Source organism: Rhipicephalus microplus, chromosome 4 (assembly GCF_043290135.1).
Source record: "Rhipicephalus microplus isolate Deutch F79 chromosome 4, USDA_Rmic, whole genome shotgun sequence".
Lineage (NCBI taxonomy): Eukaryota > Metazoa > Arthropoda > Arachnida > Ixodida > Ixodidae > Rhipicephalus > Rhipicephalus microplus.
In genome coordinates, this window is record NC_134703.1 from 182,057,606 (window position 1) to 182,201,784 (window position 144,179).

The following is a 144,179-nucleotide window of genomic DNA, read 5'->3' on the forward strand; positions in this document are numbered from 1 at the left end:
CAAGCGAGTATAACCTAGCAACCCTTTCTTGTCAGATAGTGCTCAATGGCTGTTAATTGGGAACGAGAGATAGGAGAATTCGGCTTTTAGTTAACGCGCATGTTGCGAATTTTTTATTGTTCAACAACGCACAGGAGAAATCTCCCACTGGCACCACCTTGAGGTGAAAGCCTAACACTGGTTACGCATTATGACTACGACAAGGGATGAACGGGTGCCGCTTTAAGGAGCTTCGCCCCTAAAAACACGCTTTTGACACGCGACGCAAGATGAATTGTAGCAGTTGTTCACTTTTTTCCTGTGCATACTTGTGCTCTCGTTTCATGCGTCTTCCTTTTAGGGGCGAAGCTTCTTATAGCGGCACCCGTTCATCCCTTGTAGTATGTAACAAGTATAACATTTTAACCTCCAAGGTGGTGCCGGTGAGTGACTTCTTCTGTGCGTTGTTGAACAATAAAAAATAGTGCTCAATGTACGTGTCAATGGCTGCTAATGGAAATGAGAGACAGGAGCATTCGGCTTTTAGTTAACGCGCAGGCTGCAATCACTATTAGCAGCTATTGACATGTACATTGAGCACTATCTGACAAGAAAGGGTTGCTACGTTATACTCGCTGGGTGTAACCTCCTTAGCTTTAGAAAGGTTTAGCGAGCGTTGAGCCACAGTGTCATGAATACAATGAACTTGTATATACCATGAATGAACTCGAGGTGGTTAAAAATGGGAAGTAGATACGAAGCGTAAGCCGTAAGAAAGTAAAAGCCGAATTCTCCGCCTCTCATTTCCCATTAGCAGCCATTGGCAGGTACATTGAGCACTATCTGACTGAAAAGTTTGCTAGGTCATACTCGCTGAGCGTAACCTCCTTGGTTTTCGAAAGGTTTAGCGAGCGTTCGACCGCAGTGCCATGAATACTGTGAACTAGTATATACCATGAACTCGAGGTGGTTAAAGGTGGGAAGTGAACCCGAAGCGCAAGCCACAAGAAAGTGTGCGTGTGCCACCTCTCGTTTAGTCTTTGGAATCTCCGCTGGATGGCGGTGCTTCTATATGGGGAATATATGATGAAAAGATGCGAGATGGTGGTACTTGGAGTGTTGAAGAGATGGACGAACGGACACATGGACAGATGCATGGATGGACGCATGAACAGACGCACGCACGGACGGGTTGATGGACGCATGGACAGTCACACTGACGGACGCATGGACGGACGGAAGCAAGAACGAATGGACGGACGAATTCTTCGCCCCACTCTCCATCATTCACTCCGTGGATATGCTGCCATTTTTTGTTTGTATAGGGCGCTGTAAGTGTGGAGCTGTGACTGTCGTTAGTCCACGCTCGTCCTGTGTATGCTGATTTTGTGCGTGCTTCTTGTTTGAGGTGTGCGGTGCAAGTTTCGACCTGCTTGACGTTTCTCACATGACTTTGCAATTGTTTTTGTTGCTGAAACAATGCACAACAAACGCTCAACCACCTCTCTAAAGACACGTTTCACTTTATTGCTATACAAATTGTTATGTAAGAGGATCAGCCGTGTTTTTTTGGACTGATATGGTTCATCTGTTTTTCGGCCCTTGGAATAATCGCTCCATTTCTTGGACATATAGTTTTTTTGAAACCTTTAAAAGCCACGTGATCTAGCTTCACACCACCGATGTTGGGCACACAAGTGATGGAAAAAAAAAACGATAAATTTGGCAGATCCCACGTACCTTAAGAATCGGTGATATGCGACGCATGCGCATTCGAGCTGACTGTGTTGCAACTCTTTTATTGAGCGAAACATTCCGAAGTTGCGCTAAAGATATGAACAAATGCACGCATAGACATACATTGAACAGCCGAATATGTTTTATATCACCAGTTGTTTACAGTTGCGCAACGATATCAACAGCAACATGTATATTGGAACACCACAAGCAGCAAGGCGACATTTCTTAAAGATCAATCGTTTAAATTACCCATGTGTGTTCTCGCTGTTTCTTGCTAGACATAAAGTGCCAAACAGCTGTGGGACATAGCCGCATTCCAGTGAAACATACCCACCCCTTGGTATGTGCATGCCACTGTTTTAAATGCGAAACATTTGTTAACGAACGTCGGTGATTTTGAGCGTATCTGTCTGTCGAGCCGCTTTACGTGTCGAAACGTTTGGGGGCTCTCGTAGTCACCCCCTCAACTTGGCGTGAACCAAAATCAGCATGCGAGGGCAAGATGGTTTGACGAATATAACCGCGGGTCCAGACATGAATAATGTCACAATCCCGTCGCGTACGTCGTCGAACACTTCCCGCCAGACAGTGGCACATACCCACAGGCGGGTATGTGCAGCTATATAGTATGCGGGTATATGCCACAGTTGATTGACACTTAGTCTCTACCCGGGAACGACAAAAACACACATGGACAATTTTAACGCGTGAGTGTTAAGCAATACCCGACATAGAGGCGACACAACGAAAACATGTGAGTGTTAAGTAAAACCTGACATAGACAGCGTTGATCTCCCGATGATTGACCATAATAAATTTCAGGATCCCAGCAAGAATCAACCCCAATCATTCTGCGTGGCAGTCAAGCATTCTGCCACCGAGCTACGCCAGGTCTCGGAACTACTTTTCAAATATAGACGCTAATCTTCGTGAAATGTCAATAATGGTTGCTATGCTGCCTCCCAATTTTAAAAACATTATATATGGCCCCGCCGCGGGGTCTAGTTACTCGGCTACTGACCCACAGGTCGCGGGGTCGAATCCCGGCTGTGGCGGCTGCATTTCCGATGGAGGCGGAAATGCTGTAGGCCCGTGTGGTCAGGTTTGGGTGCACGTTAAAGAACCCCAGGTGGTCGAAATATCCGGAGCCCTCCACTACAGCGTCTCTCATAATCATACGGTGGTTTTGGGACGTTAAACTCTACATATCAATCAATCAATCAATCAATCAATCAATCAAAACATTACATATGTACTCCTTAGATACATCCGTGACGTCGCGTTAAGGTCAATTGTGGTTAGTTGCCATGCGCTGAAGTTGATTTATGTAGCAGTGTCCAGGGCCAGAATCTTCGCGAGCATCAGCGCTTCATATCAGCTACTGGAGTTGCTATTGTGCATGTTCTAGTTGACATCGTTGCGCAAGTGCAAGCAACTGGTTTTATAAACATCCGCAACTGTTCAACATATTTCTGTGCGTACAACAGTATCACATATATTTTACGTCATTTCATGAAGTGTCGCTCAATAAAAAAAATGCAACATGGTCACCTTCCCTCGACATGTTTAGCATAACATTAATTTCTAGGTACGTGGGATCTGCCGGTTTTGTTTTTTTTTTTTTTGTAGAACTCGCTCACTAGATTTTATGCCGACCGGTTGTGCACTCGCGATCTCCGACGACAGCGCCGCTCTGGCCTACTGGGTTGGTCCTACCCCACCTCCTGACCGCCACAAGAGCTCTCGTCGAGCGGTGCCCCGTCCTCGGACTCATGCGACCGTTTCCACCTTTCCTATCTGATTTTTACTTCCATCGCTCGCTGTCCCTCCGCCTCAGTCTCTCCTGCGTTTCTCTCTATATACCTTTCAATCCTATCCTTTTAAAGCCTCCTCACTGCCTTCCCTTGTGAGCTACTGTTGAGGTGTCGCAGTCTGATGCAGACAGTTACGGGGCTCACTTTTCTCTTCTTTTCCCTTTAGGAACCACAAGATTTTTTTTCGGTAAGTGTTTGACGACTTACGCGACCGGTTTGTGACATTACACATGTCGTAAACAGATACTCCTATTTGTCAAACATTTTACCCTCCCCTACTAATTTTGCTTCACCCCGCCGAGACGTAAGCGGCTAGAGATAGATAGATAGATAGATAGATAGATAGATAGATAGATAGATAGATAGATAGATAGATAGATAGATAGATAGATAGATAGATAGATAGATAGATAGATAGATAGATAGATAGATAGATAGATAGATAGATAGATAGATAGATGCGCAGATAAACGCCTAAAGCGTTTACAGTACGGAAAGAAATGCTTGGCATTAAAAAAAAGTGACAGTACATCCACGGAGTGAATGATGATGAGTTAGGCGAAGCGTCGGTCCTTCCGTGTATTCGTCCATCAGTGCGTCCGGACAAGCTCATGTACGGAAGGACAGACGGACGGACGCACGAACGGGCGGATGAAAGTCCGGACGGAAGCGTCGATGGAAGGACGGACGGACGGACGGAAACATGGTCGGAAGGAAGCCTGGACGGACGGATGGAACACGAACGGATGGAAAAATGGACGGATGCGCACATGGACGGACGAACGCTTCGCCTCACTCATCATCATTCACTCCGTGAATATGCTGTGAAAACTACTAACGCCATCTAGTTATAGTATTGCCAACATAATGATGTGGTGACCTGCCCGTTTGCAAGGGGGGGTATTTGCACACATATTCTCCAACTCCATCTATTGAGCAACTCATAAACTAGAGGTGGCTACTTTAAAGGGTAAGAGGTCAATGACAGATACGGTGGGTTTCTTTACGGTAACAGGCTCCCCGCCGTAGTCCACCTAGCCGATGCTCGCAAGTGAGGAAACGCGTTCTTAGAGACAGAACGAACGTTTATTTAAATAATGGAAGATAAATTCAACTGTATAGCGATTGGACGTGTGTACAAAATGTCTTCGTCTTTTATAGCCGGGCGTTTACTTACGCGGCCGCCCGAAGAAGGCGGTGACCACTGTTGCCGCGAATCAGGTGACGTTAAGTCTCAGTGACCCACCCACCTGAAAGGGTGCAGATATTTGACCACGCGGCTGATGACGAACACGAGCGAAAAGTTCCAGTGGGTAGCACGAGCGCACAACATTATGATGCACCCGGCCCACGCCTTGAAGACAACGCAGGGCGAGGAGGTCGAGTCTGTCCGGTGCAGGGGGAAAGTCAAGCACTTTTGGGGAGATGATGGCCGCTGACAGGAACGTCAGCAGTGGTCCATGGCTGCGTTCAGGCAAAGTGTTCGAAAACTTTCTTGAACACGTCAGTCATGGTGCTCGATTCCAAAGAATTGCTACTGCAACGCAATCTCACGCTTCCGAACCGTCGGTTATTTGTCACGACCCCGCATACGCGACAGTGACTGTGTGGAGAGGGGGACTCCATGAGAACTGCAGTGATGCCGTCTTACGCTGTTCGACACCGCTCAACAAAAGAGCTGTTCACGAAGCTTCCGTCGAGTTAATTCCAACCCGACCACAGCGAACTGTCTGGCCAACCTGCAAGACAGCGTCGTGCTTGGTGCTACCGACCGGGCGCCCTTATGGGGGTGAAAGCATTCTTGCAGACTGGCTCACGCATAATGGCGTCTGCTAAGAGAAACTGCCGGGCCAAATGCAACCGTGACTACATACTACTACTACAACTACAGAGGAGGGAATGATCCAACGCCTAAGGAGCTTTGCCCCTAGAAAACGTTGTCATCGGCGAGACCGTTTAAATGGACAGACAACTGCTCAGCATGTGATTTGAGAGGGTCCCACTAAGGGGGAATATTATTTACTGCACTGCCTGAAACGAACGCTGTTCTTCTCTTTAAACTCAGATTAATATTTTAGTTTGTGCCCTCGATATTACTTATGGTACTTCACACGACAAGGAAGTGAATAACTACTTGATGGCGACCACGTGACTTTTCACTGGTGTATTCTGGTAATTTTTCTTATTAGGGTTCAAATTCAGTACACTATTTAACAATGCATATTGTAACTTCAAACTACCAGGTATACTTTCGTTTGTACTCAGCAGAACAGAGGCGTCGGCTTTGCCTGACGCGGGTTTTGACGCTAGTGAGCGGTAGTATGAACGTCGCTAGCAGAGGGCCTTGCGGCACCCGCCAACGATTTGGAGCTTTATGGAGGACGTCTCATGGCCCCCGAGATCATCTTCCGAACGTGCGTTGTCAGAGCTAATTGGGGAGGCCACGAGCGCCTGGCTTCAAGGCGTCGTCTTGCAGTACGAGTGCTGCTTTCGGTATTTTAAAACCGTAAATCGGTAAATGCGAGAAAATCCTTTTTTTTCTTTAGTGCGCATTTTGGTTTCACGTAAGGTATAATCGTACCACCGAAAAACGCCTGAGAGGAACGGCAGTGACTTCGCTCGATGCAAACAAAAACCGCAACTTTCCGATACTGAATATGCAACTTTCAATTTTCGCGTTTGTGGACACTGGGCACCAACACAGCTCACTTCCCTCGTTAATTCTCCTTTGTTGTTCACTTGTCGAACCTGTGCCCCCTAAGCAACGTTGAAAACACTGGCCGCCATCACCACTGCTCGCCTTCTCAACTGCCCCCCCCCCCCCCCCCTGCTGTGGCACCTGTGTTTCCTCGGATGTTGGTATAGCGGATCACTCGTTTCCCAGTACAACTACCGCTTTCCACAATCGGAAAAAGAGAGAGATAGAAAGACCTTCCTTTCAAACGGGTCCCCTGATCACTCATTCAACGAAATAGCCTCTCCTCCACGGTTAGCTGTTGTTGCGTATGCGCGCACAGAAAAGAACACCTCGCCTTTTTGCATGTACCAAAAACAAACAACACATATCGAAGGGGTCGCGCAGTGGACACTGGATGATACATGGACGGCGTTGAGATCGGTTCGAGGTGCAGTCCGCGAATGCTCGGTTCTTCCATGCGACCAAATTCTTCGAAACATGCGAGCAACCACGACGTTCTGAAGAACCTGCGGTCGTGGAGCACGCTCGACGGAAGAATCGGCGCCGCGTCAACCTGGTCGCTGGCTGTTCGCGCCGGTGCAACGCGGCCGGCCAAACTCCGACGCTCGCATGCAGCTGGCGAAGGGCAAAGAGGGGGGGGGGATCCGTCATCATTATGGTGGCCGAACACAAAAGCGGACAAGAGAAGCAGGCCCTGTCTCTCGCCGCGAGATGATGCGTCCGGCATGGCGCCTCTATCTGAGCATCGGTCGCCCCGGGTGAGATGGTGTGTACATGCGTGGCGGTAACAGTGCTAGTCGCGCGCTGCAGCACCTTTCCTGTATTCACGCCACACTCCGCGTCTCTGTAGCAGTGGTCGCCCCAGCCGGTCACAGTCGCCAGGGTTTCTTTTCCTCTTTATTTATTCTCGATGTCGAATGCGCAGTCTCTACGTAAAATGCGGAAGAGATGGTGAAAGCGAAGACGCAGCTAAAAAGAAACGACAGTATAGGGATCGGGTATTACGTGTACTTTAGTATGACCATAACAAATCTATGGTGCATGGTTGCAACGAAAACTGCGGCCAACTTTTGCTTCGTGTTACGATGACAGCCAAATCGTACGCGCACGCCTTTCGCGGTTTCCGCGATGTAATAAGTTTACGGAAGTTGGTGTCAGCGTGGGAATTTCGAATGCGCGCACCCTTCCGTACTTCGGTTGAGCTCAGAACCAGGAGGCAGGTTGGTGACTTAGCACGCTTAAGCCAACTGGATGCGATAGAAAGCCAAACTTCCTGCTCATCCAAACGTGGTGCTTTCACTCGAGCGATGCGACTGGCACATTCCGAATAGGTGCGGACACGAAAAGGCTATGCGTATGAAGTACAAGGAGGCGACCTGCTATCGATTTGTTCTACATAAGCCGACAAGCTTGAGGAGAGAAAATACGCCTACTTCTGCAACGGAAGGCCGGCACAGGGTAACATGGGGAGGTTGACAAGGAAGGCAAGGAACAGAATGAAAGAAAAAGGCCACCTTCTAAAGAAATGAGTACTCAGAACACCAAGTGCCAGACCAGGGTATCCGTTTTCGCATCATAAAAGACACTCGGTAGATTTCATGGCTGGTGGTTGTCAAGTCCGCGATGTTCTCTCGGAAGATCACTCGTCAATCGGGGCCCCGCCCGCAAACTTCTCTAACCGTCTACTGATCTTTACTTTTCTCTCTAGCCCTTTTAATCCCTTCTTAGCCCCTCATATTGGAACCAGTGCTGAAGTGTCACAATTGCTGGAGACAGTTGCGGTGTAGGTACACCATGGTACTCGGGATCGAACCCAGCACCTCCAGTGCTAGAAGCCTATGCATACGCTCGACAGGGCACGAGCTAATTATTGGGACTGGAAGTTTAATTTGGAAAAACAAAAATGTTAAATACGCTGGTGCGAACGTTGATACCAACTTATCATCCTTCATGATGCACTCAATATGGACATATAAGGAGACAGCTGACTGGCGCACATGTGCCTGCTCTTCAAGGGACGTCTCAGTAAGAGTTGCAAGCTGATTCTGGCTCCCCCCCTTTTTTGCTGAGTCGCTTGTAGAATGTTTCAGTCCTTTGTTCAGTTTCCTTCGGAGCTAATACACATTTTTAAAGCAAACATAGTTATTGTAGTGAACGTCACCTTCACCAATGGCACGTTCGTCGTTCAGTAATAGCGTAATTGCATTTGTAGCTTACTTGTTGAGTGTTGAAGTCAAACATACGATGGGGGGAAACAACAAATAACCCTAATCTTGCACTGGCAAATGTGCGTTCATCCAGATAAAGACCACCCCGGAGACATCGTTAAAACGTTACTACGTGCTTTCGTTCATATATATAGTTGCATATATTTTTGTTGTAGAAAAGAATGTTCTTCCTATGTACATCGTACTTGAGAGAACTTCTTTATTATATTTTGAGAATGAGAAAATACAATCAATTTCCGCGTCTTTCTGGGGACTTCGCCAAAGTCGAACTGCTATTTCTGGGCTTCCTTTGCCATGATTATATGCTTTGCTTGTTAGCTCGGTAACATGTGGCAACTCGGATGTCAGCTAGTAAACTCACGAAATTGTGACGACCGTATGATATTTGGAAGAATAAGTTTTTTTAAAAATGAGCTATCACGGAGGTCATAGCTTTCGCTGATGGCACGTTTGTAAATGGACGATAAGTTAGATCACGTTGACCATGCCTCCTCTCCTTGACACTGTGTCACAATACGACCATCAGATTGTGGATCTGTCTGCCCCAGTTTGTGTGCTGTTGCAGATTGGACAAGTGGTCGAATTTACGAATCCTTTTTTTTTGTCAGAGTATTTTGCGATTGGTCAGGCGGATTTACTAATGATCTCTCCCACATTGATTTCACCAAAGTATTCACCTACCAAATATTTAGCGCAAGACATTTTTGCGAATATGGTCCTATGCTATTTATTTACGTGAAATGTCACCGACTCTCCCAAAGCCTACCACGGCATCCGTCCCTATGGCCTTAGCGCAAGCATAACACAGGTATACAAAGCTCCATGTGCGCTTTTTACAGCAAACTCTGTTATGATATCACAACAAGGGTCGCGTGTGCCGTAGTTGTTTGCCACCACAGGTGTTCGTAACCAATATCACGAGATATAAGATGAAAAAAAAACACTAAGTAAATAATCAACATAAAGAATAAACACCAAGGACACAATGGGACTCAAGCCAGGGTCCTTTGTGTGCCAAACCATTATTCTACCACATAGCTATGCCGGTGCTCGAAACTCCGTTGCAAACTGGACTTAGGCAGGGCCGTTTGCGACGGAGTCAAGAAAAGAATCGCGTTATTATGAGTAATAAAGCGTTTTAAAACAGAAAAGAAACAACCCTTGTTCCTTTTCAGTTCTAAAACGCTTTCTTACTTATACTAACGCCATTCCTTTCCCGACATAAAGCCTGCCGAAGGCAAGGTTGAAGCGCGCAGTTTCAAGCACCAACTTTCTTTGCCCCCCCCCCCCCCCCTGCACACAAGAGTTACATACCGTGGATATCGCAAATACTAAGGAATCCCGCCCACCCAAGCATGAAGTCTTCCGTGCATTTCATACGCCTTGCATCTCCAGAACTGCGTATTTTCTCGATATCTATCTAGTGGTAAACCTAGGCTATTGTGCTCCACTGCAGTTTCTCAAATACAGTATAGGTGTGTGCTGTGTTGTGGACCGGTGTCTCCCGGACGCGTCCCCGCTGACGTGGGTTGCCGAGGCGTCAGGGTTGCGTCGGACCAGGACTCCTGTGGTAGCGTGGAGCAACTTTGGGTGGAGGAAACGATGCTTACAAGTTGGGCATACGTAAAACAAGCAGGTTTAGCGCCCTATTTACAACTATCTACAGCATAGACGTTAGGAGTTCCGCAAACCACGAGCGTGGTGAATGAACCGCCAAACCATGCTTCAGAGCGACGTCCACCACTTTGCAGCGTCATTTTAAGCTCTGTAGGGTTCACTCTCCTTGATTTAAACACAAATCATGCGCAAGACACCACCCTCAAGGCATCAGTCAATAACACACGGCCGCCGAAGAGTAATTGCCCCTCCTGAAGCAATGCTCCTCTGGTCAGTTTCACTGAAAAGATGGGAAGTGGGTTCCTTCCCGAAACAAGTTGGTGGTTGGGTTGCTGCTTCCGCCCTTCCCTGGAAAGGCAAACAGAGGATTAGCGACCTGCGCGGTCGATCTGCTTCGCCATCTCGCCAAACGAGCCACGTAGGGAGCACATTCTAATCCCTTTGTGACTTCCCACCGTTGGAGGATACTTGCGAGGGAAGAGCACTGGGGCTTCCGGACGTGAGCACACCACTCGGCTCTGCTTCTCATGGCCAGCATGGCGCCCTCGGACGAGGGTCAGAACAGCTGCCACGAACCATGCCATAACCCGAAGCTTTTGTCACTATTAAATAAACTACCACGTTGGTCGCCAAAAGTCTGCGTGGTCTGCAGTGCTGTTCTCGCGCTTTCTTTGTCAGTAAATATAAATGCAACATCATCTGCATAGGCCAGCACTCGTACATCACATGATTTCAGCTGGAAACTTCTTAATTAATCACTGCTAATGATTTTCTACACAGCGGCTCTAAAAACAAAGAAAACTAAATTGGTGACATAGGGTATCTCTGTCGCACAGATGATGTAACATCAATACGTTCTGTGAATTCCCCATTCACAACCGAACTGATGGCACAGCTATGGTAATTTTAAATATGAGTGCAGGTCTAGGACTAATCTTTCCATAAGGATAGAGAAGGTGGGTTGACGTTAAGTCACTTGTTCTTGAAACAAATGATGGGGATGAGTAGATTCTTATTCTTAAGAAATCGGCAAGATCTCTTCATTCGTAGGGATTAAGGTCCCGTTACCCGGAGTTATACCAGAATTAGTTGTCTCCTAAGAGACAGCAGGATTGGGCGTGTTCGCATAACATGGTAAAGAGTGCTTTATCTCGTATCTTCTATCTCCTCTTGTCATTTGCGCTGTTAAGCACTCTTTAGTTTGTTGTCTCCACCATGGACGACGGTCCGTATATTGTATGTCACTTGTTATGCGAGGTGATCTCTTCATATACGTTCCTGATAAGTATATTTTTTTATGGAATACTTCAGCAACGTGCCCGGGAGGCACCTACGGAAATACCATGGTAGAGAGTTTTTCCAATCCTACTCTACAGAACAATTAACGGGGAGGGATCGTGAAGCGATGCCCTGAAACGCGTCGTAAAGATGTAAGTTCCACCTGAGGTAAAACGTTTTTCTTTAATCTTCACACGGGCGCACTACCTGTGAGAACAAGGCTTGAACAACGAGGTATGTTTGTGCCGTGGGGAGTGACTGTATTTTGTGTAACAATGCAGAAACTGTGGAACATGTTTTTATTTACTAGTGGAATGCTGTGTTTTATTGGAATGCCCTGCAGTGAGCTTTGAAGGAGGACCTATCAATTGACGATTACGGTATTCCTTTTCTGCATGTTCAAGGATATTGTGTCTCGTATGACCTCTGCATGCTTCTGAGCATTCATAGCATTCATGGAAGAAACGTATGAATGTATAAAATGCTGAGCCCCAAGTACAATTAGTTAACGCCCACTTTGGTTGAAAGCATCATTTGTAAGAGTGATTAGGAAAGATAGAATAATTAACTTTTTATTATTGGAGTTAGGCAGTCAAATCGAATGGAAGAATTGAAGTCCTTCATGTCAAGAACCAATGGATTGCAGCTTTGAGATATCGAAAAAGCGGTTTCTAGTAATAACTGCAAATTAATGAAATTATCTTGAATTCTGCGGCGAAACCGAAACTAAAGGACCGAGGAGCGCAACAAGCAGACGACTACAATGACGTCACCATTAAACACAGGGGTGCAGTACGTTCTTCCCGTTCGATAACGTGCATGCGTCATGCGTGCTGTAATTGCAAGCGAAGCCCAGACACCCATACAACCAAGTCACTTAATGGTTTATATAACAACGCTCTCTCGTTTCGGACGTCTCAGACGAATATGGCAGTTGCGCTCTCTCGCATTTCGGTTTCGCCCCAGACTTTAGGGGAAATTTATTAAATCGCAGTGAATACTGGAGGCCCCTTTCCCGAAATCTCAAAGCGACAATGGGCTCTTCGCTTGAAGGACTTGAATTCTCCCTTTTGACTTGACTGCTTAATGGTAACAGTTGAAAGGTAAATTACTATAACTTTCCTAATTCTTTCGAAAATAACTTTCGAAAATGACTTTCGAATAACTTTCGAAAATGAGGTCGTCGACCATTTTAAGATGCCTGACGATACAGAAAAATTAACTGAGAAGAATACGAGCAATTAACGCCTTTTCATGTTTTTTTTAAGAATATTGGTCCCACTTCCTAAAGCATGAAGCACCCGATATATATATAGGAAAGAAGTGTATACTTAAGGGCGCTTTTTTCTGTGTTTGATGCAATATAATTGAGTTCTAACGGACAATAATGCCAAGGAAAGTGTAGGGGAAGTTATTAGTCTTAATTATGATGTAAATGTGGAGAAAGAAAAGTGAGTGAAAAGATAACATTCCGTGGGCAGGAACGAACGAATAACGCGTTCGATGCTCTAATATATATATATATATATAGTGTAACAATGCAGAAACTGTGGAACATGTTTCTATTTACTAGTGGAATGCTGTGTTTTATCGGGATGCCCTGCAGTGAACTTTGGCGAAGGACCTTCATATATACATATGTGTGTGTGTGTATTTGTGTGTGTACATATATATGGATATTGCAATAAACAATCCAAAACGGTGTGGCTGGGAACACTGGGATGGCACGCAGGGGATCCGGGTTCGAATCCCGCTGTCCCTTTGGCGTTTTTATTCAGTAAGTTCTTATTTAGTGCGATAGTGGTTACGGGCGCCGGCGGTGGACGACTACGGCGTGGCACGTGACCCTAGTTGTGATCTCATAACAGTTTTCAAGTTTTATTCAACAACGATGTAAATTTACATCGAAAAAATTCTGGCAAGTGATTTCCTCTCACAATGCTACCACATCTGTCAGTATACAAGATGCTTACCACATGTGTCTACCAGATGTAGATAGCACTTCAGTGTTGAACTCATTTTTCTCATCTGTGTTCACGTGTCAAGATCATTCTAGAGTGCCCGAAGTTCCCGAGTTTGATTATACATTCATGGAACCGATTGCCGTCAGCACTGAAGGGATTGCGAATCTTATTGGAAAACTTAAATTATCAACTTCTTCAGGCATTGATAACATTAATTCTAAGGTGCTCAAAAACACGTCATTATGCTCAAGTAAAATACTGTACCACATGTTCACGCAATCTTTATCAACAGGACAACTGCCGGCTGATTGGAAAATAGGTAAAGTAGTTCCCTTATTTAAAAGTGGCAATAGATACTCACCATAAAATTATCGCCCCATATCATTAACACGCATTTGCTGCAAGATGCTTGAGCATATCATTTCTTCGCACATTTATTGTCATTTGGAAACCAATAACTTCTTTTTTGAGAATCAGCATAGATTTAGGCGAGGTTTTTCTTGCGACACCCAATTACTGGAATTTACTACTGATCTTCACTTCAATATGGATAATAATTTACAAACCGACTGCATTTTCCTAGATTTTTCTAAAGCATTCGACCGCGTACCTCATTCCCGTCTGATTTCAAAATTAACAGAACTTCGTTTAGATTCGCTAACCTTATCGTGGATCCGTAACTTTTTGTCTTTTCGAAAGCAGTTCACTCTGATTAATAGCTCTTCCTCTCCAATTTCCGATGTCACCTCCGGAGTGCCTCAGGGTAGCGTCTTGGGGCCACTACTTTTTCTAATCTACATTAGCGATCTTCCAACTAATATTTCTTCGTCAATACGGCTTTTTGCTGACGATTGCATTCTATATCGCTCTATAACTAGTACCGATGACCACCTTGCTCTCCAAAAAGACCTTAATCTCATTAACAATTGGTGTGGTGCATGGCAAATGACTTTAAATTTATCAAAATGTAATGTAATATCCTTTAGTCGAAAAAAATTAACTGTTGAATTTGATTACTCCATAAATAATTCCAACGTGTCACGGTCGTCTTCGTATAAGTACCTCGGCGTTCATTTCATTTCTAATCTTACTTGGGGAGTACATGTAACCCACATATCTGCAAACGCATCAAGAACACTGGGATACTTACGTCGAAACCTACGAAACGCGCCAAATAACGTCCGCAAACAAGCTTACTTAACCTTTGTTCGCCCACAGCTGGAATTTGCATCACCCATATGGTCCCCCTTCCAAGCCTATCTCATTAACAAGCTAGAAGCTGTGCAAAACAGGGCAGCACGGTTCATTTCACGTATTTACAGTCGCCCCTCGAGCGTCACACAAATAAAACATGACCTTTCATTACAGCATCTAGACATACGGCGCACAGTTGCCCTCCTGTCTTTGCTTCATAAATATATTCACGCGTCCAGGCCACCATCCTTCCCACTAACGGCACCATTGCGCATGTCTAAACGACTTCACGATCAGCGAAGCGTCACACGCATCTTTGGAAAAACAAAATCATTCAATTCATCGGCTTTGCCTCGTGCCATAGCACTCTGGAATGACCTACCCGACGTCATTGTCAATTTAACTAATCATGAAAATTTTCGCGAGCAATTAATGATACATCTATCTCAATAGCATTGTATAACCTCCTTGAATTCTGTTTTTGTTCTTTGTGCTTTTTTTGCGGCTAGGAAATTCTTGTAGTTGCTTGAAGCCCCTCTTTGTCATTTGTGCAACCACTGTTATTAGTTCCAATGTTATTACTTGCTTTGTATTTTTATTAGTTATTAGTTGCTGTGTAGTTGCTTTGCTTTGTAGTTGCTTTGTATTGTGGCAGAACTATCACCCACTAGCATTCTTTCCTATGCACCCCCCTTACTCTATGCTCCGTAATAGAGCCTGTAAGGTATTTTTAAATAAAATAAAATAAAAAGTAAATGTGCGTACCGGATTGGTAATACACATAAGGAGCCCCGAAGTTAGAAACTGTCAGGGGGGCTCCCATACATGATGTTAACGGGAGAAAAAACAAGATATACAACATTCAGTTGTTACGGTATCTTCAGTAAGAAAAAAAAACAGTGCGAAAAATCGAAAGTAGAAAATAGATATACGTTTAGCAAGGTAAAAAAAGAACACTCTGAAGAACAAAGAAGCGAAAGTCATAATACTAAACGCAAGGACAATATAACATGTAGTAATTGTTATCGCTACATTAAAAAGCAGTTGCTAAGATGAAGACAACTGTTGCAAAAAATATTTCTTTACTTGGTTTTTGAAGGCGTGTTTTGTGGTTGATGATCTTATTACGTAAGGAAGCTTGAGTCCCGTAAATGTGGTAGGGAACTTGCCGTAGTTTGTAAGAACTTTAGGCAGAAGGCGGTTATGAAGGTCAGAAAACCTAGTAATATTATTCTTTACAAGGCTTTCCACGACAATGCCATCTATATGCACATTACCGCGAAAATGCCCATACATCACCACTGATAACTTCAGCTGAAAGAGGTGATAAAGAGGATGTATATTTAAATTCTGATAAAGTGGCATTGCGTTTGTGAAGAAATGGCTGAAAGTGATGAGTCGAAGTGCTTGATTCTTTAGGCGTTGCAGTTGGTTGAGGTGGGTCAAATATGTGTTACCCCAGGCTGTGTTATATGTGTTACCCCAGACTGTTCACAGCCTTATGCAATAAGACTGTGAACATGTGCGTGATAAAGGGAGTGGATTATGCGTGGCGGAAAGTATGAACGAGTTTTGATCATGGCACGTATTCCAAGGTTATCTTGTGAATGAGTGATTGCGCATGAAGATTTAATTTTATATACCGGTCAAGAACTGATGATCTTTCGCTCATGATCTCATATCTCTTCCTAAGCCTAAATGTCCCCATGGTGGTTTCCATGCAGCGTAGCCGCCATTGTAGCTTTGCGGCTCAAGGTGTTACCCCTGCTGAGCACCAGGTCGTAGCTTCGAATTCCTGTTATGGTGGCCGCACATGGACGGGGGCGTAATCCACCCCATCTGAGTGCTTCGATTTAGGAGCAAGTTAAAGAACAATGTAAAGGTTAACAATGAGTCGGCAACGTTGAGGTGTCCAACGAAACCACATATTTTTTTTTTTCGGTTCACGGCTTCCAAGATTCTACAGTCACTTGAGTTAAACTTTTGGTAGTTTGTATCGACCCAGCCATAAAGACTTGGTATGTGCGATTACATTCAAGAACGCAGACACCCGTAAGTTGCTGGAGGCATCGGCCTCGTGTCGCAAGGTTCTCCCACCAGGAGGCTCGCCTTGAGCAGAGCGCTTTCGCAGCAGCAGCGGCTCGTCTTTACCGAGCGGGAGGCGAGGGCCGTGCCCCCCGCAGCCGGTCTCGCGAGAAGGAGGGCCGCCCGCCGCGGATCCTCGGTCGTGCCCGCGCCGGATTGCGCGGCGTTCAATTACAGCAGCGCAGCGGGCCCGCTCGCGCATCAACCGATGGGGCAAAGGCAGTGGCCGGCAGCGCGCCCGTGTTCACAGTGCCCCGGCGGCAGCGCGCGCGAGCGGCCATCCATCGTGCGGCTGACGGCCCAGGTCCCAGCGCGCTTTTCTACCTTCTCCTCCTTCCACCCCGGTATCCCGCGCGAGGTCTTCTCGAAAACCCCGTGAAAACTTAATTACACCGCCGCGCCAGGCCACTCACCGCGATGGTCGCTCCTCGGGAGCGGCCAAGCCGATATTTTGCTTTCTTCCTTCCCTTCGAGTTGTTTCTTGCCTCTTAACAAAGCGCGAGAGACCACTGGGTACGGTTCCGCGCCCCTGGTTCCCCGGACGTGGTCTCCGAAGGGTTCGGCCTTTCAACCCAAATGTGTCGGAACGCCTGCGCTGAAGAGCAGAGCTTGTTTGGGGATAATTAAGTGGACTTTGTAGGTCTTCACTCGCAAACGCGATCAGAGCTATGCAAGGTGCTAGTTTGTGAGCTCCTCTCGTTGCGGTCGATGCTATTTTGACGTGCAGATGCTGGCACGGAGGGGTGCATGAATCATTTCTACGGGGATTTGCGCGCGAACAGTGCCGTGCTCTCGACCTATCTGCAGAAAGTAGGCGCCTTCTAACCACTACCACATCTTCCACGACTGCACAGTGGCTTTGTTGGGGAGAACGCGACATGCCTGTGAGGTGAACACTGCAGGTGGCATGTTAGAGGAGCATACATGCGTTGACACATAAGCCCTTAAATATGCATGCCTCCTTGCACGTCATTTCACTTTATTGGAAGTTGGCGCAAATGGGATTGAATTATATTGAAATTACATCCTCATCCTTTGTTGCGGGTGGGTATCAACCAACTCCCTGCATACATAAAACAACTACAACAAAACACACCGAAGTTACTCAAACATTCAAGTTGCCTACCACTGTTTTTATACCTATTCGATGAAGACTTTGAGCCGCGCTCTCTCTGGCGGCACTAAAAAGGTCACTAACCTTTAGTCGCGACGTATTCACGCCAGTGTGATGAGAACACAACCTACTCCTAAAACCTGCAACTATTCATTTGACCATCTCGTTCCAGCGAAACCCCTCGTGCTTCGACGATGCCTTACTGTAGGTCGGTTTGCATTTTTGTCGAGAAGGCAACCTTGCGCTTTTCAAGCGAAAATAACGAGCTTCGTCTTTCGCGAACACTGAAACCCAGAGACGGAGCGCTTTGTCCGTTCCGCGTTCGCACTGTCAACTACGGCAGCACTGCAAAGCTTCTGATGGAGGAGGAATGCATTTCGTGGAGGCTGTCTTGCCGGCCGCTGAAGGTGGGGGAGGGTGCCCATTTCTCGCAAGTGGCGGCGTCAAAGTACCATGACTGGACTGCCGCAGGTAAGTGTGCTGCCACGGTGAGGCCCCAACATGGCCGTCGAAGATAGAGTCATACAGGCGACGAGAGAAAGGAGCGGCACCCCTCCTCACCCTGCGGCAAAGACAGGAGGCCTCCTCCCCGCAAGATCCAAGCAAGAGCACGCCGCCTGCTGAGGAGCAGGAAAAGCATCGGTGAGGAGGCGGGTCCGGAGAGGAGGCAGAACCGCCCGGCGAGAGCGAAGCGAGTGCATACTCTCGTTCCCGTGGCCGTGTCATCGCGGACCGAAACGCCTTAGCGTCTTCATTTGCTGCCCGTCGTTCGGTGCACGTGCGCATTGAGCTCTGTCCGTGTGCGCGGAATCGTCGCGAAACTGTTCTTACGCCGCACAGCCAACCAACTGCATTTCGATAGCTTCAGGATACTCGCCCGACAAGGATTACGGCTCGATGGACGACGCCGGAGGCTGCTGTCCGCCGGGGCCGCTGTTATGAGAGCGGGCCCGGCTTCGTCGTCTTCACCGGCCGCGCATCCCTCCGACGAGCGCGCGCCGGCGTTCAGCGACGGTGCTCGTAGCAGCAGCGGTGTGCCGTGTTCGTTGTTCCTGACGGCGGTGTAAGTGCGCGCGAGGATGCATCAGCAGCTGGCGACCCATGTCTGACGTGCCGCGCCTGGCGGCCGCGGGCCTGCCGCTGCAGTTCCCCAGCGCCTTCGCGGCCGTGCACGCCGCCATCCCCGTAGACCAGCGCACGCACGAAGGGCGCTATGTCTGGGAGCCGCGACTACACCCGTTCCCACATGCCCCGGCAGCTGGGTGAGTACTGTCGCTCTTAGCTTGGCATATTTCGAGCTGCCGATGGGCGAGTGCAGAACTGACCAACGCGCACTGTAGGTTTAAAGTTTGTGCGGTATTAGCCACCATGTTACGAGTGCCGAGTTATTTCCAATGACACTGCGAAAACCTATCCATCCCTCGCGTCTCCACGCTTCTTGTAGCCGCAGCAGAATGCCGTCGTCAGCAATGCGATTAAGAAACAAATTCATATGCCGTGCCGTTTTGATGCAGCAGGTGACATGCCAGTGCGTCGATTACAGTCCGTCCTTCTCGAAGGCGTGAGCCTTTTATGAACGTGATTTGGTGTAGCCTAAGCGTGTGACGCATTTTGCTCATCTAAAAGCAAAGGAGTACATCCTGGGGAATGCATTAACTCAAGACCAATACTCTCATGACGATCACTTTTAGAGAAAGAGCATTGTTTCTGTTTGCAGGGTTCTCTCTCTGGCTTCGCTCAGCCCGAACAGCAGGGATTCGTTACATATAGTGTTGCGTCCAACTTTATCGTTTACGGCCCAAAAGAGAGAGAGAGAGAATTGTATAGAACTGTCATGCGTAGGGGGCTTCAAGAACGTGAACACTGCTTAATTTGCCGACAATACCAAAAAGCAAGACGTTCACGGCGAGCTGCCTTACAGTTACACGTTAATCTATCGTCATTGCCCCGCCGCGGTGGTCTAGTGGCTAAGGTACTCGGCTGCTGACCCACAGGTTGCGGGATCTAATCTCGTCTGCGTTTCCGAGGGAGGGGGAAATGTTATAGGTCCGTGTGCTCAGATTTGGGCGCACGTTAAACAAGTCGAAATATCTGGAGCCATCCACTACGGCGTATCTCATAATCATATGGTGGTTTTGGGACGTTAAACCCCACATATCAATCAATCTATCGTCATTGCGTAGACACAAGCACTGAAAGTTAGATTGTAGCAAGTTTTACGCACGTAGCCTATCGCCCATTAAACAAGGTGGAACCATAGAATTCCATGGCTCCAATCTGGACGTTGAGAACATGAATGCCTGCAGTAACACGGTGAGGGATGTCGCTAAATCTACGAGCACCAAGCCAATTTGTTGAGCACGAGCGCATCAATGTACGAAGCTTCAACTGTGGCTGTGCAAAGCCGACACGATTTGGGACGCCGGCGTGTCGTGTCGAATACATTTCTCATACGCAAGTGTTCATTGACATGTGGGGTTTTATGTCCCCAAACCACCATACTAGTATGAGAGACGCCGTAGTTGAGGGCTCCAAAAACTTTGATGACCTGTGGTTCTATAACGTGCAGCGAAATCTGAGTACACGGACCTACAGTATTTTCACCTCCATCGACAATGCAGCCGGGATTCGATCCCGCGACCTGCGGGTCACCAGTCGAGTACATTAGGCACTAGACCACCGTGGAGGGGCTCATGTGCAAGTGTTGTCACGCCACTATTTGCTAAGTTCTGGTTTCTACATTGATGGCGCTGATATTTGTCAGTTGTGGTGCAAAAACAAAAGAATTGGTAGATAGGAATGACACTTTTTTTTTTGTATTTGAGGAATGCATATCGGCAACTTCTGCGGGTTCTGGCATCGCGTCATTGCTAACAGCATGTCCACCACAAGTAGCCGAAACGTCGTTTTTGAAGTAGCCGAAACGTCGTTTTTGAACTTCAACGGTTTGGCGTCATTTTTCCACATTTCTTTATGGTAAGTTTCCGCCATTCAGGGTTAACTCCTTAGAAGCTTCCATTTCAATGACCATGAACGTGAAACTGCAAACACCGTGCAGCCACCTATCGGACATGCGCACTTCATTATATAACAGCTTCTTATCACTGAGCTGGAACCCGTAGATACCGATCGAAGTACGGATGGAAGAGGCAACACAGACGCTAACATATCTCATAATAAGCGGTGCAAGCCTAAACGAACGCGTTAGTCGTCAGTAAGTACGCACGCCACTACTTCGTGCTGATTTTTAGGGAGATGACAATTGGAAATGCCTACTTACTGTCAACGCATGCTTCCAACAGACGTATCTTGAATTGAGCGCTTTTTTGCCTCGCCACCTATCGAGTTGTTTCTTTAATGCCTTGGCCTCAGTATCTCAGGTGGGTCCCGCAGATCACGTGGGTACAGTTGTCGCTTCAGCACGTGTACTGCGACTTGATTACCGTGTTTCGTCCCACCGTACCTACGATTCTTCGATTGTCTGAACGTATCGTAGCTCCGAATTCGCGCAAACGAATTGCACCGGCCCCACGTATGAGACTTCGGATGACTGTTGGAGGGCCTGCAGTAGCTTTTTTTTTATCGTAGTGACATTGAGCGTTTAGTGATAACAGCAACATCGACTCCAAACTCGAAAAAGTCGCGCAGTGTCTTTTGATTCGGAAGGTATCTTCATCCAGAAAATGGCTGCGCCACTGCCTAAATCCTGGACTTTCCCGGCACTCGAGAAGGATAACTTGAGTAGTCAGCGTTGCCACGATACTGTACCACTATTGCAGTTGTGCGGAAATCTTGTGATACAGTGAATATATTGATTGATTGATTAGTGGGGTTTAACGTCCCAAAACCACCATATGATTATGAGAGACGCAGTAGTGGAGGGCTTCGGAAATTTCGACCACCTGGGGTTCCTTGACGTGCACCCAAATCTGAGTACACGGGCCTAGATACAGTAAATATAGTTTTGTTTGGACGCACGGAACTGTTCCTAAGATAAAATGACACCGCTAAGCGCGCAAAATCGATTCGGGTCCATGGTGGTTGTTCACGCGATGTTTGGTATTGGTTTCCTGCTAAGTTTGCGCTTTGCACTCCTGTGCGTTTTTATTCGCAACGCGCTATCCCGACGACTATTCCGTTCCTTATCACTAGGAATAAGTCTCTGGGATTAGCAATCCGCTTTCCTCCGATCGTATTTGGCTCTAAACACCGATTCTAGCCACTCCCCGATGCCGTTAATTAGCAAGACTTAACGTCATGCTATATCTTCACGAAGGACAGGAAAAGCAAATTAATAATGGCTGGGGTTTTCCGAGCCAAAACCGCGATATGATTATGAGGAACGCCGTAGTGGAAAGCTCCCAATGTTTAGACCACCTCCTGTTCTTTTTAACATGTACTGGCATCGCACTGTACATGATTCTCTAGGATTTCGCCTCCACCGAAATGCGAGTACCGCGGGCAAGCGCCGTAACCGCTGTATACCCCCGAGGCGCACAAGAAGACAGGAAAGGGCCATTGCCACCATTCTTCTCGTGATGAAAGATAGACACGGCTATGGATGGATCGCCATGGCTGAATACGCTTTGCTGTGTAGGCTCAAATATGTGTAGGTTCTAGGCGCCGTGGTGGTACGAGCAGCTGATCCGAAGGTTGCTGGTTCGAGCTCCGCCGCGAAGGTCACGTCTCGGTAGAGGTTAGACAGCCGCGTACTAATATTTAGGTTGCCCGCCTAATAGAAGCAAGTCGTTGCCGTTCCTGGAGACCTCCATAACGGCGTGCCTCATAATGAGTTGATTTGCTAATGAGCTGGTTGCTCATTAGCAAATGATGAGAATTTTGGTGCTTTTGTGACGTTTACTACTGTTTCTAGCTTGAGATACAACAGGTTGCGCTTAGTGGTTAAATGTCGGGTAATTACGAGGCTAACCTAAGAACGACGAGTACATTTATTTAAGTGCACTGCTAGTAAATTCGGTTATGCCGACCATACGTATGAGCGATTCCGCAGCTGTGACTTCATTGTGGACTGAATAGGGAGTTTTAGTGCTGGGTGCCCAAGCGGCTTGCGTACGCAGGACGTTGGGGCGGCGGTATTGCGCATGCGCGAAGCCCCAAACAGATGCGTCGCAAGATCGCTGGGGCGATGGGGCCATGTGTCCGCGCGGCCATAAACAACGCTGCCACCACTGGCCTCTTAGCGGAGATAAGCTGCCCCGGCGCACATGCTGGCGCATCATTTTACCTTCACGGCGAGCAAAGCCGAAGCTGGCCAGAGCCAGCACTTTGACAATTAAGTTTTAAGCGCAAATATTACATTGGCTAGCCACTATACAAATAGCATGACACAAAGGCGCGCAATCTCGGACAGCATGGATCGGCCGCCTTGTAAGGTCCACATTCGCAAGAACTCACGGTATCCGCACTGCGGATACTCTAGCCGTCGAGTTAAAATAAGCCAAAGTGCGAGCACTTTGGCTTATTTGGAAAAGTGCGAGCACTTTGGCTTATTGGCTCGCACTTTGGCAAAGTGCGAGCGATTACGCGGTTTCAGCCAGATTACCAAAGCTAGAATGGCCCGGAACATAGAAACTAAATATATGCCAGCCCCGACCAGCTGAATATGTGGCGCCATCTAGCGCGGCTATATTGAAACAGACAACCACAACATTGTTATTGCAGAAACATTGTGCATTGTACATCTGATGCAAAGACTGCGCAGCGGCAATATTACAAATGAGGAACGTTTTTATTTGTTTTCATCTCAAAAACATTACGCGTAAGCGAACAAGTTCATGACTGCGGTTGCACGAAGTGTCACAAGATGTCGACACTGTCGTTATAGTAACCTTGTGTTTTTCACTTTTTTTTGCGTATACCAGGATACTGTACGCGATAAAAAAAGTGTCCTGATCACTATGTATGTTTAATTTTACATTTCAAATTATAAAAATACATAAATATTATTTACACGACAAGACGCTATGGCGCTGCGAGCGCGTGTGAACTTCGTGCGGCTTGCGTTTGCGTGCGTGCCACCGTGGCGCCAACTAAAAGGCATTCCGGTTGGGTAGGGGTTGGGCACGCAACGCCGCGCGCTCCCAAGCCCGCATCGCCCCAAGAGAATGCGTACCCAGCACTAAAAATCCCTATGTTTTACTGCTACATAAGGTCAAAAATAACGAAACAATGCGTTGTAATTTTGCAACTTTAGCGTGGCTCAGTCAGTATAGCGCGATCTGAAAACGAATTACCAATGCTTGAAGTCATACGCAGAATAACGTTATCAGGCTGTGCATTTCCATTTAAGCTTATGCATTTCTATTAGCCTTAGCCGTCAAAAAGAGAGAGAGAGAGATGAAATAAAAATTGGCCCCGTATCTGCATGTTACACTGCAAACGTCGTCGAAAGACGATAGTCTTGCGTCTGTAGAGAGTGAACAAAACGTTTATTTGATGTTCTGCGCAAGAAAGTCAGCGAATGGTATTCCGGAGGTGCTGCGTTAGAGTGCCTCGAGCGTGCTGCGCAGGCGAACGAGCGTATCAAGTCACGTCACACGTGAGACATAAGCGCTCTGTGGCAGTTATCCTGGAAAACGGGGCGCGCATCGTGCGCGCCCGTCTCTGAGGTGATAAGGTGCAGAATGCAAGGCGACGGGTAGGTGCCACCACCATGTCGTCTTAGCAAAGCGTTGGAACACTTGCCGTTTCGTGCAAGTGTTGCATGTCCAGTGCAGCGTTATAAAGGCTATGATCCTTAAATTTACTTATGTATGCCTTTTCTAGTAAAAAATACACATACATAATATTGGCGTGTTTTTATGGTGCCTCAAATATGCGAAATAACTGCTTTTTAATTGACAATCGCACAAGTGTGAACGCTGAACCTTGAGTAATATTGGTGGGCCCTGTGGATGGGGTTGGCCGTTTGTAGTTTCGTTTTGTCACTTCAGAGGCGTTTAGAGTAGAGTACCGTTAAGGGTGGACAAACAGACAAATGTACAAACAGACAGACCAAAAAGTTTTGCTTCGAAGGTCCCCAAAGAAAGACTATCGTCTTTAAAAGCAAGATTGGTGCACTTGAGAGTCAGTTAGTTCACTGTACACATTGTTTCCAGATGTGATGATGATGATGATTTGCTGCTGTTCTTTTTTTAACGGGCGGGTGTACTTACAATATGTAAAGACACCCTAGCACACAGATGTAAAAAATAAAAAGAGGAAAGAAAAACAAAACCAACAGACGTGCCCAGCAAGAAGGAAGAAAACCGAACAAACAGACCGGGGTGGGGAAATAAGAAGCACGAGGGCGCGCTACACAACCGCGCTTTGACATGTTCGACGCACACGCCGCGCCACCTGCTGACGCCACCGAAAGGCGATGCTGCTGGCATCTCTCGCCGACGTGTTAATCGCAAACACGGAGCGCTTTTTCTTCAGTGGCTGACGCTGTACCGCTCGTGCGACACACTTCGTTCAAAAGCCGTAGTCATCGCGAAAATGTTTCGGTTGGTTTCCTACCATTCTTTCGAAACAGCGCTTATGAAAAGCACGAATACTCGCGCCGTATTTCCGCACCTTTTCTGGCGTTTCTTTTCTTCCCCGCCTGTGTGTCCCCGCCTGTGTGTCCTAGAACATTACGTGATTATCAATAATTGATTGATCGATACGTGGGGTTTAACGTCACAAACCCACCATATGATTACGAGAGACGCCGTAGTGGAGGGCTCCGGAAATTTCGACCACCTGGGGTTCTTTAACGTGCACCCAAATCTGAGCACACGGGTCTACAGCATTTTCGCCTGGATCTAAAATGCAGCAACCGCAGCCGGGATTCGATCCCGTGACCTGCGGGTCAGCAGCCGAGTAGCTTAGCCACTAAACCACTGTGGCGGGTTCATTACGTGATTCTCAACTGAATGTGCACGCTAACGTGAAATAACTAACACGAATGACATGGCACCCTTCAACGCGTTCTCTGTTTCATTCTACCAAACCTATTGTCCTACTGTTACGTTTAAAATGGCGCCGCCTTATAAAACTAGGTAGATCTTCAAACTAGGCATTTTGATGTGCCTGCTGTTCTGTAAGGTTCGTCCTGATAGAATCGCGCTATAACTTTAAGACCGTTGTCGTAAGACTTCAGCGCGATTTGTCCATTCAGTTCTACTGACGACGTCGCCTGAATCTAATCACGTCCCAATGCGCCATCACAGTGAACGTTTTTGTAACCTACGTTTCATCGCTTGCCCGGCACTGAGCGTATATAGGCACATGAAATAATTATTAATAATGCCTTGACTTATGACTATAGTGGGAACGGGGCACGCATCTCTTGCGCGCAGTGAGAAATAGATTTGTAGCAACTTATGCTACTACGCACGCGGCCCCGTTTTAATCTCGCATGTGGGCACAAGTTCCGCGTCGCGTTCCACGCAAAATGTGTAGTTCTTACGAATGTAGACCCGAATCTGGCCGATAGCAGCGACAATTCAAAATTGTAGTTTCTTTCTGCGAACTTCGAGGTTGCGTTTGCAGATAACCGGGTTATCGAAGGATTAGAAGTGAGTGGCTGGATGGATGCGTGGCGCCATCTAGCGGCGCACAGAGAAACCAAGCAGACTGATAGCTATTAGCGTGGTAATCAGTCTATCAAGCGCGTAGAGTTTCCTACAGCATTTACCAGAGGCAACTCTGGCTCTGAGATCGTTCAGCCACCATGGCAATGATGGGTCGCACAGGGATTTGCCCAATCTGCGTGCATGCGGCTTTATTTATGTTGTGTTTTGACATTTGTTACGGATGAAAGAATGGACGTGAGCTTCGCGAAACGACTTGAATTGGCGAGCCTGAAAGGTTTAAGTTGGGGAAGTGGAACTGCTGATAATTTGCTTAACTTTGTCTTTCGGCAAAGCGGCTCCGGGCTACCCGTAGCCAAATGGAAAATTAAAACGAAGCTCGGACCAGCTCATGTAATGCCCACCATTTCCATGGATGCTGGCTGAAGCGATATGCGTTGCATCTCCCATAAACACTAGCACGAGACTGCACTCCAGTGTATTATGAAGAAACGAGGGTGAAACGTACAGTACTAAAATAGCGCTTTTAGGTTGTCGGCAGTGCTGTGTTGCCTTTTCGAAAGTTTTTTTCTAGACAAGAGCACTGAACAAACAGGCAAACCAAGTCTATGACGCGACACCGTTTGACAAATTATCCCAAATGTCGATACCGTGATCCTGTATTACGCAAAAAGCCCCTTCGTGCAGCGGAATCGCTGTGAGGCTGACGGTCTCTAATTCTGCATCGGTAAACCATTGAGCTGATACTGCGTACACATCACATCTAACGATCACTGCACCTCCGCAATTCACTTTGTGACTTTTTGCTGCGCTATAACTCTAGCCTGTTCGGAAGTACTCTGGAAGACAACTTTCGACCCTAATTTATTTAGCAGTTCATGCACGATAGATGGAACTTCAATATGTCGCGGGTGCTTTCAGTTACTCTTACATCAGAAGTTAGGCTTGGTAGACATGTTCTTGTTTTTTCTTTTTTCAAGGGTTTCTTTTTTTATCTGGTTTTCGGTTTGCGCTCAGTGGCGGTAACAGCACAAGTAGCTGTTAATTTTTTATCGCAAACCATTTTGGCCTCTTGTGAGGAGGATGTCCTTCGTATGTACGCTCGCTCCTGAAATATCCGGAATTACGCTTATATAGCAGTACAATCAAATACCACTACGACGAACGTCAGTTACACAAACTGTAAGTCGTACAAACTTCTTTCAAATTCGGGGCCGCACTGCCACTGGGCCCCGTACTAATGCGCTTCTGTTTAACGAAATAAATACGGAGTGCATTTTTACGATAATTTTGTGACCCCACCTGATACGTTTAACATTATATTTATAAATTGTGAGAACGACTGGGTACAAAGAGCACCTTGCATTTTTAGGAGCATGTCACCTGTTGCTCTCGCGTCGAGAGATTGAAGCGAGCGTCCTACGCCAGGAACAAGAAAAGGGTGAGGAAGAATTAACCCTTGCAGAGGAAGCACCGATTTCGGCCAAGGAAGCCCTAAAGAGTGAAGCCCTTTGCTGCAGACAAGGTTTATAAGACTTTGAACAGACTGTGTTCATGACCACTGCAACGTGCTGCATACTGTATACACAAGTATACAGCTAACTATTACTACATTCTTCAGAGCACGCTTAGTTAGCAGGGTCTCATATTCAATCGTGCGGTTGCAAAACATCTATTTTTAACGAACTTCTAATTAACTTTTTGCTAAGGTTGGTTGTATAGTAGTTTCGCTGTTAAATTGATAATTATAATACTAGTTTTACGTGCCTAACCATGACATGATTACGAGTCGTGTTGTAATGGTGAATATCGGATTATTTTGACTGCCACGGGTTCTTAAATGGGCAGCTAACATCCAAGTACACGGGCCTCCGGCATTTTACCTCCTACCGACACACCTGGCAACAGCGATATGCTGGCGTGATTAAGCACAGTCATGGGAAGTATTTGGCAAGTGTGGCGCTTGTTGCAACGATTTGCGTCGCGAACTTATGCCGCAATCAGCCGAGCTAATTGCTTACTACTCGGCTAGCTTCTACAGTAGCTAAGGAGGGAATGTGTTGAAATTCGGAATGGGTGCCCCCGATGACTCGAGTGCTCGGTGGCCGCGCGAAGGAAGAGCCGTAGTCTGGCGAAGAGACGTTTATTGCAGAACACGGGCATCTACCCGAGTCCAAGCCCGAACCTCCGCTCTCTTTTCACATTCAAACGCAGTCTTTTCAGCTCTCGGTCCAACAAAGGGTCTCCACAAACGCCCATAACACGTTGGGCCTCGCATCACCACCACCAATCGCATGAACACTTTCATGACGTACACGGCATTGGAAACAAGCACGTCACGATATATAAACACGCGAGGTGATAGGTTCTGAGCGTGTCACACCATTTCCATGTCAGCCCGTGCATCGGCTGACGTCCGCCGCTAGCCGTCCTCAGGCTCGAAGTCCGTCAGCTCTCTCACTAAACATATTGTCACGGGGGTCGTGTAACAATATCTTCGTAGAAGCCGCCACAAACGCGGGGAGCGCCCTATCAGGCCCTATGCGCGGAAAATGTGCGCCTGCTACAGCGAGGCACCCCGCCATCCCATGAAAACTCGTTGATGACGGATCGCGCGGGGGGTTGGGGGGGACGATCTCGCTCGCATGTCTCGGTCGGCCAGTGGTCGCGTCCGTGTGGCATTATTCCCAAACGGCACACGTGACTACCAAAAATGAACTTAAAATCAGACGACCGCGCTTGGCCTGGTTCTTGCAAGACGTGCTTCCGGGTAAGCTTTCACCTTTTTATCCCTAACTGGGGGCGACTTTGACGGCCCTGCTCGTGACTTGTAAGAGCGACGGAGTCTCCTTTGTTCCCGTGCGTTGGTCTACCCCGTTTCCCTTCGCACAACCGATCGGCGTCGTTCGTTGGCAGTAGGGAAACCGCTCCGCGCTGTGCAGCTCCCGTATAGTTTGCGCCATACAAGAACACGCCGCTTCGTACCTCTTACACTAACTAGCCGGATTCATTTCTTCCGCCGCGTTCTGCACGATATACACACTCGCACGTATACTAGTGTCCTTCGCTGTGCAATGAGTAAAAGTAACGAGTCAGTCGTTCAGCTTGTCGCGAAGGTGGCGCCGCTTGTACACACTGAGCTGTATTACTGGCACAATGAGTTGTACATGGTCGTGTAACATTATGACTTGAATTTATGCCAAGTGTTGTGCTGCAGCTGACAACGATCGCTAGTGCGAACGCTCGTTTTCAGCGCTTTGTACCTGTTCTCCAGAGATAGAAAGAGAGATAACCAAAGAAAGGCAGAGACGTTAACCAGACGCGCGTCCGCTTTTCTACGCTACAACGAGGGATAGGAGGGCCAAGAGAAATGGAACTGTATTTTAAAAAAAAGGTATAAGCTTGAGGTTGATGGCATGGTCCTTCATCATAAGCAACAGCGCGAACACATGCGACTATAAAGAAAGTTTTGTCGGTCTGTCTAGTCCCCTGTGCGCGCGCTGTTTCTGATGAGGGAGTGATAGAAGAAGAATGGAGATAGACAGCTTTGGAGGAGCACATAGTCCACAGGGAGTCGCTCAAATATATTTAGTAATCACTCTAACAATTTTGATGATACCACTGCTTCGTTTACACTGTCAAGCCAAAAATTGATGTGCTTTTGTGGCTTTCGTTTCGTCTCCTTTCGGCCAAACTTGTTTCACGGATGTAGCGGTATCACTGGCGCATGCTTGGCATTCAGTGCCGGAGGGTCACACACCTGACTTCTTAAACGGGCCCTGCAACACTTTTTCAGTATGGTCACAAAATGCTGCCAATCGGTAGTAGAGGCTCCAGAGAACACGCGAGCCAAATGTTATAGCGCAGCACGCAGCCTGGAATTCGCAATAAATTATCAGTCAGCTGAAAATTGCTTTTTCTTCTCTCGACAAATCACGCAATAAGCCCCAAAATCACTCGTAGTAAGCCCATTTATGAGCCATTGGTTGATTTGAACATGGCGCGCTTGGTTGTCACAGAGATCGCCGCGAAAGGCCGTCACTTGTCCACGCGTGCGCGCGCGATCTCACTAAAAAAAGCCGCGTATTTGAAAAACGAAAGAAAAAGTGCTCAGGTTCACGAGGTGCGCATGGCATTTTTTGTTTGCCCCTCCCACCCCTCCCTGCTTAGCTTCCAGCGTTCCGTCGAGAGGAGAGAGAGTTTGATTGCAGCGTGTGACAAATCTCTAAAACTCAGCTCGTACTGGACGGATTCTTAAAACTTTTGCGGCGTTGAATTTGTAAGGCAATACGCTTTTCCAGCGAAATAATTCACATGGTTACTAAAAAAAAAAAAATGTTTCACGGCCCCTTTAACATTCACGCTGGTAGCGACACCTCGTGGCGTTTTGTCCAGCTATAACACGTTTGATATTCTTAGCAGTCATGTTATTGTGTTCGTCTCAGGAAAATAAAGTCCCGATTCTTTCACCGAGTACATTACGTGCTTTGAACCCGCAGTGAAGTCAAAGCGCATAAGACGTTACACTATCGGCTTTTTGTGCCTGGTTCATTCATCTAAGCATGGTGCATAAGCAAGCATTCATCTAAGCATGCATCACCATGGTGCGTCAATGAACCCGGTCTTGTGCCTTCTGTCGCCACGTTATACCTGCGAACGTTTTAATCTGATCGGCCCATCAAACTTTATGTCTGCCCTTCTTGCGTTTGCCTTCTCTGGGAATCCAGTCAGTTACCCTTGATGACCAGCAGTTGTCCTGCCTACGTGCAACGTGCCTGGTCCATGTCCATTTCTTCTTGTTGATTTCAACTATAATGATATACTTTACCTCGATTTGTTCCTTGACCCACTCTGCTCTGTTCTTGTCGCTTGAGTTTACACCTATCATTTTCCTTTCCGTTTAAGTATACTAGTTAGTAATTTTACACGTATTATTTTCCGTTTAATAATACCAGTACGTAATCTAGACGTGCTTTTGTTCGCGTTTACTTCGAATACACAAAAACCGCAAACAATGTCTGGCACGCCTGCACTTCTGATATGCCGTGCTAACAGCGCGTGGCTCCGATGCAAGCGAAGGGTTGATGAAATAGCGTCACTCCAATGCAGATGCCTGGAAGTTACCCGGGGCTGTTTCGCAATATATCTGTCTGAGAGCCCCAAACCGAGCCCTCTTTGCCTCGGAATACGCTGGACTGTGCGCGCTTGTTTGCTCGTTAATCCCGCAGTCCTGGCGGCTCCCGTGGCCAAATCATATTATGATTGGCGTCCTCAGTGCAGCCGACAGCTACAGGCCTGTATTTCATACATAGCGGGGGCAGGAACTCCTATCTACTATTGCATATCCTTGCGCAAGTTTGATGGGGCGTAACTGCAACTGAAATAATAAACACGTTTTTATTGGTTGTGAAGGCTGCTATGTAGGCGAATAAGCGGGGAAAGTAGAAAAAAACAAACATGAAAAATGTTTTTTAATCGTCGTCAGAAGTTTCTCCTGCTTGCTGTTTTCTCGAAGTTTGCGCGATTGTATCTTTTTATTCAAAAGTATTATTGAAATATAAGCTGTGGTACTTTTATACATAAGCATGTTGAGAAAGTAATGCCGAATTTTCACCGATCTGTCGTTAGCCATTTTTTAAATAATCGCCTGCAAAGTAGGCAAAAAAAAAAGAACGTTCTCTGGCTTGATTTAGAGATTTTTAGTAAGAATATCTGCACTACCCGAAGAATCGGAAAATAAACGAATGTAAGCACAAATACATATATATTTAGTTAAACTAAGTTAAAGTACATAGCTTTATTATACTTCGTGTAACTTATCGCCAAAGTTGGAAAAATCCTGCTCTGATTCTGTGGATATGCTGTGATTTTTTAATGATTCTGCGCTTGACGCTTTTCGTTGTTGATTCGTGGCCTCTGAGCCCTTGTTTACAAAAAACGCTTTACGTTAAAACTTTTCTTAAGAGAACATTTGAGCTAGTCTCTATGTGGCACGTACTATTGGCCAGGCTGGCTGGCCAATGCGAAAATGCACTTTTTAAATACAATTTACGAAAACCTCGATTTTGTTTTTCAGTATTGATATTGCATGTTCATCACGCCTTCATTCATTGATCGTCTTGTCTTTCACACAGTCCTTTCGCTGAGAAGCACAACTGCACTCGAAGTACGCTTCAGTTGCCACTGCGTCTGCACTTAGCTGCGTCAGCAGACCACTTCAGCTCTCTGGGACAACAGATCGCACTCGGGGCACCCCATCATCACCACACCACCATAATCACTGATTGACTCACGTTGGTTGGTCTCTCCCCCCCCCCCCCCCATCCAAGGGTTCGCTTGCCTCACGGCAGTGATTCGGCCGACTGGCTTCCGCCATCTTTAAGGTCCATCTAAACACAGCTATGGGCCTCTGCTATCACTTCTGCACAAAAGACATCGACGATTCCATCTTGTCGATCGTCTCTGTCGTCGACTAGTCAGGCGTAATAACTTAATCGAAAGCCAAGCGCTCGGTTGAATGCCGACTGGCCTTTTATAAGCGGTGCACGGCCGAAAGACTAGACAGGTAATTCGATTTGTATCGACGTTTGCACAACGGATCACCATTAGCTACGTGACCGCGCAAAGAAGGCGAGGCAGCGCAGGCCCTGATAAGTGATACCTGGGCGGTGTTGCCGTGAGAGCGCGCGTCTACGCTTTCGCCTCGTGTAGTTACGTGCAGCGACGTTCGTACCCTAATGTTGCGTGCACTTATTCCCGCGCGGGAAATCTTAATAGCGGCGTGCCTTCAAACAACGCGAGTTCGCTTCTCATGACGCCAACGCATTGCGTGACGCCAGGTAACTGTCGTTGTAGGTTTGAGCTTTCTCAAAAAGCAACAAAAACGAACGGAGAACGATTAAAGCATACCAGCTGGAAACGCGCAGTATAGGCAGTGGATCACGGTTTATTGGCAGGCGATTCCATCGACCCGCTTTTTGCTGGGCTATTCGAGCACTTCGGTGCACGCAACTGCGGGAACAGTCTTCAACGGGCTGCCATCCCCCTCGTGTTCCTCACGCTTTTTACGGTTTCTTCGAGTACGACTCTCCCACGGCCACGAACCAATGGCATCGCTCGCACTCAACGGCGTAGCCAATGGTGGTCGCCACAGCTCCCTTTCCCGTCTTATCAACTCGTATGGCGCTAGGCGTATCTTCGGTTCGGCCCTCTTTTGAGGTGTCAACCACCGCGACATCGACGCAGGTTCTCGACTGTACGTGACGATAGCGGCCTGTGCTCTCCAGCTCTTTCTTCTTCCAGCAAGACGACCTTATCGTCCAAGCTCCGCCTGATCGACTCTGCATCCCGAATCGCTGTTCTTTTTTTTTGTCTTATCTCAGTCTTCTCTCGCTTCTCCTGTCACCAGTGGAGCTTGCCCTTGCTCCAAAAATCACCCGCTCTGTAGCGTGCATAATTATCACTACGGTGCGTGTGTGTCCTTTGGGGCGGCTCTTTTTCCTTTCGCCTCTTAGCTATGATCGTATCCGCAGATTGAAGGCTGCAGACGTCTATTTATTTGAGCTTGTAATTGGCAGCTGCTCTGATTTACTCTGACAGGCTTTGCCACTCCAGCCGAGAAATAATGCGGTCGAAAGTTGCGTGCTTCGCCATCTCTTCTGCTTCTTTGCGGCTTTGCTACTCTCGCTGACTACCTCGTGAATAATCTCGGTCCTGTTCGCCTATTGTGTTGTTACATGTAAATATGTTATCCTGGCAAATATACGAGTCAAATATTCACGTAATCAGGTTTCTGGAGGAGGAGATAAAGCGTTCGAACTTAGATTAAAGGGCATTGTGTAAGTATCAAAACTAGCAGCCATAATTTCGGTTTTGAGCTGAGCTGCTGTGACATATGGAAGCCCTTGTAGTGCGTGGACATTGCTTCCCCTGATATGTCTGCGTATCTTGAGTGAACTGCAAAGACATTGCGATGACAACAGAACTGTGCATATATTTTCTATAAGGTTCGGGTGAGCATATAAAATTTTCCAGTAAATCTGATGAAATTCGATGAACTGCCGTGAACCGACTCATATTTGATTGACATAGCCGGTACGATCATAGCGGACACGTTGGGACGCAAAACCCAATGTGGTATAGTATTGTGTGACGTGTTGTATACAACACATATCCCACCAGATCAACATTTGGCGAAGGCCTGTAGCCGGTCACATTCTTTAGACATAGCATGGTGCGACAACAAAATACTTAGAGTGAAGACCCCAGGACGAGCTACATGACACGGTTTGCTTTCTCTGCATGCATTGTCCTGTCGCGCTGGCTTGATTTACACAGCCTATAGACAAGGTCCTTGTCCTGGTGGAGCGTAGTCTTTGCCGGCCTTCGTAACAGGGCAACCTTGTGAACAAAGTGGGTACCTCATCGGCGCTGAATTCAATTCAAAAACTTCCGACCTGTTCTAGATACCGCTTTACTCTATCCTTCTACAGAAGTGCTTTTTTCTTAAATGCCTTGTGGGGCGTTTCTCCTGTCTGATTCGAGTCGTCTCTCGCCCGTTTCAAGGGTCCCACTTGCCGCGCGCTGAGACGGGGCCACTCTGTTAATATTTCATCGCCGATATCGTGGCGTGCTTTGACAAAAGGGAGAAGTTCATCGTTCCGACGCAGCAACTGGCGCGTGTCTTCTCTCATCGCGTTTCGTCTCAGCGTTGGACTGCGTACGACTGCCTTCGCTGGCCGAGGAAGGGAGGAGGGTGAAGGAGACGGAGAGATGCTTGGCTCGTCCATTCGGACCGGCGCCTTTGCACCGGGGCCGTGCATCGGCGAAGGATGCCTTCGAGTGGAACAAGTGGAACGCAGCTGGAAAACTGGCTCGGGTCGAAGGGAGCAGACGTGTTTGTGCGCCCTCCGAGACCTGGGCTGACGTCGTAATCGCGTCCGAGCACCATTGATCATACTGCATCACGATCTCCATCTTATCTCGGTGGCCACGAGAGGTTCCTAAGCACTTGCTAACATAGAGCGCGGCTGCCGCGTTTGCGCAACTCCGCGTACACAGGCAGGCCGCTCCTCCGAGGTAAGCCCTCCCTCCCTCCTGTCCGTCCCACCTCCTCAGTCTTTCGTTATCGGCGATGCTTTTTGCGAAATGGCCGCTCGTTAGAGACCCACAGGTCGTCCGTCTTTTCGCGGGGCAAGATTCGATCTGTGAGAAAGAATAAATAATGAAAAAAGAATGACCGTGATCCGAAGGTTCGGAGAAGCGTGCAGGTGCCTGACCATTTTCTCTCGCATATTCAGTTTATCTCTCTACGTGAAATGGCACTCCCTTTCCACGTCTTTCGCGACGAGGTCGCCATCTTTCTCTCGAGTCTCGTGGAAACTGCGACACGTGACAACGCGTACACGCCATCGACGGTGCTTGGCTGAGGGCCGTCTTGAGAACGAATGTACAGGGCGTCGTCGGTGTGATGGCGCTTTGAGTAGTACCGACATCAAATTCTTGAAGGTGATATAACTTCGGGCATAGATTTGTGTGCGGACACCTGCATCATTTACAAAATGCCAACGGCTAATTTATCCTTAAACATATTCCGATCGATCTCTTATATGCAGGTCGCGCAACCGCACGCGAAGTACACGGCCCGACAAAATCGACGCCAAGTTGTTTTCAATCTAAACATGCATCGCGAGTTTGTAGTGGCAGCCGTGCTCCTGGCGAGCGCTCTCTTTTCAGCGGAACAAGGGAGCACCTCCTGTACGGGCCCACACGGGACGAGTATAAAGGCGGCCGTCTCTGTATGGGCAGTGCATGGTTTGTTAGTCTAGCGCATTCGCTCAATGGACCTTCCTTGAACAGACCTCTGAATGCGGTGGCTACGCTGGCGTAGCTTTGTGAGTGAACGTGTTCATCCATGTTTACATGAAGACCACTCTGGGTCCCGTCCCGCCTATTTCGGCGCTCCCGTAAACCGAAGCTTCTGCAAATGAATAGCCGTCGCTTACTCGAGCAAACGACGTTTGCAGTTACGATAAGTGAGAAGTTAGCTACCTGTTGTAAAAAATAATAATAAAAAAGAAATGGACGTTAACTTTCTGTGTCACTCCTGTGCCACAGAAAGTTCTGTGTCACTCCTGTGTCAGAGAAAAGAAGTTCTGTGCCACTCGTGCACTCCTGTGTCACTATTTGGGCTAGCATGGCAGACTTCTACGTGCATGTGCCGACGTGATCTCCGCCGCGCATTTTCACCCAGTTCCGTAGTGTCCTTGGCAGCCCGGTATGTTTTGACGCGAAGGCTTGAGTTACAGTTCGTAACTGACCCACCAGTGCGTACACGACACACCAAGCAAGATCACCTGAAGTTGTGTTGTAAGAAGACATGAATTGTTCAGTATTAACATTTTAGAAGTAGTGTGCCAAAATGAGCATGGTAGTATTGGTTACTACTTTTTTTCTTAAAACCTTTAAAGGTTACTACCTATGGTTAGTAACGGCCAGGGTAGTAACAGGTGCTAAGTGCTGTTAGGGACGTTAAATGTAGTAACTATTACCACCCTAGCCATCACTAACAACACTTACTGGAAGGGTTGTAAGATATGTGACAAACCATTACTATCCGAAAGGTAGCAAGAACTCCTTTTTTTTTCAAAGCATACGATACATTTCCTTCGACTAGAAACGACCACCAACTGCCAGGGGAACGTGCACGAACCCCGTCTTTACCGCTTTTAGGCTACCACTTAGCAGTAATAATGAACGAAATTCACAAGACTGCACATCATACCATTTAGGACCAATAGACATTGTATATAGCTGTATAACGCTTTATCACTCATTTACATGCGTGAGTGGGCAATGTCATCCCCGATGATTTACGGTAATACAGAACGATCCCACTGCTTCGCGTACTCATCATCATTCACTCCTTGGAGGCGCCGTGATTTTTGTATGTGGCGCGAAGTCGTCAGTGCGTCAGACTATACTGCGCTTGAATCAAGGGGACGCGGAGGTTTGATTCCCCTGTCTGCACACCAGTCGGGCTTTCTCAATTTTTTTCTGAGCGACCAGCGTGGCGACTTACTGACGTCAGTTGCGCGACGGAAGTGACGTGCGTCAACTCTTGATGGACCCCTCCGCAAACCCTACAATGTAACAAACACGGTAGGGTTTACGGAGGGGTTAATTAATTGGGGCCTAACGTGCCACACGCACGATATTACGACGGACGTCGCAGCTGGAGGCGCAGGATTCATTTTGTGCGCCTGTCGCTCTTGAACCTGGATCTCAGTAAAAGTGCAGTAACGTTTTTGCGTTCTGCTCCATCGCGGCATGGCCACCGTGGAAGGGGTTCCGCATTCTTGAGCTCGGTAGCGCGACACCATAGCCGTTGTCGCTATGGCGGCTGGTATTTATCCCAGTGGCCTCGATCTTACTTCATGTTGTCATCGTGCAGGAGCGACTGTCACCGTATGATAGGGCGTGTGGACGTATTTTCCTATGTTTGGGAGGCTTGCACGGCACCACCATATGATTGTGCGAAGCGCCCTCTACGACGCAGGCCGATGAACTCTCCCCTGGAGGGACAAGGGCTCTGCCTTGTGCGCGCATTTCGTCTGAGAGCGCGCGGCCTTCGCCCTTTCGTTGGTTTCGTATGGCAGCAGAAGCGCGCACATTCTCAACGATGCTTAAGCGGGCTGACGCCTCGCTTGCAAGCAGCTGGATGTGGCTAGGGTATCTGTATGGCGCGTCTACGTGCTGCGGTCTTTGAAAATAACCGACCAAAACAAAAGCGTGTGTAGGCGAAGAAAAATCAGGAGATGGAACAGCGGGACTCGTGCTGCTCGTGTGTACGATGCCATTGTCAAGCTCTGTCGTGTCGTTGAAAACTCCTCGAGACCCCGTGTGTACATGGATGCCAGTGAGACTTATTTGATGGAAATTGTTGTTTAGCCACACCCATACGTTTTGCTGTGGCCTGCAGAAAACCATCTTGTGCCAGGTTGGCCTCCTTTTCACTTCCGTTAAAGCAACATCAATTTTCTCTCCGCTGAATTGGTCGTTTGTTCGACATGTTCAAAATAAAAAAGCGCCAATTAATTACAATTGCTTCGAAACAGGATTTTCTTATTACCTGTTATGACTAATATTGTTTATAAAAGAGATGGCGTTTGTTCGGCGATTCAGGGAATTATCTGAAAATGTTATTTGAATGTCTCAAATGAATTATCTAAAAAAAATATCTAAATAATTACCTGTAGGTGCATTGGCTCGCCAGGGAGACGGACTTGTGCGGCAGAAGCTCCGCACAACCAATCGGCGGCCAGTCGACTCTACGATTTCGGAGAGCAGTCATCGTCGCAGGTTTATTTAGCCAACAATACACAAAACAACTTCTTACACAAATAATTGGGTATAGGGACACCGTTACGCCATACCGGCTATCGTCCTGCGTGCCTGACCGGCCTAGTATCCTTTTGTGAGGTACGCCGTGGACTTCCAAGTCCTTCGCCCTTACGTTACAGGCTCGAATCGTTGCATGAACTATTTCTTGCAGCATCCGTGGAGGCGCGTACCTAGGTGATGACCGCAGTATCCATCAATCCGCCTTCAGGGACGAAGCACTTTAGTGTCTAGGCTTGTTGGCTTGTCATGCTGTCGTCACGGTCCATGATGAACTTCAGTATGCGCCACAAAAATTGCTCAGGTCCCATCACTCGCCACGGGTTCATACTACGCATAATATGAGTTAAATAATCGTCGTTACTCTCGAGAACATTACTTTTGCCTTAGCATTGGTGTACAAATTCCCGAAGAGATTTGTCAAGGCACTAAAATATCTAAATCTAGAGACACGGAGGTACATCTCGGTGAAGTCATACCTATTGGAAACACCACTTCTAGAAACATATCTGCTGAGCGATGGTGCGTTGGTTAACCGGTGACGAGTAAAGCAGTAAAGAGCAGTTATTGTGTTGTGAGAAAATGCGCGGACTGCTTTCTTGCACCCTCCCCAGGTCTCACTTAAGTGGAGCTGAAACACCCTTCGCTGAATGTTTCACGATGTCACAACGCGCGTGCTCTTGTCATGCGGGAAAAATCGTGACACGCCTCTTGACCTCGCAGTATTTGCTTCTGGCCATGGTTTGGTTTTGGTGGTGCTTGTTGTCCAGGAGCCTACCGAAACCCTATAGACGAACAGTGCAGAGATGGGGGAAACAGGCGGATCGGCGATCGCCTTATTCGGACCAATCAGACAGGCTAAACAACAGAAGCAGGAGCTTACGCGGCCTTTTGAATCTGTCTGGAAACAAAAATTACTCTGATTTCACGGAAGCAGGGCGCTTCAGGAAGTGAAAATGCGGCGTGTGCACACGCTCCTTCAGTGGCTGTCTCGCCGCCACCCTCTCGGGGCTACCCGCTCGTTTGGGCAAGGGCCGTGGGAAAGGGCTCAAGAAGGTGCCGACCGGATGCATCTGCCTTACGTCGGCCCGGGCTCTACGAGGAGTCTGTACAGACAGGCACAAAAAGAAAGGAAGAAGCGCGGCCCTTGTAACGTTGCGTACGCGACAATAACCCAAAATAATCTCTCTGACATTTTCGCAGTCCATGACTGCAGCATCAATCTTTACATCAACATACCTCCGGAACGATTACTTATATAGTTCATGAATTTGCCTAATCTTCTTTCAGTGTAAAGACCGCAACCAATTGTTTCAAATGGAACTGGTTTTGCGCAGAACTTTTCCGTTTTAGCATTAGAATAGACAGTTTAGCTTACCGAGTTTAGCGGGATAGCGGCGTTACCGGAATAGCGGGATCGAAGTGCGCATGCGCAGTAACGTACGTGACCAGCACCGCTCACTGTACGCACGCTATTTTTCAGATTTAACGCCACCGCGTTAGCGTGGTTTACTTAGTGTACGCGCGTAAAATATTGCGGTGGTTTCGGACGCCCGCTTTGAAGTGATTTTGGCGTAGTTATGGAAAGTTCGCAACAAACGACAGTTTAAATGGACCTCGCTTGCCTTGAGTTAGTGAATTTATTGAGATAGCTTCCCATTTCGAACATCTCTAGGCCTAACTAGAAGATCGATGTAAACAAATAGACAACATAAATGTTTTCACGTTTCATGCGTGATTCACATTTATTGAGTTTTAATATTACTACAGAAACTTTTAACTTTGCTTCGCGCGGTGACGCAGAGAAACATTCTTGTTTTCCTTTCATTTTCGATGTTATTTATCTTATTCACCCTCCGCTAGGTGGCGCCACCGTCCCAGCTGGGGCACCTAAACCACGTAAGTGCTGTCCCGCGAAACTATAAGGCGCTTTACATCCGCAATGAATGTTTGCAGCACAGTAAAGCTATTCACGAAACCCCCGCTATCACGCAAACGATAAACTATCACCGTCTATAGTCTGAGCACACTCAAGCTCAAAGCGCACTCTATTGGTTTATACAAGCTTCATATGCGAAAGCGTACGGCGGCAGTTACTGCGAAGTTACGGCGAAGTGGCGGTGAAGTACTGCGAATTGACGTACGATGTCAAGAGAGCCAAAGATGACACTCAGCAAGAACTATGCGTATATACAGTCGCGATTGGTTTAATTTTTTCTTCTTACGCTGACATTCATCATCATTGGTTCAGCGACGTTGCCTCGACGCTGACGCTATCATCGCCGTGGGAAAATTCGCGCTGCGGATTAGGGTAATATTATCTAAGATGACGTGGATTAGCAGAGAATGATACCTTGACAATCGGAACACAACACTTGAAAGAGAATAGAAAACAAGAAAGAATAAAGTAATACGACAGTAGTGAAAGAACAACCGAGTTTGCTGCAAGCGCTAGGCAGTACCAGGGGAACATGACGGCAGTAATACGAGCCGGAAAGGCAAGTGACCTGGAAGATTTCGATTGGTGCGGTTGAACGAAATGATAAAGAGAGCTAACGGTGGTGTGAGTTGCCATAAGAACGACTATGCATCTTCGTCTAGTCGGCGCAGCAACGTCCGTCTACGTTCTCCCACTGGGACAGGAGCTTCTTATCTGCGCATCACTGCACCTAATTGTTGTGATAAAGAACCGCTCCTCCGTTGGTGCCCATCCCCTCTCGGCAGCTGTGCGGACTCCGCGCCGTCGCTTACACGGTACAAAGGCGGTGCTCATCGAACTCAACCAGGTCACGAGATCGCAATGAGGAAAAAGGAAAAAAAAAGTGAGTCATCCCACTAGTCGCAAGGTGGTTACGCGCGCCCTGTCGTACTGAGTAAACAACGGTTGTGAGGACCCTGGGTGAGCCGCCAAATTGCCGTTCTGTGGTCTCGGGGGCATGCACCCCTGCTTTCAATCGCGCTTGGACGACACACATGGGTGCGGAGCTCTGGCTGATGATGATGATACCGCTCTGTGAACAGCAATCACCCGTGTCGTGATGATGTCCGACTGTTCTCCATGTGTCCACATGATGGGTGTGTGCGTTGCAAGCGGGGCAGTGCTGCGCCTTGCCCATTTCTCTCCCTCTCCGTTTTCCACGGAACAGCTCGCGTGTTCCCCCTTGTTGCCCTTCTCGCTAATTTGCCTCCGTTCCCCCTCGGCGACCCAGTGCGCTTCCTTTCCGAACTAGCGGGGCGGGTAAGAAACAAAGCTGCTCGCGCAATTGACGGATGCGGCGAGCATGCCGTGAACTTTGTTTACGGTGCCCACTTACATAACTACGCTACACTGTCAGATGACCTCTCTCACTCTCTCTCTCTCTTTCACTACGGCAGTTGTGTAAGGTTGTCATTACGTCGTGAGCCGGGCCGAAATGACCACGAATAACGCACGGAAACCCCGAGGAAGGCAGGTATGGCGTGCCCTGCTGCTGTGCTCGAGTATAAATAGCTTATATAGCGGCGGCGGTGGTGTGTCGTGTCTGCCTGACCATCTTTTAAACTCTCCTCCGCACTTGCGTGGTCGTCACGCACACGTTCGCAGTGCGTGTTTATAAACGTGGCCTCCTCGTTTCCGGCATCCGCGTCAGTCGTGACGTTGTTGTTGTGAGCGAAAGTTTTTTTTTTTTTCGCGTCATTTGGTCGGCGGGAACGGGAGAGTGCGTTGCTATTGTTTGTTACAAAATGTATTCCACGGTGGTAGTTTGCCGCCTCGCATTTTTGGTGTTAGAGTGAAATGGGACCGTGGGGATATACAAGTTACATGCATTGTTAGAGCTTTACATTCTTGTAACATGGTTCTTGTTTCATGTCATGTCCATGATAATTGATACGCAGCTGTTAGTGCAGGCGTATATAGCGGCATCGCGTGAAAGTGCGCATCTGTTTCAATTGAGAGGCTCCTGAAATAATAGTCACCCTGTTCCGCGAAGGCCCACGCAATCGATTTGAGTCGAGTGTCAGTGTACTTCGAACTGTCGACTGATTCGCCCTCTGCTGGCCTTTTGATCTGGTCGGATGATGGAACGACTGTTTGGTGCCGGGCTCAAATACCGTATCGAGATGGGCTTTTTGTGGAATGCGACTCATTGATTTGCTAAAAACCAGTGCGGGACTTTCTTCACCTTACCTCATGGTATAAACGGGTGATGACAACCTTCCCCTTTCAAAAGACGGTCATCATTCGATTATCCGGCTCGCCGAATCATTATGTTTAAAAGTTTCAATATTATCAATGAAATATAATATTTTTGAAACTGCATGCCGTGTAGCCTCTCTACGCTTGATTCGGCTAATCTGGTCTTTTTTTTTTTTTCACCCGTTTGTCGCTACAGAACCACAGGTCTCTAAAGCCTGCGCCTTTGCTTACTGCGAGAATACGTGGCTTTCATCTGCTACGTTTGACGCTCCGTGTTCAACTCCCCTCCATGGTTGCCCTCCTTTGATGGAGTAGCACGCATTAGGTCTGCGCCGGTTGTCCCAATTGCTTGCTTGCTGTTGATAATGATCATAACAGATTCAAGCACAAACAACCGCTATCTAATGAACTGCGCGAAGAGACCGCGAGATGGCATTAGGTTGGTTTTATATATAGATATGTTTAGACAGGGTACACAATACTTTGTCAGAGTGAGGAGGAAATGAACGACTTTCTCGTAAGTGACGATGACAGCGTCACGTCTATCAGGCGTGACGGAGTGAACGACGTAATCCTCCTTGCTCGAAAAGATGGCGCTCCTGTCAGTGCCCACTAGCGTCGGTCACGCCCGGCGGCGGTCGGGAATCCTCGGGTGCACCTCGCGCCCCCGCGGTGCGTCGGTGCGATGCCGTGGCTCAGCCGACTCCGCGGTGACGGCTGCCGCGGCATCTTTTCCCAATCTCGGGTTAAGATTTATGGCGCGGCGCCCTCGAGGTCCATCGCGCGCCGGGTCGAGCCGGAATATGTTGTGCCGGCTCTGAGCTTTTCTTGCCAATTCTGCGTCGCTTATTATGCTTCCCCGCATTGCGTTTACTATCCTTGCGGTGAGACACGCGAAACAGGAGGAGTGAAGAATGCGGCTGTGTCTGCGTGGCACGTTTTCGAGTGACCCGAGTTGCGGCACCAATGGCCGTTTCTTTGAAACTGTAGTTTCTACTTTCTCTCTAGCTGCACTTTATTCCCTGAGGAACCACGACAACGAACACTCGATCCTGCCACGTCACCTTTTACCGCACGCAGCCTAGCGGTAATGCTTAGCAATCGGTCGCGGCTTCAGCAAGGTCAACCTAAACAGGTTGCGAAAGTCGGAACGAAAAGTGGTTTGAAACCTATTGCGACAAACATCAACAACCATGTGATGATTGAAGTGCACCTAGGTGAGAAGGGAAGAGGGGTGGGACAAATATCGAAAAAAAAATATTTTAACATTTATTTTCAGAAGTTCAATTTTATTTGTAACAAAAATTAGTAGATTACTTTATTAAAGCTGTGATCTTTGGTACGTATGAGGTTGATCGCCCATTTTTGTTTTCGTTTAGTTTGAGAAACAGCGGACACATGCAGGCCGTCTAGACAATAAATATGGGGCAACAGATTTGGGGGCGTATCCAGGCAATATGCTATCGGAACTTGTGTTCAGTTCGGCGCATTACCAGGTCAACGAGCCATCGCTCACTTTTCCGTGGTGGTGTTGTGCGTACCTTCAGAAGTTTACCTATTTTTTATGTGCATTTCATATCTCAACTAGCTCACAGAATGCGTAGATAGCCGCTCCTGTGACTGCCGAGTACTTTCGCTGGCGCACGGCCGGCGTGCCTTCGCCTTAGGTGACTGTGAATGAGGCAGGCTAAGCAAAAAGACGCTCTACTGTGCGGCTGCCAAAGCTATGTTTTGAAAGCTGATGTATCGCTGCAGTGGTTTCCGGCGAATCGGCTATTGAGTTTTCGAACTATTATGCTATTGTGATCGCGAACAGTTGTCTCAGAGTTGCCTCTGCGAATTTTCTTGTGCGTATCGCAAATACCTTATATGGCTAATACAACAACTTTGCTTCCTGAATCTTTTTTTTTTTTTGTTTCTTCTCTCGGATGCAATTAGCGATACAAATTTAAGGCGTAATAAAATCGCTTAATAACGAAGACACGTAGCAGGTCAGCAATTAAGAAAATTTTCAATTTCGCGCCATGTAGGGCAGATGCGCGAGGTCGCTGCCGTTTCCAGCTGTGACGTCATATTTTATTATTGCTATTTTTGCTGTTAGTTGTCTCCTCCTCACGTAGATGGCGACGGTGGGAACGAGCCGCCAACTATTGAATACACGGGCTTCCATAGAAGTTACGCTACCAGATTACACAGACCTTGGCTTCAGTTCGCACAAACGGCGCACTGCGATAACATCAAAGTGTGTGGCCAGTGTGGGTGCGCGCCGACAACACCGAGTGGTCGGAATCATAGTTCAGTGTCTTCAGTTCTTATATTATGTGGCCTTCTCGGGATCACGTTGATGTAAACTAATTGATGAAGCAGCGATGTGCGTATCGATCGACAATGTTTTAGTGTTTTCATGGCGAAATGGTCAAACGAACCTTGCTGGTCGCATTGTTGGTCTCCAATTTGGCAAGCATGTCGTCATGACATGCTTCAATATACGAGACGACGCGCTTATTGGGCCTCTCTCAAGGTGTGTGAAAGGAAAATTAAAAATACAATTTTGGGAAATCACATGCGTCAAAAGCACTTGGGTCGTCAATCAAAACATAGTAGGTGTACTCCAGAACAGTTTTCACCGCTGCAGTTCTTTAACGTTCACCGAAATCAAACAGCGCAATTGTCATTTTCCATACTTTCATATTGAAATGTAGCCGACGTGGCGGGGAGTTGAAGCCGTGCCTTCGAACTTAGTGGCGCAGTGCTTACCTGCAATGCTTGTCACTTGTTAGTACAGAGAGCAGTGGTGCGCTGACTTATTGGCGACTGTTGCTTGTACGCCGAAGGGTTCTCTTGGTTTGTCCTCTTTTTGAGTACATGCGAAAGCGTGATCGGCCCTTGCGATCGAAGATCGTGATTGCCTGCCGTTATGTAGCGAGAAAAATGGGGGGAGGGGGGGGGGGGGGAGGGGTGACGTCACATTTTTTCGAAACTGCAACACCGTGGCTTGTTCTGCTTTCCGCCTTGCCCGAAGCTAGGCGTGACCTCGCATGTAAGCTTCGTTACTAAAAGCGATATCGAGGTCAACACGTGACAGAAAAGGAAAAAAAAGAAAGAAAACACTCGTGTATATTCCTACTAATGAATTCCTACTAACGCTGAAAAGGCGAAACTCGACACAACCTAGTCGTATATTCGCAGCGAGAAGCGTCGTTTTTGTCACGAACTTCGTTCTATCGTAGTCTCTCAGTTGCGCACATCAAATCGCGCATTCTCGAAGGCTTCCCGTGATGATTCAATTACCGTTCTTGCGATCGTGACAGTGGCTCGAGCGACAGTTAAAGCTATGAGCACCGAGCAATACGAGCACTGGTGGATGCAATAGTGTACTGCATCGCGAGTGCTGGAGAAATGTTTGTCTTTTCTTACCAACAGGCAAAACGGCAGCGATCGGCAAAATCGAACAAAGTTTGTTATATCGAGGTTAGGCAACTATAACCTCCGTGTATGTCATACCAGGGTCAGCTGTGTGCCGTTTCCCAAGGAAACTATACTCTTGTCCCGAATCTTCAAAGTTCCGTCTTTACTAATCAACCAGTGCAATGGCTTGTAGCTGTTATAGCGGATGATACCTATAGGGTTCGACTCCTCCTTGCGGGTGCATTCTGACGGGTGCACATGCAGTGCAAGAAGCACATTTGAGCAAAGTGTTTTTCTGGTTGCGAAAAAACGGAGCCCGAAAGTAATCTGGGCTGTTTTGGTAAACCGGTAAATTGCTTCAGGGTGGTGATCTGAAACGATTGGTCCTATTCAAACCGGCAGCATTAACCCGCCAAATGGTAATAAAATTGACGTGCCTTTGGGTAGGGAATGGCATTAGACGTGTGAATTATCGCTGTTATATGTTCGCTGTTGCTGGTCGAACGTGATGTACTCCCCGATCAGCTGGATGTCGGGGCTTTGACTGCCGGACGCATTACGCGGGGGGCGTATCTGAGGGGGCCGAAATTTATCCTGATGCCTCATCATTGAGGCCTTTATATTTGAAACTCGTCAACTTAAGTCTATTTCCGTTGATGATTGAGGTGTAAATATTAAAAATCAAGAGCACACAGGAGACGAATTGCTAAGAATCGCGTGTGGTCCTATCGGGTCAAGGTTCTCCCCAGTGTTGCAAAAATGTTACCCACACTAGGCCCTACCGACAGAACAAAGTAATAATAATAAATATATGGCAGCCTCGTGCACTGGGAAGGATGTGCGCAGCTGGCTGGCTTTGTTTCTCTTTTTTTCTCGTCCCTTTCCTTCTCTCCTTTTTAGTTTTTCTATTTTTTCCTTCTCGTTATTTCTGTTTCCTTCTCTACTTTTTTTTCTATCTTTCTTCCGATTTTTGCTCGTTCTTCCTATTCCTCGCTTGCCCCTTATCCGCGGTTTCACCTGCGTTACGCCAAGCGTACGACAATCCCGGACCCATAAAGTGATCCGCACGTAAAAGGGAGCAATCGCACTGCGTTTCCGTTTAAGAATAATACCACTGCCATATGCGCAGTGCACGGCCATTACGCTAACTGAAGGGGCTCAATTTAATCTGTAACGCTTAGACATATTGTTACTGCTTGTAAGAAAGGAAGAACGCAAATTCATTCTGGAGTTGTATCTGATCTCGAGAAGCTATTGAACGCGTATCAGACTTGCTCTCCGTTCGCTGTGTAGCTGCGAGTGGGTTACGGGCGAAGCGGGAAGGGCAGCGAATGGAAGGGCTGGTAACCGGATCTGCGCCGATAGATTCGCGCCGCAATCCTCCTTCTGTCAGCTGGGTTCGATATCACTGCTATCGCACGCGCAAGTAAAATAATGCGCGGAAGGCAAGCAATAGCTGTAATCACTTGCAGCGCACGCTACTCGCCAGCTTGTTTCCCGTTGTGTTAAGGAGTGCACGACCCGCGACCGATGCATATTCGCGGTAGAGGTGCAAGTGCTGGCAATAAATTCGCGCCATTTGCACGAAGCCTTTATTTCGAGGCACGCGGAGCTCGTCGTCTCGTCCTTCTTCGCCGAGTTGGCCAGCTCGATTCACGGTCCGTTCCTCGTCAATGCGCCGGGTGGGACGCGAGGCAGGCGCGTAATAGTAATTGCGGTCGGCATTCACACCGCCCAGAAATACGCACCCATACACGAGCCGGCTATCACTCGTTCGCATCTCGTGCTCCAGTACTTCCCCAAGAGGTATAGTAAGGGAGTGTGGGTGGGTGCAAGCTCTTTCACACACGTGTACACTCGGCTATCATCATCTGAGACCGCCACTTGTTGTTTGGCGAATGCACCCAGTGCTCACGAAGCGCATAAATCCTGGGGCGTAAATGGCGATCACGCGCGCGCCAGCGACGCCTGTCGGGAGGAAGGCGAACCTAGAACTATACGGTACTGTGCTTGGCCGTAGTGAGAGCCGAGCAGCCATGCATGCCCCTCTGGCAAACCGCTGCGGTTAGTAATGGAGAACGTTTCTTTGTCTCTTTTTCTGCGCGTGTGCGAGTTGGTGTCGTGATACCGCAGAACGGCGTGAAGTTAGTTCAGTGTATTGCGGCTTTGCCACGTGACAGGCCCCCGCCTATCTCTCTAGGTGTAGCAGAGTCGGGGCTCCCTTCTCTGCTGCTTTTCTAAGCTCTCAGAGGGAAATCATTTCTCCTCGTGTGGCTGCACTTTCTTCTTCCTTTAGAAAGCGATGTTTTGGTTGGGTGTATTGCAGCTATAGTTTACAGCGAATAGCTGCTGTATACCAGTGTACACAGTGGAAAGCATATGCGAAAATGTATGGTAGACAGGCCATCACTAATCGCGTTGTAGTCCCGCTCGTCGTCATAATCTTCGACTCTCGTCCGCAGCAAGCACTTTTTTTTTTGCGGACCGTAGGAAGGGGCAGCGCTTAAGGTGCGACAACTACTCCGAACGTGACTGGCATCGGCACCCTTTCTTATCTGCGCCGGCCACGCCCATTGCCTCCGCGACCAGGTGTGTGCATTTCTCTACAAGTGGAGCGGCTGTCCTCCCTTCGAGGCACCGCTGTCGACTCCTGTGATGCGATGTCGCCGAATGAGTACTTGCAATACGGAAGGCACCGTTCTTGCACGGACGGCGTATGGAGGCGTACTCCTATTTCGCTGCCGCGGTTCTTGCGAGCTGAAGACGCGCGGTAAGCTGCAAAAGGAACATACGGGCAGGCAGGTGGCGCTGCTGAGTTGAAGTTGTTAAACTCTCCATGATGTCGCAAAATTTGGGAGCTCCTGCAAGAGGTCACGCAATCTTTATTAATTAAAAAAAAGTCACAGTTTCAGCACAGGGCCGGGGCAATGAATGAGATAGCAACACATCGAGCTGTTATACGAAGTGAGGTTTAGGAACCATGTGCAGAGTTCCTGGTGAAATGTGTACTGTTGCGATGACGAAGTCGCGCGATGTTCTAACGGCGCAAGTGTCACCACAACTCATGTAGGACAGGTAGTCGAGTTTTGTCCGTCTAAAGCGAAAGTTACGGTACGCATTTAGAAGGAATTTGAATTCACAAGCACAACCGGACGAGCAACTTCCCGAATAATCATATACCTGATTCGAGCCATTCTTCCTGTCGCTTCAGAGTGAAAGTGGAGCCAGAGACGTTTCGAAATGCCCCTTTCATCCAACTGTATGTGCTTCAGTGAACCCACCCCTCGATTGATCAAGCCGTCTGACGCGTCAGTGTTTAGGGAAAAGCATGTATGGCTTGTCCACACAAGGTACATGCTTTGTTCAAGAATGTTTCTGTCAAGTTCATTGATAGTAAGCCAGTGGCAAGTGATATATATATATCCTGCTTACGGCTGGTTAATTTTTCATCCACTTTTCTTCTTATTTACATTCCATTGGTTCTAATAACTTCCCCTGTACATTCCTTGGCATTACTGTCTGTTAGATCTCATTAATATTGTGTTAAAACACGGAAAAACGAGCCCTTAGGTATACACTTCTTTCCCTTATATATATATATATATATATATATATATATATATATATATATATATATATATATATATATATATATATAATAGCTCGCCGTTAGCGAGATTGACAGCATGTGCGACTTGGCCTCTTTGGTTGATGCACCGCGCTGAGGAGTGAGGGCCGCTGGTTCGAATCCCTTATATATCCTTGGAAGTTTTTCTTTTCGATTTATTTTAAATGCGAAGCAATTTTGCATCTGTCTGCCTGTCTGTCTCTCCGTCTGTCTGTCTAGACATCTATCTAGCCGCTTACATCTGGGTGCTCTCGTGATCTCCCTCTTAACTTTGTGCGAATCAAATTTAGTATGGGAGGGTAAGGTGGTTTGACGAATCGGACGCGCTGGTTCAGCGCTTCATATCAGTTTGTCGCTTCTGGTGTTGCTAATAGTCATGTTCCTGTTGCCATCGTTGCGCAAGTGCAAACAACTGGTTATATACACATCTGCAAGTGTTCACATATGTCTGTGAATGCAACATTTGCACATATATTTAGCGTCATTTCGTGAACTGTCGCTTAATAGAAAAAGTTACAACACGGCCACCTTTACGCCGTGTGCCTCGCATAACGTCGATTCCCGAAAGGTACGCGGGATGTGCCATTTTTTTTTAGAGAAACAGCTTGCTTTTTTGCTCTGTTCCTTTGTTATAGTCCAAGTTGCCGCCCCATACGGCCAAATGGGCAGTAATTATGCAGTGGTTGCACACGCTTTAGCGACAGTGGTAAGTCGTTGGGGAAAAGTTTGAAAAAGCCTGCCAAACTGCATCAGCTCATGTTTATAGTCCCGTTATCATAATTACCCTACATATACCTAATCTTGTACTGATTCTGGATTATTGTCATGTGCAAATTTTCGTTTATTTCGTTAAGTTGTTTAACATCGTCGTTGCCTTCGGCCAATTTATAGACTCCATGCACTGAGACTGGCGCGCCGCCGCGTGGCCGTCAAAGAAGACAAACGTTGAGAGCCTTACTAAAACGAAACACTTCCCCAACGTTCGCTAGCAGGTAGTTTGTCTGAATCATGAACTGCTGCGTAGTCGATTGTGCGAACAGGTACACTTCGTGTCCTGCGGGAAGGAAGTTTCAGAGTTCTCGACTTGTCCCCGCTTTATTGGGCAGCGAAATAAGTGGATCATGCCTGTAGGACATAAAAAGTGTTTAGTTCCCATTTCCTCGGCCGTCTCGCATTCTGCCGATGCGTGCTCGAATTGGTCTGAGACACCCCCTCTGCAGGTGCGATGATCTTGCGTGATGTTCTTGCTGTCATAGAGCCGGTGAGAAAAGAAGTGCTTGCAAGCAATTTTACTTCATATCAAGGCTGATGCGACGTTTTAAGGGACCTTAATAATTACTACCTCGCCGTATACCGTTCGCAGTTTAGAGGAATACAATGCGAAGTCAATTAGTGCTTTTCTGAGTTGATGAGTCCGTCAGTGAAGGGGCAAACTGAGTTACATAGCATTTTACCGTAAACACAAGTAGCCACCCAGCAGCGTATGCGCACTCGATAGGATCAAGCTATGATGTCAGTTGATTGGTTGGTCCTTATTAAACTGGCGCAAGGCACAGTGGGGCATCAGCCATGAAGTGAGCGGTGCGTTATTATAGAAAAGTTTTTGTTTATAAATCTCAAAATATTTAGCAATAGATCATTTTCTAAATAACTAATTAGCTTAATTCACGAAAAAACATAATGTCGTTGAAGAACAAATTTCACTTACATAACCTTACAATTCAATTCGTTTCGTCTCGCGTAGCAAATCACATATGGCATCGCAAACGCTCCTGTGTCTAAAACCAAGTGCTGTAGCTGCAAAGGAAATAACCACCGGAAGTGATGAATTGAATCCCATTCTTCGGATTTGGTTCATCGAAAAGCCCTTTTCTTTGATTGTTAAACAAGTGAAGCGAAAGACGGAACGGCGCATGCGCCGTCCTCTCTGGACTAAATCTTCTCGCGTTCTCTTTTTCGCTCGCGCCTCAAACTTAGCATGAGCTGCGCGAGCGGCGAGGTAAAGACTATGATCAAGATGAGCGACATAATGCCGCGACAATTTCAAGCAAAGCACTCCGAGAAAGTCGGTGGCTGAAAATCGCCGTGGCACAATGCCGCAACAAATGAGCACGCCGATTTCGCCTTCGAAATTTCTAAACGCTCCGAGTATATTGCAAGTACGCGGGTAGTGGGCGATCACCAATAATAATCCAAGTTCGAAAGAATGAAAGCTTGCCGCGATAGTTATGCAGCAAGCCTCATGCATTACGCGCACATGACACACGCGTTTAGCCGTCATTCCTGACGACGGGAGCAAGGCGCTCGCTAAAGCGGTAAACGTGGCCGCCTTCGTGCAGTTTTTCCCATTTATTCATAGTGGCATCGCGGAAGATTCTCCCACTGCGTAATCTTTATATTCTGCTTGAAACACGCCGGCCACGGGCGCTTGTGCCACCATAGCTATCAAAGCAACTAGGCGCTGCTCTCGGCTACGACTCTCAACGTTGCGCGCCCGCAACACCACAAGTGGCGCTGCGTGCGCCTTTCAAGGCGCCCCCTGTAGGTCCCGCGCGGAGTGTATACTCAACGTTGCTTTGACACTTTGTCGGCTGAGGTCCTCAATCATTTCTTGCAATTTGTCGTCATCATCGAAGTTCGACATGACCGCTGAAAACTGTAAGTGGCCGATGTAGCCTCCGCTGATCTTTGATTATGTTTCATCTAGTCTTATCATGAAGTATGCATCTAAGCTTGCATATAATATATATCCTTGACAGACTTACTTCTGGATCGGAAGTTTCCTGCATGGATTGGTGTTTTCAAACACGCCATTTTTCAGCACAAGAAGAAAGTATTACAGATATGCTGGAGAAGAAATGACGCGACTATAAAAAGGCCTTAAATACTTCAGTGTCTTGTTCAACTTTGATTTCACTTAAGGTTGGATGTCTCAAGTGTGAACTCTGCAGTTTATGATAGAAGTCTTCTCCTGCATGCTTTGATGCTGTCACGTTTTTCTGTTCACTGTTGCCGTGCATCTCTTTTGCGTCGTTGTACCGTGTCTCTCAGTTTCTTTCTTAGGGTGATTGATTTTGTCCGTTGTCGTTTCTTAACTGAGTGTTTAGAAGCGTTAGAGACCTCGCTTACTTCTTGCCTGGGTGCTGTGCCTGAAAATGACTAGTGCTCCTGCAGATGTGATACTAGTTGCGGGTCCGCTTATTTTCTCCATGTCGCCATTTTCGTCTTCATTGTAAACATTGTATATGTTCTCAGGGGCAAATCCAAACTTCTTTCCACTCTGACTATGTCGAGGTTGGCCTGTTCTTTAATAAAATTCATTCTGCTCTCCTCGGCTTGAGGGTTGTCCGCGCCCTTGCTAACCTGTGATGAATACAATTTTACCTTCACTACTTCTCTGTCCTACACGCTTGGAGGCGGCCGGATTATCAAATCAGCTTTCGCTTATCGTTTCTTCGGTAGGGCTTCGCTATGTCCGCTATCTGTTTCTACCTGTCTGGGAATGTGTTTGAGACAATTTTTTTCGTACGAATTATTCTAGCGTATCTCATCTGCCATTCCGCGATATTCTGCCACCTCAGATAGGCCTTACATCGTAACAGGACGTGCCCATTAGGCAATACAATGGGCGTTTCCACGGATCTCCTAACCTCAATAAGGTCATTGATGTCGCCTGTCCACCTCGGTGGATCATTGGCTAAAGGGTGTTCGGCTGCTGGCCCTAAGGTCACGGGTTTGATTCCGGCTGCTGCGGTCGCATTTCGAAGGAGAAGATATGGTCGAGGCTCGTGTACTGTGCGATGCAAGTGCACATTAAGGAACACCACGCAGATCGGAATTTCCGGAGCCCTCCACTATGGCGTCTCTCATAATCATATCGTGGTTTTGGGACGTTAAACTCCAGATGTTATCATTGATGTCCCAGTTAACACTTCAGAACTCTCGATTAGCTTCACCTGAGAGGATCCGTGCATGGAAGGCTGCCAGGTACGGTTTTATGACGGCCTCTCCGGTCCGGTGATTTTTTAGCACCTCACTGGCGTCGTGGTCGGATGTCCCACTGCGGCAAGAGTTCAGGGTACACCACAAGGAGTCATTTGGGCCGTGGTGGCAAGATACTGTGCGCTCACGACTTTATACGCGCCACTTCTGAAGTAACCTTGTAGTATATGTTTGTGCCTGTTATATCGTTTTACAGAAAGCTATAAAACGGTTGACCCCAGCCGGCCGCCATACGGACATGTATAAGGTGCGTCAATGCATTTTCACGAGGACGTAAACTGTCAACGTAGCGTCTCGAAATAGTCGCATCTCTTACGAAAAAAAAGTAAAAAAAAAACCCCGGCGAATTCACTTTGGGGCTCCTCCGCACCGGCTCGAAATCGTCGCGGCATGCGGAGAAGCTTTCTAGGCGCGCGAATCACGTCGAGCTAAGCCGGGGTCGTTCGCGAATTCTTTCCTGCCAGCATTTCTGACGAGGCCGTGCTGCTTCATTCCGGGGTGGCGAGATTTTCGCGCGCGCGTTTTCGTGGGAGCAGCGTTTTCGCTCGGTTTTCGGAGAATGCCCTCCCCTCTTCAACGCCATCGGCGGCGGCATTGTGTATCGGGGTCGGGACGCACGATCTCCGTGTCCGGCGCGGCGCACACTTTTCGCGTGACCTCGCGCGGCGTCCGGCTAAATCGTTGTACGCGGAAGCTCCATGCGCGGCCCGACGCCTTGCCCGCGAAAAAAAAAAAGACCTTTCGTAACTTCAGGCCGGCGTCGGTGATGTGTCTCATTCCGTGTTCTTTTTTGCATTCTTAAGTCCTCTCGCGCGGGGTGCACGATCGCGCGGGCTTGTGCCTTATCGCCGGAGCCGAGTTGCGCGCATATGGGCGCTCGTGCACTAGCACGTGCTCGCATAGTTTCGATAAACGCGCTGATGCTTATCCCCGTTCCCTCGAAACGACAGCACCGTTTAGGCGACGAATAACGGCAGTCGTGTGGTATCGCTAGCCGACAACAACGCTGCCCCGGAATGGGCCGTCGTTGGAGCCGAGAACGCGGAATAACAGTTTCTTTACTCGCGCCGGGCACAGGCCGTTCGAGATAACGGATCTCGGTATTGCCTCGAAAGCAGCCGCTGCAGCTCGAATCTGACGAGTCTTCGAAAATCTCCGCGGCGTGCGTGCTTCACGGAAGCGCGGCCAACTCGACACAGTACAGCATGGCGGCGGCGCTGGGAGATTGATTCGCATCGCGTGTTCTTCCAGTGCTTGCTTTTATATTCTATGGGGGCGAGTGGGTTTGAATTTTGATAAAGGGTTGCTGATTACCGCCTGTCGAGTGGCGTGAGAGATGAGACACCAGTCGTTTTGAGAGAAGACAAAGCGGCCCTTCGCTGGCGGTGTACGTACGCCGGCTCGGTTACCCCGCGTTTTAAATATCCCCTGTTATTCTCGTAAGGTATACATCCTCGGCCGATGTTTTCTTTCTGGCTGCTCTAATTTCACCGCTTTGACGAAGCAGGCTCCGGTAACTGCGCCGTTACACGACGTTTTGTCTCGTTTCATTCTGTGCCTCGATGGGCGTTTAAGTGCGCGCCGAAAAAAGAAAACCTATCGGGGCGTCATCTGGCGCTAACCTGCCCAGCCGTGTGGTTAAGCGGCGACTGATGGCGAGCGCCAGGACGATCGTCGTCGCGTCGGCGGGACCCCGAGCTGCGCGATGGCCCGGCGATAGCGCGCACCCTGTTGCGGCGCAGCGCATAAGGTGCGCGACGACGCTCTAAACCGACTCGCTGTGCACAATTTCGACGCGCTCCCTGCAGCGTCGGGCGCAAAAACGAGCCCACCGCGCCGCTTTAAACGTGTATACAGCATGCTGTGCTAAGCCGCTGGCCGGGCTCTTGATTTATGCGGCGCTGACAGGTTCAACAACGCGAGAGACCGATCGCGTTGTTTGCGAAGTGGACGGACGGAGTCCCGCCTTTTGAAGAAGAGCAGCTACTATCGCGCACCCCTCCGCGGTGGAGTTGGCCCGCCATTGTGCGCCTTGCTGTGGACGATGACTGAGGCTGCACGGGCATATCTACGATCCCCCATCTCCACGCAGCGTTTGTAAAGCTGGCGTCTACAAATTGCTTCAGACTAATGAGCGGCCTGACTCGTTTATGCGGTAGAATATATATGGCGGGGAGTGGTACCCCACCGCCATCGACTCTACTGTGCGGATAAAAAATATTTGGGAGTCTGTCGTTAACGCTAATTATTGATAAAGCTTTTGTTCGTTCCGTTTACGAGCCCGTAATTCGTATTGTCGTTGTGTTTTTCTGCACTTCTTTTTGAAGATGAAGATAGCTGGAAGGGCATAAGAAAACCACATACTTACCTGGAGTATAGTGTGGGATTGGGCTAGTTGGTAATTCATTATAAACTTCTCAGCGTAAAACCTTCCGACAACTAACACAAGAGACGCTCGTCCTCGGCTCTTGTGTTAGTTGTCGGGAAGTTTTCGCACTGAGAAGTTTAATAATGGTTACCTGGGCCCGTCCCTTATGTCTACAGATGGCTTGCACTGACGTCACTGAAAGCGCTGTGTCGGAGCAGCAGCATGTGAGGACACAACGCTTTCTATGTGACATTCATATTATCGAAACATCAGACCCAGATTATTTCATTATTCACGCGCAGAGACGCTCCTGCCGCGTCGTTTTCACACAGATGCAACTTGTTTCACATCAAAGCCGTCATCGTGGAGTCCCGGTTTCCTTCAGAAGCTGCGTCCATGACATCATGTGCAAGCTATCTAGGAGGCACAAGACTACCGGATGCACTTTGAGAGCACAAAATAGTCAGTACTACCACGAATTAAAAAAAAAAACGCGATTGACATATCTTTACAATGAGCAAGTGGACGCGCGAAGTCTAAACACCAGACTGCAAATCCCACTGCGGTGGCCACCTTATTTGCTGTGGCTTTCTTTATTGGTGCTAATGAGCTAGCCTTTACCAACACAACGTCCTGCTGGATCATTCTGCGTATAATAAATGCTATAGTTTACTCTGTTAAGGATTTAGATCGAACAACTCCACATGATAGGAGTTAGCCAGTGTTACACATGGTGACATTCTGGTTCTCGTGCGTGGTGCAGTTTTTGGATCATGCAACCATGCTTGTTCTTACTTGATTTCTTTTGTATTTCGTCATCCGCCTACGTTTATGTCCGCTGCAGAGCAACATCGCCAGGAGAGCGCTGGCTGACTCCATCTTATGCCTGTAAATTTGTTAATTTCATCGTGACCACCTCGTTTTCTTCCACGTGCTTATGGGATTTCTTTCGGTTGACATCAGCTGTTCAACTATAAGTCCGAAAATGCGCAATTATACTTTTATTTATTGCGGCCTTTTTCACATAGGAATGAAGGAAATGCCGGCGTGCTGGGCTGTGGCGCGGGAGTACAAAGGCCCCGGCAGTGCACATTTTGGGAGGTCATAGCACAGCCCTGGGAGAATTATGACCGTCCTCTGTGGAAAGGTCTGTAATGTCAACTGAAATCGCGGCTCATACCTTTGTCTGCTGTCTGCATACATCCGCTGCCATCTCGTCTTTTAATGCATACGCAGGCAAGTCCATTATTCTTTTCCGTGCACTGCCTGCCTGTGGTCTTGTTACGACTGCCTCGCTGTCACCTGCCTGAGGAGCTCGTCGTCGCTTCGTTGCAACGGAACCCGTTCTCACGAGACGAACAAGCGGAATCCTATGGATGAATTTCGCCGAGCCTTGTCGGCCCGCGTTACGTCACTGTCTACCGGCGGCACGCTCGTGACACGCCCGCTTGTCCGTCTCAAAGTCCGCTCGGAATGTCGGGCCGAGGCGACTCGTCGGTCACATCGCTTTTCGTGCTAGTTACTCGACATCGCGGCCGAGTCGTGTGTGCCACTGGCGGCCAACAGCGGCTGATTAGATGCGTCGCTCTCGTCTGGCGTCTACTGCAAGGCTTCCGCCGCATATTCAGGGTACATTACACGATATGCGCCTTAGTGTTGACTGTGACAGTGCAATGTTACACACGTTCGGTCTCAGCTAATGCTCCTTCCTGGCCAGAAGTCAGCTGTGGTCGTCGAACAGCCAGCAAGCTGGCTTCCGGCGAATTGCGTGAGTGGAAACGGAACGTTTCAAAACAGAATGAAAACCGAACGTCAACGGCGTTGTTTTCGCTGGTAATCGTCGGTGGTTTTTTGTGTTCTCCAAGCTTTTCATCTCACTTGAAGTCTGAACTCAAATGCAAAGAAAGATAGTTACCACTACGATGTGCCTCAGGTGCTAGATCAGAAAAGGCGTGGTTTAGAAAAGTGGGAGGTTTCCGTTACATAATTATTTTTATTTATAACGTAGAAGCTTGCAGAGTTATACCCCTATCACACGGCCACCACCAAGCTCCGTTAAACACCGTCAACGTGAATCTACCCTAGCGAGTTCAACGGAGAGAGAGTTGAGGCAACGTCACACGGCAAAAACATAGTTGTAATAGTTGCCGCAAGGGGCTTAGCCGGTGCTCTTTGATTTTCGCAAAAGTATCCTAATTTCGTCATGTGGTTTTTACAAAACACACTATTAGGTATCTATAGGTCTGAAGCGAACAAAGCATAAAAACTATTTCAAATGAGAACGCATTCGCTAAATGTAGCGATGCTGGTAGCGACGCTGGCCACCTTGTGCCTAACGCTAAGTTTACAATTGCGCCGTGCTCGAATAGTTTGTGTACGAAAGTTGTTGCGTTTCCTTGCCTCGTGAGCGAACATTTTGTCGTCTGTATACTGTGCTGGGTATTCGGCAGGTGACGATGATGCAGCGCTGTCAATCATTCCTCTCACAGACAAACGCGAACACGGCGACGACAACCACCACACGCACATACGAAAAATCACGTCGCGACTCGCGAGGCACGTTTTGGAAGGCATTGGTGTGCAGAATAGCTGCACTCTGGCGGGTGTATATATATGTGAAGAAACGCACGTTATGAACGAGTACTGCAACAAAAGAACGTTTAATATTGCCAAAATATATTATTGTTTTCACTGCGGCAATTTAGTGTTCGCATTTTTTTTTTCTGACCTGCAGACTACTGGGGACGAGGGTACCTCGTTCCGCTCCCAAGGGAGATCGCCGAGCTTCCTTTGCGAAATGCTCCGTTTACCTTCGTTGGAGTAAGGATGGCCGTGTGACACGGAACGCATCTTCGTTGTCGTAAGGACGAGGGAGTTAAATGGTATTCGCGGGCGCCAGTGTGACAGGGGTATTAGTGGATGTACATGATACAGTCATGGACACTGTGCAGCGGAGCTTTCCGCATTTGTTTTCTAACCATCTGGGGTGTTTTCGAAGTTGCATCCGCACTGTACCAAAGCGTTTTTCTTGTCTGAACGCTCTAAGGAGTCGAACCGGTGACTTCGTGCATAGCAGCGCCACTCCAGCTGCCGCGCTGACAGACTGGATTTTCTGTGGCGACCCGCTGCTGCTGCAGGTGGCCGTTCCTCCCGAGGAACACTGAAGGATCACTGGGGGGCCCGGCCGTAACATGATGGACCACTCAGCAGGAAAATTCGTCGTACCTTCTTTCTTTTTTTTTTTTTGCATGCCTCTTCTCGTTGTGCAAACACGCGCGAGGAACGTGTGCCCTACGTACATCATTTCACGCGCATGCCTCTTGAAAAAGTGCGAAGCGCCAAGACAGGGCCGAGCAGGAAGCGAACGGCTTCGTCGAAGAAGACGATGGCTGCAGGGGGCTTGGCCTGGCTCTGGTGGCCGGAACACCTTTGAAAGGCACCCGGAGTAGCCCATTCCTGGAACGCGGGGCCCCATCAGCAGCAGCAGGGAGCTATCTCGCGCCCATCTCTCTCTTTTTCTCACTCGGTCGGAATCTGACGTACCCTCCCTCTCCACGCGTCTATGCACGCTCCCGAATCTCCATAGCTCCGGTATGTTCCGCTCTTGCCTTCGCGCTCGTTTTCTTCGAAGCCCTCGGTGGCTTCTTTTCGCAACCGGTCACTGTCGTACATGCACGCCCTTTTCGTCCTTGCGCTGTAAAGTGTCGCGCTGCCCTGTTGAGCGGCGCAATCGTGATTCTTTGAATTCTTTCGCCTCCGCACAGTTGACACATGTTGATGGTCCTTCTGAGAAAATGGCCTCTACAGCCGCTGTCTACGTTTCTGCTCGGAGATGCTGTCGAAAGTGACTCCGTTTTGTACTTTGCGCGCGAAGTCGTGGTGGCCAATGCGTGAACTGCCGCGAAACCTTTTTTCTTAAAGGACAATGTAGCGGTGCCAAGCAGCGCAAATGAACAAAGAAAGAACATCGCTTCGGAATATCGTAGATTACTGGTTCGGTGAGCGTGCGCGTCTAGTGTCTCGTTTGAATGCCTTGTAGTTTAGCCATCATGTTAATGATTGTTGCGACTGAACGCCCCAAAACCATATTATTGTGAAGGGCACCGTGGGGGGGGGGGGGGGGAGGCTCCGGAAAATTCTGACCAGCCGGGGTTCTTGAATGCAGATCTATATCTAAGTATAAGTATGCAGGCTTCAAGCATTTTGTCGTGCAACGAAAATGAGACCGCCGCGGGCGGGATTCGATGCCGCGGCCCTCGCGTCAGCTGTCCAATACTATTTAGTCATCATGGCCGGTGTGTTTTAACGCTGCCTTCCAGCACGTTCACTTTACACTCGACGAGTTGTTATCTAATGTGGGAGCCTGAACACTCTAACGTAGCTTCGATCAAATCTATTCCGTGCTGAGTGAAATAAAAGTTTACTGCCTTCACCGTTTGCATGCAGGTGGCCCGCTTAGTGCAGGTATCCATTAACCGAGAACTTTTGCTGTCATTTTGCGGTTGTGTTTGCAGATACTAACCACAATCGTCTGGTGAAGTCTTTCAAGCCTTCTCAAAGCTGATAGCGTCATTTTGATGGTAATGAAAGGCAGAAAAACGCTTCTGTTGTAAGTGTTATGTGCACATTGGAAGCACGAGGTGGTCGAAATGAATCTGGTGTACACAACCATGCATTGTATCTCATTGGTTGCGTTGGTTCTTAAAATCGAAGAACTAAACTTCTCAATCTTGTGGGAAGAAAATTTGCAGTTTGTTTGCGGGCGTCTGAAGAATGTCGCCTTTGTCGTTTAATGCGCATGTATTCAGGAAAAGCGGGTGTGGGGCGTACAGACCGTATGCGGAGTAGTGAAGGCAGATAAGCGGTGCTGTGTATTAGCGAGATAAAAGACGCCGTGAGAAGCGAAGTGCACTGGAAGACAGCCGGGGATGGCTGGTGCGATGACATGACAAGTTTAACATGTGGTATCTGGTGGTTCCAGACAGAACGAATTGATCGACGGGGAAACGCGTATCCGGAAGTGACTTGAGTTCTCGCATGACACCTACATTTAACCCGAAGGATAACACACATATCTGGCAAGTAAATTGAGTGGGATCTGTAAGCTATAGTCTCCAGTGCAGCACGTGAGAAGTTGCAACTTAGGACTCTGACAAGTGTGATTGTGTGCCAGAAGTAGCTTAAAAGAAAATAACAATGAAAGCTGGTGTCACTGGGGACCCTTTACAATCGGACACTGAGATATACGTGTGTTCCTTATCTAGAAGCCCGGTGTCGTCGTAGGGGCACGGCATTGTCCGCTTGCGGAGTGAGAATAACCAGATAGTTTTTTAGCAGCACCGGTAATGGAGTGCCATTTGTATTACCGTATCGTTGGTGTATACCACTAACCGAAGACGTCTTATTCAAAGGAGTTGCTCACCGCCAACGGTTACGTGATCAGATGATGAAAGTGGCCGATACAGGTCTCCCATATTCATAGCGTGGGACGATACCAGAGAAAGGAAGTTACACAAGACGCACTGAACAGCGCTCTGTGTGTCTTTTGTGCCTTTCTTTTTGTGGTGTCGTCCCGCGCTGCAAATATGGAAGCGGGAAAACAACTCGCCCACCATGATCCTTTGTGATGCAGGTCCTCATCATCGCCACCGCCAACAGATCATAAGCGTGACTACGCCCGTAGCAGTTCGAATGCCTCTGACTTGTTTCTCCAATTAACCTTGTCCCGTTCCAACTGCGGCTGCGTTATGCCTGCGATCTTCTTATTCTCGTCTGCCAACCTAACTTGCTGCCTCCACCTGTCACGCTTGTAGTCTGTTGGAATCCAGTCTGTTGCCCCTAACGACCAGATGTTACTTTGCCTTTTTATTACATGCCTTGCCTATGTCCAAACAATATCGACTCATTCCGACTCAGAATGCGATGAACACGCCGCAGCGTATTCCGCTCTCACATTGTCACTAATAGTTGCATCCATCAAGTGCCTCTCAACGACTCGGATGGGCCCTCAATTTTTATTTCGAACCGTTTTTGCAATCCCGAAGGTTTACAGCGCAAGCATTGCAGTCTCAAATATCACTACTTGCTGACAGCCAAGGTCGGTATTTTCCCGCGTACGGTACGGTACATCAGCAGTGCTAAAGAAGCCTTGTATAGCGCACAACTTGAACGAGGAAGACCTGGGTATCCATGAGACAATTATCTAACTCGTCGGCTCGTTCTTGCGGCTCTGTATTTTCTTTCATTCAAACGTGCACAACCATGCTGGCACGGTGTCTGTCGGACGTTGGCGGGGCGTCGTGCTGGTGTAGGAGCGCCGCCTGTTGCCGAGCGCCTCAAAGCAAGCAGCAGCGACGGCCTCCTCTGGCCTCATCGCTGGCTGACAGGTTATGAAGTGGTGTTGGCGCACCGAGAGGGGAACGAAGAGGGGAATCTTTTCGCAGCCTCTGAAAGAACGATGAGGAGGAGGTGGGGGGGGGGGGGGGCGTTGCTCACGCGCCGCGAAGAGTGCCTGGCGATTGCGGCGCGGCGAGAAGGCGCGACCGCGGCCGTCGTCTTCTTCAAAGGCGCTTCAGAGCCGACGCTTCGCAAGTTGCGGCGGAGGTTACCCATCATCTTGTTCGCGTCCGTCGGCGGCGTCCGTCCCTTGATCCACTTGGCTGGCAGGGGCTCAATTGAAGGCTCGCGGCATCTTCTTTCTTGTCAGGGGTCCCTTTTTCTGGCGATGAGAAAAGACCGCCGATGAGGACCTTCCCCTGTTGCACGACAAGGGACGCGCGGACGTATTTTGCCGTTGCCTGTGTGGTGGTATATGTACGAGAGATAAGATGAGCCTATAGTATGCTGGGTTTATGGACTTCTGTTTTGCTGGCTCTCGCATCTTCTCGAGTAGCACCCAATGCTTGCATGTTTTAAGAGCGCGTGTATTTTTTTCTAATCAATGTATTGTTTATTTAAGAATAGCCGCAACTCTGATTTTTTTTACGCTTGCTTTACTGTTCCTCGCTGTGCTCATGTGGTGCTTAGTTGACTAAATCTAGGCTAGTCTTGGTTGTATAGTAAGGAATGCCGCCCATCAGCGCGAAGCGGTTGTGTATACAAATGCGTGTGCAAGTAGTTGCCGTAGCATGTTAAACCATGTTATGAGTAATTTGACAGATATATTTGATTAGTACAGTGCTATGAAATGTCGTATTCTGTTCGAGTATGCGGCGGCTGCATTTCCGATGGAGGCGGAAATGTTGTAGGCCCGTGTGCTCAGATTTGGGTGCACGTTAAAGAACCCCAGGTGGTCAAAATTTCCGGAGACCTCCACTACGGCGTCTCTCATAATCATATGGTGGTTTTGGGACGTTAAACCCCACAAATCAAATCAAATCTGTTCGAGTATGCAACCCAGTGGAGAGAAGTTATGTTGATGCGACGCGAGCAGCCTTCAGTCTTCGTGCAGTCTTCTCCCTCTCCTCCTGGCTCTGCAGCCTCGGTCTCCGTGTGGTATCGCATGTTGCATCACGAAGCTTCAGAATGACTGCGTTTAACAACAGCGGGGAAGGGGCTGCGTCATGTTTCCTTGTGTGCGGGGTGTTGCCTCGGAGCTGCTGCCGAGGCTTTGGCGTGGATGTCTTTAACACTCGGGCATATCGCACTGTCGCGTGGAAGAATTGCCCCCACGCGTCAGCCGCTACACAAGCAGTGACTTGCTTAATTTGTACAACGACGCCGCTCCATGCTCGGCTGCCGCTGCTCGCCGCGATCATTGACGCGGTCGTCGTCGTGGAAGGTGCGCGCGCATCCCGCTTACTGTACGCCGGCGCAGAAAGATGATTTTGCAAATGTGATCATCGGGGAAGGACGTGATGAGGATAAAGAGCACTGATATTTTCCTGGTGTGTAGGGAGGGACGAACTCTGATAAGACAAGACAGTGGGGCAAGTTTGCGGTATTCGTTTCGCAACTGCGTGAGAGGACAATACAGAATTACAGATCTGGCAACGGAGTCAGCGTTCACTGTCGGATGATTTTTATTTAGACGCACGTACTCGTGCATGTACTGTTGCGCCTTTGGGTAGCGTGGTGCGGACTCGGGCCATCCGAGTCCCCGGAGAGGACGAGTAGAGAAGCCGGAGAAGGAGAAAAAAATGTTTATATACAGTATTTACATGGTAGCGTGGTACAACATGAAAAGAGAATCACACACGAGCGCCTCTGCGCTAGCGTTTTTATACATCGTCCGCCTTCCCAAGATCCCTTGCAAAGAAAATTTATGCGCAGGATACTCCAATGAGATCGTCGTCTTCCTCTCCGTCCCCGAAGAGGAAAAGCCAAACACCGCCTCCCTCTGAACCTAGGAAAGGGGCAAGACATGCCCAGTTCGCTGTTTGGTGAGGGAGACCCCCACGCGCCAGCGTGGCACCACAGTGAGATGACGTGGAATCCCATGCGCAAAGTCGCTCCCTGATGCAGCCAGGTTGACTCAAGCAAGGCAGAATACCCCGTACAGCTGCTGGGTCGACGCTGCTTCGGAGTGTTGCTCTCGGCGGCTGACAAAAGCTTGGCCAACGACTTTTGTGTCAAGAGGAGCCGGCGACGTGGTTTTTCCAGATTGTCCGCGTCCGTCGCCGTCCCGGTGCAGGGTTGACTCATCAACAGCTGCCAGGTGCCAGCAGGCCGCGAAGACCACGTGGAACTTGGGCGAGGCACAACAGCACCCCCGCCGCCAGATGATACATCGGGAGGTCGAGTTGTTCCATGCAGCTCGGCCGGGTCGATGTCGGCGACGTTCCGGCAAGGCTCTTGCTTTCTCGAAGGGCCTGGTCAAACTGGAATGCTCCAAGAGCTGGCCTCTGCGCCCCGCTTCGGTGAAAAGTGGGTGACAAGCTCCAAGAAACGACCTTTGTCAGCCACACACAATGCGACAAGCACCGCGTGCACGCCACTCTCATCGCCAGGCCTCCGATTTTACAAAGCAAACATCTTATCTTAATAATTTAAGCTCAAGGAAACAATGTGCATACCAATCGGGACAAGTGTCCAGTAACTCTTTCATACGTAACTCCATTTGGAATCGAGATAACATTATAATCAAGCTAAACAAGCAAACTGTAGAGCTCGGGACAACGAGGGAGTCAGTGAAAATTTTCTCTACGCCCTCACTGTAACACATTGAAAAAAAAAGTACACATAAACTAGGTAAAGGTAAACAAAAAAAATCAAACAAACCTTCCGCGTCTTTTGACGAGTCAAAACGCTCGACTTAGGGCGTCTGCATTTGTATGAAGGCCACCTCTCTTGTAGCGCACCTCGAAATTGTGCTGCTGCAGTGCTATGCTCCATCTGAGCAAACGACCATTCTTAGGTGACATTTGGTGTAACCAGGTTAGTGGAGAGTGATCAGTTTCTATAATAAACTTAGAGCCAGCAACATAGCAGCCTAGTTTTCGTACGGCCCAAACAATGCAAGCACATTCTTTTTCCGAAGTGCTATAAGCCTCTTCCCTGCTGCTCAATTTGCGACTCAAATACAAAACCGGCCGCTCCTCTCCACTCTGGTCCGTCTGACATAGCACTGCTCCTAAACCGCGTTCGCTTGCATCACACTGAATAGTGAAAGGTTTTGCAAAATCCGGTGCCCTCAAGACGGGTTTCTCACTCAATGCGTGCTTCAGCTTCTGAAAAGCGTCTTCCTTTTTAGAGTCCCATTGAATGTTCACAGGTTCGGTCTTGCGTAAACTATCTGTCAAAGGGCTGGCAATCTCGGAGTAATTCGGGACGTAATGCTGATAGTAACCTGTGAGGCCGAGGAATGCTCTCATCTCGGTCTTAGTGCTGGGACGACGATAACCGACCACCGCGGCTACCTTGAGTTCGGACGGTCGACGACGCCCATTTCCTACAATGTGCCCAAAATAGCTTACTTCAGCACAGCCCAAATGACATTTCTCTCTCTTTACCGTAAGACCTGCATTTTTGACCCGTTCCAAAACCATCCGAAGGTGTTCAACATGGTCTTCCCATTTGTCCGAAAATATCGCCACATCGTCTAGGTAAGGCAGCGCAAATTTCTCGAGCCCGTGGAGAACCTTATCCATCAGGCGGCTGAAACAATACGGCGCGTTCTTGAGCCCAAAGCTCATCATCAAAGGACGAAAAGTGCCCAGGGGTGAGATAAAAGCAGCGTATCGACTCGCGCGCTCTGTCAAAGGGACCTGCCAATACCCCCTAACAAGGTCTAACGTAGAAATGTATTTCGCCTTAGACACTGTCTCTACCCTCTCTTCAATGTTAGGAATAGGGTAAGTCTGGTCGACTGTTACAGAGTTCAGGCGGCGATAGTCCACGCATGGCCTTGGATCACGGCCCGGAATCTCAACCAAAATCAAAGGCGAGGTGAAATCACTGTCTGCTTCGATGATAACACCTAGGTCGATCATGCGGCGAATTTCGGCCTCTAGTATCTCTCTCTGTCTAGGTGACACCCGATACGGCTTACAGCTGATCGGCTTGTTAACCGTCAGCTCAATGTCGTGCTTAATCACATCCGTTTTGCCTGGCTTCTCGGAGAAAACGGTAGCGAATTCCTGTACTAAAAGCTCTAAATCTTCCTCTTGAGCCTTACTTAGGGTGTTCCCTGTGTCTACCCTATCGGACAATGTGCTGCTGACCGTGCCATCGGAAAGACAAAGGATTTCCGCGCCCTCATCCTCAGGAACATTGAGTGCAAGGTTTACTACTGCTTTTCGTCGCATGTAGGGTTTCATTAGGTTACTGTGATACACTTTGGGGCATTTCCGGCCCCACTTTACCTCGTAGTTGGTGTCTGAAAGCACTGACAACACTGTCGCTGGTCCCTCCCATTGTACGTCCAGCTTGTTTTTTCTTGAAGGGCACAACAGCATCACCTCATCGCCCACTCTAAAGACTCGCTTTCGAGCTGACTTATCGTAACGGGCCTTGGAAAGCGCCTGTGCTGCGCGCATGTTGCTCTCCACCACTTCGCGTGTAGTCCCCAGTCGCCCCAATAAATCCAGTACATAGGAAACTACATTAGGGTCCTCCCCATATCCAGTCCATGACTCTCGTATTAAGTGCAGCGGACCTCTCAAGTTCCTGCCGTAGACAAGTTCAGCCGGACTAAAACCCGTACTCTCGTGTGGGGCCGACCTCAGAGAAAACATCGCAGCTGGTATACACCCCTCCCAGTCACTTTTATGCTCAAAGCACAAAGCTCGCAAAACGCGTTTCATGACCGAGTGCATGCGTTCCACAGGGTTCGACTGTGGATGGTGAATAGAGCTATGCGCGATTTTTATCCCGCAGCGTTCTAGGAATGTAGTCGTAAGGCAGCTTGTGAACACACTTCCGTTGTCACACTGTATCTCCGAGGGAAAACCCACCCGAGAAAAAATAGACAACAATGCGTCCACCACGCATACTGAACTCAACTCTTTCAGTGCGATTGCCTCCGGGAACTTGGTGGCAACGCACAGCGCGGTCAGGACGTACCGATATCCTGATTTAGATGGAGGCAGAGGCCCCACGATGTCAATCACGAGCCGACGGAAGGGTTCTGTGAAGGGTTCTGGCACTAGTTTCATTGGTGCCTTCCATTTGTCTGTTGATTTTCCTATCCGCTGACAAGTGTCGCATCCACGGACAAACATCTCTACATCCTTCCAGCACCCGGGCCAGTAGAACTCCTGAGCCAGCTTAGCTTTCGTTTTCTTTATACCTAAGTGGCCCGCCCAGGCGTTGCTGTGGGCCAGGTCGAGAATGTTCCGCCGGTATTTTAGTGGAACTACCACTTGGTTGTAGACCCGCCCTTTAGCGTTCTCATACCTGCGATGCAACACCTCGTTTTGGGTGTAGAACGAAACGTTCTTCCTAGAGTTACCTTCCTTATGTATGGCATCTAGCAGCATAGAGAGTGCGAGATCCGCCTTTTGATCGACCACTAGCGTTGCACGGTCGGTTCTGGCTAGCTGACACCAACTGGTGGACGCGGGTGTTAACACCGAGCCTGTCACCAAGTCCTCGTTTTCGGGCGTTAGAGATATTTCCTCGCTGTTGTCGACCATAGCCCCAGTTTCCGTCTCGACAACTCGCATGGCAGACTCATTTTCCGTCGCAACTACCTCAGGTTTTCCTACACTGCCCTCGGACGTCTGTTCCCCAGAGGGTGAGCTGCTCAGCTGTTGCGTCAGCTCGCGCGCCTTCGAACGGGTAAGGGCCATGCAAGCTATTTCGGTGGCAAATGATTCTCCACGTGTTTTTAACATTTCCTCAGACTTATTTGAAAATAGGTAAGGGAAGTGCTCCGGGAGGTTGGCTGAAATTGCTGCTTCCGTACACAATTGGCCGAAAGGGCCCTCGATTACAACCCTCGCTATCGGTAGGCAGACGCTTTGCTTTTCTGCCACTTGCCGAATCCAGGCACACTCTCCTATATAGTCTTCGGAAGATACGCAACTTGGATGCGCTACATCCATTGTGGCCGCCGAGTCCCTCAATACCCTACACATTCGGCCGTTCACTGAGAGTGTCCTCATGTAAGGCTTCAACAGCTTTAAGCTATCCTCTGACTCCTGAATTGTGGCAAATGCCATGTGCCTCTTACAGCTCCTGGCCATGTGGCCCTTTTCTCCGCAGCTGTAGCAAACAACTGGCTTCCGCGCTTCTAACGCATGCGCTATGTCACCAGGCGCCTTTGAACCTGATGAAGGTGCCGCCTTAGTCCCCTCACTGTCCTTTCCCTGCTGATTGTCTAATAACTTGGAATTTTCGGGTTTCCAGTTATTTCTTGCAAACCTCTTGCGTCCCTGGTTTCCCGACCAGCTTTCTACCTTTTCATTTTTTTCCGAAGTTCGTGGTGTATTGCGGAGACTACGGCGTGAGCAGTAATCTTCGGCGAGTTCTGCTGCCCTGTTCATGTCTACGTCTTTCATCCTATCCTGCACCCAAAGCCTTACCTCCTCGGGAATTCCCCGGTAAAACTGCTCAAGTACCATCAACTCAATGACCTTGTCATGGTTGCCATAGACTTGCGCGCTTTTGAGCCACTCTTCAAAGTTGGCTCTAATTTGGTAGGCATAGTCTGAATGAGATTCGTTGCCCCTCTTAGAGTGCCTGAACCGCAGGCGGAAAGCCTCTGTCGATAGGCGACATTTTCGTAGCAATGCAGCCTTTACCCTGTCATACACCTCGGAGTCCTCTTTATTCATTCTTGCGATAACATCGGACACTTCGCCTGGTAGTACGCATATCAGTTTTTGTGGCCAAGTCTCCCTACTAAACCCTGCATTTTCGCATGCTCGCTCAAAATGCACGAGGTATAATGCAATGTCGTCACCCGCCTTGAAGGTGTGGATTAGATCCTTTATCTTTGATTCTCCACCCCCTGAATTTTGATTTCCCACGGACATACGAAGCTCCAGTTCTTTCAGACGGATTTCATGTTCTTTATCCTCGCGATCCCTCCTTATTTCCTCCTCTCTTTGTTCACGGGCTAAGCGCTCACGCTCCTCTTTCTTTGCCAAAATGGTTTCTCTGGCCTCAATGGCCTCTTCTAAACTCACTTCCTCTTTTCCCAAGTGCTCCAAAATTTGTTGTTTTCTTTTAACCGAGCCGACCGAAATATTCAGCTCCTGACAAATTTCGAGGAGTTCTTGGACCTTAAACTTCTCCATCTTAGATATGCACACCGTTTCTCTTCTAAGGTAATTTTGCCCACGAGCCACCCAATTCTTGGTCTGCGAATCAAAATTTACCAAAATCACCCTACCACGTTACCGACCATCTGCGCTAACGAGTCTGGCGAAAAGAAGAGCAAACACGCGGCACTCACCACTTCGATGCAGCCGACGCAGGCGAATCCCACCGCTGCCACCACTGTTGCGCCTTTGGGTAGCGTGGTGCGGACTCGGGCCATCCGAGTCCCCGGAGAGGACGAGTAGAGAAGCCGGAGAAGGAGAAAAAAATGTTTATATACAGTATTTACATGGTAGCGTGGTACAACATGAAAAGAGAATCACACACGAGCGCCTCTGCGCTAGCGTTTTTATACATCGTCCGCCTTCCCAAGATCCCTTGCAAAGAAAATTTATGCGCAGGATACTCCAATGAGATCGTCGTCTTCCTCTCCGTCCCCGAAGAGGAAAAGCCAAACACCGCCTCCCTCTGAACCTAGGAAAGGGGCAAGACATGCCCAGTTCGCTGTTTGGTGAGGGAGACCCCCACGCGCCAGCGTGGCACCACAGTGAGATGACGTGGAATCCCATGCGCAAAGTCGCTCCCTGATGCAGCCAGGTTGACTCAAGCAAGGCAGAATACCCCGTACAGCTGCTGGGTCGACGCTGCTTCGGAGTGTTGCTCTCGGCGGCTGACAAAAGCTTGGCCAACGACTTTTGTGTCAAGAGGAGCCGGCGACGTGGTTTTTCCAGATTGTCCGCGTCCGTCGCCGTCCCGGTGCAGGGTTGACTCATCAACAGCTGCCAGGTGCCAGCAGGCCGCGAAGACCACGTGGAACTTGGGCGAGGCACAACAGTACACAGAACCAAATTAAGATGATTTACATGCACGTGTGCGACAGCATGTCGCTCCGAGAAGGAATGAAACTAGGAAACAAGGAGCGGCGCATTACGTAATCATAGTGAAGCCGACTAGAGACGATGATGTTATGTCTCTGCTGTGGTGGGCCGCACAAGTGGAGCCTGAGTGTGTGCAGTTCCGGAAGGTTCATGAACTGGGCATGTGAGCTCCGCGATGTCACCTCATCCGCAACGACGGCACATATTGCCCCGCCGTGGTGGTCTAGTGGCTAAGGTACTCGGCTGCTGACCCGCAGGTCGCGGGTTCAAATCCCGGCTGCGGCGGCTGCATTTCCGATGGAGGCGGAAATGTCGTAGGCCCGTGTACTCAGATTTGGGTGCACGTTAAAGAACCCCAGGTGGTCGAAATTTCCGGAGCCCTCCACTACGGCGTCTCTCATAATCATATGGTGGTTTTGGGACGTTAAACCCCACAAATCAATCAACGGCACATATTGTATAATTCACATCTGGGGTATCGCTTTTCAGAACCTCAGTGTAATTATAAGGGAAACCGTGAAGGGTTTCGGACCGGGGAGTTAATGTGCACCGACATCGAACAGCGCACATGCCTCTCGCATTTCGCCTCTCTCGAAATGGACCGCCGCGACCAAGATGGAACCCGCGACCTCCGGTTCAGCAGCCGAGCATGTGCAACTGCTACAAGCCTGCGGCGGCAATACAAGGATTTGGATATACTCTTTCGGAATCAGGATCAACGATGGGCTTCTTCAGCAACATGCCCCCATACCCCGATACGCTGGTGTTTGTTCTTGCGTGCAACCGCGTTTATTTAGAAGTATTAGCAGCGGCAGCAGCTGCAGTAGTAGTAGTAGTAGTAGTAGTAGTAGTAGTAGTAGTAGTAGTGGAAGTAGTAACAAGACAATGTTTTATCGTGTATTAGTGCGATACACATACAGAAAACGTTGGCTACGTATCTGCGGGTTTCGATGCAATTGTCGAAATACGATCGTCTTCTGCCGGTCAAGCAGCCATTTAATTCCGGCCTTGCCTCAGGCAGCGCCTCCTCCGTGTTGAATCGGCCGCATCTGGCTGGCACTGATGAAATAGAGCAGGCGCTGCGTGATGAACACCATTAGAGTTACTGTATATGCCACCTTTATACCTAAATGTAGCACATACAGAAACTCTTGCACACCATTTGGCAGGGCCGCCAAGAAGCATGAGCCTGTGCAGAAAACAATTCACTGCCCTGCTGGTGGCAGCACCATATATCGTCGGCAGTGCGCTTTTTCTTGAATAGTGTAGCATTTTCAGCGCGGCCCAAGAAACACTAGGGTCTGTCTTTAGAATTACGTACCTACGTATGTTTTTTTTAGTAAGGGAACACGCCACCTAATACTTGCGTATTGATGTTGCACCTCAGTTATGCGTAATATTTGCATTTTGATCGACAATGTTCACAAGTATGAACGCAGCCACCAGTTTAAGATGGCTAATTTAGCCGGGTGGCTGAATTGTGAGACAGACAGACAAAAAAATTCAACGTTGAAGTACCCCAAGAAATACCGTCGCCTTTAAAACTTGGCCATTTGCACGCCGAGAAAATTGTCGTACAATGAAGCTGTGAGTGCGCGGGTGTGTCATTGGCTGGCGAGATCACGTATTCCGGTAGATTTCAAATATGAGCGCTTACACCTGATGGGGCAAAGTGTGATCACGGGACCCGCAGGCTCAGGAAGTGACACTTTCGTCTGAAGTAATCATCATCATTTCGTTTCATTTATTTCTTCACTACCCCCTCCATGCCCGCCCCTTTTCGTAACGTGCGAGACGACTACTAATAGTGCTGCGACGGCGACTACGGCACGTGATGGACTAAATGCTTATTGGCACCTGAGACCAGCGCCGTCTCACGACCGAGCTAGTTGCTATTCGCAACTTTCACCGCCTAGAGAGGGTGCTAGTGCGAGGCTGACATCATAGAGTTTCTTAACTAGAGGGAACTCTGGCGCTAGTGTCTATGGGAGCTGCGACGCACGGTGCTTCAGCGAGCATGGGAATGATGGGTAGTACACACATTTGTCTAAACTTCGTACTTTTGGCGTGATTTCGGCTCCGTGTGTGTTCGTGTGGCTCGGAGCTCGTTTCTCACGAAACGAAAATCAGCAAATGTTCAGTGATTGTGCTTTACCACCTCAATATTTTAGACTTACCTTTCCAAATTGGGTCACGAAGTTCAAAAGGTTTGAATCTTTCTTTCAAAACAAAACCGAAACACAGCAGTGAACGAAGCCGCAGGTACGATTCGCCGCCCGGAAGTACGAAGACTAGGCAAATGTGTGTACTACCCATCATTCCCATGGTCGCTGAACGATCGCAGCGCCAGAGTGCCCTCTAGTTAATTTTGGGAAACTCTATGGCCGACATGGCTGTCGTTTGGGGGATCGTGCAGCCGCCGCGCCCGCCGCCATTCCGCCGCCGGTGTGCCCGTCACTTCAAACTGCGTTGTATTTTCGGTTGCAGGCACCGTGCTGTCAATGCTTTGCTGAGAAGGTCATTGACTCAAGCATGTTGAGAACTTTAGCGTGTTGGAAACGCGTGTGCGGCGTATACTGTAGGAAAAGAAGTTTTGACGTCGTGCACATCGTCTGCTGTGGTGTGAAGGAATGCACGTACAACTTCGTGAACGCTGCTTGGGCTCGTGCAAAGCAGGAAACCTCGCCTTTGACTGAACGGCGTCTGCACAGTGGAATCCAAACATTTCGTGATTCTTCTAGCTCAGCAAGCAAGAGTAAATCATTGCTACTACGACTCGCAGTACCTGTCCGACTTCGGTAGTGCGAGTTTTGGCACTACCGGTTGCGGTAGTGCCAAAATGAGGCCGACCGAACGATGGCATGTGCTGGCTGTGTGGGCATCCCCCAAACGACATAGAAGTGTGGCAGTTTGGGCTAGTTGGTATGACATGACGATAGTTATAGCGCGAGAACAGAACTACGACAAAGTCCTTCTTGCCTCTTGTTCGTCGTTCTGTTCTCGCGCTATAACTATCGCCCGAACGACAGTTACGACGGATGCCGCATGGCGACGCAATCATCTGTGAAAGTCGCGAATGGTCGTTTCGGGTCAGTCGCTCGCAGGTCGACTTCTCCATCGTGCGACTGCTGTCGCAAGCTTCTGAACCAATCACTTGCGCAGGAATAGGACGTATTTTTCGGGAGTGCAATGCGACGCGTACGCGGAAAACGTGAATTCTGCGTGGAGACGGGTGTAAGTCGCGTGCAAGTCTGTACACCGGCTGCATTGAGTCGCTTTGCAGTAGGCCGCCGCGAATAATCGCGCGACCGGTTCAATTCGCAGGTGCAAATGCGGATTAAGAGACAGCTCCGCTCTAAAAATAATTGGCTGTTGACAGGAGGCAGTTGCAGTCCTCTCTTACCGCTGGCCACACGGCATCAGAGCTTTAGTGCCGGGGGCCCCAAGCTGCCTGGGTACGCATGCTCTCGCGGTCACGTGTATTCTCCCCAGGTGCAGCTCGAAGCACAGTGCAACAGAAGAGCGTGCGTACGCAGGCATCTTGGGGTCCCCGGCACTAAAACTTCCAAACTGGTTAGGATGATGAGGGGGCGACTCGAGCATATACCTGAATGGCACAAGCCGCGTTTCCATACGCACGGTGGTAATCGATTCGTGCCTCTCCTCGTACGAGCGTGTTCGTTAGGGTGACCGAAGTCACGTGCTCGATCCTGGCCCGCGGGGAGGAAAGAGCGAATCCTCAAACAACAGTCACAAGACCGGCGAACCTTTGTTGTTGTGCCTTTGTTGGCGCCGAGAACATGCCGCAGCAAGCAGATCCGTGGGTCGCATGGGCAGGGTGGATGGCTCGTATCGGCCGCTCGCATCTCTACGCCGGATCAGCGCATGCTTTAAATACGTACACGCGGCGGGATTGTCCCGCGGGGTGGCACGACGTCGAGCGGTGCCCATTGCGCGGCCGTGCAGCTCCAGCGAGGGACGAGCGAGCGCTCTCAGAGGCGTGCCGCTCTCGCACAATGACAGGTTAATCTCGCCGATGATGCTCGCGCAAGGGCCGACCTGCAATTGCGGCGGCGCAGATATTTCATTATATATCGGTCAGCCTTCCTTTATCCGCTCACTCTTCGCCCCCTTCTCTCTTATCCGTCTCTTGACGAAGATGCGGAAAGTTCGGCGACTCCTTTCATAGATAGCCCCTCTATTCGGCAGCGCATCCGTGTACTTGGCCCTGCGTGCCCTTTCCCACTGGCCATTTGTTAAAGGTTGGCAGGCGCGAGGGTGTGTTTGGTTCTGGAGGGAGCGCTGCCTGGCCGCGAGCGTACAAACAGCCTTTTCTTCGGCGCAAAGGAGTTCTCTCTCTTTTCTCTCTCTCAGCCAACCGTTTTGGTACCTTCCGCGACGCCCGGCTGCACTGGCGCCGACTGCCTGCAGCTTGGGTGCGCGCTTCTGCATGCCAATTTTCTCGTCGTTCCGCGCGCAGAATCCGAGAGTCGTGGAGCAGCGGGAGAAGTTCGACTTGTGTCACGCCGGGTTGAGTGCTCTGCTGTTGGCGTTGTTTTCTTTTTGTTTAAACGTCTCGCTTCCTCCCGTTGCCTCATCATCCTAATGGGGTGCGGGCCTGGACGGGTCAGGTTGTGACGGCGCGTCGTCAAAACGATGTGTCAGGTCGGGAAGGTTGGCGTGGTCGCACATCGGGTCGGCGTCGTCCTGGCCATGATTTCGCCTTTTAACTTTTGTGGCTACGACGGCCTAGGAAGACAAAACCCCTTCACTACGCCGTTCTCATACCGGTTGCGTAAAAAAAAAAAACAGTGGTTCGTGCATATCTGCGAAGCACATGGACGAAAAGCGCAGTTTGAGCGACATTACCGGTGTAGCTAACCGGCATCAGCGCGCCAGAAGTTTATGCCTAGCTGTATTGATTCCACGCGCCTTCTCGGTCACAATGGCAAACACTCAAACGAAATTTCGTAATCTTTAGTTATTTACCTTTTGAATGGTAGCTTCTCGCGAGAGTTACCTCACACATGACAGGAGTTGGGGCAAATTCACTACTTTCACGAATCTGCGTGCTTGTCATAACGTCTCCGTCGCCCATTACAGCGATGTCAACCACATTGCCTCGATATACCAGGCGTACTTATTTTCGCGTAGTAGCAGCGCGGTGTGGGTAAACTTGCTCTGTTCAGTAGTGAGCATGCCCCTGTCGTGCCTTCGAGATGGCGGGCTCCGCGACGTGTTTCTCTCCGGCCGTCTCAATCGCCCCGCTCCTCAGCAAAACCGCGGCCTTCTAGACGGTGGGCCCGCGGAATCTCGGAGGCTATCGCCTCACGACGGCGAGAAGGCGCATTCACTGTGGATTCCGGCAGCGGCAATGAACACGGCAGACAGCAGATCGCATGGGATTTAAACGTGTGGATGTTTTTTTTTTTTCGCGTATGAGCAAGTGTCACGATAATCTTCTGGTTGCGCAGAAGACACAAGTATTTTTATTTGTTGCTGCATTTATTTTGGTCCCACTTATGAAGAAAAGCATGACAACTGCCGAATTCTCTTGATATAGGTCATTGTAAAGAAGTATCCATTCTTCTGTAGCAGTATTGCTTTTTTTTTTTCGTTATGATTCGTTTTGTCTCGGTGCTAAATACGCCGATTTGGGAAGTACAGATGCATTCTAGCATTCCTCCTTTCCGGAGACGTGTATGGGTGAAAACTGGGCTAATTATCGTCGTTGAATCATATTGCCTTCATATCGTAATATCGCGTTTTACTATTTTATCGCGTACAGATATTTACGGGGTGGTCTACCGAAGCGCAGTTACGCTCTAGATAACTGAGTGCCATGGTCATGTCCCTGAAGTAAATTGAATAGTAATTTTGCCGGAATATGAGAAGGTTTTGATTAGCCGACCTATGCTTTCACTCCCCACGTCTTTCACAGTGAAAGTGCCTCAGTTGTGATCGGATCTTATTTCGTCATCAGTATTTTGATTAGGTTCTGATAGTACAATCGCAATGTCAGCGTCGCGTTCATTTACAGTACTTCCTACTGTATCAAAATCGAAGGGTTGCGCATGCAGTAGAATGACGTTTATTTGAAGAAATAAGTATTCGGGGGGGGGGGGGGGGTTGCGGCGATCGCCTTCTGCCTGAATGCCTACCCCCCCCCCCCCCCCCCCAATTCCTCGACTCGACTTTCACCCTTCACTTGACAGAGTTGCGGTCTGCGCCGCTCTGCTCGGCTGAAAATGACGCTGCGCTACTCAAGAATAGCAGCAAATTATCACTGGTATGCAGTGACTTGCCCTGCCTAGAGGTGGCGCTCCCATCGACTTTCTCAAGTGAAGGTGGAGTTTTAGTGAAGGGGCGTTCTAGAATACGGGTGTAAGTCACCCCCCTCCTTATGCTTCGAACTCGTTTTCGCACTAGTCACTCAAGCCCGTTTCTAACAACCATGGCGGAGCAAATTGTTCCTCAGACTATTTTACGGGCAGATTTCGTAGGGTTGCTGTTTCTATTTGTGTTTTGTACTTTTAACATGTAAACGAACAGTGTAGACGCATACGCATGGACACGGTCGAGTTGCTGCATACGATGTATCTATATAATATTGTATTATTAGTTCACGTCGCTGTATGGAGAAACAAGAAAACATCGGTCTAAGATAGGGGCGCCCAGGTGTCCTATGAAAAATAGTCCCATATATATTTGTTTTAGTTCTCTGAGTTTATTACGATTAGAAAACTGATTGAAGTGAATGAGTGGTGCCCCTGCCTGTGAGCACAAATTGACCGTATTTATGCTGTGACGGGGTTCTTGTGATAATAGTTGCTGAAAACAAGAAAGTCAGGGCCCCTCTCCCTGGTTTTACTTCAAACGACCCCCCCCCCCCCCCCCTTTAAGGTAGTGACTATATCCGCCCCGATCGTTGTCAGAAACCGATCTGAGAGGGTCCGTAAATTTCAAGTTTCCCTTGATACAACGACAATGCCGAGCGCATAACTTGGCATCGCGAGAACCCACCGATAAATATTGCCGTGTACGTGCGGAGCCGTCTTTCTCTCCGCCACTTACTGGTGCTCAATTATAATTCTCTTGCCATTCATCTCCGTCTCTCCGCAGTTCGATGTTGCGCTGCGATAAACAAAGGGTGGACTTGGCACGCCTTGTGCGCGCTTATATTCCCGATATCAATCTCCCGGCCAGCCTGTATACATACCTGGGAGCGACCTCAGCGAGCTTGCGGACAGAACAAGCCTGCGAGCGCTCACTACAGGCTGTAAAGTCTTTGGCTGTCCTGGTTAGCGGAAAGCGAGTGGCCAATTCTTGAGCGACTGCGTAAAAACGAGTCGGGTATACGAGCCACGCGACTGGAGTGCGGTGAAGCAGCATCGGCAACATGGTTGCTAAATCGGGGAGCGCGTAGGCTTCGCTATTGCCCCTTTAATACGATTCGTTTGCATGCGTGTCTCGCCGTGGACAGCGGGAGTAACTGATTGGCCTTTACGACTTGGACTGCGTCGTGTGCAAATGAAGTCGGCCCTACTGTGCACTGCGTTCTATTTGTATATAGCTTGGAAGCGTGCCCATCTGTCATGGGTCTTTTGTCATTTCTTTTTCCAATTTCCTCCATGACAATCGTTGCTTTTTCTGTTGTGGACGGCGTGTTTGTATTCTTCAATAATGCGATGAAGCTGCATCGGTACTGATGTCGCCGTTCGCGCTTAAAGGGACACTAAAGTCAAATAAGAATTTACGTCAGAGTGAGAGCTCAATGTATGACAACATCTAAAACGACGATATTATCAACAGTGCCCTACTGACCGAGGAATTAAGATAAATGCACAAGAACACAAGTGCCGCAGTAGGACATTCTCAAAATGATCACAATGACATCAGATAGACCGCCTACAATGAATGAATAATAATCGATCTAGCTACACTAAATAAAGAGCCTTTCGTGCATCAAGAGACGTTATAAAAGGCAGCTTGTTCGGATTTGTTTGATTGATGGAAAAAGAAACCGCCTGACGTTAATATGGAGAACGGTGCAAGTGGTTCGAAAATTCGATTTTCGCGTAGTTACACTATGGGGCCATCTAGCGGCGCCATCTAGCGGGGCGCAGTTGAACTATAAACGTCTGCAATCTCTGAGCAAATGGCGGGAAATTGAACAATGGCCGTTGTTGTTACAGTGGCTTTCGATGCTTTTGGTCTGCTGCTACGAGCGCAGTAAAATCGGGCAACGTTGTGCACGGCAACAGTGACGTGAGACGGTCTGGTCGGTCCGCTTCTTGAGGCGGGTAATTGGAAGTGCGCTAACCCGATGCGAGCCACTAAAGCGTGATTTTATTTCAAAATAGGCCCTTCCTTGGCACAAAAGTAAGACTACGAGGTTTCTGGACCGCTATTTCAACAATTGACGTCGACTTAATATTGCCGCTAGTGTCCCTTTAAGCGTTGCAGAGTTGTCTGCGTCATCGAACGGTGGTTTCAGGCTACGCGCAAATCATGTCTCACCAGTTCGACAATTGATTTATTTCGCTTCTTCTGGTTATCGTTATTGGTCTGCATGTTTGACGGCTGCCTAGTTTTCCCCTGCCTTATGTGTACTTTATCAGGCAAGGCCACCGTCCATCTGCAAACTTGAATGCAAGCATAGCGTCCATATAACGAAATTCGTTATCTGACCAACTTTTCTCGGTTCGGTTATCACTCCCTTTTAAAACGTGTCTAATTCTTCGCCAGATCTATTAAAGCAGTATTGCGGTACAACTAAATGCATCCAAGTTTCCAAGAGCAAATAAGCAAAATAAAAAGAAACGTTGGGATTTTCGACGTTTGAATACGTGAGTACACATATATGTCGGTGCGTGGGTGTTTCTGACAGAGTGCGGTGGCCGAGCTCCCTCACGTCACGTGGGTGCTCCCTCACTGTGAGGAGGCACCCCTGCAAAGCAAAGCAAAGTCCTTGAAATGCAATCCTCTCCATGGCGCGCGAGATGACGATAGTTAAAGCGCGGGAACAATACGACGACACAGAGTCCTTCGTGTCCTTCTTGTCTCTGTGGCGCGAGATGAACCGCGGCGCTCGTCGAAAGCAGAAGTGCGGGTTTTGATGGTCTCCCAGTATGACACCGCCACGGTGCAGTTATCGCGTGCGCCCGCTGTTAAAATCGTGGACATGGTGGCTTGACGCCACTTGCGGGCAGTGCAGTGTCACTGGGTTTCGTTGCCTATTTAGTCACCCGCTTCGTTCCCCGCACAATCCTCTACAAGAAAATTATCAGATTCTGACGTTTTTTTTTTTGCCGTTCTCTGCGCGAATCTTCTTTTATTTATTTATTTATTTATTTATTTATTTATTTATTTTTTGTCGTATCATGATGTTGCTTTAAAGATCGCTCGTAATACCTTCATGAAAGCACACACACGGGGTGTAGTGGGAAAGAAAGCTTTTATAGATTTACCACATACTATGACACGATTGAGGGTCATAAATTGTAAATCCCGATGCAGCGAACTTAGCAGTGTATCGAATTTCTGTTTTGCTCTGTTTGCTTATTCCTTTGTTCTCTCTCTTGGCGTCCGCATGCAGCTAGTCACGTGACGCGAGTGACGCCGAAGTTGTGCGCGCCCGTGTTTTACTCGCCCTGATGAATGTTCCTCGGGCACGCAACGTCTGCAGCCTCCTCGACTCGCGCGCATTCGTGAGACGCGCAGGTTCAAGCGCCCGACCCGCGCTGGGGACGACCTGCCAGGCTCCGACGCTCGTCTGCTCCCTTTAATGAACGGATGACTATCGCGGCGCTGCCGTGGGGCGGTTCACCCCTGAACCCCGAGCGGCCGGCCCGATCCTGGGACTACGAAATTCTCTTTTTACTGTGCCTTTTGAATTCCCCCTTGTGTGCGCTTACTACGCGCATTCCTTGGCTACTTCTCTACAAATATGCAGCTATGCAAACAGCGGCGACTATTTGTCCAAATATAATGGGACCTGCATTTTTCCTTGATTCGTTTGCCCTGTTGAGCGCGATTTTAGATCTAGCGCTTGGTTTTGTTTTTGAGAGGTACCTGTTTTTGACGAGTCGCACGCCTCCGATAATCTGACTGTGCCCTTCCTGTCTCGCTGTCGTTTTTAGAAAGGGGCTGGCAGTGTAGCGTGTAGTGCCCTTTTGTTGTGAACTGAATAATAATAATAATAATAATAATAATAATAATAATAATAATAATAATAATAATAATAATAATAGACGTCCATTACATTTCGTGGTATACTGTCCCAGATTTGATTTTCGAGAGAACTTCAATCTGACCCAGATAATTTCATGATGAGCCCCGTATAATATCGAACTTATCTGTGCGAACATCTTTTATAGCTCGGAAGCTTGCAGCGTCATCCCATCCTCTCATGCTATTATGCCTCTTCCCCCAATGTAAAGTGGCCACTGCGAGGTTTCTTGAGTTCTGTTCAGCTTATTTCCTGCGTATGGTCTTTCTGCTAAAAGCGAATGATCATATACCGACCCTCTCTGACAACCATTGCTTTTCACGCTTTCTGTCGCGAGATTGTATGTATACATTTTAGTGTAAGTCGCAGCGACAGTCGGTGCACCCTTTTCAACTTCGCTTCGTTCTTTTCGCTGCAGACTGGCCGAGGCGGCCCTGCAGAGTGCTGGCCTGCAGGACATGGCCTACCTGCAGCAGCAGCAGCAACAAGTGCAGCAGCAGGTCCAGCAGCAGCAGCAGCAGCGTCGACAGAGCGCCGACGCGGCGGCCGTGGCGGCGGCGCTGCAGTCTCCGTACCGTCTCAGTCCGTACATGGACCAGGTGTACAGCCCCTTCCAGGCGAGCCCGCCGCTGGCGATGCGGGTGCTCAGCCCACTCGACCATCGGGGTGAGGGCACGCTGCTTCTTCTGAGCCGCATTCTCAGTTGTCGCCTTCGGCATTCGGTCATTGGCTGGTTGCGGAATGGCGGGCAACTAGTCGCTGAAGTCATTGAACATACAAAAATATACGTCACGTGCAGCCACACTGACACCCAAAGTGATCGTCCGGCAGTAGGGCCCCCGTACTCACACGGAGCGCCGCGCTACCATACATTCTGTAATTAGCCTTCGTGAGCAGTGTGCGATCTACACCACACTATAGGCCACACGGTATGAGAGATCTTTTAATCATCACACTGGAAAGTAAACAGCTCATTATAAGACAAACATCTCCTCGGCGAGACAGAGTTAGAGCTAAACGCAGAGCATCACCTCAACACCGCACCGGTATGTGACATAACCATATAGGCCGGCAAAATTGTGGAGGTTTCTCATACTTGCGACTCAATCTGAGTCCGAGTGAGTCTATTAGCCTAGAATTAGCGTTCTCGATCATGGTGTCAAGTTACTTAACCCCAACGCACCGCGTAATATTTAAGGGCCTTTGATATAGCCACACGAGTGCAGGTTATGAGTGGTTTCAAACAAGTCATAACCTGCAGTTTCAAGGACATATTTCTTGAAATATCTCACGAAGGTATAACTCACTCGGACTCATTCAGACTCGTGGTTGGATCTGAGCGTGAGTTCGAGTAAATAGACTGATGGGTGAGTCCAACGACCTACAGACATGACTAAAGATGTCCAAGGACTTGCCCTAGCGCCTTGAGCTTGTCGCTTTGATTCACGTTTCTTGCCTGGCTCTCTTGACCTGCGTAAAGTTTAAACTTTATTATACAAAGTACAGTACACAAAGTACAGTAGACACAAGTAAAAAGACACAGGCAAAAAGGCCTGACAAGGTACCGTAACCCGTCCCAGACTATAAAGCGCAAAAAAGCAGTAATGTACACATAATTTAAATGTTTTAACAAAGAAGCAGCCGCATTTGCAATTTTTTATAAGAACTTATAAAAAAAAACGTTAGATGAACATTTTATTAAGTACAGACCTGTCTGCAAGACTGAGTTTATAGCAAACAAAGCAAGGAATATGTGAAGAAACCTAAATTTATCGAAGTTCCGCCAGATACGCGTGAATCATTGGCGCTGTCGACATTGTCGGCCAGCGGTCACGTGTAGTTTAGTGCAGAGTTTACGGCACTTCAAGAGGCAGTGTCCACACTATACCATATAATGTGTTTCTTTCCGACCCGCAATTTTGCAAAACGAGCCACTGTTGCGGTTCAGCACAGGTGGAAAGGTCGTACTATGACTGTTTCATAGAGCTGCTGTCTCGGTCACGTTTCGGCGCTGCGGCTTCTCGCCTCCATTCCGTAGCCTCGCATCGCGCAGTCGTTGGGCGCGTTGTCTTCGTCCGTCATGTTCGTCGCTGACGAGTGCCCGCGAGTCCTCATTCGAATGCCTTCTGGTGGGCCGTGTCGGCGAGCGTCGCTGCCATTCCTAGCGCGCCTTTGGGCGGATGAGAGCAGCTCTATCCCGCACCCGCTGTGCTGCCTCCGAGGAGGCACCTTCTCTGCCGCGTATTCGGACCGGCGGCGTAGCAAAAGGCGCGCGCGAGCTCAGCATCTCTAAAACAAGCGTTCCATTCGGGCTTCGCCGGCAGCACATGAGCGCGTGTCTATTTTCGGTGGAGAAGCATCGGCGCCGCCCACGGCTGATGACCGAGAGAGGCAGTTCAGTGACGCCGTTTACCAACAACGGCGCGCCGCTTGCGGGGGCGGCAAAGGCGTCCGTTTCCGTGTGTGCAGCCGGCGTGAAAATCTCGCGGACCTCGACGTCCTAGGAAAATGGCGTGATTAGCGTCTGTGCGAGCTGGTCATCTGGCATGTTGACTGGTTGCGGCAGACTGAGAGGAACGGATAAAATAAATTAAACAACATGGGGATGATGTCCTTAGTGTACTGGTGTGTCTCTTGCTTACGCTCGTCTCATATGGTAGTGTGACGACTCAGCTTCTGCGAAACGAGGTTGCTCTCATTGCGGCTTAAGTTGACCTTGTGCCCGCCAGCTTTTCTAGAATGAATGCTACTTCACCGGGAAGTGGCATTCATTCTAGAAAAGCCAGAGAACAAAAACAAAGATATGGCGGTTATTGTGTGGCATAACATTATACTGACTGAGTGGAAATCGTAGAGCGTATTGTACCGTCTGTCGGCTGTAGAAATATTATAAGATATTTCTTAGATCCCAATAACAACTGTACTTATAGGCACCGGGTGATGCGCAAGCGGCGTGAACTGCCGCGTTCACTCCCAGCGGTTATTTATTTATTCCAGTCTATAGAAGAGTAAATTGTGGGCTGTAGTGCTATTGAGTGTCTCTATATGTTCTAAGTACTTCGTAAGGTGGTATACAAAGCATTTCTGCTGTGTAGGCTCTAAACTACTTTAATTACTTCTCAACTTCCTCATTACGCCATGTGCTCAAGCTATTTAAATAACATTAGTGAAGCGTTGTTAATGAGTTAATACATAACTTAGTTGGCTGTATCCCAAGTACATTGTGTGGGTCCAATTCAGCTGATGAGATATCGTTGCCATGTACGGCAGGTCCTCAAATGTATTTTCTTTCCCCCCCCCCCACCCCCCTCTTTCTGTCAGTAGTGGCAAAGCCACCTAGAACAGGTTCTAGGAGGCGCTGGTAGTGGGCAGACCGGGAGGGGGCGATGGTTCGTGACAGCGCCCTCCTCCTGTTATGTCAATGTATGGGGCTGCACACCCTCTCAGGTGACTTGGGGGTGCCCTCTCCCCCCACGCCTGTGCGCGCTCCTGTGGCATCTTGCAGCTTTAAGATTTTAATGAAACGGCCGCTAGTAATAATTGCGAAGTTATGAAATTCATCAAAAGTCAACAGTGATGCCTGAGCCGTAACGCAGAAGAGCCCAAGTGCCGTACTAATCTGAGACATCCTGTATGAGTTTGCGTCGTTACATGTAAGCCATCAACCGACTTCATTGTGTGAATATGCTGGCTGCGCTTGGAATCATAGCACGCGTGGCGCACGCCATTAACCAACGCGGAAGTCCTCCACCCCTGTAATATACTGTAATCGTTGTGCTGAACAGTGACTTCTTTCTAGTCGTCAACTTGTTGCGCTCAGCGGTGCTTCGGTACCGCCGTTGAATTCTGCCGAATTTCATTATCCCAGAGTATTTTTTTATTAAAGAGTATTTTTTATTATCTTTCTAATACTAAAAGTCTGACGGGTTAATCGCATGAACTCGAATTCCCCCATTTTACATGACCATGTAAGTCGATTAATTTTACTTTCATTACTCGCTGCAGTGATGTCTTTAACCACCATAGTATGCCTGCCGCTACACAAAAAGCAGAGTTGAAGGCAGCGAGAAAATGTACAATTTCCCTGATTTTTGAAGGTATACACCTTTTTTGAAAGCCCCGTATGATTGCCAAAAAGCAACGGCGGCCGTGTAGCCGTATGATATGGAAATAAGGAAAAGACAAATTCAATAAGGCCTGAATAAACATATTTTCGAGAAACAAATTATCGATCACTACTCTGAAAAAGAGGTGAACGGGCTTGTTTATTCTTGCGGGTATGTTTATAGTATATACGGCTAGCACGTTATTTCTCCGTTATTAATTCTCTATCCCGAATCGCCCCTAGCGGTCATCACTCGCGAATGCGTCTTCTCTCGCAGACGCGGTGCAACTTCTCGGAGAGACGTGCGCGAATCCCGTCGGGTGTTCAAGAGGCGGGACAAGCGCTGTGCGCGGCCGCAGCCCGTCGAGGCAACGCCCCTGCAATCGCATACATCTCGCCGGTACACCGCCGTGAGCCCGATGATTATGGGCACGCAGAATTGCGGGCTACGCGTGCTCGACGCGATCGTTTCGGCAGGAGACCCCGTTTTCTTCTTCCTCCATTTTTTTTTTGTGAGCTATAGTTCTCACAAAAAGCTCTTCAGAGTCGGCATTCGCACAGAAAAAGAAAAAAAAAAGTGGTAACCGGCCATTATAGCACCGCGATTGGCGCGACGGCTCCATTTTCACTATCACGTCATGCTCGAGCGCCGATACATTTACCCGCTGCCCCAACAGTTCGTTCGGGCTCCTTCTTTGCCCGCTGCCAGGAGAGTTACGCAGCCATTTCATTAGCATTCATTGGTGCTACTCGCTCGCGGCCGGTGCGTGAAATGTGTCTGAAGCTAAAAAAGCAGCGCTGCTAGTAATGTTTTTTTTTTTTTTTGGGCAGGGGGGGGGGGTTCAAACACTCCTTATGTAAGATCAAGAATGCATTTGTACGTCTTTGTTATATATGGATATGCAACATAGCAATATTTCAGAAGTGGCTAACCCCCTCTCTCTCTATCTACCCTGAAAACAATTGTTGCAAGTTGCGCTGAAGCAGTTTTCAAGGGACACTGAAAAGAAACGACGAATCTGTCAAGTTTGTCAAACTGCTCCTGGAACCCTCATTGCGTTAATAACCCTGTGCTTATTAATAGAAGAGGAAAGTAAGGTCAAAGATTTATTTCAGATTTTGTGGCGAAATCTTCCCGCGTAACTTCAAGCACTTCAAAGTGTATTTTTTGGTATCTTGGGGGCATTGGCCTGGCAAAATTCTTTAAAACTCGGTACGATAAGTCAGTGGCTCTCCCGTTCAGAGGACAATGCCAATGTGAGGCAATGCTGCTGTGCCTTAGAAATGCATTATTATTGTAGTGAAAGTGGGTCGAATTAAAATGAAAGGCCATTCTTTTTGGTCAGCCTTGTAAGTTGTGTTTTCCAAAAGGCTCGTGGACACAAATGTGTGGCAAATTTTGGGGCTTCTGCAGCCAAAGGGCTATATTGCTTCCTGACATATTAGGTAATCTACACCATTAAAAGAATTAAGATCAATTAAATGAGGAGGTTGTATCAATCACTAGTACCCGTATAGACTACATAAAGGGCATTAGTTTAGATGCAACTTTCTATATGCAACATTTGAAAGAATTGGCAGTTTGCTAGTCAATCTGATTGTTTCAATGTTATTAGACTGAAACTTCAGCTGCTGCCGGCTCCTCAGCTTATCTCTGCTCTGTCAACATTTGAAATATTGTATTCAGTATTCAGTATCCCTGGTTTCGAACGCACTCCCCTCTAGAGTGTGGTGCAATCAAGCTGATCATTTTCTGATAGTGTGCAGTGTTTCATTCATTAACTACATTGACAATAGTGCATGTCATTACTTACTGATCTAGTTGAATGGATGTGCCCTCACCTGCTAGTAGTATGCAGTGAACAAAGTAAGTCAGTGTTGACATCTGAACATAACTTAAACAAAATATTTCCAGCATTTTAGGGTAGTGCTTATGGGACTTGGCGACTCACTGAGTGTGAGATTATGTCTGCTATGTGTGGTCCTTTGCAGTTCGCTCGAATGAGGGTGAAATGCAGGAAGGCTTGTTTGCTTCCCATTATATCACACAATGTACAGTCTATGTATATGGCTGGTCAAATCTATTCCAAAGCTTATTGCTACAGTGTGTCTCATTTAAACTAAATCGTTGTGTCAATCGCTCAACATATCGATTGCCCACTTCTCATTTAAGATGTAGGTTTATATGTGTGCACTGATGATGACTGCCAGTGCCTGTCCAAACTGAACCCTTCCTTTTGTGTGTTGGGTCTTTTCAGGAATTCACATGGATTACATCCAACAGATGGCAGCTTTGGGCCAAAGAGGTCTCATGGACTTCCATGCAGCAAGTGCAGCTGTCACGCCGGACATTGCATTTTCGGCCGAAGGTATTGAATACGAAACAAAGACGCTTTACCAGACATGTATTTTAAGTTGTTGCGTTCATTCTTGTGACCTCCTGAATGCCGCATGTATAACATAATCGTGACAGGGTTGTTTCGTTCCTACAAGGCAGGTGGTTGCGATTTCTCAAATGGCTTCTCCCTACAGGATCTCGGCTGGCTAGTCCCCGAGCTGGAGCACGAGGCCGCAAACGGGCGCTCTCTAGCTCACCTTACTCGGAAGGCTTCGACATTGGCTCCATGATCCGGCTATCTCCCAATTCCTTGGTTTCCTTCATGAACGGATCCCGGAGTTCCAGTGCCAGTGGCTCATACGGCCACCTTTCAGCAGGTATCGTAAACTTCCTTATGATGCCTTGGGCATGTTTGGTGTGAATGGCAGACATGGTACCAGATTTTTCTCATAGATGTGCGGTCAAAATTGAAAGACCGCCATATGTAGTTAATGGTCACATCATATCGCGGATGAGTTTTTAAGAGATTGTAACCCTTCGCCAAGAGGAATATTGAGTGTACCAGCATCCGTATGATATTGCAGCGAAAGCTGTAATGAGATCACAACTCTGTTTACGCGCAGTTGCCCGCTGCTGTTGCCGCCAGTGTCCGTAATTACATAGCGAAAAAAAAAATTGCACCAATGACACAGTGGGGCTCGAACCCAGATCCACTGGGTGCCAGCCGAGTATTTTACCAGTGAGCTACGCTGGTGCTTGTGACTTGTTGGCAAACTTGCCTTAGGCAGGCTTGGTGTCGGGAAAGGAATCGCATTAATGCGACTTATAAAGCGTTCTAAAACAGCGAAAGAACAAGCAGTCGTCGCACAATGCAAATAGCATAGCGAGTGGGTCGTCCAATGCTCCAACCCATTACAAAAGCTTGTTTTTGTTCAGCTATTAACTGTGTTGCCTACCTACTTCAGGGATAATTTCTCGTCATTGTCAGCCACTCCATGAACGATTGGCATGAAATTCCTCGCAATAATTTGGCCGATACCATGATTCTCAGAAGAATGACGAAAAACGCCATAGCGAATGCCAGCCTACTACCCTAACATTTTTATTATTAATGCCGTAGTTGGCATCAAGCAAGCGTGCTTGTAGCAATTACCTAATGAGTGTTAGGAAAAGGCTCTGAAAGCCCACTCTTTTAGCTTTTGCTGTGACTGTGTTGTGCCTTCCGCGCAGGCCTGGCATTTTTTCGACACTGTGTTCACAGTCTATTGTAGATTCGTTTGAAAAAGTGTCCTCATGGTACAGAACTTCTGAGCTACATGAAGACACAGCTTCAAGAACGAAAAGCATTTCAAGGGGTGTTGCCACGTCATAAGAATAGAAATACCACTGTTGAATTCTGTTACCACTGCTCTTTGTGTGACTCCTATGACATCTGCATTTAGCACTGTGATAAGAACATGAAAGTGAACCTTCGATAGCACAACACCAATAGTAAACTGGAAACAATAAAATATTGAACAAATAGAAGAGAAACAGTGTTTAAAAATTAGAAATGGCTACTTGTGTACCTTCTTTGCTTGCGACTTGTTGTACAACGTAGTGGCCGTTATCACTTGAAGCTTTAGAGTAACTTAAATGTCCCCATGTACAGGGTTCTTCAGTTTGTCTGAAGAATTCCTTGCTAGCAGCATTTTGCACACAAGTGAAGAGTATATTAGTGGTAATTGAATAGTCATTTCTGTGCCACTGCTTTTATGTCATAATTTTTTTCTTTTTTTTCTGCATTCATATTGGAAGACTACATGGTGAGTTGTGAGAGCTCTATATGCGACTTGCTTTCAATGCTTGCTTTCTAACTGACTGCTTATTTGGTTCAGTATTTTTTTAGTTGTAGTGAAAACAATACATGCTTATGGCATTACAAAATGCCCCGCCCGCAATATAAATGGTACACACATTTAGAGTTGTATCTTCATCTTTCCCTTGGTGTTTTTCACCGTATAATGCCTACTTTGTGCTCTCCAGCAGCTATTAGACTGCTTGATGGAGCTGATTGGACAGCTATTTGTATCGACAAACTAAAGTGTGGAACACGTTTTAGCCGTAGTTACCGTGTTGTGATTATGCTCTGTAGTAAAGCAGAAGGCACATGTGCGGTACTGCCATCAGTATAATTTAGTTCATGCTACCTTTTTTGTTAGACTTTTTTTCCCTATTTACAAGAAAACGAAGACATTGCTTTTAAAAGGGTGGAGAGTGTTGTGCTGTTGTAATGTTGTGCACTGTACATGCGACTGGGGGATTCAAAAAGGAGGAAGGCAGCACAAGTTTGTGTGCTTCTGTGTCTGGCAGTTCATAACCCTATGATTTGTGGGTGTGTGAACCTAGCAGCTGATACTGGTTAGTTCTGCCCCCATAATTATTGCGCAGGCACACTTAGTCCAGCAATGAACATGGGCACACCTACCGTGGCAAGCCACCTGCAGCAACTTCATCAGCTAAACCAGTTGATGAGGCCGTTGCTGTTGCCTGGTGCTGGTGCATTTGCACCGCAGACAATCTTGCCCGCACCGGTTGTCCTGGGTACTCCGCAAGGCAAGGTTGACACCAAGGTGAGAAGGCATCTGTCATTTGTTAAAGCCACACTGCTGAAGTCGACTTTCGTCCACTCTAGCTTTAGTGAGAGTTGTCACACTTTAGTTCGTTGTATTTCTTTGCACTTGTTCTGCTGTAAATAATACTTGGCTTTTTGTATGTGACATTTGGCCTGAAGCATTGAAAATTGAAATTGCGATTTGTGTCAGTACATAGTTGTGTGTGATAGTTGATAAGTAATATTGTGCTCCTGTTGTCTAGTGCATGCGTGGAATAAGGTTTGCAGGGAAAATGAGTGTTCAATTTTGCTGCTGCCAGGCACTCTGAAGCTGCTTTCAGCTCCTTTTGTCCTCAGTATCCTTGAAAAGTGTTTATCGAAATAAAATTGTTCGAGTGGTTCACTCACTGCCCTGTCTGACTGTCCGCTCTCATGAAACTGCACAATGTATTTTTGGGTGATTAAGGATGCTGCCAGTGGTCGGGAAACAGCCAGCAACATAGTGAGCAGCACGGTGGACACTGAAGAGGCCCGGCGACGAGTCAAGAAAGAAATTGATGGTGCGTTGATGGACGATGACCGGGACGGCTCGGGGGACATGAGGGACGAACCGGGCGACTTCATCGAGACCAACTGCCACTGGAAGGAATGCACGCGTGAGTTCCCCACACAAGACGATTTGGTCAAGGTAAGTCTGTAATACTTCTAGTATGCCTTGTAAGCGGTCTGATGCAGATACCCAAGACATGCGTTCACTGTCAAGCTTTTGTAACTATAAGCACCACGATGATAAATAGCACTAAGAGACCTTACATATGAACCAGATCTTCTTTGAATGCAATGTTTAGGTTTTATTTTTACTGTGGTTCTTATGTTCTGTAAACTGACCATGTTTTTTCATGGATAACCTGAGCAACACGTACAAAATGTTCAAAGCGAATGTCTTGCTGCCGTACTGCAAATGATTTTCGTGCATGAGATGGCTTCACAACACTCTTTGATGGCAGCACAAGGAAGGTGACTTCAGTGCAGCACATGATGTTATTTTCTATTCTTATTTTTGCATCGTTTGCACTCGGGGTTCAGTTTATCTGTGGGGGGTGTGCTATACGAGAATAAGTGCAGCATCTGTAAATTCAATTGCTATTTTCTCAGAGCAGGAAAAGTGCATTTTTAGGCTTATAACAGGGCAGTTTAATGATTGCTGGCAGCAAGTACCTGAGGGCGGTAGAGGGGGCCCTACTTTGATGCCAAAATATAAAAAAACAAAACAGTAACGAAGGGTTTTGATGATTTTTATTTCTAAATGTGACTGACACTATGCTTCCTATCTAACAAAGCTATTAAACCTTCATACTAATAACATCAACTTTCTAGCAAAGTTAGTCTCAAGATAAAGCTTAAGGTCTGTAAACTTACCGGAAATTTCACCCAGCCAGACAGATATCTGTCAAAGATGTTCGCCTAAAAAACCTTCCCTCTACCCTAATCGCCCACACTCCAACTTATTCTCGGAATTTTCTGCAAAGATTGTGGGGTTTGTGTGTGAGAAAGTGCGAACGAAAATTATAGGCTTGTGTGAATATTTGAATGCTTTGAATATTCGGACAAACAGTAGAGTGTTCGAATTCGCGTTGATTCAAATTTAAATTATTGAAAATTGTGAAGTATTGGCAGTGAACGGATAGGTGTATATTAATCTGCATGCAACCATCTGTAAAGGTACTTTCACTGCAGTGTAGGAGTGCTAAGACATGAAAGCACTTGTTCAAAAGAAGTCCTCTCTGCTGCGAAGCCCCCCTTCAAATTCAAACGGGCCTTACAACATATTCTGAGCATGGTCAGAAAATGCTGCCAATCGGTGTTCGAGGCTACCGAGAACACGCGAACCATATTTTATTATCTGTGCGCTTTGTGTTGTTCTTCTCTCCTCCCGTCCCTGTTACGTACTGCTCCCCACTTCTATCTTTCATAATGAACCGCTACGAGCTAGCGCAAATGGCTGTTTTGCTACAAATATTATAGTGAAGCACTCGACCTTCAATCCACAATAACCTAATAAAGTCGGCTAAAAATTGGTCTCTTTTTTTTTGGGCAAATGACTCCACAAGCTCAAAAATCACACGTCACAGCTGTTGGCTGATTCTAGCATGGCATGCTCGGTCGTTACTGGTGCCACCACGGGAAACCGCGATTTCAGTGCGATTGTCCACGCGTAGGTGTACAATCGCACTGAAGAGTGTATTCGAAAAAAAAAAGAAAGAAAAAAACTGTGCTCAAGATCATGGGGTGCATGTGACATATTTTCTTTCTCCGTGCCATCTCTCCCTGCCTAGCTTCCAGCACTTTCGTCGAGACAAGAAGAGAGAATGCAATTGCAGCGTGTGACAAATCTTTGCAACTCCATTCGTACTAGAAGGATTCTAAAAAGTTTTGAGGCATGCACTGTGTCTAGGTGTCTCCCTTTTGTCCTTCAATTTTTTAGCGCTCCTCAGTTAATATAAAAAATTTTTGTGGCGGTGAAATCGTAGGACAATAAGCTCCTTTAGTTCATTCATTTCATGGCTACTTGAAGAAGTGTTGCAGGGCCCTTTTAAATGAACATATCGCCTTCAAATCGATTCATCATCTTTTAAAGCTTAAAAGTTTGTTATGATGCCTTATATGCTTAAATTATAATTTTAAAATTCAGATATTACAGGCTATCATTTGCATCATATAGAAATTCAAATCCTACTACTACTACACAAAGTTGTTTAGACTTCCCCTGAATGAAAAAACAAAGGAATTTGCATAGAAGCCTTTTATCAATTAAAAAAATATTGTGCAGGTTAATTAAGTCATTATAAATATGCCTATTTCTCTTTATAAGTGAGATGAAACTATTCGAATTCCATTCAATTATTCAACCCAATTCACTATTCGCTTCGAATTCGCTTCGAACCTAAAATTCACTATTCGCACAAGCCTAGAAAATTAGCATGTGAAAAATTGTGCTTAGAGGTCTTCCCTACCATCCCTACCACAAACTGTTTGGCTGTGGTGTTCTCGCACTCGTCAGCTGTTGGAGCGTACTGAGCACGGCTACCTTGTGTGCAGCACATCAACAATGACCACATCCACGGCAACAAGAAGTCTTTTGTCTGCCACTGGAAGGATTGCTCAAGAGAGGAAAAGCCATTCAAAGCACAATACATGCTGGTTGTTCACATGCGTCGCCACACAGGAGAAAAGCCTCACAAGTGCACTGTAAGTGTACCATTCTCATTTTTTTTCCACATTACTTGAGTAAAATATCATCAACTTGACACAAGCCTTTTGTCTGTATTTGAGTGCTTTTACTGTTTGAATTCACTTCACTCTGTACAAGATTTCCATAATTTAAAATCATGGAGTTGGAAACGAATGAGCTAATACGTCTTACCACATGTGGTCGTCCGAAAAAGATGGCGTTTCTGCTGTGCGAGGCTGCAATCGCGTGAAATTACTTTTACTTGCATTGCCACGAAGGCACGCTGATGATTAATATTTCTTTATGTTTACATGCATGTTATAAGGGCTTGTACAGGCTAAGAATCGCAGATTTTATAATTGCATCATATTGCTAATATTCATGCTCTACTATTCTCAATTGCTATAACTTTGCTTCAGGCCCAAGAAGTGACAGTCGCGCAAGCCAAGTGCACATAAAATGCTCTCATGAACTTCAGAAGGTTGGCTTCTAGATGAACTGGTCAAACGTCTTTGAGAAGACAACTCAGCATAGCCCAAATGAAAAAAGAAAGAAAAAAAAAAACCTGCCACATATTTCTCACTGCCTTGCAGATTTCTGCAGAACTGGTTTTTTGTTGAGGATATGCGGAGTGGCTTCGGCGTGCCTGTGTCTCAAGTTTTCAATAAGTTGCTTTTTTCCCCTCCCAACACAGTTTGAAGGTTGCTCGAAAGCCTACTCCCGCCTGGAGAACCTGAAGACACACCTGAGGTCACATACCGGTGAAAAGCCATACATGTGCGAGTTCCCCGGATGCACCAAGGCCTTCAGCAATGCCTCCGACAGGGCCAAGCACCAGAACCGTACCCATTCCAATGAGGTGTGCATTCTTGCAGGTGTTTCTTCTTTCAATGTGAAGCTTTCAAAGGAACTGTGGTGTTTCTTTAACCATATTGCAATGTGGTAGTTTTCGAATGATGTTGACAGCCCTTCAACAGGTAAGGTGGTTCAAGCTATGTATGAACCAGTAACTTATGATTTTAAATAACCGAGAAAATTGGTTGTTGAAACCAGAATTAAAACGTGTGGGTGCTTCATTTATCTATACAATGGCATGTCAACCTGACCAGCTGTGACACAGCCCACATGGCACCACAAAAGAGAAACTGGTGACGTTGGACTATGCACCGAACTTTGCCAACTCTTTGGAACTTGACATCAGTAATTAAAGGGATGATTTCAGAGCAGAATGATTGCCATTCAATTTTGTTCACCAGCTCAGGGATGTAGATACATACTATCAACAGCAAAAGTTTGTGGGCATTGGATTTACAACAAATGGGAATTTCTGTTATATCAGTGCTTCATGCTTGTAGTCAAGCTGGTGGCTGTATTGGTCGGAATGCCAAGTGCAGTATGCAACATTTCGAAATCACATTGCCAGACAAAACCAGAATTCAGCTTTGTGGAACATTTCACCTCCACCAAACTTTTGCTTTTGGGAGTACACTGTGATGTCACAAAGGCGAGGTGGCCCGCATTTAAAGGCATGATTTACAACTTGCTACCTTTAATATAATTTCAGGAAAACTAAGCGACTGGAAGTCATACAGTTTGACATGTATCACTAGACCATCGAAGAGAACATACATCGAAAATTTTAATCGAGGCGTGCAAGCACATTTTGAAGAATCAGCAGCGTCTCCCTTTTCTCCGCAGATGCTTTGATATGGTATACGAGGCATGTTATGCCATGGAGAACGTAGCAAGTGAATACTCGCAGCCTGTATAGCATGTGAACACATGTCCTTGAGTACACATGAATGTTTAACACGAAAGAGCAATCTAGAGTAAATGTGGATTAATAGAGAGTGAACCTAGATTTGGCATGCATAGAGGACATCGCTCACCTGTCAGGCAAATGATGTACCTTTGTAAGCTACATTAAATGCAATTCATATCTTGGTATTCAGTCAGAGATCTAGTCCTATCATGTAATACGCTGAATAGTGGTGCTAGCATATTTTGATAATATTTTCATATCTAGGTATTTTTCCAGATAAGGTTATGTTAAAGTACCTGCTCATGTGAGCAGTTGCACAGTTATTTCAGTGTAGACAACCTGTTTTTGGTCATGGAATGAAGTGAATCTTTGAGACCAAAAATCACAAAAAAAGGTGTTAATTTTAGAGTCCGCCTTTATTTATGCACCACCTCGTCGATTTTCATGCGTTTTAGATCAGTATTTCATCCATCGCAGCTTTTTATTGATGAACGTGTAAAAAATGCACATTTTTATCGTCACACTGTTGCCATTTTATGTTTTCTACAGCACCCATCTTGGTCGCATTCTGAATATCCGTGCTTTTTAAAAAATATTCCGCCATGCTTGTTTCATTCAACTCAGAGCTCATGCAGAAAAAAAGCCGTGCTAATAAAAAGGTTCCACCGCATGAGCATATTGGCACAGTGAGCGCACATGACTAAATTCCGGCGTTAGACTTACCAAGCCTCCCACGCCATCTGCGGCAGTGCACGCAAAGCATGCTTCATGTCGTCATTGTGTCACGTGGTTCTCGCCAATTTATGTCCCTAAAGTCTCATCCCATGCAAGCTGGCAAGAAATTCCAGCAGACATTTATTATCCTCCTCAGCAATGACTGTGCGTGTTGGCCATGATGCGCATCTGGTGTTTTTGTGAGGCAAGAACAGCACTGCTCGGTATCCTTTCAGAAACCTTATGTCTGCAAGGCTCCCGGTTGCACCAAGCGGTACACGGACCCGAGCTCACTGCGGAAGCACGTGAAGACAGTGCACGGTGCGGAGTTCTATGCCAACAAGAAGCACAAGGGCTCTGACGGTGGCCCTGGAGATGGCAGTGGGGCACTCAGAGACAGCTTGGATCCAGCTGCCAGCAGCGAGGGCAGTCCTCGTTCCGATGATGGTGCAAGCAAGCTGGCCAGCGTGTCCAGTCCCAGCGTTAAGTCTGAGGCAAGTGCCGATGCTCCAAACGCTTTGTGTGCCCCCTATATGTGGGTAGAAATGGTATTGAATAGGTTTTTTTGAATATTTGAACGATCATTACAAAATTTGAATTTCCCTCAATTTCAGATTAAATTACTGAAAATTTCAAAGTAGTATCTGCAATGAACAAAATTGTATATTAGTCCCCAATGTAATGATGGTTTCACTGCAACAGAGGGGTGCTGAGCTGCCAAACACGTATCCAGAAGAAATCTGCGCTGTCACGAAGCTCAACTCTATAGTTCAATTAACATATTGCTACGTAAAAATGACACCAGGCGTGGCTATTTTGATGCTATATATTTACATTCATGCGTATAGCATAGACTAAGATGGAGAACAGCACTCACAGCAGACAGACCAGCTCTCTTCTTTGTTGTCGTCTTCTGATCGCTGGTATGTCAGCCATGTAGCAATACAGTTGAGCCCACATATAACGGCCCCACTTAAAAGGAACTTTCGCTTAAAATGAACAATATCTGCGTGACCGTGAAAATATACATTGGTTCAATGGCACAAAATCGCACTTACAACGAACATCTCCGAGCGCCGCTGATCAATTACAGTGAATGGAGTCGGCGCTCTGCCGACTTCCTGGGAAACCTGATCAGGCATCGGCGAGGTGCCCATACATCCTTATTGTTAAACGCTGACCCTGCCTCCGTGCCGCTCTAGTGGCTGCTCTCCCTGGCCGCTTTTTGTTACCCACGCCTCTGTCCTTCGTCCCCCCCGCTATTCTGAGCTCTCCGAATCCCGTGTTTTTACACTGCCACCTATATTTCGAAAACCGGTCGGCCATCTACCCTGTTTCTCATTGCAGGTGATCGCTGTTTTTGATTGCTGGTATCGCCAGCTTGGAGTGAACAGACCATTTGCCAACATCCTCGGCCACCGACTGTATCCGATCGTCTGCATCTAGTGCACAGGCATATCCTACCCCACTCACTCTGGTTTTGTGTTTAGGACTTGCTCTCGCTTACTTTGCAAATGGCTCAGCATGCCCTCCGCACGCGTGCGGAAGCGCAAAAACGACTGTTAATTTGCGCGAAACGAATCGTGAATTATCGAAGTTGGTGAGGCCATGCAAACCCCCTGGCGCAACAAAACGATTTTTCGACCACGGCCGCCGATTCTTTGAACACCACCTCGCGCACCGATCCAGGCGGCCGTGCTTTGACTTCTGCATGCGCAGGAGTTTGCATGCGCAAGTTTTTCTACGTGCGAGTTGCACGTTTTGCGGACCTTTCAAGCAAGCTACCCAACCTGCCTTCTTCCTTTATGTTTTGGTTTTCAAGGTCGCCCTCCCGCCTCATCCTCCTCTTTCTTCACTCTATCGCAACTCCTTGCCCTTCTCTTGCAAATCTGCTCTCCTCCTCTCTTGATCACAACCCCTTCGCTGGTCTCCACCGCTTCGCTACGCCAGCCACGCCAGCTCAAATTAGTTTCATTTTCGGACTAGAAACGGGCCCAGAGCTGTTGCACGCGTTCTGGCATGTGTGTCACGTGTGCGTGTTTGGCTCACTCTTGGTGTGCGTGTGTGGTCAGGATGGCAGACTGGAGGACTTGCACGCTTTTTTCTGTCGCTCAACGAAACGTCGAAAGTAGGACCGCTTGGCTTGAGCGTAATCCGCGCGCTAGGTGCCGCGTTGCGGAGCGCTTGCTCATAACTGTTGACCACCTGGCAGCCAACTTACCACTTCTGGGGTCCCGGTATTGAGCTGTGGAGATGGTAAAAATTTTGTGGGCGGTGGTGATGGCTACATGCACGCGAAACTGTTTTCGCGAGGCCGACTTCGTCGATGCCGAGCCTGAAGCTTCTGAACAGTATCACTCCGGAAGTGATTTGTGGCAGCGCATCGTTGACTCCGACCTGGAGAGCGGATGGGGCATCTGTTGCGATGGTTTAATTACGGCTGATGATGTTGCGGACACTGCGAGACCGTGCATGGATTAGGGCATTGTGAATGAAGTACGTGGCGAGAGCGATTTGGAGGAATCGGAATGCGAGAACGACGAAACTTTGGAGCCAGTGCCTCATGTAGTTTATGCCACGGACCTCGGCAAACGAGCAGAAATAAACTCGACCGCCTATATCGCTTCTGCTCTTCGAAACACGTGCATTATGAACTTTTTTGGGCAGAAAAGTTTGTGTTTTCACTCGCAAGTTTTTTAAAAACTGTTTCATTTACTACGAACTTCAGGATACAGCGAATGGATGCCGCGTCAGGCTCAGGTTCGTTATAAGTGAGCTCGACTGTATTATCCTCACATTGATTCTTCCTTTTCTATGTTGAAAAGCTTTTTATACTGGCTTATATGCTCTAAATGTAATAAATTTTAGGACGTAGCATATTTTACAGGTTATTGCTTGCATTCTACTGAAAGTCAAATCCCGATACTATTAAAAGTTGTTTGCACTTCTCCTGAACCAAAAAAAAAAAAAAAAAGCATTGTGCGAGTTAGGTCATGACAAATATGCCCATTTTCTAAATATGTGATATCCTATTCAACTCGATCTCAAAATGTTCGACCAAAATCAGAATTCGCTTTGAATTCTCCTCAAACCTGAGATTCACTATTCGCAAAAGCCTAGTATTGAACTGCAAGATCAAGATGGGAGCTGACAGATGGAAGCAATGTAGTGGAACAATCAGGGTGAACAGTGGGAATGCCTCAGGCATACTGTCGGACGTTTTCATAGGAGGCCTTCGCGAAAGATAGGTTCTCATATCAAAACGTCAACCAGCCTGTCTGAGGCACTTACATTGTTCGCCCTGATTATCCCACTAGTATTGAGCTGGAAATACAGTTAAACCCCAATAATACGTACCTGCCAAGGACGGCGGCATAGCTATACTCCGTTTCATACATCAGGTGCAACGCTGTGAAGGCTAGGCAAGTAGTCCGGAAAGAAAACACGAGGTGTTGCTCCGCGCGGTTTCGTAGTCGAGTGGTCTGACGCGTCGCTCCGGAGAGTTCACCGTAGTTTTGAAGTGCATGGGTTCGAATCCACGTGGTGCCATTTTTTTAAAAATAATTTTTGCAAGTTCAATTCGAAACCTTGTTTTTTTTTCAGTAACTTCAACTTACGTACTGACAGCTTTGATGTGCGAAGCTTCGAAAAAATTCGCGCAGGAGAGGTGGTCGAGGACGCAGAGCTGGACGCCATTTTTTCGAAGCTGCCACAACAAGTAAAAAAAAAAAAAAAAAAAAAAACGGCGGCGCGGGTCGCGCGGAGAACGAAAACCTGATACGAAAGCGACAAACATAAATTACCAACTCGCATATTTGGATTGTTTATTCGACAACACAGGCTTTGTTTTTTAACCTGATGACAAATATGTATGCTTAGAAGTTTCCCGAGAAGCATTTATTGATTCTCGTACACCCCAAGCGACGCACTACTTTTTGGTCGCGGCAGTACACAGCGCAAACAAGAGCACTAGCTTTGACAGCGTTGCACATGGTGTATGAAACGGAGTATACGCACTACGCATTAACCACCAGCTACAAATTGGCATCTCCTGACATGCACCATCCCCGCCAACAAAGGAGGAAACTCAGTGCCACGAGAAATATTGCCTAATTTGCCTAAGACATGCTTTGGCAATTTAGTGCCAAAGTGCAGAAATCTCGCTGACTGTGGCACAGCCGCCCGACTACTGTGCGGTCTAGGATATGCAGCATGGTGCAGCGACGGAGCAGACACAATCTGCTGTCCGTGATGCAGTTGTTCCGCGGTCTCTTTCTAAGCGAGAACTTAAAGCAGTTTTTATTTGTTAAACACGTTACGGTCACAGAGAGCCAGATCGTTTTCTGCATTGCTAATTGCATGCAATGCTTCGCCCACTCAACGCACACTGTGACAGCCGATGCAGCAAGTAGCCTGCTGCGTCGTAGAACTTTCCATGAACAATGCGCTTTCCGCGATGCTCTAGCAGTCCTCGCAACGAACGGAGATGCGTTCTGGCTGTCACTGTATAAAATTGGACAGCATGGTTACAACAGTGCTACGCTTGCTGTACGGTGTGCGTGTTGGCATAATACAGCAAGTTTTCTCGGTGCCTGCTACCAGCAACGCTAAAGTCCGCATCAGCGAGCTGCTAGCGTTTCTGTAAAGCGGTGCACGCTTGACCATGGTCCCACATAACGAAGCGGCATCGATTGCGGAGGTCTAGTGTGGCCTGGCAGTCGCCTACTAAAAGCGAGCAGTAGGCCTAAAGTGACGCTATGCCACAAGGTGCCCGAGCAGATAACCGAGGATGCTTACTGTAATAAGACTTTTTGTCGGCGATAAGTTACACCAGCGCGTTTGTCGGTGGTCGCCATTTCGCTTTTGTTTTTTCCCCGATGACTACTCGTAATATGTCATCACCGAAATCGCACAGACGTCAGAATAACTTATCGGCTAATTTTCGCACTTATCAACAGGACGGAAAACCGTTCACGGCACATTGTGGTGCCTGCAAGTTAAGCGTTGCAGCAAAATTTTGTGGCGCCAAATTTATCGTGGTATGCAGTCAGTATGCACCAACCAGTAGGCATAAGCCTAACACTAGGGCTTAAAGGAGCACTGACATCGAATTTCAAGATCGAGATGTGCCCATCATTCAATCACTTGGTGTGCATAGGTATTTTTGGCCAAACTTGAATGGCGTCTGATGTGTTAAAGTTATTTTATTTCGATTTCGAACAGCATGGAAAAGTTAAGGAGAAAAAAAATGAAAAATAGACTGCCCTGGGACATTGCCACTAGTGCTACATGTTCGGTGTGATACATTCCACAAATACCATCCTGAGTGATGATATGCTAGTAATGATGATGTCAACGATCTCCGAGTGTGTTTGGAGCCAACTCCCAGCCATGCTCTCACTAGTAGCTCTCCTTGCTGTGTTGAAGCGTGCGTTCGATTCATCGTGTCGGACCGACTTATTTGCGTTGTGCTCCACTGTGTGTGAGTACGATCATTCAGAGCAACAGTGCGTGCCAGAATGTAGGGGGAATCGCTGCGTAGTGAGAACCTGCACGCCGAGGCACTGAAAAAGCGGAAAGTGAGGGGCGTTTTATGCCTTTCCAAGCCATGAACCTGATTGCAGCCAGTGGGTTGACTTCGTATGCGTCATTGTATAGAGAGACTGGACACCTGTCAACAACAGCTGCATTTGCTCTCTTCACTTTGCGGCGAGTTGCTACAGGGTAAATACTGTGTTGGGGAACGAGTTGAGTTTCACTGGCTGTACTAAACGTCTTCTCGAGGCTGAGGCTATTCCTGCCGTGTGCCCTGCTGTAGCTGAAAGCAGCGATTCACTCGCCAAACGTCCGCGACATGAGGTGCGTAGTTGGTGTTTCTGAGCTTCGACAGTATTGGTGGGACTATTAAATAAATATATATACATTGAATTTAACGTGGAGCTTGTCAAGCAAGGATCGTCGCGAATCGCGGTGATACCCAATTCCAGGTCGCTGTCATCATCACTTGCCGATGTTGACCGAGACGACGGCGAGGACGAAGATGTTAGTGACAGAGGCATGTCTATGCCTTCAGAGATACAGCTGGACTGTCTGTACATGCGCTCCTAGCAGACGAAACACCAGTGTGACGTCACCATTTTTTGTGAAAGCGGCATCAGCTGTGCAGCGGCCTCAACGTGGCCGCGACGTAGCGCTGCCAGCACTACAATTTAGCGAGAATTCCACGCATTTTGAAGTGCGTTCGATAGCGAATATATTAATCAATATTACTTATACTCATTCGTCACTCAGATGCGTTTTAGGTCGCTACTAGAGGGTCGATAGCTACTCATTGACGCAAAAATCTTGACATGAGTAAATTTGATGTCAGTGCTCCTTTGAGCGGTCCGCGAACGCATTATATAGTCTCTGTGAGACTTGGTCAGGGATTCGTCGCAACTATGTTTTAAACATTAGCATGCTTTAAAGCGGGTACACACTAATGAGGTTTGACTGTATTTTTGTTGTGGGGCCAGCGGGCTCCATACTATTGGATATCATTTCATAACTAAAGAACTTTTTCATTCCTTCCTGCAATCGCACAAACTGATTGAATTGAAGCAGCAGGGCTGTATCGAGACAGTTATGCTTTAAAACAAAGCAAAGAAAGACGGTAGAATTTTAGGCTCACAGATTGTTCTAGCTTTAATATATTGGGTAGCATGTAGCACAATGTAGTCAACTCTATTGTGTGTGTGTTTTGGATACAAGACTACTATCAAGAAGGTTCATGCTGAAGAAAACTCGATGCTTTAATTCGGGTGGCTGTATTTGCAGTGTCACAGCTTGTTTTTATACACAGGGTAATCATCCGTACCTGCTATAATTACAAAGTAATCATACCACTGTGCTTTGCAAAAGAGGTTAAAGCAAAAGTAATAGCTGCGACATTTTAGCATGTTCACATTGTGCCTCTTAATTTATATAAAATAGCTATGTCATTATAGTTATGTAGAGCCTGAGCTGTGGTGCATCGTAGAATGCCAATATGGTTTATTGATGCCTTTATATGTGTGCCAACCATTTAGTTCGAAGACGGCAGCCATTTTGACGTGTTGACCCTAGTTCATAAACAGAAAAAAAAAGCTTCTTTTGATTTTTCTGTAATTTTTTGCTCTTGACAATCCATCACAAAGACGAAATTCTACAAAGTATATACAGTGGAATCTCGATGATACGAATCTCACGGGGTCACGAAAAATATTCGTATTAGCCGAAATTCGTATCATCGAAACAAATAAAACTAGCTAAATTAACAAAAAGTAAAGACGTGAACTCATCCAGGCACAAGTACGTAAAAAGCATTTATTTACTTGCCTCGAGTGGGCGGTGCACTGGTCAAGAAAAAGAAGAATCTTCGGATTCTTACAAGCCATCCTCCTGTCCAGAAGTGACAAAAACTCTTCAAACAACGCCGCCGTCATCCACGCCTTTTTGTTTGCGCGATAGACGCACGGCAAACGACTCTCACGCTTGAAGCACCGGGGCTTTTCGAACTTTCCGACTACGGTCAGGTTAAGCTTTTCCGATCCGTCGGCGTTACAGCACAAGAGCACAGTAATACGCTCTTTGCTTTTTTTGCCTCCTCTGCATGCTTCGCCTTTTAAACAGAGGCTCTTTTCCGGTTGCAGGTTAAAAAAGAGACCTGCCTCATCAGCATGAAAAACATCATGAGGCTCATACTCTGCAATGAGTGACGGCAGCTTCTCTAACCAGTCGCTGACAACTGCCTCGTCAGCTTTTTTCGCTTCGCCGCAGACGCTTTTGTAAACGACGGCGTGCATAGTCTTAAAGCACTGCAGCCACCCACCTGAGGCCTGAAATCCGTGTGCTCAGTGTTGTGCTCAGTGTTGACTGTGCTCAGTGTTGACGTTGCAAGGCCTAGCTCCTTAGCCAACTCCGTCCGCTTTCTGTTGGTATCCTCATCGACCTTTCGAAGGATGTCTAATTTCTCCTTAAAGGAGAGCGCTTTTTGCTTGCGAGACATGGCTCGTTGCGACTAGGCAAAATGTCGCAAACACAAAGAACGCCGCCCGAAGCACAGCACTGCAGCCATTCCGTTCAACGCCACGCAGAGAAAGAGGAAAAGCACAACAGCAACAAAAGCCTCACCGCCCCACTTGACCCGCGCAGTCCGCCGCGTCCTCGCGTCCTCGTCGCCGCACCCAAAAAGAAAGAAAGAAAGGAAACCGTGGCCAGCGCCACCTCTAAACCTAAACCGAAATCAAAGGGCGCAAGCGGTCTTTGAGGTCTCCGATATTGCGCACGCCGGGCACCGATGCTGGAGGCCGCCACGCGCTGCTGGCAGGCGCCGTTGGCAAAATGCCAAACCGGCGGTGCAGCGCGCATTCCGGCGCGCGGCTGAGCGCTGTTCCATTTCGCGGCCGTCAGTGGGGCGGCGTTCATTCGTATCAAACGACGCGGGCAGAAAATCGATTCGTAACAAACACACTTTAGTGCATCGCAAAGTAATGGGGCTCGGCAGGGACCACAAAAAAATTCGTATCATCCGGAAATTCGTATTAGCCTTGATCGTATCATCGAGATTCCACTGTAGTATTTTGAACAGAGGATCAATCTATCTTTGCTCTAAACCACCTGTGGGTTAATTCCTTTTTCCTTGCTTTTTTTTTAGGACCAAGGCTCCCCGCAAAATGACAGCAGTCCTTGCGAAGAAAGCACCACAGATGGCCTCGGTTCATTCGATCAGGGTTCGCTGGATGCACCGATTAGTGACAACAGTGTTTCTACCACTTGCGGTCAGCTGGAGGCTCTGGACACTAACGACAATGCCTGGGATGTTGTGGACCCCGCTGATCTTGAGGTGAGGGCCAATGCTTCACCAGAGTGTTTTTGGAATAGCATCCACCGTAGCCACAGGCCTTGTCTTTTCTAAGTGACAGAGATACCCACATATGTAGCTAAGACAGAAAAGACTGTTTTGCTGCCTGTGCTTGAAGGGGCTCTTAAATAGTTTTACGATTCACCATGGAATGAATTCACTGGAAGAGTTTATTGCCTCACGAATTCAACACTGCAAAAATTTTAAGAATCTGTGCAGTGCAAGTGGAGTTACAAAGATTTGTCGCATCATGCGATTGCATTCCTCCTTCTCTCCTCCCAATGAAAGTGCTTGAAGCTAAGCAGGGAGGGATGGTAGGGGCAAAGAGAATATGTCACGCACGCCTCGTGATTTGAGCACTTTCTTATTTTTTTTTATTTGAATGCGCGGCTTATTCAGTGTGATCACACATGCACGGGTGGACAAGTCGAGGCCTCCCGCCGTGATTTCTGTAATGACCAAGCGTGCCATGTTTAAATCAGCCAATGGCTGATAGATGGGCTTTCTACGAGTGATTTTTGAGCATCTTCCGTCATTTGTCGAGACAAGTGAAAGCAATTTTAGCTGACTTTGATAGTTTATTTTAAATTGCGGACTGTTGCTGCACTATACTATTTGGCTCGCGTGTTGTCTGGAGCCTCTAACCGATTGGCAGCGTTTTCTGACCATGCTCAAAAAGCGTTGCAGAGCCCCTTTTAAGTAACATGATGAAGGGCTGTGTCTGTTTTTGTGAACGTTTTTCTTTATAGGTGCATTCCACAATTAGCACTGTATTCACACCACATTTTATACTAATGACCTTTAATTAGTATATATGAGAATGACAAGTTCGTTGTTTTACAGGACCTTCGTGGTGACATTGTTATCGTAGAAATGTGACATGTCCCTCCCCCTTGCCGACAGCAAAAGCCTTTAGAGCTTTGAGATTGAGTCTTATATCGTTGTTACATAGCACTGTTGATTGCGATTTAGGCAGATGCAGTTGGGAATCCTTGATTGCAATCTGCAATACACTCATACCTCATTATAGCAAAGTGGCATTGTACACAAAAAAAAGTTCGTTATATTGCAAAATTTATGAAAAAAGTATATTCTTAACACTATTGATTGCAAGATTATTTTTCATTTATATGTATACCAAGAACATCCTAAGAGTTTGTGGAGAGGGGACCCTCTAACTTGTGCCTCGGATCAATAAACATTGAGGTGACGCATGAACGCTTGTGCATCGAGATATGTGTGAATATAGTTCAGTACAAACGCAAGCGTGCACAAGGATAATGATAATTCTGACATATAAGACCATATGTCTGAAAAAAGAGGTGGAACTCAATCAGATTAACTCGAGAAATATATGTTGCGCTTAAGACCCACTTGGAATGAGATTCAGTAAAATTTTGCTCAACTCGACTGACTCGGACTCGAACTCGTGAAAATATGACTCATCCAAAATCACTCAGTCTGAGACTCGCAGCTTAATCTGAGTTTGAGTGAGGCAGCTCCTGAGTGAGTTTGCTCGACCAGTGAGTGCAAATGGAAAATTGTCATGCGGTCTTGCAAAATCGCACGACATTTTGTGATTACAAGAAGCACCGCTATTTAAGATGCAGCAGTGAAAATATTGTAGAAAAGTGTGTCTTAATAAGCAAAGGAATATATGGTATAAGGTACAGGAAAGTTTGTCATGGTATCTGCATGACAAGCTTGCCACACTTTAGAACTGCATCTCTTTTCACTACAGCACAAAATTATTAGTCTTTGCTTGGTGAGATTTTTGTATAATGGGCATAATGTGGTAAAGCATGTGGATTTTTAGTTTTTTTTCATTGCTGTACAATAGTGTGGGATTTCAAGGAAGTTGGACTCGTATGTTTCCAGGTTGACGAGTTCGCAGCAGCGATCACGTGTGCTGTAACTTCCTCTGGCAACCACACCGAAGCCGAGAGGAATGCCCACAACAGGCTCAGAGGAAAGCTGCACGCCCCATTCAAGAACATCGGAGGTGGATCATACGTACCTGGGCCACACATCAGTGAAATAGGCAAGTGATCACACTTAACAATATGGGTGGCAGCCTGAGCAGAACCTCCGAGAGGCCGAGAGAACTGGTACAAAAAAAAAAAAAAAAAAAAAAAAAAAAAAACTTAAAATGGGTGCGTGGCCTTGAGAATTTGAAGGTATGGCAAACAAATGCAGTCTACAAGCTGTGGATTGCCAAGAATGCAATATGGGTGATTGCAGTTTGAAATGTGCCGGCACTGAGTGAACTCACAAAAAAGTGTACTGTCCGAAAAAAGTAAGATTTGAATTTTTCGAAGGGGTACTATCACAAAAATTTTGGCCTTCCATTTTTCTGCCACATTTATCTTTCCACCAGTGACTCTCAGCCTCACAGGAATTGACTGTTCTTTATCTGCATCTTAGATTGCCTCTGTCTTTCAACTGGCTTCAAATTTGACCACAGTGGGAAAAGCAAACTTAATGTGATTTCCTTAATTAACTAGGATGACTAATCATTATCTAAGTCTTTGCTCCATGATTGCAATGCACAGCTAGAACAGTTCAGAACACTGTGAACAGACTAGTAATGTACTATCCGTAATGCATCATTATGAGCAAGGAAGTCAAAGTATTTGAATAATGCATCCTTAGTCTCCAGACATGATAAAAGTTGAGGCATTATCTTCTGCGACGATTCCTGAGGTATCGCCAGTGCAGGAAACAGTTCAAGAGCTGGAAGAAACATTAATTACTGGAAACCAACAGAACATATTCTGCGATAAAGCTTTAAAATGAGTGGAAACTAACACGACATGTTCTGCGATAAAGTTTTGAAATGCGTGGTTCGAATTAGGCAAACTAAGGTAAACCTGAAGGGCCATCTTTTCAAAATTCCTGTCCTCATATTAAGTAAACTTCAGGTCACTTATTGTGCTGAGTGGTCAACTTCGCAAAAAATGATATAGTGCCATCATACCAGTCATGGACAAGCAGCAGACCAAATTAGAAATAGAAAGCATCATTCCAAACTGTAATTTGAGATATGCAATTTTAATGTTATTGTTTCGATTCGTTAGCAGCCCTATAGTTTTAGTGTTTGCGTGAAGCTTGCATGATATCACACTGTGCATGCTCATTCAATCTATATACAAATTATGCTCGCTTCTTTGCCACAGGTGGGCATCTGCATCGACATGGTGGGAGTCGGCAGCCATATGGAGGTGACAACCAGAAAAGCATGGCCAGCTTTTGCAACTCCGCAAACACATTTCAAACTCCAGGTAACATATCGATAAGCTTATGTGTTATTCCATCTGACACCTGCTGAATGCAGTTGACAGATCACTTGCCAAGCATTTAGGATAGTTCATGGTAGTTCGCCTTCTTGTATGGTCCTTTCTTTTTCTTGGCATTTGGTTTGGTGCTCTTTGCATGCCCATTATACTACTTTAACAAGTCACTTGGTGCCCTTTTTCACTGTGGTATAAAAACAACAAACAAGTAAAAAACAGATTCACCTTTGCCCTTCCCTTTTACCCTCGAATGCAGAGATGGTAACTTGGTTCGCACCTTCGACTACCGATTTCTAGCGTTTTCAACTTATCAGCGCATTCTCGAAAAGCTCTGATTTGTACCATGAATATTGTCGCTAAAAACAAGATAATGCAACATGTTTTTCTATATTACTGTATGATGGCCTTCGGTTGTATATTTACGAGACTTTAGGAAAAATCGAAGATGGGGTTTCTTCATTAATCAAATTTCAGTGGGGTACACTTTTGCCAATATGAGAATTTTGAGGCAATATATAGAAATTTACATTTGCCCTATGGCAGCAATGATTTATGTACCTAATGAACACACTATATCCTTAAACATGTCAAGTTTGAAAACACTGCTTGCATTACTTTCGGAGAAAAAAAAAAAAGGGGGAATACGTAACTTATTTTAAACTGTCGCAAAATTAGACATTTTTAAAAGATATTTTCTTAAGGTCTGCAAACTTGAAACCGTATGAATTCATTCTTCATAAGACACGCATTTCAGGTAAAAAATATCTTCCTTGAAACAATATTATTTGTTTTTTTATAGCATCTGCAATTTTCGAAAATGACAGGTGACGAAATTGGTGCCTCCGTGTTGGTGAAGTTTAATATTATTTTTCTCGTAAGTTATGCCGTTAATCATAAAACGAAGTTGACTTTCGGGCTACCTGGTGAGAGGTGCACGAAATATAAAATACAGTGGAATCTCGATGATACGATCATGGCTAATACGAATTTCCGGATGATACGAACTTTTTTGTGGTCCCTGCCGAGCCCCATTACTTTGCGATGCGCTAGAGTATGTTTGTTACGAATCAATTTTCTGCCCGCGTTGTTTTGATACGAATAAACGCCACCCTACTGACGGCCGCGAAATGGAACAGCGCTGAGCCGCGCGCCGGAATGCGCGCTGCACCGCCGGTTTGGCATTTTGCCAACGGTGCCTGCCAGCAGCGCGTGGCGGCCTCCAACATTGGCGCGCGGCGTGCGCAATATCGGAGACCTGAGAGACCGCTTGCGCCCTTTGATTTCGGTTTAGGTTTAGAGATGGCGCTGGCCACGGTTTCCTTTCTTTCTCTTTTTTTGGTTGCGGCGGCGAGGACGCGACGACGCGGCGGACTGTGCGGGTCAAGTGGGGCGGTGACGCTTTTGTTGCTGTTGTGCTTTTCCTCTTTCTCTGCGTGGCGTTGGACGGAATGGCTGCAGTGCTGTGCTTCGGGCCGCGTTCTTTGTGTTTGCAACATTTTGCCTAGTCGCAACGAGCTATGTCTCGCAAGCGATAAGCGCTCTCCTTCAAGGAGAAATTAGACATCCTTCGAAAGGTCGATGAGGATACTAAGAGAAAGCGGACGGAGTTGGCTAAGGAGCTAGGCCTTGCAACGTCAACACTGAGCACAGTTGTTGGACAGCGAGAGACCATAATGAAAAACGTGCTTTCGTTCAACGTCAACGCAAAGCAAGTGAAGACCGCTCAGCACGTGAAACTTGAAGAGACTCTCCTGACTTGGTTTAAAGAGGTAACCGCAGCTGGCGTGAATATCAATGGCAAAGTTTTGCGGGAGAAAGCCGACGAGTTTGCACTTGCTCTGCATATCGACGGATTTCAGGCCTCAGATGGGTGGCTGCAGCGCTTTAAGACTAGGCACGCTCTCGTTTACAAAAGCGTCTGTGGCGAAGCGAAAAAAACTGACGAGGCAGTTGTCAGCGACTGGTTAGAGAATCTGCCGTCACTCATTGCAGAGTATGAGCCTCGTGATGTTTTTAATGCTGATGAGGCAGGTCTCTTTTTTAACCTGCAACCCGAAAAGAGCCTCTGTCTAAGAGGCGAAGCATGCAGAGGAGGCAAAAAAAGCAAACAGCGTATTACTGTGCTCTTGTGCTGTAACGCCGACGGATCGGAAAAGCTTAAGCTGACCGTAGTCGGAAAGTTCGAAAAGCCCCGGTGCTTCAAGCGCGAGAGTCGTTCGCCGTGCGTCTATCGCGCAAACAAAAAGGCGTGGATGACTGCGGCGTTGTTCGAAGAGTTTTTGTCACTCCTGGACAGGAGGATGGCTTGTAAGAATCGGAAAATTCTTCTTTTTCTTGACCAGTGCACCGCCCACTCGAGGCAAGTAAATAAATGCTTTTTACGTACTTGTGCCTGGATGAGTTCACGTCTGACTCTTTGTTAATTTAGCTAGTTTTATTTGTTTCGATGATACGAATTTCGGCTAATACGAATATTTTTCGTGACCCCGTGAGATTCGCATCATCTAGATTCCACTGTACTCAATGAAATCTAAAATATCATCTTTTGAACCCCTGTCGATCTCTCGTGGAATCACCCAAGTGCTGGGAACAACATTGCCCTCAGTCGAATTTTGTGTTGCCGGATGCAGGAAGAGGCACAGGGTCAGGGAACCCGTGATAGAAGCACATTCTTTTTTGTGTGGAATTTTTCGAATTGTTGTGCTGCAAGCGATGCCTGTCTGGGCGAGAAACAGCACCCTAGATGGGACGAAAGGATAGACGAGGCACACAGACACAGCACTGTGTCAATTTTGTACGAAAAGAGACAAAATCGTGTTCTGGCAAAAAAGAAATAGCTTTTGCGCTTTTGGAGCACTTCAGCGTCGTCACCACCGGGGCTATTAATACGCACGTGTGTGCAGTCGACACATCCTGTAACTCCAGGGAACTCGGCCACTTCATAAAAGTGTCGTATAACTTTAGGAAGCACCGCCGGCTGCTGAAAGCGCACCAACATTGTGTACAGGTGCTTTGCGATGAGTAGCGTAACTTTTCTGACTGCACGACACACGGCACACTCTCGACTACGGAATGTGGACGAGATTCGCGGTGAATGTTTGGAATCTGCCAGTGTCGTAGTACCTAGGCATCATCAGTAGCTGTAATATGGGAGGCACAGGTTGTCCTCGGATGTCCCCACTTTCATGGAGCGGCAACATAGCCAGCAGCTGCCACACGGCATTCTTCGTGAATCTGTATCGAGCATAGAATTGTTCCTTGTCGTATAACTCCATCATATTTCCTCGGTCACGTAAAGCGGGTCGAGGAATCTTTGGCAGGCAGCGCACCTCAGAAAATGCCACGCTTATAGGGTGGCAAGCAATCTGAAAAACAGCCAACCTTTGCGCGACATCTATTAGAGAGGTAGCCCTGTCAGAATAACACATGAAGTTGCGTTCAAGCTAGTCCCGCAGCTGACTTGAAACTTGTCCTGACTTTGACCGAGTCAAGTTGCCTTGAAGTCGTCCGCAAGTTTGAGAACGATTTATGGCGAGCGGCTAGGCTGTCTTGAGTGAAGAAGGAGTCAAGTATGTGTAAAGTAACATCTCTGCATACGGGGGTGAGCGCTTTCATTTTTTCGCAATACCATCACCTGGTGGCTTGATGGTGCAATAGAATGGAGCTGCTTTTAAGGCAGCTCCACCTACTGTTACACACAAGAGATAAGTGGGCACTTTGAGAATATATAGAATTGTCCTACCAAAGACTTACTGATGTGTAAGTATACTGCATGCTCACAGTCTCAATGGATTGTGTTTTCACCAATTGTTCAACTTTGTTTAAAGTGCAGATGGGGGCTTAAAATGCTTTTGTTGTTCCTTAACATGGAAGAGTGGAAATGACTATGGGGCAACGATAAGTGACTGAATAATGTTAACGTTCTACAATTAATGTTCATCTGCTCTTGCATTCCCCAAAGTATGCACAGTGTGCTCTCTATAAAACACTTCACCTTTTTGAATAATAGTACAGGAATCATCACAAGCTACATTGCGATGGTTTTGTCGTAAAAGTGTTAAAAAAGCACTGCATTATAACTGCAAAGCATTTTATGTCGTGGCACTTGCTTTGTGGTTGTATAAATTTAAGCACTGTTTCACAGTCTTGCAGCTTCAAACAGTGTCCTAGTTACTGAGGCATTTGAGTGAAAAGAGTTCTTTTATTGACAGGTTGTGCTCCTCGTCAAACTACCCTGCTGATAAGTCGCAGAGGTAGCAGCACAAGCACAGTGAGCTCCTTCTACAGCAGCATGTGCTCCGATGCAAGCCCCCAGGCCTCAACTGGAAGTGAAGCGTCGCGCAGTCTTGCAACCAATTCATCATGTGACCCAATAGCCAGTGGCTGTTCTTCAAGAAGGGCACATGATCCAATCAGCAGCCTTTCTACTCACTTTAGAAGGGTCCACATACCAACCTTGGCGAATACTTCCAACCTAGTTGTTCAACCGCAGAATGTGGCCATGACCGCCAGCATGATGCTGCCACCCACAACACCGCAAAGCATGGAGGTGCTGCATGAGCAAGAGGACTCTTCCAGCATGCAGTCGCAATTGGGATCACCTGGCTCACAGAACACGCAGATTGGTGGTTGTGCTCAAGGAGTTGCTGGTAGTACAAGTTGTGCACCTGCTACAGTCTCTGAGTACAGTGGTGACCAACAGCACCCAAATGAGGGAGCGATGCTCAACTCTGAAACTGACAAGGCGGTAGAGGAACTGGATGACCTGGTGCTGCCAGATGAGCTAATAAACTACCTTGCACAGAGGGAGCGGCCAGGCTCTGCCATGAGTCAAGCTGTGTCTAGTGTGAGCCAGTATGATGAGATCCGCAACAAGAACTGTGGAGCAACCACTGCAAGTGGCTCGCTAAGCAATGGTCACACATGTTACTCCAACTCCTCCTTTCCTAAGAATAGCCATCAGCCCCATGTGGCCAACGTCCAGCCAAAAGCTGCGTGTTCCATGGGCGCCCAGCCTAAGAGTTGTGGCAGTAGCACGTGTCCACAGTCAGCAGAGCCCTCTGTGGCCATGGGGGCCAACCAACCATTCTATCAAGCTAGTCAGGAAGCTGTTTCAGGTTGCCAACCTGCCAGCAGCTGGCATATGCAGCAGCACCAGCATGAAAACATTGCCCAGCAACCTCATCCTGTTCCAATGGGTCACGCGTCACAGGCTCCAACGCCACACCAAGTTCCTCACCACACCACTCACCATTCAGGCATGCAACAGGCTCACCACATGTCGCATAGTAATGTGACGCACCAAGGGCCACATTCTTCAGGTCATCATAACCACCAGAATTTGCATCACATGCACCAACAAGCTCCTAGCTATGGCCCAGAGCAGCACCCTTACAGACAGGCTCAGCATACAGGCCACATGCGCCAGCCAGGATATTCAGCCTCAGTACCTTATCATCAACAGCAGCAGCAGCAGCAACAATCAAGCTACCACCCTACTTACAACATGCCGCCTCCTAGTTACTGTGATAGAAATCAATATGGGCACGGTGGCAGTAACCAGCAGAGATTTGCTACCACTGGGCAAATGAACAACCATAGTTGTTCCGGCAGTTATAATCATGCTCGAGACCAGCCAGTAAACTGCTGTCATCAGACAACTCACCCACTGCCCCAGGACTGTCACACGCACCAAGCAATTGGCCACGTGCCAGTTCCAGTGTATGCCCAAATGCAGCCACCCCCACCACCACCGCCTTACCAACCGAACCACTGCCAGCAGCAACATACCAGCATGCCACAACAAGGTCCTCGCTCTCCCAATCATCATCACAGCAGCACCTGGTACTGTCAGTGTGGTGCAACAAGCTGCAAAAATGTACCGATTCTTCAGCAACCCCCAATGCACGGCACCTACCAAATGAACCACGCACAACCATATCAGGAAAGTGGAAATGCCTACAGGCCAATGCCTAATAGTGCTGTCCACATGCCTCAGCCAAACCTTATCGTGCAGCCGCAGCAGGTCTGTCACCCATCCGCATCACCCATGAGTGCTCCACTTCCACCATCACCAGCGCCCCAGACACCCTCAGTGCAGTCCGCTGTGGCCACATATGGAACATCTCACTCCAGTAGCTGCCAGGGAGCTTGCATGCACAGATCTCAAAGCAACCAGTGCAGCAGTTACCCACCCTCTGCTAGGAACAGTTGTTTGGAGAAACATGCTCAACACAGCCAGGCTAGCCAGAGCCTCAGCAACCACAAATGCTCAAGGTGCAGCAACTGCTCAAGATCGCAGCCCGAGATTCAGTGTCGTAGTGTTAGCCAGTCCTCGCGTGCGTCCATGCCTCCAGACACCTATCGGCGAACCTTGGAATACGTGCAGCAGTGTCAGCAGCTCGCGGCCACGAACGCCATCGAAGGTCCTGGAGTTCAGGACTTCCCACAGGTGCCTGTTCAGCCTGCAGCAGCAGTTTCACAGCCTCAAACTGTGCAGCCAGCCATTCCCGCTGGCCAACCAGTGGGCGGAGCGCAAGCAAGTGCAGTGCTGCAGCCGCTAGACACAGCAGCTCCGGCGGGTATGGTTCTGTCTCCTGGCTGTAACAAGGTGACCAGCACTACGGACAAGTCAGAAGTGCAGCAGTGCCAGTTGGTGGAAGGACTGCAGCCCCACCAGCAGCAGAGCTCCACGACGAAAAACTGTAGCACAGTGCCATCGCCTAAGGTCTCACCAAACAAAGGAGCTGTCCAAAAGAACCCTGTGAACTCTGTTAGGGCTTTGAGTGCCAGAGAGAACAGACCGCATCCACATTCCCCTCTCCTGTGCACCAGCAACATGGTTATCAATGACATGAGTGCAACATTGTCATCCCTGATGCAAGAGACTAAGTGCCTGCAGCTGCTGCAGTGAAGCGCTTTCTGACTGTCGCGCGGGCAAGTAAGGACAGGTTTTCTAAGAGTGGTTCCAGATGTGAATGCAAGGTGCAGCTTTGGTGTTAAAAACTGAATCTTGTGGTTTCTCATGAACTCAGGAATAACTTTTGCACTTGTAAATAGCTGTACAAAGGTTTGTGCATCTAGTACGTTTGTTGTACCATTCAATCATGTTTCATTGCCGTCTTATCTTATTGCCACCATGTTGCGACCTTGTCACCAATGTTGCCTTATTATAGTGCAATTTTTATGTCACAAATTTTCAACAGCAGCTCATAAATTATTTGTTTTCTGTCCTGATGATGAAGTAGCCTTATTAAAGCTGCATTGTTTGTCCCACTCACTTTGTCTCTGTTTTCTTCAATTGTGAAGCTGCTGATGGCAGTCCAGAAACAGTTGTGACATCTACTGTGCAACATAGTGCCGAAGTTAGTATGCGAGTTGTTTTGTATTGCAACGTCAAGGGATGTTGGTAGAATGCTTGAGCATTACGCATAGCAGTGATCTCTCAAATGGAAACACAATGTTTATTGAATATTGTAGACAACATGTTGGCTTGAGAAGATATTTAATAGAGTAGCATCACATCACATTAAGCTACCAGTTTTTATCTAGATGAAAGCCCACAAAAAGAACCCAACTATAGGGTGCACTGATCCATCGCTCCAGTGTGACTTGGAAGCTTTAATGCCTCAGGATTACATATTGTTTCACAGACGCTGTAGGTACTGCTGTACTGTGTGACCTTAAGACGCATGTTGATTTTAGGGGCATTGTAATTTATTTTAGGTTCACGGAACACTAGCTATCTCTAAAGAATTCATGAAACTGCTGTTCAACATGACTCTGAAATTGGAAAATCATAGCCTATTTTTCTTGTATGGGAAAGCATTTCTATGCCAGAACAAAGATGGACCAGTGTGGCTGTACATTCCCCTGCGACTTAGGATAAGTAAGTGATCTGTGCTGCTTTGCTTGGTTAGCATGCAGCCATTTGAACGTAACTACTACTGGACTTATGTTTATAGCACGAGTCATATATACTGAAGGTAGAGGCACTGAAATGCAATATCTGTGATGTAAGTGTTGACACAATAAAATGTTGCATTTTAGAGATCTTCTGTCACAATGGCTCTGTACCAGGCAATGTTTCTATGTACAGGTTTCTACACAAGTGCTTGCAAGTTTGCTGCTATTTCTTAGAACATCAGAGACAATCAGTGCTGTGCGAAATTGTCATAAGAAATTCATAAATATCTCAAACAAATACATGTATGTACCACCCAGGTGAAAATATTCAACTGGTTTTAAGGGTGAAGCTTCTTATGGTTTAGGCCAATCCCTCGTTCCTCTGATGTACCTAGTAACGCCTCCTTTATACAATAGATGGTGCTTTTTCATAGAGATGGACGGACAGACGGTTCACCCCACTCATCGTTATTCACTCTGTGGATATGCTGTGATTTTTTTAGCTGGTGTTAAATGGGAACAGCTACATCTGGCTGGGACCAGCTCCTTCCAGTTGGTCCACAACAGGGAACATTCCACTCTGGAAATGGAACCAGCTGGAGCTACTGGGTCCAAAATAGAACCAGCATGTACTGATTGCTCGCGAAACGGAACCAGCTAGAACGAGTTAGTGTGAAAGTGCAACAACTTGGAACCAGTTCACATGAAAACCAGCAAGAACAACTTGGTCTGGAAATGAAATAAACCAAGCGGCCTGGAACTAGAAGAGGTAGCTGACCTAGCAGGGACCGTTTTGTTTGTACAGAACCAGCTACACCCCAGGGTAATCGCACCCATGAATAAATGTGGGAATTCATTGGGGTTCAAATGGAAGAAATTAGCTCTTGCAAGTGATCTTTGGGTGCACTTGTCAATTGGGTATTGCAACATGAACCATGTTCTCATTTTTTGGAAGCCATACATGTGAGCCTTAACAGAGGAAAAGGAAATTCAGTCCTAACAGTCGGTCTGTATCTCTTGCCCTGAAGGTTTTTTGCCGTAGGTTAAAAAATTTGAGCACTGTCCTAAACAGTATGCTTGCTGATTGCACCAGGTTTTGTTATTCAATATTTTAAGCCAAACACAGTGCTTCTTACAGCGTATAGAGTGAAAAGAATGGTGCTACATCGTCTTTGTTTAGGCCAAGGATATTTTTGTCTCCAATTTGCCCGAAAACACCGAGCGCATCGATAAAGCACGGGTGGCTGGGGACAGTATCACGAGTCCAACGGAATTCCGTCTAGTCGGGGACAAACATGGTGCAAAATAACAAACACGCCGACAAAGGTAAAATACAAAAAAATTGAAACGACGTTCCGGCTCCCTACACAGGAGCCTCGCTCACAGTGACCGGAAATGCTGTAGTGCGCTCTTATGTGGTTGCACTGTGATGATTGTCGTAGGTGTGCCTGTTGCTGCCCAAGTCTGAAGAATTTGGAGAATAGTGGAAGAAGGGAAGTGTATACGTTATGCAAAAATTAATAGCCCACGTTTAAACTTTAGGTTTCATATAGTCAACATTGAAATGTTTTTTTTTTCTTGAGTTCAGGAAGATTTGAAACTTCATCTAGAAATGCTAGCTACGGTGTTCCGAGTTTCGCAACTCGTTACAAACACGATTCCGCGACAACAGAGCTGTCTGTGTGATATGCTAGTATGAATGTGACAATTTCAAGCATCCTGTTTGTACTTGGAATAAGAGCGCAAACAACAGAAAACTAACCATGAAAAATACTTGCGTGATCTATCCAGTGGGTGCGCGTATGTTCTCCAGACAGTTGTGCTGCATCAGTTCTATGGCAACTCTACGAGAGATAAAGTAATTTTCGCATCCCTTTTGGAGTCCCATTGAATCCTGACCGCAAAAAAAAAAAAAAGCCACAACATATCTAGGGAGTCGATGGTGACAAGTGGGCGCGAAGCTCTGGGGGTACATCGGTAAGCCGCGAAACCCACTAACAGTCATTCCACAGTTTCGAGGAGGCTGTCCTAATGTACTTTCACGACAGAAAGCGTGAGGAACGCGTGTGGTTTGCCCAGCTGGCGAATCATGGCAAAGATATCCTGGCAGTATTGCACCGTGTTGGGTACGCCCCGCATAAAGGCCAGGTCTCGGTTGAGCACTTTGTGATTTTTTTTTTTTTGCAACGTACTTGATCTTGTGTCTTCTCGTTATACTCGTTAAACCAAGGAATAATTCATGAAACAGAGGTAAGCGTAAGAACTTGCGTCTGTTTTCAAAAAGGGGCCATACTGAAGTACTCCTGATTTCTAAAAATCTTTTACAAAAGTCATAATCATATGTGGCGAAACAGGCCGCTCTAAGCTGCACACGTTCTAAAGCGTTGATGTTCCGGTTAGTGAAAGGGTCCCAAGTGCTACACCCATACCCCAGAGTGAGCATGCATTCGAGATATAGAGGGTTTATTTCAGGCTGGCGGGTGCTTGTTTAAAGTTACCTCGCAAGAAGTTTAATGCGTTGCTGGCCTTTCTTAAGATGTAATCAATTTGTGCATTCCAAGTATGGTTGCTGGAAAAAATTACTCCTAGGTACTTATAATCTGTCACTAGTTATAGCTGTGTTGTATTCATGACATAGCTTGTGATCAGGGATGCAATTTGTTCGTGAATCTTAAGAGGTTGTATTTAACTGGTTGAGTGTCACGTTCCAAATTGAACACGAAGACATGACTTTGTTGAGGTCATTTTTTGGCTGTTGACTGTCTGATTCACTTGAAATTTCACGGTAGATACAGCAGTCATCTGCATATAGCCTCACACGGCATGACAAGTGTTCAGTGATATCATTAATGAATATTAAAAAAAAAGCAGAGGCCCTAAGACGAACCACAGTGACACACCTGATAAAACCGAGACATCAGAAGAGCGAACACCTCCAAGTATAACGCGTTGGTTTCTATCTAGCAGGTACGCTACTAACCACTTCAGGGGGGCATTTGGCAAATTGAGACTGGTCGACGTTTGTAGCAACAGGGTATGAGAGTACGTTATCGAATGCCTTCTGAAAGTCTAAAAAGATGCAGTCAACCTGAGTGGAGTTAATAAACGCTGCAATGTCATGACAAATTTCTATCAGCTTAATGTCACAAGAAAAATGAAGCTATGTTCTTGAAGGTGTGCCATTAAATTTTTATGAATAACATATTCGAATGTTTTGCAAGCAATGCTTGTGGGTGAAATTGGCCGGTAGTTAGATGTTCTTGTTTGTAAACCATTTTTGTGAATCGGAAAAACATCTGCAGTTTTCCAGTCACAAGGTAGAAGGCTTACTTGAAGATATATCTTAAATAACAGTGTTAGGAAAGGGGCGACAGAAAATGCACAGTTTTTTAGAACGATATTTGAAATAAAGTCAGGACAGGTAGCCGAGTAGACGTTAATCTTCCGCAGCAGTAATGCGATACTATCTTCAGATATCTCTATTTCCCTCATCTCTGTGAGCTCTCTGACGTCATGTGATTTAGGAACCACGCCTTTTGTCTGTGAAAACTCAGAATGAAAATAAGAAATGAAGGCTTCTGCTTTCGCCATGATATCTGCACCGTAGGTTTTTCCATCCATGACGTCAGAGATAGCGCCACAAAAGTTTCTTTTGCTCTTAACATATTTTCACAATTCCTTTACATTAATTTTACTTTGTCTCCAAGAGTGCAAAGGAAATTTTTGGGTGCACTACGCATCGACCTCGCGAGTGTTTTGCATATTTTCCTCATTTTTACGCACAATGTGGGATTCGGCGAGCGGCAGTGCTTACGACTCTATTTTTTCTGTTTATCAACGTACGGATTTCTTTAGTAATCCACGGTTTGTTTCTTGGAAGTGGGAAGTAACATGACGCGGGGGAATGTATGTTTTTGTTAAGGGCAATATTTAGTTTCAAAAAGATCCAAAATACATTTATTTCTAGGCGTGAACTGTTGGCTACAAACTGGGGGAAAAAGTGTCTAGTTCACATGATATTGTCGTGTAATCGCCTTTTTCATTAAAAAAATACCTTGCGACGGTGCGCAGAGCGACGGTTCTTAGTGAAATGAAGTGAAATGTACTTTATTTGGTTCTGGAGAACTGGTCAGACACCCCTCTAAGAGGGGTCTACCGCAGTTGCTGGCCGCGTCCACGACGGGACTAGAAGACCGTGGCCCTCCGCCCGTTCGCAGGCCTCCTGGACTGCCGAGTTTGGACTGAGAGTTCGGGGCTTTTAAGAGCCCTCTCCAAGTCTTCTTCTGTGCTGAACTTTTCGCCATGTAACGCCGGGCACTGCCAGAGCTTGTGAGCCAGTGTGCAGTTATGTGCTTCCTACTAGGGTATCCTGGAGTTATGCCATCTGCAAAGTGGCTGAATGTGCTACGAGATGGTAATGGACCTGCCTGTAGCATCCGATAAACCGACGACTGCGGCCGAGTGAGCTTGGAATGCGGAAGCGGGTACCTCCGCCTAGACAACTGATGATGAGACGCTACTTCGTTAAATGTGCCAAGTGGATCTTTAAAGTTATCCGCTAAACCACTTCCGTACCCCCCCCCCCCCCCCCTGGATCGCAGCGGCACCACGGGATTTCTCGCGTACGGTTATGGGCAAGTCTGTTGGCGTTGGGAAGAGTCGGATGCACCTCTGAGCCCATGTGGACCGGAAACCAGATGATTGTGTGCTAGCCTACTACACCCCTGGAATTTAAAATAGCGGCAGCCTTCCTAGAGATTACCCCCGAGGCAAAGTCCCGGGCGGCAGCCCTGGAGTCAGTAAATATCTCTGGACGCGAAGGGTTCGTCATCGCCAAGGCTATCGCTACCTGCTCTGCTACGGAGGCAGTCGCTTTCCTCATGGAAGCTGAGTTGAGTACGTGACCGCTATGATCAACGACCACAGCTGCAAAACGATCGGAGCGGCAATACTGCGCCGCATCGACGAAAGCTACATCGCCCGTGACGAAATCAAGGAGAGACTTGGCCTGTGCCTTTCGTCGGCCAACATTGTACTGTGAATGAACGTTACGCGGGAAGGGTGCCACCTCGTACGTGCCATTCATTGCTTGTGATAAGATCTTCTGTTCCTCCCCTGCCGTATGATGATATCCCAGTGACTGTAGGAGACGCTGCCCAGCTTTCGTGGAGGAGAGTCGCGCGACCTGAGCTAGTGTTTGTGCCTCGGTCACCTCCGTGAGGGTGTTGTGCAGGCCCAGACTCATGAGCCGGTCCATGCTGGTGCTCATAGAGAGGCCTAGTACCCTTTTGATGCTTTTACGCAATAAAGTGTCGAGTTTATCCTCCTCGCGTTTAGACCAATTTAGCGAGGATGCTACGTAATTAATGTGGCTCTGAGGAATACATGGAAGAGCCGAAGGAGATTGCTCACCCTCAGCCCTCCCCTGTGGCTTGAAACCCTGAGTTTGAGCATGTCCATTTTTGAGGTGATGTGAGCCATAACCTGCGAATTTCTGCCGTTGGATTCGAGGAGGAAGCCTAGCACCCGAATAAAATTGACTCTTGGAATCAACTGCCCATCCCGTGTGATTATAGTAATCTGCTCCTGATCAAGCGGTGACTCATTTCTTCTTCCGGGTCGAACTGGTCGATATAGAAGCAACTCCGATTCAGAGGTGGATAGCTGAAGCCCTGTATGCTGCCGAAAACGTTATGTGAGTGACAAAGTAGATTAGAGCGCCTCCTCCACTTCAGCATCCGAACCGCCCATGCACCAGACTGTAATGTCATCGGCATATAAGGCATGGTTGGTATTGGCTACAGTGGAGAGGCGCTCCGAGAGGCCTTTCATGTCTACGATGAATAAAAGGGGTGAAATTACCGCTCCCTGCGGCGTGCTCCTCGCACCCAGAATGAAGGCCTCCGATTTTAACTCGCCAACCTTTGTGGTGGCCTTGCGGTCCCTGAGGAAGGCACGAACATAGGCGTGGAACTTGGGACCTAATCGTATGCGCTCTACACGCAGGACATCTTAGCAACGGCAACATCATGATCACTAATACGAGAAATTGTGGTGACAGAAGACACAAGATCAAGTACGTTGCAAAAAAATAAATAAATCACAAAGTGCTCAACCGAGACCTGGCCTTCATGCGGGGCGTACCCAACACGGTGCAATACTGCCAGAAAAACTTTGCCATGATTTGCCAGCTGGGCAAACCACACGCGTTCCTCACGCTTTCTGCCGCTGAAGTACATTGGGACAGCCTCCTCGAAACTGTGGATTGACTGTTTGTGGGTTTCGTGGCTTACCGATGTACCCACGGAGCTTCGCGCCTACTCGTCATCATCGACTCCCTAGATATGTTGTGGCTTTTTTTTTTGTGGTCAGGATTCAACGGGACTCCAAAAGGGATGCGAAAATTACTTTATCTCTCGTAGAGTTGCTATAGAACTGATGCAGCACACCTGCCTGGAGAACATACGCGCACCCACTGGATAGGTCACGCACGTATCTTTCATGGTTAGTTTTCCGTTGTTTGCGCAAGTACAAACATGATGCTGGAAACAGGATTCCAAGTACAAACAGGATGCTGGAAATTGTCACATTCATATTAGCATATCACACAGACAGCTCTGCTGTCGCGCATTCGTGTTTGTAACGTGTTGCGAAACTCGGGAGATGTTTGTCGTAACTTCTTTGCACCGCCATGGTGCCAGCTTCAGCTCAGCCGAAGATGACATGTGACGTAAGATCAGTACTGGTGTTCCCTCGCGTTCCTTTTTTGTTCACCCTTCGTGCGGCTGGCGCAGAGAAGAAAACGGAGGCAGCACTAAAAAAACGTGGGAACGGAACGACTGTGTGCTTTTTCTGCACTGGCACTCTGTGATGAGGTAAAGTGTCACGGTGGCTGCTCTGTTTGGGTTTCCTGCGTAAATAACTTGTCTGTGCCACCACGTGAACAATATGTATATTATAAGCACTTGTACAAAGTGTTCTTTTTTAGATCAACATGCTACGACGACAGCCCCGGCGTGACAGCGACCCGTGTTTGCACACGTCACGCAACCCCGTTGTGAACAAAAGCTTAGCGCAGCAGAACTTCGCTACGTCTGAAGTGTGATAACCAGTGTTTCTTTTAATTCTTCGAATTTATTACGAGTAGCAAGCCGATCAGAACAAATGAGTGGGACCATTGTGAACTTGTATTAACAGCGTGATGTGATGGGATTCTTATGATAATGTCCTCCCCCCTCCACCCCGAATTACTGGCTGCATACACTCCTGGGACTGATCGGGACTTTGTACAAGTACGACGTGACGAAACTAGTGGGTCAGTTTGCATACATTTATGTCGAGAGACTCCCCGAGGCTCCCCGATGAGATGCGCCCGGAGACAGCTGAGAAGCTGCTATGCAAGTTATCACGTGTATATAGAGGGCAGCGGCGAGCTTTGGGCTGGTATGAGCTTGCGCCACGTGACGTCGCTACAAGCGCCTCAGTGTTTCGATGGCGCCTACCACTGTTTCCAATCATGGAACAGGTCTACATGCCGGACAAATAGGCGCACGTAATAATTCTGGGAGCGAAGAAAAAGAACACGAAAAGATCACGTGCTGGTTCCGGACGATAAGTGTGGGTCGCGATATTTGCACCAAGCCAAAAAAATGTTGTCGTAAAAATTTGGGCTTGTCGTTAGCCTCCGTCGGGTTCAGTCGATCCTTACGCAGTCATCGCGACAGACACGCGTTTGCGTAGGCTGTGATGTCCGGTATTTCTGAAGTGTGGTCCACGTAATCAACAAACTGTTCTAACTGGTTGTTATTGACCGCTGTATTGTTTATCTAAAACTAAACATTAAAGTATGCCATAGGCTACCTCGATTTATTGATTTGTGGGGTTTAGCGTCCCAAAACCACCATATGATTATGAGAGACACCGTAGTGGAGGGCTCCAGAAATTTCGACCACCTGGGGTTATTTAACGTGCACCCAAATCTGAGCACACAGGCCTACATTATTCCCGCCTCCATTGAAACCATAGGCTACCTTAACCAAACCTAATATGATGGCGATAAGTACGAGGAAAGGTCCATGATAAGTGAAAGGCTTGTATATGCAACGCGTTCAGAACGGAGTTCTGGGGAAGGAAGAGTTAAGCAACAATATAAGCATAATAAGTTACGCTTGTGAGTGGGACGGTCACTACGCTCTAAAGGCATGCAGCATTAGATCTAATGTCAAATACAGATATTCTATGTGCAACGACGGTGTCAGATATATTTAGGAGGTGATCGAACCTCTTGTCAGCACGGGCATCCGCTGGCGTGCTGATAACGTCAAAACAATAACGTAAATAACATGCACGGACAGGGACAGTTTGATTGGCGGCGCCTTTTGGTGAAGAGCGGTAGCCACGGATCAGGAAAAAAAAAGAAAGAAAAATTGGCAGATCCCACCTACAGTGAGAATCGTTGATATGCGAAGCACGAATGAGAAATGTTGGTGTGTCACTTTAAAATCAGCACAACGTAAATAATGCTGTACATGACTTTCGTGTCATGATTGTCATGTTTGCATGTGTCGTTTACCTTCATCATCTATTCACATCCCGTGATACCGAACTTAGTATATGTAGAGCTAGCGAAACGGCCGCGAGCATGCTATGAGCATGGTATGTTGTATTGTTCCTACATGACATTCGTGGATTATAATGTTTGCACCAATCATGTATTTCATCATTCATTGACGTCACGTAACAACGAAGTTTGCTATAAGTGGAGCTAGCAGAACGGCCACGAGCGCCTCGTGAACGGCGCAATATACTCCCATGTAGCGTTGACGCGCGCGCACGCTGGGGACAGCGAAGCCATGTTAGCAAAACGCGAGCACTCTATAGTCTGACCCCAGGCACTAACAGCGTCCCTTGGCGCGGCCCGACGGCAACCGGCACGAAATGCCACACGCTGCATTTCGCGCCGATGCGTTACCCAGACAACGCTGCGTCTCCCTTTTTTCGTGACGGAGGGACGCCAGAAGCGCTGAAACGCGCATGCGTCAAAGCAACGCAGCGCGGCGCGCCTGCGAGTATTTAGCCAGACCGGCGCCTGGCGGGGCAACGCTGGCGTGACGCGAGGAAATGAACGGCCGCGAGCACGGACACTGCGTCAAGTCGAAATGTATTGGCGCTTTGACTGTAGCATGTGGTTATGTTCTCACATGACACGCATCTCATGATTATCATGTTTGCACCAGTCACATGCCTTCGTCATCCATTGGCGTGACGTAATACCAAATTTGGCATATGTGAAACTAGGGTAACGGCTGCGAGCGCATCATCAGTTTAGCCTGTAGTCATGTTGTTACATGACACGCATGTCGTGATTATCATGTTTGGATGTGTCACTTACCTAAGTCATCCGTTCGCGTCGCCTAATACTGAGCTTGGTACATGTGAAGCTAGCAAAACGGCCGCGAGCGCATCTTGAGCCTAGCATGTAGTCATGTTGTTCAATGACACGCATCTAATGTTTATCATGTTTGCACCAGCATCATACCTTCGTCATCTATTCATGTACTGTAATAACAAATTTTGTATATGTGACGCTAGCGAAATCGCCGCGAGTGCATCATGAGCATGGTATGTAGTCATGTTGTTACATGACACGCATGTCATGATTTTCATGTTAGGGTCTGTCGCTTGTGTTCGCTATGCAATCATTACATACCATACCATTTTTGCAACATGTCACTCACGTGAACGAAACGCCCGCAAGAGCTGCAGGGCCATGAAATGTAAATCATGACATTCATGACATATATTTCATGATTTTCATCTTGCGTCAAGTTGAGCTAATATATATATATATATATATATATATATATATATATATATATATATATATATATATATATATATATATATATATATATATATATATATATAAGGAAAAGAAGTGTATACCTAAGGGTTGTTTTTCCGTGTTTTGACACATTATTAATGAGATGTAACAGACAGTAATGCCAAGGAATGTACAGGGGAAGTTATTAGAACCAATGGAATGTAAATAAGAAGAAAGAAAAGTGGGTGAAAATATAACCAGCCGTGAGCAGGAAATGAACCTACTACCTTCGAATAACGCGTTCGATGCTATAACCACTGAGCTATCACAGCGGCCTTCCCGCCATCCACTTTCTTTTTTTGGGTTTATGTGTGAATTTAGAAGTAGGAGTGTCAGTCAGCGCCATCTATAAGCCAAGCGACGAGTGTGAAACATTCTTTTATGCGCATGTGTGGCGTCACGTAGCACGTGAACTTATTACGAGCGGGCAGCTGAATAATAGTCCCTCGTATACAACCTAATGACACCAAGTCTGCCAGTACGAGACCTTCGTTAATGAATAAGGGAAAGAAGTGTATACCTAAGGGCTCGTTTTTCCGTGTTTTGACACAATATTAATGAGATCTAACAGACAGTAATGACAAGGAATGTACAGGGGAATTTATTATAACCCATGGAATGTAAATAAGAAGAAAGAAAAGTGAGTGAAAAATAAGTAGCCGTGAGCAGGAATCAAACCTACGACCTTCGAATAACGCGTTCGATGCTTTAACCACTGAGCTATTCATATATATACCCCCCAAAAAGTGGATGGAGTGAAAGGCGCTGTGATAGCTCAGTGGTTAGAGCATCGAACGCGTTATTCGAAGGTCGTAGGTTCGATTCCTGCTCAAGGCTGGTTATTTTTTCGCCCACTTTTCTTGCTTCTTATTTACATTCCGTTGGTGCTAATAGCTTCCCCTATACATTCCTTGGCATTACTGTCTGTTAGATCTCATTAATATTGTGTGAAAACACACAAAAACGAACCCTTAGGTATACGCTTCTTTCCCTTAAATAAATAAATAAATAAATATATATATATATATATATATATATATATATATATATATATATATATATATATATATATATATGTGAGGAATATGCGGCTGAGCGGCAGCAACATGCGCGAGCTCTTCCTACGGCAACTGAAACAGCGGTAATTTTCTTGTCCTTCGCTATACTCCGCCAGCATGATGTGGTTCTACGGCAGCGTGATGTTACCTGTTCGCTTCAAACAGCGGAGTCGCACCTTCTAAATGAGGGTCTCAAGTTCACCTCTTGTAAAGGATTGGATTAAGAAATATAATACTACGAGAGTCGGGACAGGGGAGGCAGGGGGAAGTTGTCAAAAACTGACAGCCAATATTTGAAAGCTGGCCGTTCCTATATCTCAGTTAATTTCTTAATGGCTGAATAGAGAATTTAATGTCCGGATGGCAGAAACACATTGATACCAGGCGTTCTCCTCATCTCGCTTATACTTCTCCGATATTTCGGAGCAGGAGGCCTCCACTGCGACATCGCTTCTTGAGCTAAAACAGGGGAATCGTCTCTCAGCGTTGCCTATACCAAGTTCGCTCGTAGTGCGTGTGGGCTGCTGTCCATGGCTGTGAAGACTCATGAACATACTTATTAAAAGCATACGAAAGTGAAACGTCAACGTTGACCAGAAGAGCAGGCCACGTCTTCCAGGCCCGTCTTCTATACTTTTCATCCTTGGTGGCCGCGTCAGTGCTTCACATTGATTCGGAAGAAGATCAAATAAGTTTAAAGCATCTGTAATACAGGTGTATAGTAAAGTTGAAGGTCACGTCAACAGATACGTTGCGGTGGACGCATAAAATCAGACAAGACGTCCCACCATGTGTATTGATAAACGACCGAGTGATTCAAAGTTGCCAACCCATTACTAAAGTTTTGGCGATACCTGATCATAATAATCAGAAGCAGCATATGCAATGCGTATTGTAGATAGGTCACTACAGAAGTTGAGCTATAGATTTCGCTATTTTGTGCCACTTTTAAAGACGATGTTGAACCACCTCAGAGCTATCATATCAGATGTAAGATTTTATGCTAAGAAATTGATGAATTATTCTTTTTTGCTTCATAAGAAATCACAGCTATATAATTTCTGCCAGCAGCCGTTTATTCTACTAAAATAGTAAAGAGGGAAAACCACAGGTTATTATCGTGCGACTTTATGGAGGTAGGTGATCCGCAAAGCTGAGCCTAGTAGCCACATCCTCCGCCATGTTTATGGACCAGAGCTGAACTCCCGGGCAGGGGGAGGTCAGAACCTTTTCCAAACCCTGAGAGCTGGTAGTGGCCAGGGGATCGGGTGAGGAGTCTTCTCCCCATATTGAGATAATATTGTTACTGCATATGTGATTTGGGTATAAGCCGGTGGGTCGCGGGGAACAGGCAGATTAGAAAAGAGGACGCAAAGCACAGAAACGCAAAGCACAGATCACGTTGTCCTGAAGTAGACGTGACAGACATTCTGGCGGCACGCGTGAAGTTATTAGTAGATATCACTTCAGTTACGTTCCGCGAAACTCTTCAAACGAGCTATCAACAGCGTTCCTGGAACAGACGACGTCCGCCGATGAATCGCCGCCGTTGTTTCATGCTACCAATTGAACTACACGTCACGAGTCCCTGCAAAGAGCGCGTTTTTCCGTTAAGCAGACTTGCACAACAAATGTTGCGTCAGCACCAAACATAGCATTGTGGATTATTTAGGACGCAAGCGCAGCCGCTGTTTATTCAGCGGAATGACTCTAGGTGCGTGATTGTGACTTTGGTGGCCCCGATAAAAAAGTGCACTTCTCTTGACGCGCCAGCGTGAATATTGCTGGTGATAGACGCTTGCAAATACGATTTTGGCGCAGTTTGGCGCAATTTACGTCGATATTGTTACGTTTAGTAATGTATTTATTACGCTGAGGCGTACTGGTCGACTTCAAGGGGTCATGCACCGGAGGCCTATCTCGCTAGCCGAACGTCCTCTTCTCTAATCTGCCTGTTTCCCGCTACCCACCGGCTCATACCCAAATCACATATGCAGTAACAATATGATTAAATCTGGCTATTGACTCGAAGTCCGAGGCAAAAAGTTGGCCCCGTATTTGCATGTAATCTGCAAATGTCGTCGAAAGACGATAGTCTTGCGTGTGGAGAAAGTGAACAAGACATTCATTTGATGTTCAGCGCAAGAAAATCGGTGAATGGTATTCTGGAGGCGCTGCGTTAGAGTGCATCGAGCGTGCAGCGGAGGCGAACGAGCGCATCAAGTCACGTCACACGTGAGACATAAGCGCCATCTGGCAGTTGTCTTAGAAAACAAAACGCGTGACTCTGAGACGGGTGTGCGCGCCCATCTCAAAGGTGATAAGGCGTAGAACGCAAGGCGACGGGTAGGGGGGTGAAAACGCATTTATTTATTTACAGGAAGCTCCGAGTAGTCAGAGATGCTTGGCTTGCGGTGGGGTGCCCTTAGTCCAGGGGTCCGCTTGCAGCAGCCGCTCTGCGGGCCCGGTTGATCAGACTCGACTGATCTTCCAGGTTCTCGCTGGCCAGCAGCTCCTCCCATCGCTCCGCTGTCGGATTTTGTACTGGTTGTAAGGCTGTAATGGCCTGACACTCCCATGTGACGTGGTACAGTGTGGCTTTAGGTGAACACCATGGGCAGAGAGGAGAGTATGCTGAGGGGTGCGTTTTACTCAGGATGTGCAAATTTGGAAACGTGCCGGTTTGGATTTGCCTCCAGCTGACTGATTCCTCTTTATTTAGTGATCGGTGTGGTAGCGAAGAAGCTTTCCTAAGTCCTCTGTAATGGTTTGGGATGGCCGAATTGTCGCAAGGGACCGGAACGAGTTCCTCAGGGGCGGAGTTGGAAGGTGCTCGGCTCGCATACCCTCGAGCTACCCTATCCGCTGCCTGATTCCCCTCCAGTCCCATGTGGCCCGGAGTCGATCTACATAATCCGATGCCAAATTCTGAGTGAATGTGTAGTGGAATGCTCGCCAGTGTCTGCAGCGCTCAGGATGACGTTGAGAGCGGGTTGGCTGATGCGCCCCTGTAGGTAGTTGTGGCAAGCTGCTTGAGAGTCCGTGAGAACTGTCCGAAACCTTTGTTGTCTGTAGCCGAGGGCGAGAGCGAGAGTGATGGCAGTTTCTTAAGCCTCGGTGATGTTGTGGCACCGCACGGAAGCGCTGGTACGTTCTGTGAGTGTGTGGTCCACTATTGTGGCTACAGCCTTATTGTTTGTATGGTCATAGTGGCGGCGTCAACATAGTACATAGTGTTCTTGTGTGCATAAGTTCGCTCGAGGGCTTCCACTCTGGCTTCCCGCCGGCCCTGATGTAGTCGGGGATCCATATTGCTGGGGATGGGAGTGACCTTATAAGTGGCACGAAGTTGGTCCGGAATGGGCTTGCGACGAGCTGCATCGTGAAACTGGCTGATGTAGCCAAGGCGTAGGAACAGGTCATGGCCTGTAGGTGTTTGCGTGAGACGCTGCACTTGTGTGGCGAGTTGCGCTTCACAAAGTTCTTCAAAGGTGTTGTGTAGGCCCAATGCAAGGAGCTTGCTAGAAGTGCCCGGTGGTAGCTTGAGTGCCGCTTTGTACGCCTTGCGGAGCATTGCGTCTACTTGGCCTTGTTCGCTTTCGGTGAGGCGTTGGTAGGGCAAAACTGTATGTCACCCTACTGACCACGAGGCTACGTATGAGTTTCAGGGTGTCCTCCTCGCGCACGCCATGGCGACGAGTGGCTACCCGAGATATCATTCAGGCCACTTGCAGTGCAGTGGTGCGGAGAAGGGAAAGTGTGTGATTCACATGGCGGTTCGACTGTACCCACATGCCTAATATTTGAATGGTGGATTTCTCTGGCATTTGTTTGCCAGCAAGGACGACCTGGAGGCGGGAGCCTTGGTTGTTCCGCGCCAATGATGGGATCTTGCGTCAATAAATTCGTAGAAGCTCAGATTTTTCTGTTGCACAGGCCAGGCCTCGTGCCTGCGCGTATTGTTCGACACATGTGGCTGCCTGCTGCAGGTTATATTCTTTTTCTCCAAGGGACCCCCGCGTGGCCCAGACGGTGATATCGTCCGCATAAATTGCATGATGGATGCCATCGATGCGGTGGAGTTCATGTACCAGGCCAATCATAGCTACATTAAAGAGTAGCGGAGAAATCGCTGAGTCCTGCGGGGTGCCCTTGTTCGGAACCCCAATAACATGTGATCGGATGGAGCCGATACCAACTGTGGCAGTGTGGTCCAACAAGAAGGCCTGAACATAACTGTAGACGCGCTGCCCACAATGAAGAGCTTCGAGGCCCTCAAGTATGGCCTGGTGGCTAACGTTAACAAATGCGCTCTTAATGTCTAAAGTCAAGATAATGTTTTCTTCTTGCTGGGGGGCGTTATCGATGACTTCTTTTGATTGTAGCAGTACACTCTGCGTTGAGAGATGTGTCCGGAACCCGTACATTGAGTGCGGGAAAAGGTCATTGTCCTCGAGATAATCTTGCACGCGATTAGGGATGACGCGCTCGAAGAGTTTACCAAGGCAGGAAGTGAGGGATATTGGTCGGAGGTTTTTGATCTGAAGTTTTTAGCCCTGCTTCGGTATCATTATGACCTCCGCGTGCTTCAATTCAGGTAGAAGCGTGCCACGCTGCCAATGATCATTGAAGAACGCCGTGATTTCTTGTACGGCACTGTTGTTGAGGTTCCTGATAAGGGAGTACGTGATTCCGTCTGCCCCAGCAGCTGTTTTGCGGTTGCTTCTGCGAATGGCTGCGTAAACTTCGTCCACCGTTAATGGTCGGTCGAGAGTGTCATTCGCACGTCCAGGATACGCAGCCTGAGATGTGGGTGGGTAGAAATCGCAAAAGCATTTTCGCTGGACTTGGTCCAGCAGCTCATCGTCTGTACCCTCAAAGGCGTGTATGAGGCGCATGACTGACTTATTCGTCTCATTTTTCGTCCGAGTGTGGTCCATCAAAGCGCGCAAAATGTGCTATACGTGAGGGCCGTGCCCAATGAGCCTCAAAGAAAGTCGCTAAACTGGGCCCAATTGAGTGGCGCCAGTTCTGTAGCGTACTGCTCTGCCTGAGTGGTGAGTGCGGCGATCCTTAGCTTGAGGCGTCGGTTATGTTTTTGCGTCCTCCATCTGCGGATGAGGCTCCTTCGGGCTTCCCACAGATGTAACAGATGGCCGTCCACTTCCGGCAGTGCAGGTGTTCTGTTAATGGTGGTGGTCTAACGCTCTCGAATTTCTTTAAGTTGGGTGCACCAGTCGGTGAGGCTTGTGAGGCTGTCGAGTGAATGTTCACTCTCACGACGAAAGGCGTCCCAGTTTGTGATGCGTGCTTCTCCAATAGACCGACGCACTGCGCTCTCTGTAACTTTTGTGCGGAGAATGAAGTGGTCGCTGCCCAAGGATTCCTGCAGGTTGTCCCAGTTATAGTTTGCACGGCCACGGGTGAAGGTGAGATCAGGGCAAGTGTCCCTGCACACGCTGTTGCCGATCCGGGTAGGGAACGCGGCATGCGTAAGCAGTTCAAGCTGAAAATTTTTCAGTGGCAGCCGCAAGCTGTTTGCCTTTGACATCCGAACGGTTGTAACACCAGCGTTCGTCGAGAGCGTTGAAGTCGCCGAGCAGTAAGAGTTCTTTTACTTGGGCCAGTCTGCAGGCACCTTGGACGAGGGCATGGAAATCAGTGACTTTTTGCTTTGGGGTGCTATACGTTGACAATGATGACACTTAATTCGCTTTTCTCCTTTCTTTTTTTTGCCTGAGAACTAGCTCCACAATCACATGTTCTTTGTTGGTGTCTGGGATGTTGTCTAAGCCAACTGCGGTTAGCGCTTTGTCAATCAGGATGACCGCTTTGCCTTCTGTTTGACTATTATAGGACTCATAACCTGAAAATATGGGTGGCGTTCCGGGCTCCTGAAGCGCTATGATATCTGACCGAGCAAGGTGTGGGTTAATGTACTGTTGGAGGAGGCTCCGCTTTCTACGGAAGCCGCAAAAGTTCCATTGCCAGACTTCTAAGTGTTCGCTAATGAGTGGGGCTGCGCTGCCCATGGTTAATTCGTTGAGTGGAAAGGCATGGGTATCGGAATCTCGGCTTGCGACGCCGATGTTGGAGCGAGGGTGAGGGCGCTCGGTGTCGATGTGCGGGTAGCGAGGATTTCGGTTGCATGTGATTCCAATCCTAGTCTATGGTAACCTTGATCTGTCGTGGCGCGCGAACTACGAGTGGCCCTCTTTCTGCGTATATTTTCGCCTGTTTCAGCCATTCGCGCCTCAAAGCGTGTCTCGAGAGAGTCGAGGCATTTTCCGAACTGTGTGAATACGGCACTGAATTGTTGCGATAACTGCGGCGCGAGAGTTGAGAGCATTTCGCGTAACTCTTCGCGTGTGACTGTGGTGCCCGACGCAGCAGGAATCGATAGCCTCGTTTTAGGAATTTTCTGTCTCTCGGGGGAGGTTGGGGTTTTTTTTTCGGGGGAGTCGGGCGGCGATCCAAGACGTGCCATTAGGGCATGAAGTTGAGAACTGTCCTTGGCTTGACGTGCCCTGAAGGCCGCCAGCTCCTGTTTGAGTTTTATGTTTTCCGCGAGAAGGTGTTCGTATGCGGTGGACAGGGTATTGAGTGGAGCGATGGGAGGATCTACATTTGCTGACCAGCTCACTTTATTGTCGGCACCGGCTTATGGAGTGGGATTAGGCTTCTCAGTATGTTTGCTGGAGGCGTGCTGGGATTGTTGACGGACGGGTTACTGGTGCTGCTGCTTATGCTGCTGCCCCTTGATCATCTGGTTCTTCGGATGCTGCCGCTGCTCCTGCTGTCGCTGCAGTGGCTGCTGCTGTTGGCCAGGTTCTATAGAAGGAAGGGGCCGGGAGGATGTGACCTCGAGCGCGGGCGGGAGCGGCTGCATAAGGTCTCGTTTTCCTTGCTAAACCACCTGCGTTTGGAAGTGGGTGGGTTACGATGGGGGTTGCCCCTGGCTGGTGCTGCTGGTTGAGGAGGTGGCCGCGGGTGCGGGGCCTTCAGTCTCTGAGAGCACTCTTTGGCGCCCATTAAGTGGGCATCTCTACACAAGTGACATTTGGAAGCACAGGGGTGACCGTCAACGGGGTCGAGGATACCACACTGCCGACACACGGGAGCGTTTGGCGTGGGGCATACGTCTGAGCGGTGCCCCGGTTGCAAGCAGACTTGGCAGGCTTGTCGCGTCGGCTTGTACGGTTGGCAGGCCACCTCCCCACCGTAATACAGTACATATCGAAGCAGAAGGGGGCCCTCAAAAGTGATCACGACAGATTTGGTAGCACCAAGCATTCATGCACTGTGCGCTGTCACTCCCTGCGTGCACCCACGGAGGTTGGCGGTGAGTTCTTCTGGAGTTGTGCCGGGGTCTATCCCATGAATAACTCCCCGCAAGGTGCCCTCAGGGGCCACCACATAGGTATTGGATTCGCAGGTCTTCCTCTCAAGCGTGAGCGTGGTGATCCGACGGAGAATTTTGGCCGTCTCAACATGTGGCGTGCTGGCAATAATGATGTTCGACCCGGGGCGAGTACGTATGACGAAATGATCACCAGTACAATGTTGTCGAGAATTGCCCGCCACTGCTACGGCTCGGGAGATTTGATGCGTAGTGAAGTTCCGAATGGCCAGGCCCTTTTTCGGGCACATGATGATCTTTATGTCCGTGCGTGGAAACGGCGGCGGCTTCCGTCATAGCTGGCGCGGCTTCGTTACGGGTGGTGGTGTTCGCGTCGGTGCGACGCCGACCGCGTCTGCCTGTGCAACAGGAGCGCTCGCAGCGACAGCAGCCCCGGCGTTGACGTGGCTGGGCGGAGTGCTTGTAGGACCGGCCGGCTGCATCAATTCCACTCGAGCTTTGTCGAATTTTTTCTGGCCTTGACGCTGGCAACGGGAAATCGCCAGTTTCCAGTAGGCGTCGGTGTCGCTCGCCGGTCCCAGCGATGCAGACGATGTGGGATGGTGCACGGCAACTTCATCTTCACTTGCCGAAGTGAGCTCGTCGAGGTCGAGAGAGTCCGTGTTAACATGGTTGTCGTTGGGGCGGAATGCAGGTTGAACGCATCCGGTAGTAGTCACGTCAGTGGTTGGCATAGTGCTAGCGTCCATATTGTTGTAGAAGGGGTCGCGCTGTTAGGCCAAGTCACCCGTACTCACACAGGCAAGCTGGGTCGACGCTTAGGCCCAGCGGCCCAGCGCTCACAAGGGTTCTTCTGAAGGCGATAGAGAAAAATGGAGATGCTCTACCGCCTCGGGAAGGGTAGTGCGGTTCCCCGGACAGTTAAAACTTGATGATCCGACACAGTGCCGGCGATGATATTGGAGTAATCCAGTCAACGAGAGCACACGCTCGGTGGAGCGCATGCGACGCGCGTCCGCTGTCTCCAGGCGACGGATAGGTGCCACCACCGTTTCGTTTTAGCAAAACGTTGGAAACACTCGCCTTTCCGTGCAAGCGTTGCATGGTCAGCGCAGCGTGATAAGCGCTACGGTCCTTAAAATTACTTATGTATCCCTTTTATAGTAAGAGACACACATGCAGAATATACACGTGTTGTTATGGTGCCCCAGACGTGCGCAATAGTTGCTGTTTGATTGACAATTGCACAAGCATGAACGCTCAGCCTTGAGCAACATAGGTGGGCGCTGCGGATGGGGTCGGCCGTTTCAAGTACCCAATGCCGTTAAGAGAGGACAAACAGACAAATGTACAGACAGACAGACAGACAGACAGACAGACAGACAGACAGACAGACAGACAGACAGACCAATATTTTTGCGTCGAAGGTCCCCAAGAAAGGCTATCGTCTTTAAAAGTTTGTGTATTAACGAGAACGGACAGACACAAAAAAAGATGGAAATACAGGAGCTTGTGTTCTTTGTGTCCGCCCGTTCTCGTAAATACGCGCTGTTTTGGCGTCGGTATGAACAGCCAGCTTGCTCGAAATGTGCTATTGAAATAGGAGCTGCACGTAAACTGACCGTCACTCACAAATTTAACTCTTGAGCAACACTCGCACGACCGTTTGTCCAAACTTCAGATGCTTCTGCACTGGGTGGATGCCTTTATCGCTTGTTCAACTGTAGCACTTTTCACAACGCAGTAAATGTTTGTCCACTCTTGAGGAGTAGCGTTAATGGGTATGTGCCTCCACACGGGATATTATCATCATCTTCATATACGGACTGGACTTCCGTAGGCCCCTAACACCCGCTGTTCCCGAGAAGACGAGGAGCAGTTGCGGCATTTTCAAGGTAAGTTCCCCTAGAGGAATAATCAGCTTGTTTAGTTGGCGTAAGAGACACAAGTGATGCTCCGAATACATGCTGTTCACAAACGTCTCCGAAGGAACGCAACGAACGCTGTTCTGTAGGTCATAATAAGAGACAGGGCTCGTAGTGCTGATTATATCTTTTCACCCTTGCTCCTTTAGATTTTCGCCCATATGAGAATAGTAGCCAATAGACTGTGCGCGTAAGGCATAAGAAATTATCTGACGTGGTTGCTTGGGCTAGTTGGTACGACAGGATTCCCATAAAAAACAGCGCCAATAACGAGGAACAAGAAAAAATTGGCAGATCTCTCGTACAGTGGGAATCGATGATATGCGAAGCACAAATGAGAAATGTTGATATGTCACTTTAAAATGAGCCCAACGTTACGAGGTGAAGGTAAATGATGCCACACGTGACTTTCTTGTCATGATCATGATGTTTGGATGTATCGTTTACCTTCGTCATCTATACACGTCACGTGATACCAAAGTTTGTTTACGTGGGGCTAGCGAAATGGCTGCGAGCACGCTATGAGCGTGGTAAGTTGTTGTGTTCTTACAAAACACGAGTGTCAGGATTATCATGTTTGAACCAGCCATATATTTCTTCATTAATTGACGTCACGTAACGCCCATTTTGGTATATGTGGAGCTAGCGAAAAGGCCACGAGCGCATCGTGAACGGCGCAATATACTCCCATGTAGCGTTGACGCGCGCGCACGCTGGGGACAGCGAGGCCATGTTAGCAAAACGCGAGCACTCTATAGTCTGACCCCAGGCACTAACAGCGTCCCATGGCGCGGCCAGACGGCAACCGGCGCGAAATGCGACGTGCTACATTTCGCGCCCATGCGCTACCCAGGCAACACTGCCTCTCCCTTTTTTCGTGACGGAGGGATGCCGGACGCGCTGAAACGCGTATGCGTCAGAGCAACGCAGCGTGGCGCGCGCCTGCGAGTATATGGCAGGACCAGCGCCTGGCGTCGCAACGCCGGCGTGAAGCGACGAAATGAACGCCGGCGAGTACGCGCGCCACGTCACGTCGAAATGTAATGGCACCTTGACTGTGGCATGTAGTAATCTTCTCACATGACATGCAACTCATGATTATCATGTTTGCACCAATCGCATACCTTCGTCATCCATTGACGTCACGTCATACCAAATTTGGCATATGTGAAGCTAGCGAAACGGCCGTGAGCGCATCATCAGGGTGGCATGTAGTCATGTTGTTCATGTTTGGATGTGTCATTTACTTAGGTCGTCAATTCGCGTCGCGTAATACCGAGTTTGGTAAATATAAAGCTAGCGAAACGACTTCGAGCGCATCATGAGTGTAGCACGTAGTCATGTTGTTACATGAAATGCATCTCATGCTTATCATGTTTGCACCGTATACGCTCAAAGTTGCCGAAGTTCGCTGAGAAATGCTTCGCATTTAAACGAAGGAGACACACGCTGCCTGTCTCCTTTTTATGTTCCTCGTTATTGGCGCTGCTTTTAAGAGCGAAGCATTTCTATCTATCTATCTATCTATCTATCTATCTATCTATCTATCTATCTATCTATCTATCTATCTATCTATCTATCTATCTATCTATCTATCTATCTATCTATCTATCTATCTATCTATCTATCTATCTATCTATCTATCTATCTATCTATCTATCTATCTATCTATCTATCTATCTATCTATCTATCTATCTATCTATCTATCTATCTATCTATCTATCTATCTATCTATCTATCTATCTATCTATCTATCTATCTATCTATCTATCTATCTATCTATCTATCTATCTATCTATCTATCTATCTATCTATCTATCTATCTATCTATCTATCTATCTATCTATCTATCTATCTATCTATCTATCCACCTACGACGTTTAGCTCTCAAGGCCATTTCGATAATGGTATCGATACCAAACTTGGCATGTCATAACATCACTGTATGAAGAACATATTGGAATAGTCATAACATGAAACTCATGACATGCCTGTCATGAATGTCATCATTTACTATTGATGATCCTGCAGGTCTTGCGATGGTTACGTTCACATTATATGTTGCAAAACTCGTACGGTATGACATGATTGTATGGCAAACACAAGTGACAGACCCTAACATGAAAATAATGACATGCGTGTCATGTAAAAACATGACTACATGCCACAGTGAAGGCGCCAATACATTTCGACGTGACGTGGTGCGCGCGCTCAGCAGCGTTCATTTCGTCGGTGCACCCCGGCGTAGACACGCTGCAGGCACCGGTTCTGCCATATACTCGCAGGACTACGCCGCGCTGCGTTGCCTAATGGAGCCCCCCTCCATTACGGAAAGAGGGAGACGCAGTGTTGTCTGGATAACGCATTGGCGCGAAATGGAGCATGTCGCATTTCTCGCCGGTTGCCGTCGGGCCGCGCCGACGGACGCTGGTCGCGCCTGGCGTCAGACTATAGAGTGCTCGCGTTTTGCTAACGTTGCGTCACTGTGCCCAGTGCGCGCGCGCGTCAACGCTACGTTGGAGTAAATTGGGACCTTCATGATACGCTCGCTGCCAATTCGCTCGTTCCACATAAAACAATTATGGTGTTCCGTAACGTCAATAGATGACGAAAGTATATGACTGGTGCAAACATAATAATCCTCACACGCGTGTCACGTAAGAACATGACAACATGACAACATATCACGCTCATAATGTGCTCGCGGTCGTTTTGCTAGCTCCACATATAATAAATTTGGCATCACGAAACGTGAATAGATGAAGAAGGTAAACGACACGTTAAAACATAATAATGAGGACATGGAAGTCATGTAAGGTATCATTTTCCTCCACCTCGTAACGTTGGGCTGATTTTAAAGGGACATATCAACGTTTCTCATTCGTGCTTCGCATATTATCGATTCCCACTGTACGTGGGATGTGCCATTTTTTAAATGTAAAGCATAAGAAATTATCCCGTTCTTGCGCTGCAATGAAATTCACGACTAAAAAGCCTCTTCAAATGCGCACCTAGCGCATCACTTTCGAAATTTTCTTTTCTTTCTTTTTTTAGTTTGTTTAGAACAACACTGAAATTGTCCAAGGGAACACGGCTAAGAAACGCATCGCCTGTCTGGGCTGTGCAACTCATGTAGCAGCAACAGCGGCAGAAAGACATTTACGAACGTATAAGCATAATTGAAAATCAAACACTACACTCGCGAGATTATTTGTACAATGTTTCAAAATAAAGGAAATAAATGCAAAAAAATAAAAACGTTAATGTTATGAGGTTTGAATAGTGCTTACCACCAAAAATTAGAAGAACATATAGAAAAAAAAATCTACGTATAACTCTCGACAAAAAAAAAGGCAGATCCGACGTACAATGGGAATAGATGATATAAGAAGCATGGATGAGAATTGTTGATATGGCCCTTTAAAATCACCACAACGTTACGAGGTGCAGGTAAATAATGCCGTACATAACTTCCGTGTCATGATTATTATGTTTGAATGTGTCGTTTACCTTCGTCAACTATTCACGTCAGGTGATACCAAATTTAGTATATGTGGAGCTAGCGAAATGGCCGTGAGCACGATATGAGGGTGGTATGCTGTCATGTTCTTTCATGACACGCGTCTCAGGATTATCATGTTTACAGCAGTCATATACTTCGTCATCCATTGAAGTCACTTAACACCAAATTCGGCATATGTGGAGCTAGCAAGAGGGCCGCGAGCGTATCATGAAGGGCCCAATATACTTCTACGTAACGTTGACGCGTGCGCACGCTAGGCGCAGTGACGCTACGCTAGCAAGACGCGAGCACTCTACGTTCTGGTGACAGGCGCGACCAGCGTTCGTCGGCGCGGCCGGACGGCGAGTGGCGCGAAATGCGACATGGTGCATTTCGCGGCGGTGATATTTTGATCATGTTTGCACCAGTATCATACTTTCGTCATCCATACACGTCCCGTAATGCCAAATTCGTTATAGGTGAAGCTAGCGAAGCTGCCGCCAGCGCATTATGACGCGGCATATAGTCATCTTGTTACATGACACGCATCTCACGATTATCATGTTTGCCACACTCACATACCTTTGTCATCCATTCATGTACTTTCATACCGAGTTTGGTGTATATGACGCTAGCGGAACGGCCGCGAGCGCATCATGAGCGTGGCATGTAGCCATGTTGTTACATGACACGCATGTCATACTTTTCATGCTAGGGTCTGTCGCTTGTGTTCGCTATGCAATCATGTCACACCATACCAGTTTTGACACATGCCATGTGAACGAAACCACCACAAGAGCTGCAGGACCATGAAATGTAAATCATGACCTACATGTCATGGTTTTTATGTTATGACTAGTCAAAAATGTTCTTCATAGAGTCATGTTATGCCAAACCATGTTTGGTATCGATACCATTATCGAAACGACCAAAAGAGTTAAAGTCGTGGGCGGCTAGATTGAAAGGTAGATAGATAGATACGCTTAAAGTCGCCGAAGTTCGCTAAGAAATGCTTCGCATTAAAAAAAAACAGCTATGAACCATCTCTCCGAAGGGAAACGCTGATGGGATGCGAAGCAGCAGTGCTGCGCCCTTTGTTGAGCCGGTTGTAACGGGCGTCGACGCGGGTGCTGGAAGAATGGTTTGAAACGAAACTTGGTATAGCGTTTACTCGAATAAACGTTTGTTTGAAACGCAAAAACAAGGGAGGCCGGACGCGTTAAGGACGGTTGCGCTCGACTTCCTTGGCTCGCTTCTCGTCGGTGTTACCCACGCAGCATCTGTATTCTGGAGCGCGATCGGTGTTCTTGACTTGGACCTCGTCGATGCCTCTGGCCTTCCACTGGCCATCCATCCATCCATCCATCCATCCATCCATCCATCCATCCATCCATCCATCCATCCATCCATCCATCCATCCATCCATCCATCCATCCATCCATCCATCCATCCATCCATCCATCCATCCATCCATCCATCCATCCATCCATCCATCCATCCATCCATCCATCCAAAGCGCCGTCTTGGCGGGCGACGGAGGATACTGAGCGGCGTGCGCGCAGGGCAGCGGCTTCCGCTCGAAGAAGGTACCCCGACGTGTGGGCGCTCGAGGCACAAGCGCTCCGCGAGGACCCTGCCGTACCTGCCACGATGACACGATGGCCCGACCTGCCGTACGATGGCGCGTTGAACTGGTAATGCGCCGAAATAAAGAGCACGCAGAACTAAACACAAGCTCTGATAGCATATTACCTGGTTACGCCCCCCAATCCATTGGTCCATGTTACCAGACTGCTTGCATGTGCCCGCTGTTTCTCAAATTAGACAAAAAATTGGGCGCTCAACCACATACCAAACACCAACGCTTTACTAAAGTAATCTACTACTTTTCTGTAAAAATGTAATAAAACTATTGAAAATAAACGTTTCTTTATTTTTTGTTTTCGATATTTCTTCCCCCTCACCTCGTCACGCATCAATCATCATGCGGTTGGTGATGTCTGTTGCAATAGGTTTCAGCCCCCTTTTCGTTCCGTCTTTCGCGACCTATTCTGATTGACCTTGCCCAGACGACCGGCCGCAGTGTACAACTGGGTGAGCACGCGCGTGCTCCGCTGCTGGGCTCCATTTTGGAACGAACGGCCCGTAAAGCCATTGCGCCAGGAATACTGCACTGTGGTTTAGAAAAATTACTTTGTCCGAAGGCTACTGTCACCTAAAAGCACTAAAAGCAGAGGGAGGCCCTGCAAAGCGCACTGCGTCTATATAGGGCATCGAAGGGACAGTGCTGTTCCGTGATGGCGACTCCCTCGTTCGCATTAGACAGTTATAGTTTGCCAGTCTCAGCGGGTTAGTCGGTTTACCGTGATAGCGGGGTCAAAGTGCGCTTGCGTAGATATGCATGTTACCCAAACCTCTTAACACACACGCGCCAGTTTTGAGATTTAGCGTTACCGTGGTAGCGTGGTGTACAAATTGTACGTAAACATGGTGGTGTTTTCGGACACCCATTTCGAAGAGATTTGCCATAGCTGCTGAAAGATTCACTTCGTTCGCAGCAAACTACGGTTTAAAATAGCTTCGCTTGCCTTCACTTAGCTTCGATGACCGAGTATTACGGAAAAGGTGGCGTAATTTTTAAGATAGCTTCCGATTTCGAACGTCATTGCGCCTAACTAGAAGATTGATGCAAACAAATCGGCAATACAAATGTTTTCGTGTTTGGTGCGTGGCTTATATTACTTGTAATATTACTTAAATAAACTTGTAACAAGGCTTCGGGCAGTGATACCAGCAAACATAGTATAGTACACTATACCTGCGACTTGAGCCGAAAAGCTAGTTCCTGGTTCTCTCCTGGTCTCTCGTCCTCCGCTTTCTTAAACGTTGGTTGGGCGCGCTTGCTGCGGCGGCGCTTTAAACCATGCTGCCTCTAAGATTAAAGGAATGTCTACTGCCGTCTCGGAGGCAACATGGTCGTGTCTTTGGGATAGCATCATTTTCGGATGAAGCGGAAGTAGTGGATGGATGGATGAATGGATGATTGTATCCGGCTGTGCCCTTTAGATCGGGCGATGGCTCACGCCACCTAGACATAAAGTAGTAAGGACCGGCGCCTGGCATGGCAACGTCGTTGTGACGCGACGAAATGAACGCTGGCGACCACGCGAGTAGTGTCAGCTGCGAGTGCTCCTTGCGGAGAAAGCACTGAACAACGAGGAACCTCCCGTCCCCATGGGAAAGCGTGCGATGTCACAGGCATCTTTCTATAGAGTAGAAGTTGGGTAGAGTTACTGTATATGCTACCTTTAGGTAGCAGGGTTGCGCATAGGTCCGCCATCTTGCCCGCTGAGAGATCCATGTCATGCAGGAAAGCCATCGCTTCCCAATGAGGAGCCGACGCAGCCCAGCGGATTCATGGGTTTTCTTGTTTGTTCATAACCCGTCGCTTGCGCAAGACTTTTGCTTCGAAAAAAAAAAGAATAACTCAGACAAATAATGGTTTCAGGTAGTAGTAGTGCTATAGCTTGTTCGATGGCAGTCGTCATAGGAAGATATTTTTGTTTGACGTAATGAACAAGAAAGCCTTGACTTCATGTGTCGTGCACATGATTCGTGACAACATAGTTCCGCAAATCACTCGTTTCACGTTGGTTTGGTCTCTTTAAACAATTTTGTAGGTGGATAGATGAAGCAATCACTAGAACTATCCTTCCTTGTTTAAAAAACATAAGAAAACCAGAATTTTCCGCATATCTATACGTGACTGTGGCATAAAGTAAACATTCGGTGAGAGTTTGAATGCAATGCCGCACATGGCCCAGACTGAATTATGTTGTTTTAATTGACCTGTAAGGTGCATGTTCAACAATCACTCACGCACTATTTTATCGTTTGGTTCTTTTTGATGTATTTTCACGAATGCACGCAAAAGAATACATAGTCTGTTTGGTATCGCCAGCTCTAGTCGCAAGAATATCGCCACGAGATTTACAAGTATACACTTCATAGTCATATGTCAGTCAGGCACGAAGTCTATGGCCATGTGCATTCTGGCACGTGTATTGCTGGAAGAAGTAGCGAGTCGTGTGAAACTGCCGACACATTCAACCTGCAGTGACGATCCTTCAGCCGTCGAAAATGAACTGGTACTATGAAACGAGGGACCCAAAGGCCACTTGCAGTGTAGTTTTTTTTTTCTGGCACATGTTCCAAAATGCATAGTTACTTCGAACTTCGAAAAGGCGTAGTATATAGCCACTTGAGACGGCGATGGACGACGGAGACGGACTTGCCACATGAAACGGTGAAGAAAGCCTTTCCGTTTTCCCATTATTTCGTGCAATGGGGAGCGCAGCATCCTGTCATCGTGGCAACTATACGAAGCACTGACTCACGGCGCTGCACCGCACATGTAGACACCACCACACGGATGTTCACTAAAAACGCACAGAACAATACACAACCAGAACACTAACGAAGTAGCACTTCCACACTCAGCGGGATTGCCTCGCAGATTGCTTGGGCAGTGGTGGTGGTGGC

The 144,179-nt window shown here is 47.6% G+C and overlaps 1 protein-coding gene across 1 annotated transcript; it reads left to right on the top strand.

Annotated features, from left to right (window-relative positions):
• Positions 1–18,420: 18,420 nt before the first annotated feature.
• ci (transcriptional activator cubitus interruptus) lies at positions 18,421–115,282 on the top strand. The gene is made up of 13 exons (XM_037423727.2): positions 18,421–18,973; positions 81,504–81,751; positions 87,449–87,559; positions 87,723–87,905; positions 89,959–90,140; positions 90,588–90,809; positions 93,221–93,370; positions 94,048–94,212; positions 96,066–96,323; positions 104,504–104,692; positions 106,589–106,751; positions 107,887–107,991; positions 112,215–115,282. The coding sequence occupies exons 1-13, from the start codon at positions 18,813–18,815 to the stop codon at positions 114,914–114,916; spliced, it is 4,839 nt and encodes a 1,612-aa protein (XP_037279624.1). The 5' UTR covers positions 18,421–18,812; the 3' UTR covers positions 114,917–115,282.
• The last annotated feature ends 28,897 nt before the right edge of the window (positions 115,283–144,179 follow it).

Bases quoted from the DNA above. Each gene is read 5' to 3' on its own strand.
- ci (XM_037423727.2), top strand. From the start codon at position 18,813: ATGTCTGACGTGCCGCGCCTGGCGGCCGCGGGCCTGCCGCTGCAGTTC. The intron at 18,974-81,503 runs GTGAGTACTGTC...TTTTCGCTGCAG, and splicing joins CCACATGCCCCGGCAGCTGG to ACTGGCCGAGGCGGCCCTGC. The intron at 106,752-107,886 runs GCAAGTGATCAC...TCTTTGCCACAG, and splicing joins GCCACACATCAGTGAAATAG to GTGGGCATCTGCATCGACAT.